At 44.0% G+C, this 144,179-nt stretch overlaps 4 protein-coding genes across 5 annotated transcripts; 2 read left to right on the top strand and 2 right to left on the bottom strand.

Moving 5' to 3' along the window:
* The first annotated feature begins 35,014 nt into the window (after positions 1 to 35,014).
* LOC120051981 (thioredoxin-related transmembrane protein 2-B-like) lies at positions 35,015 to 42,875 on the top strand. Its single transcript, XM_038998859.1, has 8 exons — positions 35,015 to 35,304; positions 35,855 to 35,915; positions 37,590 to 37,703; positions 37,898 to 37,974; positions 39,744 to 39,850; positions 40,053 to 40,118; positions 40,236 to 40,365; positions 41,575 to 42,875. Exons 1-8 carry the CDS (start codon positions 35,116 to 35,118, stop codon positions 41,746 to 41,748), a joined length of 918 nt encoding a protein of 305 aa, XP_038854787.1. The 5' UTR covers positions 35,015 to 35,115; the 3' UTR covers positions 41,749 to 42,875.
* Positions 42,876 to 43,627: 752 nt separating this feature from the next.
* LOC120052882 (palmitoyltransferase ZDHHC5-B-like) lies at positions 43,628 to 88,740 on the bottom strand. The gene is made up of 12 exons (XM_039000079.1): positions 88,378 to 88,740; positions 66,530 to 69,415; positions 64,610 to 64,731; positions 61,480 to 61,637; positions 59,756 to 59,928; positions 59,308 to 59,410; positions 56,801 to 56,892; positions 55,990 to 56,116; positions 55,611 to 55,731; positions 52,780 to 52,892; positions 47,050 to 48,035; positions 43,628 to 46,060 (listed from the first exon to the last, which is right to left on the bottom strand). Exons 2-12 carry the CDS (start codon positions 66,676 to 66,678, stop codon positions 45,832 to 45,834), a joined length of 2,373 nt encoding a protein of 790 aa, XP_038856007.1. The 5' UTR covers positions 66,679 to 69,415; positions 88,378 to 88,740; the 3' UTR covers positions 43,628 to 45,831.
* An 8,823-nt stretch (positions 88,741 to 97,563) lies between these two features.
* On the top strand, positions 97,564 to 126,654 carry LOC120052881 (choline transporter-like protein 1). 2 transcript variants are annotated; one of them, XM_039000078.1, is made up of 16 exons: positions 97,564 to 97,830; positions 98,233 to 98,322; positions 99,273 to 99,415; positions 100,796 to 100,932; positions 101,040 to 101,133; positions 101,218 to 101,387; positions 102,129 to 102,218; positions 102,595 to 102,743; positions 107,545 to 107,731; positions 109,942 to 110,110; positions 110,442 to 110,598; positions 124,041 to 124,124; positions 124,283 to 124,420; positions 124,589 to 124,825; positions 125,671 to 125,751; positions 125,882 to 126,654. In XM_039000078.1, exons 1-16 carry the CDS (start codon positions 97,807 to 97,809, stop codon positions 125,906 to 125,908), a joined length of 1,977 nt encoding a protein of 658 aa, XP_038856006.1. In that variant the 5' UTR covers positions 97,564 to 97,806; the 3' UTR covers positions 125,909 to 126,654. The 2 variants fall into 2 exon arrangements, with proteins under 2 accessions (XP_038856006.1, XP_038856005.1); XM_039000077.1 differs by having other exon boundaries at positions 101,040 to 101,387.
* A 13,056-nt stretch (positions 126,655 to 139,710) lies between these two features.
* LOC120052880 (E3 ubiquitin-protein ligase TRIM39-like) lies at positions 139,711 to 142,213 on the bottom strand. The gene is made up of 2 exons (XM_039000076.1): positions 142,055 to 142,213; positions 139,711 to 141,652 (listed from the first exon to the last, which is right to left on the bottom strand). The coding sequence occupies exon 2, from the start codon at positions 141,648 to 141,650 to the stop codon at positions 140,019 to 140,021; it is 1,632 nt and encodes a 543-aa protein (XP_038856004.1). The 5' UTR covers positions 141,651 to 141,652; positions 142,055 to 142,213; the 3' UTR covers positions 139,711 to 140,018.
* Between the last annotated feature and the right edge of the window lie 1,966 nt (positions 142,214 to 144,179).

Raw genomic sequence — 144,179 nt, 5'->3', positions numbered from 1 at the left:
GAGGGGTAAGGTCCTGGGGATGTTTGGTGGTGAACATCCCGGACCTAAACATCATCTGGGATTTCCATCTCTGCCGTCCGGACGGCTCTTCCCCCTCAGGGCCGTCCTCCTTGCTGGCGTTGTCCTGTGGCTGGAGCCACGCGTCAAAGGGGGGTACTGTCATGCCTACTTCCTCTCCCTCTCTCCAGTGCTCGACGTCGCGGGTCTACTAACCACCAGCCCTGGCAACAATCATTATGTACAGCACCTCCTCATCATTACACACACCTGGTCATCATTATCTCCTTGATTACTCCCCCTTTATTTAGCCCTCAGTAGACAGCAGTCACTAAGTAGTATTGTTTTCTCTCACGTTATGTACATTTTTCATGTTACATCCTTCTGCATAGCTGTTAGCTGTAGCCTCCTCACATATTATAGTAGTGTTAGCAGCAACCCGCCCTACGAACGGTAAATCATTGGATCTGATAAATTAGATTCAACATAATTTCATCTTGGAGGAATACAACACAGAATCACTCACCCACACACACCTCAGTCGCTCCCATCTGTAAACTGATGATGCCCATCACCTCACTTGATGGACTGTCTTGACATGCAATTGTAATCCATTGGTTATGACAACACTTTAGTATGATTGAAGAGAATATGCCATGCTGTGTGGAACGTGTTATTGATGGATAGGGCCATGAGTTATTACTGACCAGGTCAGGCCAAGTGTGTCCTATTATCTATTATTATCTAACAAGACAGGAAAACGTGTGTACTCAGTTTCAGCCTTTATTGGAAAAAAAGAAAATGGAGGGAAAATCTACAGAGTAATTTTTCAAATAATAGCTTTGCCATAAACAATACCAAAAATAGATAGAATGGTAGTTTTAATTATGAAAAAGTAATTATACCACAAGTTTATCTGAATATCTATCAAACAATATTTTTCCAATGTAAAAACTATAGAATTCTATATACCCATGACAAGAACTACAGTCGTGGTCAAAAATATTAGCACCATTGCACTTTTTTTTTACTCACTTTTTATTTCACTGTTAATATTGCAGAACCTTTGTTTTTCATTCAGAACCTAATATATCCATCTAAATCAGAAAATAAACCGAAACGGCATTGACAAAATTATTGACACCCTAGACTTAATATAGCCTTTGGTCAAAATAACTGCACTCAAGCGCTTCCTATAGCCACCAATGAGCTTCCTGCAATCTCTGTAATGGCAGTTTGGTCCACTCCTCTTGTGCAAACTGCTCTCGTACTCACAGATTTGAAGGGTGCCTTCTCCCAACTGTTGTTTTCAGATCTCTCCACAAGTTTTTAATGGGATTTATATCTAGACTCATTTCTGGCCACTTCAGAACAGTCCAGCGTTTTGTCTTGAACCATTCCTTGATGCTTTTTACAGTGTGTTTGTGGTCATTGTCCTGCTGGAAGACCCATGACCTTTGACGGAGACCCAGCTTTCTGAGACTGGGTCTGACATTGCGCACCAAAATGCCTTGGTGTTCACCTGATTTCATGATGCCATGCAGACGTTCAAGGCACGCAGTGCTAGAGTCAGCAAAGCAACCCCAAAACATCACTGATCCTCCTCCATGTTTGACTGTAGAGAAGGTGCTCTCATTGTGTTTCTGTAAACATAGAGATGATGTGCTTAACCAAAAAGCTCTCATTTGGTCTCATCTGTCCAGAGGACAGTCTCCCAGAGGGTTTTTTGGCATGTTCAGGTGTGTTTTGACAAATTGCAGTCGAGCTTGCTTATGTCTTTCTCTCAGCAGTGGGGTCCTCCTGGGGCTCCTACCATATACAGTGGGGCAAAAAAGTATTTAGTCAGCCACCAATTGTGCAAGTTCTCCCACTTAAAAAGATGAGAGGCCTGTAATTTTCATCATAGGTACACTTCAACTATGACAGACAAAATGAGAAAAAAAAATCCAGAAAATCACATTTGGTCACCTACAAACAAGCAAGATTTCTGGCTCTCACAGACCTGTAACTTCTTCTTTAAGAGGCTCCTCTGTCCTCCACTCGTTACCTGTATTAATGGCACCTGTTTGAACCTGTTATCAGTATAAAAGACACCTGTCCACAACCTCAAACAGTCACACTCCAAACTCCACTATGGCCAAGACCAAAGAGCTGTCAAAGGACACCAGAAACAAAATTGTAGACCTGCACCAGGCTGGGAAGACTGAATCTGCAATAGGTAAGCAGCTTGGTTTGAAAAAATCAACTGTGGGAGCAATTATTAGGAAATGGAAGACATACAAGACCACTGATAATCTCCCTCAATCTGGGGCTCCACGCAAGATCTCACCCCATGGGGTCAAAATGATCACAAGAACGGTGAGCAAAAATCCCAGAACCACACGGGGGGACCTAGTGAATGACCTGCAGAGAGCTGGGACCAAAGTAACAAAGCCTACCATCAGTAACACACTACGCCGCCAGGGACTCAAATCCCGCAGTGCCAGACGTGTCCCCCTGCTTAATCCAGTACATGTCCAGGCCCATCAGAAGTTTGCTAGAGAGCATTTGGATGATCCAGAAGAAGATTGGGAGAATGTCATATGGTCAGATGAAACCAAAATATAACTTTTTGGTAAAAACTCAACTCGTTGTGTTTGGAGGACAAAGAATGCTGAGTTGCATCCAAAGAACACCATACCTACTGTGAAGCATGGGGGTGGAAACATCATGCTTTGGGGCTTTTTTTCTGCAAAGGGACCAGGACGACTGATCCGTGTAAAGGAAAGAATGAATGGGGCCATGTATCGTGAGATTGAGTGAAAACCTCCTTCCATCAGCAAGGGCATTGAAGATGAAACGTGGCTGGGTCTTTCAGCATGACAATGATCCCAAACACACCGCCAGGGCAACGAAGGAGTGGCTTCGTAAAAAGCATTTCAAGGTCCTGGAGTGGCCTAGCCAGTCTCCAGATCTCAACCCCATAGAAAATCTTTGGAGGGAGTTGAAAGTCCGTGTTGCCCAGCAACAGCCCCAAAACATCACTGCTCTAGAGGAGATCTGCATGGAGGAATGGGCCAAAATACCAGCAACAGTGTGTGAAAACCTTGTGAAGACTTACAGAAAACATTTGACCTCTGTCATTGCCAACAAAGGGTATATAACAAAGTACTGAGATAAAATTTGTTATTGACCAAATACTTATTATCCACCATAATTTGCAAATAAATTCATTAAAAATCCTACAATGTGATTTTCTGTATTTTTTTTCTCATTTTGTCTGTCATAGTTGAGGTGTACCTATGATGAAAATTACAGGCCTCTCTCATATTTTTAAGTGGGAGAACTTGCACAATTGGTGGCTGACTAAATACTTTTTTGCCCCACTGGAACCCCCTTTCATTAAGATGGCGACGGACAGTGCGAGCTGAAACTGTCGTACCTTGTGTCTGAGGGTCAACTTGAATCTGTTTGGCAGTTGACCGAGGTGCTTTCTACACCATTTGGACAATTCTTCGCTGCAATCTTCCATCAAGTTCCCTCTTGCGGCCACGTGCATGGATGTTGGCAACAGTGGCATGGGCCTTAAACTTCTTGATAACATTACGTATGGTGGAAATAGGACCATCAATGTCTCTGGAGATGGACTCGTAGCCTTGAGATTGTCCATGCTTGGCTACAATCTGGTGATAATTCCTCAGATAATTATCTGGTTTTCTTTCTTTTCTCCATGTTCAGAATATTGTCTGGGCCATTTTAGGATTGCTTTGTGAAATAAGATAAGACTTAGTAAATTATTTAAAAAAAAACGTTTTGTTCAACTGCACACGCAAGACATACATATCTGGATACAATTTTTTTTTTCATTTCAACAGTTTTCTGCAAGAAATTATGCATTATTTGAAAAAAAGTGTCACACGCTAATCTGCTTCACCTGTCTTGTGCTTGTTCCCCATTATCCCCTGTGCATTTATACCTGTGTTTTCTGTTTGTCTGTTGCCAGTTCGTCTTGTCTCGTCAAGCTTGCCAGCGGTTTTTCCCCATACTCCTGTTTGTTTTCCCGATTTTTGACCATTCTGCCTGCCCTCACCCTGAGCCTGCCTGCCGTTCTGTACCTTTTGACACTGCCTTGGATTACTGACCCCGGCCTGCCCTGACCCTGAGTCTGCCTACCATTCTGTACTTTAGGGAATCTGCCCTGGATTACTGACTTCTTCCTGCCCTTGACCTGTTGTTTGCCTGCCCCCTGTTTTGTAAATAAATGTTTGTTATTTCGAACTGTCTGCATCTGATCTTATTCTGAGGTCTGATAGTAAGAACTGGCCATGACTGACCCAGCAGACTCAGACCAGCTCTGCAACACCGTCTCCTCCCAAGGAGCCACCATTGAGAGTCATGAGTTACTTCGAGGTCTCATGGAAGGATTCCAGACCTTGGCAGAACGCCTTGACCGTGCCTTGAATGCATTGCTGGAGCAATTCCGCGGATTATCTGTGATGCAGCCGGCCATGACAGTAACCTCCGAGTCCCTCAGTAACACCGGTCAGCAGGCGTCTCTCCCGGCCACCCCGGTTTCACGAGAAGTCTACTTACCTCCTCAGGAACGCTTCACTGGAGGGACAGGAACCTGACGGGCGTTTCTCTCCCAGTGTTCTCTCATCTTCGAGCTTCCCCTCGGACCGTTTGAAGATAGTGTATCTCATAACGCTATTGTCTGGGAGTGCTCTCGCCTGGGCTACGGCGGTGTGGGAACAACAATCTGCTGTGTGTTTCAGCTTGGAGGAGTTCATGGCTGAGGTATAAAAAAAATATTCTCCGTTGTCTGGGAGAGAAGACACTCCAGCTTCGCCAAGACTCCCGCAGCTATCTGTTTTATGTGCCTGCTGTAAGCGCCCTGTACGCAGCCAAAATGCAATCAGAGATCAGCACTAGATCAGCACCGCCTCAAGATTCTGAACCTGTTTGGCAGGGTTGGTCCGGCAAAGCCAAAGTCCCCTGATGGGCGAGCATTATATTCAAGGAAATTCTCAAAGCTGCTAATGAGAACCTTGACGATCTTGTACCTAGCCGGTGGGGATTCCGGTGAGGTGCCCCCACCCAGGCAGTGGCAGTGCTGGCAACACTAGCTGCAGTAACCCATGGGGAGGGATCACACTCGGACATTCAGAGAGGGGCCATATTATTATGGCCCTGGTGGCACAAAATCAAAGGTCTGAATGCATGGAGATGCTTGAGAATATGGTCACTACGGGGGACCATGTTGTGGGTGTTTCAGGGGAAGGGGGTATATCTGACCTCCATCATCTTGGACGTGACAATGGTTAATCAAATCAGCCAATTTCTGCCCATTTATTTGCTCAGTTTTGTATATGCATTTGTAAATCAAGATCTTTCTTGAGTTGGGCTCTGGGATGGTGCAACTGTTGAGAATCTGAGTCTATGGTTGTTGTGGGGGAAAGGGGTTGAGTGTGTGTGTGTGTGTGTGTGTGTGTGTGTGTGTGTGTGTGTGTGTGTGTGTGTGTGTGTGTGTGTGTGTGTCCCACAACCGTTGAAGGAGTAAAAGATGTTAGGGACAATATAGGATGATTCACAATAATTGTTTGCTAATATAATTGTCAAGTTGTCTAGGTGTTATAATTATTTCAGCTCTGCCCAAACTTGAAAACGGCTTGCTCAACACGTGAAGGATGCGAAGGGACAACTCAATTCCTTTTTAGTGTTTTAATGCCATTTGTTGAATGTTGAAACAGTTGATTTGTTGAATAGAGTAGTTGAATGACAGAGGAATAAGAATAGGTTGATAACCTTAAACAGAGAATAAACATGCATTATTTTACACAATAAACAATGCATGACAAAGCAACAAAGCATGGCTTTGAATAAAGTAAACGTTTAAACAATTTAATCTAGCACTTCAAGCAATTACTTCTGCAGTCAGAAAATATCCACAAAAAAATAAGTCACCACTCCTACCAGAGTTAAACATGTAAATTGTGCTAAGCACTGGATGCAACATAATAAATAATTCCAAACATTACATACCAGTTGCGTCTTTAGGGTTAAACAATGAGCTGTTTGTATGTTGAGGACCCAAGCAAAGCTAAGCCCAAACATTTTATACCCATGCTTATCTGCCAGGTGTGCATGTAAAAGTAGTCCCTCCAGAAATCCTGGCTCAATTTTTTAGTTCCACCCGTGTTTTGGGTTATCTGCCCTCTTGAGGCCTGGAGTTCTTTAAAGGAAGAGCTGCCATTGTGCTCATGTTTTGAGTGTTCTGTTTTTTGATGCAACAATAATAATTGCTTGCCATAATGTAATTTTGGTAATGGCGAGACTGGTGAGAGGTAAAAATTCTTTGCATAAATTGTCTACATTACTACAAATATGAATAGCTAATTATGGAAAATAAGAAACAGGATTTTTGAAATATATATATATATACAGTATATAATACAAATTCGAGGTGAGGGCGATGGAAGTGAAGAGTGAAGAGGCGACTCCGGGATGCTGGCCTTCTAGGCAGATTTGCAAAGAAAAATACATATCTCAGACTGGCCAATAAAAAAGAAAGATTAAGATAGGCAAAAGAACACAGACACTGGACAGAGGAACTCAGCCTAGAAGGCCAGCATCCCGGAGTCGCCTCTTCACTGTTGATGTTGAGACTGGTGTTTTGCGGGTACTATTTAATAAGCTGCCAGTTGAGGACTTGTGAGGCGTCTGTTTCTCAAACTAGACACTCTAATGTACTTGTCCTCTTGCTCAGTTGTGCACTGGGGCTTCCCACTGCTCTTTCTATTCTGGTTAGAGCCAGTTTGCGCTGTTCTGTGAAGGGAGTAGTACACAGCGTTGTACGAGATGTTGTAAGTTTCTTGCCAATTTCTCGCATGGAATAGCCTTGGGGGATTGGAAATGATGCAGATAATTACATTGATGGAAGCAACAATCTATCCGCAATATTAAAGCTGATCCACCCCTTAAAAACTTCCATCAATTTGGCGGAATATGTCGTTGATTTCCGCACGTTGGCTGCCTTAGAGTGCCTGGAACCCGGAATCCCTGTTCGACACATTCCTTCATGGATTATCGGAGGAGGTTAAGGATGAGCTCGCAGCCCGGGAGCTGCCTACAGATCTCGACTCGCTTATCGCCTTGACCATCCGGATCGATGGGCGGCTACGGGAACGTAGGAGGGAGAGGTGGTCTGATTCTGGTCCCAATCGCTCGCCCAAGAATCCCACCTTGTCTCCGAGGAACCCCAGAAGTCCCCGGCGTCTACGTCCCCGAGATGGAGCCCGTTCTTCCACACCCATTGCTTGAAGTCGGTGCAGCCTGCCCCGGGACGTCTTCCTGTGGGCTCGGAAGAAGCCTCGGACATCTCTGCCGTTCCCGCGGATTACCAAGACCTCCAGGAGGTTTTCGACACTTCGCATCAACCCTATGACTGCGGGATTGACCTTCTAACAGGCACTACACCACCTCGGGGACGGCTGTATTCACTGTTGGGCCGGAGACCAAGGCTATGGAGACGTACATTGAGGACTCCCTGGCTGCAGGGGGTATCCGTCCTTCTGCTATCCAGAGTGCAGCTGCAACGATTCTTAAGATTTGCCCATTTCTATTGCAGTTTTATTCGACTTACAGCACCCTGGATTCCCCCCTGTCAACACTCACCTCTCCCAAGGTCCCGTTCATGTGGTCCCCAGCTGCTGACCAGGCATTCCTGGACCTTAAGCACCATTTCACCACAGCTCCCATATTGATCCATCCGGACCGATCCCGTCAGTTCCTGGTGGAGGTAGACGCGTCGGATCGGAGTGGGGACCATCCTGTCCCAGCATTCTGCCCTGGACCTTAAGCTGCATTCCTGTGCCTTCTTCTCCCATCATCTTAACTCCACGGTGAGGAATTATGATGAGGGACATCTCCGATCCTGATGAGGGAGATTGGTTATACCCACGTGGGTGATTGAAAGATGAACTGTGTTGTCGGTCGTCGTGGTAATACTATGAAAGTTGAGATGCCAATCACAATATAAGTTCAAAGAAGAAAAAGCCTGGAAGGAGGAGAGATGACTAGTGTAAGAAATTGTATTAGATATTGGTAACTTGTTTTAACAACTTCTCAACATTAGCTATAGTTGACACAACATACACACCCCCTCTTTTTCTTGGACATATGCTGGACTCATTAGACACATACACAACACCCACAACTCCCCTCCCCCATGACAATCACACAGACACACACAACTCAGGGTTGGAGCTCAGGACAAAGAACTACCTCAGGAACCAATGGAACGTGGACACCAGGCCTGTTCAGGACTACCCAAGACCCAGATCGACCAATCGGAAGGCCAGACTCGCAGATCTACCTACTTTGCTTGTTGTCTATATAATACTGTACAACTGTTGAAACTAGCCTCTCTTCCGGACGATTTCATACAAATCAGACAGAAAGAGCCGTGCTGCACGCTTTGCCTAATATCTTTACACTTGAATAAATCTGCCTTATTATACAATTATATACCTTGTCATATGTCTCCTCTTGTTCTCCTGTCTCAAGTAAAACGAATTATCAACAGACTTGGTAGCAGAGGATGGTTAAAACATATTTGAATTCGGCCCAATAGAAAATTCATCGGACAGGAGACGAGAGGGAGAAAGATTCCAGAGGAGAGGTGACCTTTTCGAGGGAGAATCGCGATTCAACCCACCCAGGAAACTGATCAGAGAGCTCGAAACTAAAAAGGTGAGCAGATGCCCGTTTTATCAAAATCTGTATATTGTATTATAGCCAATATCTAAATTATGATCAGGAGTACTTGGGTGAGTGTGAATCGTGTTAAATTTATGTGTAGAATCTAAGGCATTGTGTAAGGATATTTGCGAAGTATATAATCAAGTTGTATTAGTAATCTGGAACTAGTTGAATTGTTCTTCAACTAGGAGTATCGGGGATAAATCTAAGCTTGACGAAGTGTTGAAATGTAATGTGATTTTGATGAAGTGTTAAAATGTAATGTGATCTGTTCAAGTCGTATTAGTAATCTGGGACTAGTGGAAATGGCACCCCACTAGGAGCATCGGTGAGAAATCTAAGCTTGGCGTATTGGGATTCAAGTCGCATTAGTAATCTGGGACTAGTTGAAACATTTTTCAACTAGGAGCATCGGTAATAAAGCTAAGCTTGAACTAGGAGCAAGGGTATTAAACCTGAAACTCTCCAAATTAATGTGCGTGATTGAGCGTTCCACGAGATCTATTGCTACTAATTAGCTATATGCTAAGTTCAGGCTCCGTTTGTAGTGACCGCCGAGTCAGAATCTGTGTGCCACGGTGAAGCAGCCATTTACGGTTGATGAGTTGACCTGGTTTTCCCCTCTTCTGCTGTTGGTAAATCCTTAAGGGTTAGAATTAATTTGAAAATTATTATAGAAGCGCGTGAATTACTAGTATATTGTCCCCAAAGGAAACTTCTGAAATATTTTGCCAAAGTATTTAATTAATTAAATAAGCGAAAAGCAATAATATTTTTTATTATAAGTACCTAAAACTGTCATTCCAATTATAACAGGAGTGCGTGAATATATTCGTATATTGTTTCAAAAAGATATAGCTGAAATATTGTTGGAAAACGAAAATAATTCATCGAATACACGGCAATAAAATTCTTTGTCCACGCGAGTCGGACACGAGACTGGGGGAGGTTAGAGGAAGAAAAATACATCGCTGGTTTCGATCAGTGACGGGCTAAAGTATACAAAGATAATAATAGACCCAGACATAGCTTAACGACAAAATGACCACGACTATCGTCCCCAAACACAAATTCAACGAATATTTAGATCAGAGAATGAAAGACAGAGCAGGCGGGAGATTACATTACAAACCCGTTAAAAGAATTTGGGAAGAAGTGAGGCTGAAATGGACGCAAGCTGGTTTCCTTAGTGGAGTCGCCCCATCAAAAGGGCAACTCCTCACTATGGAGAAAGAATTGGAGGAAGCAGTGAAGCAAGGGATAGAATGTGAAGTTGATAAGAATAAGAGTCATTTATTTAGAAAGGAAGGAACGAAGCAAAGGGAAAAGGCAGAGGCTGAGATGAAAATAGGATTGTGGGCGATTGAAGAGATCAGAAGGGCACTCCCCCAAAAAAAACCTGACATGATGGGGGTGGTCACTGGAGCACCAACCGACACCAAAGAGGGCAGGCCCAACAATAATGATGCCCCACCTACCACCACAGCAACCCCATCGGCCCCCACCCATCTATACCCAGAACTGCCACAGGGAGAGAAAAAAGCACCACCTCCCTATTTTCAAAATCCATTCACTCACCTCCCTCAAAACCCCTTTCTGACCCCTGCTGTGGTACAGGCACCAGTGTTTGTGGTGCATGAAGGACACCTAAAAGGAAGCGTGACTTTGGGGATCCAAGAAGGGCAACTCGTGTGTGAAGAGAGGCCTGATCATCGAGACAGGGAGGAAAGGGATAGAGCATACACACAGGGACGTGGGGGGGGTTCGAACCCTGCCTCACTACAGGGACACGGTGGGTCTCTACTATCCAACCCACAAGAGGGGGGTAATGGGTCTCAACCAGGCCCTTTGAAGAGAGAAGACAGAGAGCTGATTCAGTTTTCTTCCACTCCAAACCCAGACTGGTTCAGAAACAGAACACAGGGGGATAGTCAAATAGTCTCTGAAGGGTCATGGTCGTCACCAGGACAATGTTCCTCTGGGGCCTCATTAAGAAGGAACCACAACAAGGACGATGAAGGTGAGAATAAAACAGGACAAGATGAAGAGGAGGTGGAGCGAGACCTCAGGGAGTCACTGGCACTGGCCAGATCTATGATAGAAGATGCTGAACGTGGAGAGGGCTCGTACCATATAAAAGGGGTAATGATGGGGAAGGTGACGGATTTGGTCGAACCTATTAGACAGTCCGTTCGACTCAGGGAACAGAACAGCAGGGGAGTCTCGTCCAGGGCAGACTGGGATCCCCAACATGGAGGACGAGGAGGGTCGGAGATGCAGATGCCGTTGAGACCCACTCCAGACGGAGGGCATGAAGAATACCAACCCTGGAAAATAACAGACCTTACCACTTTGATGGGACAATTACCCAGCCTGCATGGGGGTGCCTCTGCATGGCTCCTTCAACTGCAAACACTGACATCAGGCCTACGGCTCTGTCTAGGTGACATGAGGGCCCTTCTGGCTAGAGCAACAGACCATACCACCATGAGTGCTCTGATAAGAGAGGCAGATCTTGCCACAGCCCCGGCTGCACTGGCCCAGGAAGACTTCCGAGCGGAATTGTGGGCAGTGTTGAGAAGGGCATATCCCACAGAACGAAACCATGCAACCCTTTCATCATTTACCATCAATCCAGGGGAACAACCGGCAGCCTACTTAGACAGAGCGAAGACCACATGGAGAACTGTTCATGAAGAACCATATGACCATACTGGCACCACGGTCAGCATGTGGAAGGAGATGGTGGTGAGCGGCGCTCCAATTGAGGTCCGAACTAAACTTAGGGCCACGGTGGGGTTAATGGCACTTCCCCAGGCTCAGTTCAATTCCCATGTGCATCACCACATCACCCAATACAATAAGGATAAGGGAGGGGCTGAAACACAAGTCCAGTCCCTACAGGTACAACTTTTGAAACTACAATTGAAAGAGGCCCAGAAAGGAGAAAAACCCAAGAAACAGATGGTGGCTGAAGATCAACCAGACATCTCACAAATCATTAAAAAAACGGTTTCACAAATGATACAGCTACAACAACCCCCCATGTCAACCCCACAGGGACCTAACCTACCATCACAACTCCTGGATCAGCCATTACCCATGGACATCCCACCATACTATCAACCAACACAACAAGGCTATCCTTCAACATGGGGACAACAACCAAGATACCCATCACCCTGGGGGACAGGTCAAGCACGACCAATGAACTGCTACAATTGTAAACAAACTGGACATATGGCACGTCAGTGCCCATACCCATTGACACCGACCCAACATTACTGGATGACCAATCGGGCACGACAAACCAACCCAAGAGGACGTGGAGGAGTCCGGCCACAGATGTACCAACCACGTGCGGGCCCTCAACCTGCATATAATCACCCAAACCCAGACCCAAATCAGCAACCACCTCCTCTTTTCCAGGGCATGTCAGATGAATATGCCCCATGGTCCTGAAGCTGCCCACCACCACAGAACGAGAATGGGGGTCAACATTTTCCACTACACACCGAACCAACTATCATGTGTGAGGTGGAGGGAGTGACCCACCAATTTCTGGTAGATACAGGATGTACGTATTCTGCCATAAGATCTCGTCAACCACTCTCTTCGGAAACAATACAGGTGGTGGGGGTATCAGGAACACCCGAAGCACAAAACAAGACCATTCCATTGCTTTTTTCATGGGGCCCTTCCAATTTGAAGCATCAGTTCCTATACTGTCCAAATTGTCCAATTAACCTCCTAGGAAGGGACCTACTGTGCAAACTAAAATGTTCAATATACCTCACTGAGAAGGGTGTGGAGGTCTCCATTGATCCTATTCCCTCAACACCTGCCCACCCTGTCAGTGTACTGATGTTACCTATCATCCCAACCCCTGTGTTGTCAGCAACACAAGAAATCTATTGGCTAAAATGCATTGAGACAGGTCCTGGGACTCCGGAGGTCCAGTTTAAGTTCAATCAACTGAAATCACAGATCTATGCATTACACCCATACAAGACCCCACAAGCTGAGATTCACTGTACATTGAATGTGACTGACAATGACGTGAACACATACATTGATGACTGGGATGAGAACATGATGCACCTAACGCCATCCATCAGGTGTTGCACCATTGTGTGTGGACAAGAGGGGGTGGCAGCACCAGTCATCCTACCACCTCATTTGAAATCCTGGTACTTACTAGGGGAGGAGTCAGCTCCCCATGTTACACTAGCGGTGGGAAACGGTTTTGAAGCAAGGAGCCTGGGCCCTATGATCAGACGAGCATCCAAACTTCAGTGGGAACCCACCCAAACACCGGGAATACACAAGGCCACCACTGAAAACATGTGGAGGTTCATGACTGTTGACACTGAAGAACACTGTCTTCCAGAACGACTGACCCTGCCAAGACACCATGGTAAGCCATACACCGACCACCCATCTACCAAAGCATTGATCTCCACCATAGATGAAAGGTTATGGACTCACACCCCTTTTGATGTGGGCCAATTACAGGTGACACCGGTCACCATCACCCTACTGAACCCAGATCAAATACCTATCTACCGAACTCAATACCGTTTGAAACCCGAACAGATCATGGGGATCGAACCGACCATTGATGGGTTACTGAGAGCACAGGTTATCTATCGAACTGTATCTCCATGGAACACGCCGATTCTACCAGTGCTGAAAGCCGGAGGAGAAACATACCGGATGGTTCAAGACTTCCGAGCAGTAAATGACGTTACTGCACCTATAGACCTACCTGTCCCTGACCCTCACATCACTCTGAGCAATCTGTCTCCAAAACACCAATACTTCACGGTGGTGGATCTGGCTAATGCTTTCTTCAGCATCCCACTTGATGAAGCCTCTCAGCCACTCTTTGCTTTCACGTATGAACATCAACAGTACACTTATTTTGTTCTTCCACAGGGTTACAGGTGTTCACCCGGAATATTCAATCATATCCTAAAAACACACCTGGCAGAGTTGGAAATCCCAGAAGGTGTGATACTGATCCAATATGTAGATGACCTTTTGTTGGGGGCTCCCACTTCTGATCTCTGTCTACAGATGACAAAAACACTACTGGACTTTCTGGCCGTCAAAGGATACAAAGTCAAAATGAGCAAAGTCCAGACCTGTCGCAGAACTGTCCTTTTCCTTGGCAGAGAAATCTCAGGAGAAGGAGCAGGACTCTCCAAAAGCCACAGAGACTCGATACTTCATCATCCACGCCCCATCACGGTGTCGGGAATGTTGTCTTTCCTTGGTTTGACAGGGTACAGCCGAACACACATCCCAGACTACACTGCCAGAACTGAGCCACTGAGAGAAATAGTGCGAGAGGCGGGACCAAGGAACCTACACTCGTCATTGACATGGACCACTGAAGCATCAAAGGCTTTTGCACTCTTGAAAACAGATCTCTCAGTGGCAGCAGCATTGACATCACCTGACTACAAAAACAAATTCCATCTGGATGTTTCTGAAAAGGAAGGATTCACATCATCCATCCTTTTTCAGAAACAAGAGGGGGAGAGAAGAGTGTTGATGTATCACTCCTCCAAATTGGACCACATCGAAGTAGGACAAACCACATGTTCCAGGTATGTAGCTGCAGTGGCAAAAGCTATTGAAAAAACAGCCCATTTGGTAATGTGCCATCCATTGGAAATACACACCCACCATGGGGTTGCAGCATATCTGATGAGCAAAGAATTCACGTTCAGCGTTGAAAGAAAAACGAAAATCCAGAATAAATGCACACAATCACACATCACATTTGTCAACACTGACAAAAACATGGCAGACGCACTCAATGCTGAAGAAGGTCTACCCCACTCCTGTGCAGAAAGAGCTGCACAAGAACTGAAACTGAGACCTGACCTGGGGAACGAACCACTCACCAACCCGGACCTATGGTTATACACAGATGGATGCTGCTATAGAGGAGAGGAAGGGAACATAGCAGCATACGCAGTGGTGCAGCAGCTCCCGGATAGATCACATGTGACTTTGGAATCGGCCATTATCACACAACCTGCATCAGCCCAGTTAGCTGAAATCATAGGGTTGACACAAGCTCTGGAAAGAGCTGAAGGAAAGACTGTAAACATCTACACCGACTCAGCGTATGCTCATGGAGCAGTCCATACTGATGGACCACAATGGGTTAGACGCAACTTCACCACCACAGGAAACATGCCAATCAAACACAAGACACAGATGGAAAAACTGATCAAATCAGTCTCACTACCTAAGAAGGTGGCCATCATGAAGTGTAAAGGACATCAACAACTGAAAAACAGAGTCAGCGAGGGAAATGATGCAGCTGACAAAGCAGCCAAGAAAGCTGGTGGATACACCCCGAGACAAATGATACTTCAGATTCAACCAGCTCGGACTGAGCTCACAGGGCAACACATAAAAGAACTCCAGTTTTCAGCAGGACCCTATGAACACTCAGTATGGGGACAGAAAGGGGCCACCAAAGGACCTGATGAACTGTGGAGATGCCATGATGGCAGACTAGTGGCCCCTGCAAACCTCTGTCCAGAACTATTACGAGAAGCTCATGGGCCCACACACGAAGGCAAACTGAAAACTTTACAGAAGGTGTCCCACATCTGGTGGCACCCCCACATGAAAGACATGACAGATTTGTTTTGTGACGAGTGTAGCATTTGTGGTAGCCACAATCCAAAGAAACCATATCAAACGCCCATGGGTTCATACCCAGTCCCAAATGCTTGTTTTCAGGACATCAGCATAGATTACACAGATATGGGGCAAGACAATGTGACAAATGGGAAAAGGTACCTGTTAGTTATGGTGGACAGGTTCTCTAAATGGGTTGAGGCAATACCAACAGCAGGGGAGGATGCAAAATCGGTCATTAAGTGGCTGCAAACCGAACTCATACCAAGGTATGGAGTCCCCAGGCAAATCAGATCCGACAATGGATCCCACTTCAGTAACAAACACCTGAGACAGGTGGAGGAAAGATTTGGCATTGTACACAAATTTGGGTCAGTGTATAAGCCCCAATCGCAGGGCCTCGTGGAACGCTCAAATCAGACCCTTAAGGCTAAGATAGCTAAGGTATGTGCAGGTTCGAAGTTGACATGGGTTGAAGCCCTGCCCCTGGCATTGATGGCCATGAGAGCCTCGCCAGGTGCAGGCACCCATCTCTCTCCTCATGAGATAATGACTGGGAGGGTCATGCCTGGTCCACCGAGGGAGGGAGGTCATATGCCCCCCCTTGATGTACAACAAATTGTAATGTCTGAATATGTGAGAAAACTGACGGAACTTTCTGCAGCTCTCTCCAAACAGATTCACAAGGTCCAGCAGGGGGAGCTGACGGGAGATCCGGCATCACTGAAGGTAAAAGTTGGTGACTGGGTAAGGGTGAAAGTCCACAAGAGAAAGTGGCTAGAACCCAGGTGGACTGGACCGTACGAAGTGAAGGAGGTTACTTCACACTCAGTCCAGGTCAAAGGTAAATCGGGCGCACCTTGGCATCACCTTACACATTGTACACCAGCCCCAACTCCTTCCAGAACTCTGACTGAAGTCAGGGCTGATTTGGCCAATCTCAATTCGACTCCAAACAAACAAACCTTAGTTGGTGAAAATGGGACGTCAGCCCCAGTTTCCACGAACTAAGGCTATTCACTTAGGACCGGGATATCTTACTCCCTGGGAAAGAATGGGAATTTCAGGTCCCTTGTTTGTTATTTTTATAATCATTACTGGAGTGTCCCTAGGAACTCTCACATGGCTCATACAACAGCTCACACATCCACCCCTCTCACATCTTACAACCACTAATGACACGTCTAACATTACCCTCGATCTCACCAGTCCTGCCATACACAAACGAAGCACTACAACCACAGACCAACCCTGCACTCCAACAGAGGTTAGAAACACCACCTTATGTGTACCCGTTAATGTGACCACCACCATTACACTGTCTTGGGGGTTATTGGGAAAAGCTAGGAATGGCCTGGGAGGGCATGCATTGGAGTACACCAGATTTAACTGGTATATGACAAGAGGGGGGTTTCAGGAGTGGTCATGGAAGAGCTTGGTCGCTGAGACTGGTCCTGACTGGTCCAGTTATTCATCAGGGCAAGCAGTTCTTATCTGGCGGAAAAGATTGTCACTGACTAGGACTAAATTGCGTAATTGGGGTTTATCACTAATTATCCGACCAGGTACTGGGACGGGTTGTCAGGATTTTATACTAGCACCACAGGTAGAGTCTAGCAAGGATCTACTCTACTGGCCATTAAAAATCTGCATTACACAGCAGACTCAGCCCTCTGCTATTTCTGACCGGTTTACTGTTTTAACATCTAAGGGGAAAGGTGATTGGGGTCCTATTAATATGGTCACCACTCCTACCACCCCTGATGATATCATTCTCACTGCCACCGGGATCTCAGGGTTCTCTAACAATTGGCTCCTATTGACTGAACAAGCAGCTAATATGACCCTGCAAAGCTGCGTCGTTTGTATGGGAGCTAGGCCATTGCTCCGTATAGTCCCAGCCGCAATTAGCGGAGACTGTCTAATGCCCCTTATGGGCAAAGACAACCCACCTGAAGAGTGTTCACAGTGGGACGCTGTTTACCCGGTAGTCACTACGGTGGTCAAGAAACCGTTATTCTCCTCCAGTGTGGTTAGAGCTAACTTCACATGCATAACCATGACAGGTGGAGGGACATTGTTGGGTAAGCTCCCTGTTAGTTGGTGCTCGTACACTCACATGCTCACGGCAATCTTTAAACCAGTGTCTAGAGCTGATGTGTGGTGGTGGTGTGGGGGAACTAGTCTGTTGGACAGACTTCCCCACAATGCCACTGGTACCTGTGCACTTGTAACTCTTCTGTTGCCCATCTCTGTTTACCCCATAGGTGTCCAAGATCTTCTCACCCGTATACAAGCCCTGGGTCCTGAAATTTGGCCTATCAGGACCAAGCGCACGGTGGGCCCCTCCGCTGGGGACCCAACTTACCTTGATGCAATTGGTGTCCCCAGGGGGGTACCAGATGAGTATAAATTGGTTGACCAAGTAGCCGCGGGTTTTGAATCATCATTTTGTTGGTGGTGTACAGTTAATAAAAATGTGGACAGAATTAACTACATTCATTTTAATGTCCAGAAACTGGGCAATTGGACTCAACAAGGCTTCGAGGCGGTCCATGGACAATTGGCAGCCACATCCCTGATGGCATTTCAAAATAGAATCGCGGTTGATATGTTATTGGCTGAACGGGGGGGGGTCTGTGCAATGTTTGGTGAACAGTGTTGTACTTTCATTCCCAATAACACAGCTACGGATGGGAGTCTGACTGTAGCATTGGAGGGACTTCGTACCCTTAATGGTAAGATGAAACAGCATTCTGGAGTAGACACTTCTAAGTGGGACTCATGGATGGATGCTTTTGGTAAATATAAGACGCTGGTTTCCTCTATCCTAGTATCTATTTCCGTATTTGCAGGCATTCTTGTACTTTGTGGATGCTGTTGCATTCCATGTGCGCGGACGCTTGCTAGCCGTGTTATCACTGCCGCCATAGACCCTATTCAGGAAAGGGCCCAAATGTTCCCATTGCTTGATGATGGGGAAGCTGGACCTGTCTATCTATTTGAGGACTAAGATACTTTTATGTCACGTCTCTTGTGAGACGTGAAAAGAGGGAATTAAAATTTGTCTTCTGACAAATTTTATCCTTTAGTTTTGTCCTTTTATACTTTTATGTCACGTCTCTTGTGAGACGTGAAGAGAGGGAATTAAAAATTTGTCTTCTGACAAATTTTATCCTTTAGTTTTGTCTTTTTATATACTTTTATGTCACGTCTCTTGTGAGACGTGAAGAGGGGGATTTGTAAGAAATTGTATTAGATATTGGTAACTTGTTTTAACAACTTCTCAACATTAGCTATAGTTGACACAACATACACACCCCCTCTTTTTCTTGGACATATGCTGGACTCATTAGACACATACACAACACCCACAACTCCCCTCCCCCATGACAATCACACAGACACACACAACTCAGGGTTGGAGCTCAGGACAAAGAACTACCTCAGGAACCAATGGAACGTGGACACCAGGCCTGTTCAGGACTACCCAAGACCCAGATCGACCAATCGGAAGGCCAGACTCGCAGATCTACCTACTTTGCTTGTTGTCTATATAATACTGTACAACTGTTGAAACTAGCCTCTCTTCCGGACGATTTCATACAAATCAGACAGAAAGAGCCGTGCTGCACGCTTTGCCTAATATCTTTACACTTGAATAAATCTGCCTTATTATACAATTATATACCTTGTCATATGTCTCCTCTTGTTCTCCTGTCTCAAGTAAAACGAATTATCAACACTAGAAACGAGTCGGTTGACCGTTTTATGTGTGGATTAATTGTCGGAGTAGAGGACCGTGTACATTTCAGGTAAAATAACAACTCAATGTTTATATCCCAAGACAAATTAGCTAGCAACAGCAAGCTTGCTAAATAGGACAAATTAGCTAGCAAGTGCAAGCTAGCTAGCTAAATTTCCATAAATGTTTCATGCTTTTCGATCTGTCCCCAAATTAATGTAATTGGTTCAGAGTTTGTTTTGATATTTTAACCTGCGTGTTGTGATCGCATTTGGTGTGGGGGGACAAAATAAATGTATGCACGATGAAGCACGCGCGCAGCCGGTTTGGGTTCCGTGTAACTACCTTCAGTTACCGTGTTGCCAAAACCTCCCCTCAGCAGTGTATCTTCTGAACAGCATGTAAAACAACATGTTGGTTGTTGGCCTATCCAGCGCAGTGTCAAAGCTAGCTAGCGAGACTATCACTGCTCCAATTGGCTAATTGCGTAATTGCGTAAAGTTGGACATTTCTCAACTTTGGATGCAAGCTCTCTAGTCATGAACTGGTGAATTAGTGAATGTCTCCTTTTTAAAATGACTGATTTCTGGTAGCTTAGTGACTGAAAGTAGTGAGCAGTGTGAGCACCCAGAAATAGGAAGTCACCTCTTCCTCAGAGACCTCTGATACAGGGCAGTTTCCCAGACCTGTGGAGGTAGAGGGGCTGCACAAACCCACAGATCACAGTGATGGAGAAACAAATGGATAGTGACAAATAGAACACAACCCGATCGAGGACATTGTACAAAGACATAATTACAATCATAGTTAGGTAGTTCACCATAATAGACAGAAGAATAATCCTAATGATTTTAATGATTTTACATGTTATTTGTCCCCTTTCGCGCTCTCTCCTCATCCCCCAGCCCGGGATGTTTCAGAGCCCTGAGAACTGAGGCAGCAGAATGACATCACAAACATCAGGATGAGGTCCTGAACCAAGAAAGTATAGTAGTATATTGATTTATGAATCAGAAGCATACAGAACAAACAGGACCCAAGCACCATCAGCCACACAACACCCCACCCTGTATCTCAGGGGGTTGGAATTTCAGGTAGACCACAGGGTGGACCACTGCCAGGTAGCGCACCACACAGACACAGACAGGCAGAAGAAGATCTCAGACACGGTGAGGTTGAGAGCGAAGAATTCTGAGGCCATCTTCCCACCCGCTCCATTCACTATCAGCCAGAGAGGACATAGACATTGGTGGTGAGACTCAGGATGATTTTTTTCTGTTCCAGTGTCATGACATTTTTGTGATTTCAGACCAGGCCAGGGCTCGGGTTTTGGTCAGACCGGGATAAAATCTTCTGTTCTGATGAGAACAATAAACTCCATTTGGTGTCTCTTGTGCTGTCCAGCAGTGACAATTATGCTTGTGCTTTGAATTTTTGGCAACTTTGTATGAAGTAAATACACTAGGCCTAAGGCTTCAATGCAACAACCTGTTTGGATAATGTGCTATTTGATTTTTTCCAATCTGCTGCTGCGGATGTGTATTTTGAGGAATTGCATTAGTGCGTCATTGGGGGAAAATGTTTTATTTCCCCAGGTCTTGTCATTACATTTGTAATGGTCCCAGGACAGTCAGAGTTACCAGTGTTAGTCCCCAGTGGGAAGGAATTCAGGTAAATATATTGAATTAAGCAATACAAACAAAAAGTGTGGTTAGTATATATATGTCTACCTGATATATGATGGTAGACATGTGTGCTGAAAGTTTTGGATTTTTTTTTTCAATCCCAAATTTGCAATGTGCCATTTCGGGTGCAGACCAAAGCACAAACAGGAGGAGTGTCTGCCCCCCCACCGGCCTGCCTGCACTCGTGTGGACTATATCATATTTCCCTTGACCCGACATGCAAATAGCCTGTTTACTCTGACTGGACCCAAACCCATCTAAGAGACCCAAATGTGTATGTAAAGACAACAACTTGTAAAAACTATTATTCTGACTGCATGATTGCTGGATTATTTCTGCTCTACAAAAAGTCAAAGACATGAGCAGTTCAACATAAGCATTTATTGAACATGAAGGATTCAAAAAAGAAAAACATGCAAAAAACGCTTTTTTAGAACCATTTAAACAATGTAGTTCTTATTTTCCCAACTCATTATTAAATACAGACACAAAGATGCAATGTGAAACACTAGCAAAACGATTGATAAGTAATCATCCCAGTTGAGAGGGAATTAATCAAACAAAATTCTGGATTTCCTTCTATTCCCACCTGATTACGGAATCTTCTGACCAGGATTTCTGGAGAACCTTTCTGGTAAATTTACACATTTTTGCCAGCACCTCTACAACTAGCAACCTCTTTACAAATGATCACCTAACAGTTGTAAACAAACAGGTTACAATTGGCCCTGTGTATCAGGTGAAACAGGGGGTATCAACTCTCCTTCAGAGACCTCTGATACAAGGCAGTTTCCCAGCCCTGTGGAGGAAGAGGAAGGGCTGCACAAACCCACTAACCACACTGATGAAGAGACACACAGATATGGCATAAAAAAAATGACCCAAATCTAAGATTCCATTAAAAGGTAAAACCAGTAGCCATGGGAGGTAGTTTGCCATCATAGACACCAAGATAATCAAAATGATCTTAAACGCCCTCATCTTCATTTTATTTGTCCCCTCCCTCTCTCTCTCCCCTTCCCCTGGCCCAGGCTGTTTCAAGGCCCTGAGAACTGAGAGGCAGCAGAATAACATCAATGAAATTAAGACCAGAATTTCACCAAAAAACTAATAAAATAAGAATTGTTGTTGCTTTACAAACGTAAAAGGTAAACAGAACCGGATCAAAACCAGCCAAACCAATCCAGAACACCCCACCTTGTATCTCAGGGGTCTGTACTTCAGGAAGACCACAGGGTGGACAACTGCCAGGTAGCGCTCAAAACATATACAGCACTGGAACAGGGGGCGGCCTGGGAGAATAAAACCATCAAAGAATGCTGCTAGAGCTATGAGAGGAGGAATAGGGAGGTGTATATAGACAAATACAAAGACAGCACACAGGCAGTAGAGGATCTCAGAAACAGCCAAGTTGAGAGCATAGAACTCTGAGGCCACCGTCCCTCCGGCTCCGGTCAGTATCAGCCACAGGACGTAGCCATTGGTGGGTAGACTCAGGATGAGGTTGACTGCATAGCAGGCAGTGGTGACAGCTGTGTCAGGCTCCAGATAGGGAGAGGGGACAGAGGAATTGTTGGAGGAGTTCATTTAGGAAGTACCGGCTTTTACGTTCAAATGATCGCTATGGAAGAGAGAGGTGACAATAACATCACCACCATGTTAACTCTTCACTATCAAAGGGACTTAGTAAAAACCTAATTCAGAATATCAGGCAATGTGTGCACTTCCCGATGAAAATAACATGAAACAAATTGAAAGGAATTTAAATACAAACATTTCACTCAGTTACACAGATAATATCAGAGATTGAAAAATGTATTCCTACCTGAACTCTGTGTTTGGTGTTTCCTCTCTTCCCGGTATTTCTGTGATTGTGTCTCTCCTTAGAACTGAGCTAGGTACAACTACAGGCCGCTACTGTAGGCCTACTTGTTAAACACAGAGCTGGTTGGTGCTACTACATGCTAGCCAAAAATATAATATTTTTATGATATGTTAGAAGAAATGTAAGTTATTTTTCAAGTAGTATACAAGGCTTACTAAAGAGACCACAATGTGTATGCAAAGGTTAATGAAGTGTCCTCTGACATTTGCTCAGTCTTTGTTAGCTGTAGCCTCCTCCCGTATTATAGTAGTACTAGTGGCACTCTGCCCTATGGGCGGTAAATCATTGGATCTGACTAATTCGATTCAATACATTTTCATCTTTGAGGGATACAACACACAACCCCTCATCCTCACCCACACACACCTCAGTGCTCCTGTCTGTAAACTGATGCTGCCCATCCCCTCACTTGATGGACCACACCTGACATGCAAATGTAATCCATTGGTTATGACAACACTTTAGTATGATTGAAGAGAATATGGCGTGTTGTGTGGAACGTGTTAGGGACCGGGCTCTGATTTACTCATGACCAGGTCAGGTCAAATGTGTCACTTATTTAAATGATGCTGGTGTTATTATCTAACAAGACAGACAAAGGTGTGTACTCAGCTTCAGCCTTTATTAGAAATAAGAAAATGGAGGGAAAGTCTATACACTAACAATTCTAGTAGTATCATTTTCATAAACAATACAACCCGAAAATAGATAGAGGTAGTTGATGTTGAAAAGGTTATTATACCACAAGTTTATTGGCAAATCTATTAAACAGTCTGTTTCCAAAGTAAAATCTGAAAATGCAATGTGTCCATAGTGGTGGAAAAAGTAAAAGCAGTCAAATATATAAATAGTAAAGTAAAGTACAGACACCCCAAAAAACAACTTAAATAGTACTTTAAAGTATTTTTACTTAAGTACTTTACACCACAGTGTGTCCATGATATACTAGAACTACATTCAAACAAATGGGTACATTTTCTTTCTTAGATGCCTCAATTATATGAAATAGATTACATTTATTTTCTGGTCTTTCCACTGTTGGATAAACCCTGTTTGTTCAGCATTTACAAACAGTGAAAAATCTCATGTCAGTTTAAATGATTTTGAGATGTACATTTAACAGTGATAGTTGTCTATAAGATCCACAGTGTTGCTCAGCCTCCTCCTGCGTACAGAAAACCAATAGTACAGCCAATTGTAAGGTCTGTGGACGTTAGCCATTACTAAGAGACTCATATAACATCACAATCAGTTTGTTAATCATTTTAAAATAATTGAATTGAAAGGTCAACGGGACTAACTTAACTGATTATAAACTCAAGGTTCAAAAGTGTTATTTTCATTATTTCCACTTCTTATCTCCTTTTTTCAACGTTATTCCTACATTACCTATAATGCATGAACAGATTTGTCATCTTTGACAAATTTTGATATAGAAAATGATGAATGACAAACATCTGATTAAGTAAAACTATCTTGTCGATGCTATCTAGCAGGACATCTAGCAGGACACTCACACTACTCACTACCTGAAGCTACCTTGTTGCCAAAACCTCCCCTCAGGGGTGTATCTTCTGAACATAATGCAAAACTTCCTGTTGGTTGTTAGCCTATCCAGCACAGTGTCAAAGCTAGCTAGCAAGACCCACCCTCTGATTGGCTATCCCGCAGTCGCATCACTGATAATCGGCATTAAGTTGTAACTTTCTCAACTTTGGTTGTAAGCTCTAGTTGCCAATGGTTAAATTACTGAATGTCTCCTAGTGTCTCTTTCCTTAGAAAATGACTGATTTCCGGTAGCTTCGTAACTGAAAGAAGTGAGCAGTGTGAGCGCCCCAAAATAAGAAGTTACCTCTTCCTCATAGTCCTCTGATACAGGGCAGTTTCCCAGCCCTGTGGAGGCAGAGAAGGGGCTACACAATCTCACAGATCACACTGATGGATAAAAAATATGGATCGTGACATGCTCTACTATGCTCACAAATTTTAACACCAGCTGTCGGCGTCTCTCTGTGTGGTTTCGGCATAACCCTAAACTTAGCAAGACTGCTTTATCAACAAATAGTTTGTTGATAGTTTGATAGTATGTAGAGTATCTACAGATGGAAAATCCTGACTATCCACGTAAAGTGTTACCCATGCATTGTCATGTGTTCCATCGCAAACTGTCAAAGACAAAGCTACCGGCTACTATCCAATCAAAGCCACATTGACATTATCGTACCCTTGGTTATTTTATTTTGTAATTTTTTTATTTCACCTTTATTTAACCAGGTAGGCTAGTTGAGAACAAGTTCTCATTTGCAACTGGAATGGTAGATCGGCAGAAGATGAATGTGCAGGTAGAGATACTGGGGTGCAAAGGACCAAAATAAATAAATAAATACCAGTATGGGGATGAGGTAGGTAGATAGATGGGCTGTTTACAGATGGGCTATGTACAGGTGCAGTGATCTGTAAGCTGCTCTGACAGCTGGTGCTTAAAGCTAGTGAGGGAGATGTGAGTCTCCAGCTTCAGAGATTTTTGCAATTCGTTCCAGTCATGGGCAGCAGAGAACTGGAAGGAAAGACGACTAAAGGAGGAATTGGCTTTGGGGGTGACCAGTGAGATATACCTGCTGGAGCGCGTGCTACGAGTGGGTGCTGCTATGGTGACCAGTGAGCTGAGATAAGGCGGGGCTTTACCTAGCAGAGACTTGTAGATAACCTGTAGCCAGTGGGTTTGGCGACGAGTATGAAGTGAGGGCCAACCAACGAGAGCGTACAGGTCGCAATGGTGGGTAGTGTATGGGACTTTGGTGACAAAACGGATGGCACTGTGATAGACTGCATCCAATTTGTTGAGTAGAGTGTTGGAGGCTATTTTATAGATGACATCACCGAAGTCGAGGATCGGTAGGATAGTCAGTTTTACGAGGGTATGTTTGGCAGCATGAGTGAAGGATGCTTTGTTGCGATATAGGAAGCCGATTCTAGATTTAATTGTGGATTGGAGATGCTTAATGTGAGTCTGGAAGGAGAGTTTACAGTCTAACCAGACACCCAGGTATTTGTAGTTGTCCACGTATTCTAAGTCAGAGCCGTCCAGAGTAGTGATGCTGGACGGGCGAGCAGGTGCGGGCAGTGATTGATTGAATAGCATGCATTTAGTTTTACTTGCGTTTAAGAGCAGTTGGAGGCCACGGAAGGAGAGTTGTATGGCATTGAAGCTCGTCTGGAGGTTAGTTAACACAGTGTCCAAGGAGGGGCCAGAAGTATACAGAATGGTGTCGTCTGCGTAGAGGTGGATCAGAGAATCACCAGCAGCAAGAGCAACATCATTGATGTATACAGAGAAGAGAGTCGGCCTGAGAATTGAACCCTGTGGCACACCCATAGAGACTGTCAGAGGTCCAGACAACAGGCCCTCCGATTTGACACACTGAACTCTATCAGAGAAGTAGTTGGTAAACCAGGCAAGGCAATCATTTGAGAAACCAAGGCTATGATGTCGTTTAGAACCTTGAGCGTGGCTGAGGTGCACCCATGACCAGCTCTGAAACCAGATTGCATAGCGGAGAAGGTATAGTGGGATTCGAAATGGTCAGTAATCTGTTTGTTACCTTGGCTTTCGAAGACCTTAGAAAGACAGGGTAGGATAGATATAGGTCTGTAGCAGTTTGGGTCTAGAGTGTCACCCCCTTTGAAGAGGGGGATGACCGCGGCAGCTTTCCAATCTTTGGGAATCTCAGACGACACGAAAGAGAGGTTGAACAGGCTAGTAATAGGGGTTGCAACAATTTCGGCAGATAATTTTAGAAAGAGAGGGTCCAGATTATCTAGCCCGGCTGATTTGTAGGGGTCCAGATTTTGCAGCTCTTTCAGAACATCAGCTATCTGGATTTGGGTAAAGGAGAAATGGTGGGGGCTTTGGCGGGTTACTGTGGAGGGTGCCGGGCAGTTGACCGGGGTAGGGGTAGCCATGTGGAAAGCATGGCCAGCCGTAGAGAAATGCTTATTGAAATTCTCAATTATAGTGGATTTATCGGTGGTGACAGAGTTTCCTAGCCTCAGAGTAGTGGGCAGCTGGGAGGAGGTGCTCTTATTCTCCATGGACTTTACAGTGTCCCAGAACTTTTTTGAGTTTGTACTACAGGATGCAAATTTCTGTTTGAAAAAGCGTGCCTTAGCTTTTCTAACTGCCTGTGTATATTTGTTCCTATGCTAATGCAGAACGCCACAGGATGTTTTTGTGCTGGTCAAGGGCAGACAGGTCTGGAGTGAACCAGGGACTATATCTATTCCTAGTTCTACATTTTTTGAGAGGGGCATGCTTATTTAAGATGGTTAGCCACTGTTGGTTTAAAAAGCCAAACATAACACAATATCTGCCAATTCATTTCCAGAAATATTGCCCCTCTGTCTGTTTGGTGTTCAGGTTTGTCTATGTATGTCGCCAGTTAGCAATGCTAATGATAACCGTCTTGTGGGTAGACAGAAAGACTTTCCCCCAAAACCTTCTCAGTTAAATGCAAAGTAGACTTACCTGACAGAATGATTTCATGATTATTTGTATCAATTGGGTGGCGATTGTTTAGCAAACTCTCCCATGAGCATGTTCTGCAGCAGTAGGCTAGACCGACACATTCCGCTGAGCAATTAATGGGAAATTACACAAGAAAATCTTAATGTGTTCGTTTTTTTGGCAGGGGGGGCCTCAAAATTGTATTCTGATGTGATTTAAGCATTGACATGGACTCAGAATATCAATTGTTGTTGTTTCTCTATGAATAAGTGTAATATTGAGAGTAAAAAACAGGAGAAAAATCCCAAAACAGACAAATCTAACAGAATTCAGGAAAAAACGAAATATGATTTTATGGGGCCCCCTTAGAGTTGTTTACTAACCATTATTTGACTAGTTATATTGACAGAAAACACATCTCTTGTACACCAATGACCTGTGGAAGAGTCACAGGGTGGAGGAGAAGAGTGTGCCTTTTTGAAATCTATAAAAAAAGTTATATTTTTTTTAAGTAGCTCTCATGCTAGAAAAGGCTGTGGACATTCATGGGAAGTCTCCGATTTATCTCATATGAACATAAATGTGTGTGGTTCTCCGAATCAACGGGCGGCTCCGTGATTCCCTGTCTGGTCTATATCAGGGCCCTAACCCTGTGAGTGAAAGAGGGCAACCTGGCTCTACATATTTCACTGGTTTGTAACTCACTGACACCGCCCCAAGTTAAAGCAGCCCAAGAGTTAACAAAGACAGGAACTTTAATCACACACAGGAAAAGGTACAGAAACTCATAAATAATGAATATATACATGGAATGCAATGGATAGAGCAGGATGAACGTATGCATTTCAAATGGCCTACAACACTGAATAAAATGGAGCAGAACTGCAAAAGCTAAGACCATCTTAGCCGCTCTGTCACTGCTCATCCATATATTTTATACTTATATATTCTCATCCCATTCCTTTACAAGATTGTGTGTATTAGATTACTTGTTGCGATTGCAAACGTAATAAAATGGTGGTCCGATAGTCCAGTATTATGAGGAAAAACATTAAGATCCACAACATGTATTCCACGGGACAAAACTAGGTCCAGAGTATGACTGTGGCAGTGAGTAGGTCCGGAGACATGTTGGACAAAACCCACTGAGTCGATGATGGCTCCGAAAGCAGTGTAGAGTGGGTCTGTGGACTTTCCATGTGAGTATTAAAGTCATCAAAAATTAGAATATTATCTGCCATGACTACAAGGTCCGATAGTAATTCAGGGAACTCAGTGAGGAACACTGTACATGGCCCAGGATGCCTGTAAACAGTAGCTATAAAAAGTGATTGAGTAGGCTGCATAGATTTCATGACTAGAAGCTCAAAAGACGAAAACTTAGTTTATTTTGTAAATTGAAATTTGCTATCATAAATGTTAGCAACACCTCCGCCTTTATACGGGATTGGCGGGGGATATGGTCACTAGTGTAACCAGGAGGTGAGGCCTCATTTAACACAGTAAATTCATCAGGCTTAAGCCATGTTTCAGTCAGGCCAATCACATCAAGATTATGATCAGTGATTAGTTAATTGACTATAACTTTTTTGGAAGTGAGGGATCTAACATTAAGTAGCCTTATTTTGAGATGTGAGGTATCACAATCTCTTTCAATACTGGCAGGAATGGAGGAGGTCTTTATTCCAGTGAGATTGCTAAGGCGAACACCGCCATGTTTAGTTTTGCCCAACCTAGGTCGAGGCACAGACCTGGTCTCAATGGGGATGGCTGAGCTGACTACACTGACTGTGCTAGTGGCAGACTCCACAAAGCTGGCAGGCTGGCTATCTCATTGTGGAGCTAGGGGAGTTAGAGCCCTGTCTATGTTCACTTTACCCCTAAGATGAGAGCACCCCTCCAGCTAGGATGGAGTCCGTCACTCCTCAACAGGCCAGGCTTGGTCCTGTTTGTGGGTGAGTCCCAGAAAGAGGGCCAACTATCTACAAATTCAATTTTTGGGGAGGGGCAGAAAACAGTTTTCAACCAGCGATTGAGTTGTGAGACTGCTGTAGAGCTCATCACTCCCCCTAACTGGGAGGGGGCCAGAGACAATTACTCGATGCCGACACATCTTTCTAGCTGATTTACACGCTGAAGCTATGTTGCACTTGGTGACCTCTGACTGTTTCATCCTAACATCGTTTGTGCCGACGCGGATAACAATCTCCCTATACTCTCTACACTCGCCAGTTTTAGCTTTAGCCAGCACCATCTTCAGATTAGCCTTAACGCCGGTAGCCCTGCCCCCTGGTAAACAGTGTATTATCGCTGGATGATTCGTCTTACGTCTAATACTGCGGGTAATAGAGTCGTCAATGACTAGGGTTTTCAATTTGTCAGAGCTAATGGTGGGAGGCTTCGGCATCTCAGACCCCCGTAAAGGGATAAGTAGAGACCAGGGAAGGCTCGGCCTCTGACTCCGACTCGCTGCTTAAATGGGGAGAACCGGTTGAAAGTTTCTGTCGGCTGAATGAGCGACACCGGTTGAGCATTCCTACAGCATTTCCTTCCAGAAGCCATGAGAAAGTTTTCCGGCTGCGGGGACTGTGCGAGGGGATTTATACTACTATCTGTACTTACTGGTGGCACAGACGCTGTTTCATCCTTTCCTACACTTAAATTACCCTTGCCTAACGATTGCATCTTAAGCTGGCCTTGCAGCACAGCTATCCTCGCCGTAAGGCGATCGTTCTCCTGTATATTATGAGTACAGCGACTGCAATAGGAAGGCATCCTGACGAACCACGTCCAGATAAAGCGTCCGGAGTGAAAAAGTTGAATGAAAAAAAGTTGAGCAAGGGAAAAACTAAAAATATAAACGGCAATTAAAAAGTAATGGTGCCCATCTTAGATTAATTTAGATAGGATTCATTAATTAATCAAACAAATCATATACATTTATTGTTCCAATTAATCAGTCAATTATTTTGAATATTAATTAACTCAAAGTCACAACAAATGGCATGGTAAAACAGGAATCAAACAGTCATGAATCAATCAATGGAACATACTAGGTTGGATTCAATTCCATTTCAGATCAGGAAATATATTAACTCACCAATATATTAACTCACCAATGTATTTTTCAACACATCTAATGCAATTATCTGATTCAACAAATCCTTAAAAAGAAAAGAAGAATGTCCTACATTAAATAAGAAACAAACCTGAACAGACAGAGTTCTCCTCTTATCTGGAAGGTGTAGAGGCGATGTTAGGTTGACGAGCTGAAGCCAGAGTGCAGACAACACACAGTCACACTTAGTCAGAGTCAGTCATTCATCCTGACCCACACACTTCAGTTGTTCCCATCTGTAAACTGATGCTGCCCATCACTTGATGGACCACACCTAACATTGGCCATGAGACACATGTATTTTATCCATTTCTCACACTCTCACGGCACACCTCTAAAATCAAATCAAATGTATTTGTCACATGCGTCGAATACAAAAGGCTTATTTACAAGCCTTTAATTTAACCAGCAATGTAGCTAAGAAAATAAGACTTAAGAAAATATAAATACGAAATAAACTAAAGTAAAAAATAAAAGACAATAAAATAACAATAACGAGGCTATATGCAGGGGGTACCGGTGCCGAGTCAATGTGTAGGGGTACAGGTCAGTCGAGGTAATATGTACATGTAGGTAGGGGTAAAGTGACTATGCATAGATAATAGATAATAAACAGCGAGTAGCAGCAGCGTAAAAAAAGGGGGTGGGGGGGGGCAATGCAAATAATCCGGGTAGCCATTTGATTAGCTGGATTGGGGGTAGAAGCTGTTCAGAATCCTTTTGGACCTGGACTTGGCACTCCGGTACCGCTTACCATGCGGTAGCAGAGAGAACAGACTATGACTAGGGTGGCTATAGTCCTTGGCAATTTTTTGGGCCTTCCTCTGACACCGCCTGTTTTATAGAGGTCCTGGATGGCAGGAAACTTGGCCAGAGTGATGTCCTGGGCCGTACGCACTACCCTCTGCAGCGCCTTACTGTCGAAGGCCGAGCAGTTGCCATACCAGGCGGTGACGCAACCAGTCAGGATGCTCTCGATGCTGCAGCTGTAGAACTTTTATAATCACCTGCTTAAAAAAAGTACTGATTTATTTTTCTAATTAGTCCATTGTAATCATTTTGAAATCGAAGCATCTGTGCCTGCAATTTAACATCACGAGCGGAACCTCTATCATTGTCTTGTTTTGCCACAGCACAGTGAACACATGATTGGTCTAGTTATGTAAGGGATCAAGGGGATTGGATGCATGTTTTAAAGAAATGCCACTCAAGATAAGAGTGGATCTGAATGGAGAGACAGAACGTTCTCCACTGAGTTTATAAAACTGTAAAAGAGCAGCACGGTAGTTTTATGTACAATGTTGTCAACAAAATTAGGTTGCTTTCTCTCCTGTCCATCTCCTGTCCCTATTGCAGAATGCAGCCTTTTGACAGCATGTACTAAAGTTGATTTAATCCACACTTCCATTAGTTCCCTCATTTGGTGATTGGCATTTAGGCTATGACAACGAAAAGGCAGCAGACAAACCTGGTTTTGTAACTATGAACATAATTTTGTCAAACATTGTGAACCCAAAATAAGTTTGATTCTAGAGGTGGGCCAATAAACAGAAAAACAATTTGGTTAGGGAAAGATTGAAATGTACTGGGGCTGGTACAACTCAAAGTGTCATATAAAATGTATAAATATTTTCACATGACCCTCCCCTTGTACATGACCCTCCCCTACCCTCTCCCCTCATAGAATTAACTCAAATAATGTTTACCACAAATAACAATAACTGTAGCGACCCTGCTTATAAACATGGATATGGACTTCAGCATGCTTTGTGGCACAGTCGATTCCACGCAGGGCTACGGGGCAGAAGGTTGAGAGTTTGCCGACCATGACAGTCGAGCTCAATCTCCCTGCCTGTTAAATTACACTACAATCAGAGCCTGTCACACCCTGATCTGTTTCACCTGTCTTGTGCTTGTCTCCACCCCCCAGCAGGTGTCTCCCATTATCTAGTGTATTTATACCTGCGTTTTCTGTTTGTCTGTTGCCAGATCGTCTTGTCCCACCAGCGTGTTCCCTCTAGTTTTTGTTTTTCTTAGTCTTCCCAGTTCTGACGTTTTTTGCCTGTTCTGACTCGGATCAGGACTGCTGTCCTGTACCTGCCTGACTCCGATTTGGATTACGACCCTTTGCCTGCCTTGACTTATCTTTTGCCTGCCCCTTGTACAATAGTAAACTCTGAGATTCGTACTATCTGCCTCCTGTTTCTGCATCTGGGTCATATCCTGAGTTGTGATAGAGCCGGCTGCAGACAATGATTAGCCAGGGTCTACAGACAATCACGGACTACAAAGGGAAACCCAGCCACGTCGTGGAAATCGATATCTTGCTTCCGGACAAGCTAAACACCTTCTTTGCCCGCTTTGAGTATAACACAGTGCCACCGACGTGGCCCGCTACCAAGGAATGTGGGCTCTCCTTCTCCATGGCCGACGTGAATTAAACATTTAAGCGTGCTAACCCTCGCAAGGCTGCCGGCACAGATGGCATCCCTAGCCGCGTCCTCAGAGCATGCGCAGACCAGCTGGCTGGAGTGTTTACGGACATATTCAATCTCTCCCAGTCTGCTGTCCCCACATGCTTCAAGATGTCCACCATTGTTCCTGTACCCAAGAAACCAAACGTAACTGAACTGTAGCACTCTAGTCTGTCATCATGAAGTGATTTGAGGGACTAGTCAAGGATCATATCACCTCTACTTTACCCTAGTCACCCTAGACCCAGACACACTAAACCCACTTCAATTTGCTTACTGCCCCAATAGATCCACAGACGATGCCATCACACTGCACCCTGCTCTATCCCATCTGGACAAGAGGAATACCTAACTAAGAAGTACCCTCCAAGCTCATCAAGCTCAGGGCCCTGGGTCTGAATCCCGCCCGGTGCAACCCTGTCCTGCACTTCCTGACGGGCCGCTCCCAGGTGGTGAAGGTAGGAAACAACCCCTCCACTTCGCTGATCCTCAACACAGGGGCCCAACAAGGGTGCATGCTCAGCCCCTTCCTGTACTCGCTGTTCACCCATGACTGCGTGGCCACGCACACCTCCAACTCAATCATTAAGTTTGCAGATGACACAACAATAGTTAGCCTGATTACCAACAATGATGAGACAGCCTACAGGGAGGAAGTGAGGGCCCTGGGAGTGTAGTACCAGGAAAAAACCTCTCACCTCTCACTCCCAGGAATCCCAGTTCCACATTAAATGTTTGATTTAGTTCGATAATGTCCATTTATGTCCAAAGAGCTACTTTTGTTAGCACGTTTGGTAAACAAATCCAAAGTCATGAAGCGCGTTCCCTAGTTGCAGACAATGTCAAAAAGTTCCGTTACTGTCCGTAGAAACATGTCAAACGATGTATGGAATCAATCTTTAGGATGTTTTTAACATAAAACGTCAATGTTCCAACCCGGAGAATTCCTATGTCTATAGAAAAGCAATGGAACGAGAGCTAACTCTCTCGTGACCGCGCCTCAGAGCCTGTGGCAATCTGCCAAACACCAGGCTCATTCCTCTCTCATTCGCCCCCACTTCACAGTAGAATCCTCAAACAAGTTTCTAAAGACGGTTGACATCTAGTGGAAGCCTTAGGAAGTGCAACAACCCATATCCCACTGTGTATTCAATAGGGGCTGGGTTGAAAATCGACCAACCTCAGATTTCCCACTTCCTGTTTGGATTTCTTCTCAGGTTATTGCCTGCCGTATGAGTTCTGTTATACTCACAGACATCATTCAAACAGTTTTAGAAACTTCAGAGTGTGTTCTATGCAATACTAATAATAATATGCATATATTAGCAACTGGGACTGAGGAGCAGGCTGTTTACTCTGAGCACCTCTGGGCACCTTTCATCCAAGCTACTCAATACTGCCCCTGCAGCCATAAGAAGTTTTAAGTAAGAAATACTTGAAAGTACTACTTAAGTAGTTTTTTTGGAGTATCTGTACTTTACTATTTATATTTTTGACTACTTTTATTTCACTACATTCCTAAAGAAAATATTGTACATTTTACTCTGACAACCAAAAGTACTCCTTACATTTTGAATCCATAGAAGAACAGGAAAATGGTCAAATTCATGCACAAAACATGTCGTCATCCCTACTGCATCTGGCCTGGCGGACTCACTAAACACAAATGCATATTTTGTAAATAATGTCTGAGTGTTGGAGTTTGACCCTGGCCATTCATACATTTTAAAAACAAGAAAATGGTGCCGTCTGCTCTGCTTATGTATTTGTTGTTTTACTTTTAATACTTAAGTATATTTTAGCAATTACATTTATTTTTGATACTTTAAGTATATTTAAAACCAAATAATTTTACTCAAGTATTTTACTGTCTGACTTTTATTTGAGTAACTTTCTATTAAGGTATCTATACTTTTATGATAATTGGGTATTTTTCCCAACACTGGTGATTTGTAGATCAGTCAGTCGGCAGTCGCCTGCACTGTCGGCTGCAATGTCAAATAAGCCCGGCATGTAAAAAGTATTCCAAAAACGCCACTTTTTTTCCCAAATGAAGGAAAGGGAAGAATCTGTTTTTTCTTTTGCCCTTCCTTTCTCGGAAAATTTAACCAATCATTGTTCCTTATATGTTTTCAACTGGCCAATCACCACCATTTCACAAAAGAGGCGGAACTATTTCCAAGGATTCGTCCGCATTGACCTCGGCCACATCCTTCCTGCCCTTTTAATTCGCAGTTTACACATTGGCAGACTGGAAATCCATCCAGCGAGTTTTATTTTATTTGTATATCTAAATTAGAAAATGGCGTTGCTAACACCGCTCCTTGCATTCCTCTACCACTTGCCGCAGGTGTACAAGTGGCTGCTAAAGCCATACTATGTCGCGTCTCTGTTCATGTCATTCGCGTTTCTCATTATCCGCAAGACGCCAGGCATCTGCGAACATCTTTCGACACAACGAGAGGATGGCAACCCCTGCGACTTTGACTGGGTCAGTATTGGATGGTGTAACAAATGGGGATTGAAAAATAGAGAGAAAAATGGTAGGAAGGATATGCGTGATTAGGCCGGGAAAAAGACTGGTTAGATTGCCAATGAGCTAACGTTAGCTGTCCTATGCTAAATGTGATGACAGAGTGGGGGTTTTAGTTTGCTACATGAATGGCCATTCTGAAATTCGGTGGGAGCTGGCCTGGGTTCGACACTGAAAGATGCTATAGACTGTAACCCGAAACTAACTCGGAAAGTAACAGGCAGGTGATGTGAGACAGAACCGTGCAAAGGGTGGGTGTCCTGGGGAGTTTGCAGGTGCGTGCCCCCTCTGATACTAGGCTACCAGGACCTTGTTTTATCTAGGGCTGAAGTGCCACTACCACCATGAGTGCACGCACCAAAACCACCCAAAAAGGTACACGGTGACACGGGCAATACTGGAGTTAGTTGCACGCCTGCCCCGACCCTGTAATGTAAAGCAGTAGATGACATGTCTATAGACTGAAATGCCCAGACCTGTATGTTTATTCTGTTCTCATGATCCACAGAGAGAAGTGGAGATCCTTATGTTCCTCAGTGCCATCGTCATGATGAAAAACAGAAGAGCTAGTGAGTATCAGCCCTGAACTAGAGCCCTGTTATCAGAGATCTAGCAAGCGTACACCTACTTTTATGACCCATTCTCATCTGTTTACTTACTTGAAAACAGACTGACAGAGGCGCGCACACAGACGTACCGTTTGTTATACAAAAATCATTGACCGGTACAGCAGCTCACTACCACATAACAAATTCACTCATGTAAATATTTCATGCAGAGCTAAAGTCAAAGGTTAATCATTAGCAGAGTTGTACCCGCCTGTGTTTAGACATTATGAAACTGACCACCACCCATCAGTTGGTCATTATTAGTTACCACAGCCACACAGTATTTAGAGTTTATTAGTCACATTCACAGGGTCACAGATGTAATTGCAGGGTACAGCTGGCTAGTGGTGGCTATTCAGCAGCCTGGTGGTCTGTGGGTAGATGCTATTGGCCAGTCAGTTTTTGTCATGATGCTCCTGTACTGCTACGTGTTGGAAGCGGGGAGAACAGGCTGAGGTCAGAAACCCCGCCTATTTCTACAATTGATCTTCGCAGCGGTCTAATGCACTGCATCTCAGTGCTAGAGGTCTCACTACAGACCCTGGTTCGATTCCAGGCTGTATCACAACCGGCCGTGATTGGGAGTCCCATAGGGCGGCGCACAATTAGCCCAGCGTCGTTAGGGTTTGGCCGGGGTAGGCCGTCATTGTAAATAAGAATTTGTTATTAACTGACTTGCCTAGTTAAATAAAATAAGTACATAAAAATCTGATTTTAACCTTAACCATTCTGCCAACCATATGCCTATCCCTAACCTTAAATGAAGACAAAAAAGCCCATTTTTGTTTTGATGAATGTTTACGATATAGCCAATTTTGAGTCTGTTGTATCTCGGCTAAAACCCATCAGTTTGAGCTTGGGATCTCCTTCAACAGGCAGACATGTTTGTTTTACATGACATTCAACACATGGTTACCATTTCAGTTAAACGATTGGTACCCACACACATTGCTAGCGAAGTTTCACTTTTGTATCCACTAAGGCTAATAACATTTCAGACACTTAAACTTTGTCTGCGCAAATCATTTGGTGTAAAGCCATTGTTTTTGTTCTTGGTTTCTGCTGTATATTCATGTTATTGTTCTAAGTATTCATCCAATCTGCTATGGCAAATGTCTTGTCCACACAGCCCTATTTAAGTTAGTACTTTAGTGTTGTAAACAGACTGTTTTAATAGATCGTTCATAGGAAGCAATGATAAGGCTGTGTTGTCTGTTGACCTTGTGGTGTCATTGTGGTGTTTACGTTATTGTAGCTCTGTTGTTGGTCGTTGTGGCACTCCCTTCGTCTTTCATCTGCCTGTCTCTCCCTCCTCCCTAAAGTGAACCCTCACTTGTTAGGCCTCAACTATAAACTGTCCCTCTTCCTCAGGCTCAAACAGTTTTGACACTTTTTTTCATAGTTCTTCATGTCACTCCTTTATCTGTCGTTTTACAAAAACAGTTTGTTCCCGTCTTCTATTCACATCTGTTCTTTCTCTGTCGCTCTAAATGTTATTGTTCTTTGTGTTCTCTCCCCAAGTTCACTATTGTCTTCAACCTGCAAATTGTCCTTATTCTATGCAATAGTTTCTTTAAGATAAAAAAAGGTTGTTTACTTGATTTAACCCCTTCTCTCCATTTCTCGTTGTCTCAGTAACGGTGGAACAGCATGTGGGGAACATCATTCTGTTCAGTAAGGTGGCCAACGTTATCCTCTTCTTCAGACTGGACATCCGCATGGGCCTGCTCTACCTCACGTTCTGTATCGGTCAGTACACACACTTGCACCACACAATATGTGCATGCATACACACTTTGTTCATACAAATACATGGATACACACAGACACGCACTCTACTGTTGTGGTAATTAATTATACCGGTAAATGCCTAGTTAGATGACATGACCTATAACCTGATGACCCCTCATTCGGCTCTCTGATTGGCTGATTGTGTGTTCCAGTGTTCCTGATGACCTGTAAGCCTCCTCTCTACATGGGCCCAGAGTACATCAAGTACTTCAGTGACAAGACCATAGACGTGAGTACCATAGATTACCTCTAAGGCTCTACTGTGACAGACAATATTGCCATGTTAGTTTGAAAACAACACCGATGTGTGTATCAACAATTATACTTTCACAGGATCGCAGAAGGTGACACCAGTTAGATAGTTTTTTACATTTCAGTTGAAAGTATTTTTATCCGGTGATTTGAAAACTGATCCACGCAGAGGATGATTTTAAATCAAAATAAAATAACATTTTATTTGTCACATACACATGTTTAGCAGATGTTAATGCGAGTGTAGCGAAATGCTTGTGCTTCTAGTTCCGACCATCTAGTAATATCTAACAAGTAATCTAACAATTTCCTAACAACTACCTTATACACAAGTGTAAAGGAATGAATAAGAATATGTACATCAAAATATATGGATGAGCGATGGCCGAACGGCATAGGCAAGATGCAGTAGATGGTATAGAGTACAGTGTATATACATATGAGTAATGAGTAAAGTGGCTAGAGATGAGTCAGTATGTTGGCAGCAGCCACTCTGTTAGTGATGGCTGTTTACCAGTCTGATGGCATTAAGGTAGAAGCTGTTTTTTAGTCTCTCGGTCCCCGCTTTGATGCACCTGTACTGACCTCGCCTTCTGGATGATAGCGGGGTGAACAGGCAGTGGCTCGGGTGGTTGTTGTCCTTGATGATCTTTTTGGCCTTCCTGTGACATCGGGTGGTGTAGGTGTCCAGGAGGGCAGGTAGTTTGCCCCCGGTGATGTGTTGTGCAGACCTCACTACCCTCTGGAGAGCCTTACGGTTGTGGGTGGAGCAGTTGCCGTACTAGGCGGTGATACAGCCCGACAGGATACTCTCAATTGTGCATCTGTAAAAGTTTTTGGTGCCAAGCCAAATTTCTTCAGCCTCCTGAGGTTGAAGAGGCGCTGCTGTGCCTTCTTCATCACGCTGTCTGTGTGGGTGGACCATTTCAGTTTGTCCGTGATGTGTATGCCGAGGAACTTAAATCTTTCCACCTTCTCCACTGCTGTCCCGTCAATGTAGATAGGGGGGTGCTCCCTCTGCTGTTTCCTGAAGTCCATGATCATCCCCTTTGTTTTGTTGACGTTGAGTGTGAGGTTGTTTTCCTGACACCACACTCCTGAGGGCCCTCACCTCCTCCCTGTAGGCCGTCTCGTCGTTGTTGGTAATCAAGCCTACCACTGTAGTGTCGTCTGCAAACTTGATGATTGAGTTGGAGGCGTGCATGGCCACGCAGGCATGGGTGAACAGGGAGTACAGGAGAGGGCTGAGAACGCACCCTTGTGGGGCCCCAGTGTTGAGGATCAGTGGGGTGGAGATGTTTCCTACCCTCACCACCTGGGGGCGGCCCGTCAGGAAGTCCAGGACCCAGTTGCACAGGGCGGGGTCAAGACCCAGGGTCTCGAGCTTAACGTCGAGTTTGGAGGGTACTATGGTTTTAAATACTGAGCTGTAGTCAATGAACAGCATTCTTACATAGGTATTCCTCTTGTCCAGATGGGTTAGGGCAGTGTGAATGCGATCGCGTCGTCTGTGGACCTATTGGGGCGGTAAGCAAATTGGAGTGGGTCTAGGGTGTCAGGTAGGGTGGAGGTGATATGGTCCTTGGCTAGTCTCTCAAAAGCACTTCATGATGACTTTGTATACGTCGCAGAAGTTAGAATAACAATGATCCAGGGTTTTGCCAGCCCGGGTCGCGCATTCAACATGCTGATAAAATTTAGGGAGCCTTTAGTGAATCTGATGGCTGACTTGTGACCCGGTTGCAGGATGAGTTGGAGAGAGACAACAGGGTGACGTGGATCGTAGAGTTCTTCGCTAACTGGTCCCCAGAGTGTCAGTCCTTTGCCGCCGTCTACGCAGACCTCTCCCTCAAGTAAGACAGCGACTAATCTTCACTATACAAGACAAATGTCTCCATTTTAATGCATTGCACCGTAAACCCATAGCTTCAATCAACATCCTCTCCTGGATTGTGTTCCCTATTAGTATCACCTGTCAGTTTGTGGTGCGACTAAAGTGGTAATGCTTTTGCTGTGAGTTTGTTGGGAAATTTATTTTTTCTCTCATGGTTACAGGTATAACTGTGCTGGGCTCAAGTTTGGGAAGGTGGACATCGGCCGGTATGGAGACGTGTCTAAGAAGTAGGTCCCTTTTCTCATTCACTCTCTTTCCTTATATCTAAGTGAAGTAGGTTTCTGATTGGGCGTCTGATTTTGAATCATTGTAATTGCTTCCCTTCCTCCATCGCTCTTCTCCAGGTACAAGGTGAGTACCTCTCCCCTCTCCAAGCAGCTGCCCTCGCTGCTGCTGTTCCAGGGGGGCAAGGAGGTGATGAGACGCCCCCAGGTGGACAAGAAGTGTAGGGCCGTATCCTGGAGCTTCACTGAGGTGAGAGGAGTGGTTTCAAAGCAGAACATAGAAATGCGCACACACCGGGGTTTCCGTTAGCTGATAATAGCTGACTTTTAGCGTGTGTGAGAGAGAATTGGCACCAGCCCATTGACTGGGGGAGAGGGAAAAATCGTACTAAGCATAATTAATGCTAATTATATAGTTAATAATTAATAGTTAATTAGCATAATTTAGTGTACAGTATATTCTCTATGTATTTTATCACACTCGTATAGGATACAGAGCCTTTGAGCGGGAAATCTGTCTGACACCGTGAGAGCTGATGCTACAGCATCTAAAACAGAAGATGCGTACATAGGCGACGGACGGCATGCTCTTCAGCACGTCACGCACCACTTTGCCATGAACTGGAGACAGTATGCATTTTGAAAATATATACTTAATTGTTTGAAACCTCAACGCTTTAGTACATATTGAGGCATGTCTTACCTTGCTTCAAAGTAGCCTAGCCAAACTCAGATCTGTGGAGGCAATTATTTTATATCAACTTTCTTTTATTGTCTGGTAGCCAAAGGCGAAATCCGAGTCATATTAGCAACCCAATGCTAGTTGTTGCATATTAGATTTCCCCTCTTTCTAAATTTCGAACTGATGTTTTCATCTCCGTCACATGAAACGGCTCGTGCGCGCTGTGCCCTTTTGACAACGGTATTTTCCCCGCTAATTGCAATATGGAATGAACATTTGTGCGTAGCCTACTGCCTTGTGTGCATTGCTGCACTTAAAATGTGACGAAATAATAGTTTAGCAACATTTTATGTTCTGATCTGTTGCATCAGATTCATTGCTTTAACAACTGTCCCAGAGTCAGTTTGGAATAGGCTATTTCTTACTCGACAAGCTGATTTAATAGAATAGGTGAACCTTTCTGCTATGCGGGACAGTAGATTGACATATGCTAAGTGATTTTGCTGTTCGTTACTTGTCTTGGCTGAGGAAAAGTAAATGTGGACAGTCATTCTAACACCCTCAAAGTGCACAGCAGAATTTGGTAAGAAAGACCTCACATTGTTGCATCCTTGACTTCTGTTAATATGAATTACCATCATCTAAATGTGATTTGTCATTCTGAGCACCGTGTGTGGACGCCCTAATCCGTTTACGCACCTAATGCATATACTTCCAGTTAATTTCACAAATGTCCGGAAACCCTGACGCTCACACACTCAATCTCACTCTCAACAGGAGAACATCATCCGGGAGTTCAACCTGAACGAGCTCTACCAGAAGTCCAAGAAACTCAATAAGTCCAAGGGAGACCAGAGCGACAAGATCAACGAATCACAGTTCCCGCCGTTGCCCGAAGAGGAGGAGCCTGAGGTCGACGCCCAGGAGGAGGAGACCAAGAAGGACAAATAGAATTGTCGGGGGTAGTGGCCTCAGAAGAACGCTGTGACATCACAATGGGACTAGGTGGTGTTATGTTCTATCGAGGGAACAAACACGATTGTTACGAATCCTTTTTTATGTTGCTATGTACAACACGACTTGAGTTGCAAAATGTGATTATGATTAACTCAATATTAACTAAAATCTGAACTGTACAGTTAGATTTGTACGTCTCCATCATACTTATGAGTTGCATCGATCCTTCCTCCAGTTCCCTGGAGAACCTCTATGCTCATTGGTTGTGTCCCAAATGGCATTTTATTACCTAATATAGTGCACTAGGGAAAAGGGTGTAACTTATGACTTAACAATTGAATGCATTTAATATTGGCACACTACAATTATACACTCCGTTCATAGTGTTTCACTTGATTTAAAACTTTTCCCATTTGGGATATAGTGTGAATTTACCCTCCGTCCAGTCCATGCTTGGTGAGACAAATTGCATGCACCCATTGAACTGAAGTTACATTGGCTTCGTCTGAAATGACTTATTGGTTCAGACACGGTCAAATATTTTACGCCATCTACCTATCTCCAACTGGGTCCGCGATGATAAAGTAGGGTGTGTATATGAGCCACGTCCCAAAAGGTTGTCTTTGAGAGAACTTTTTTTTCATCTTCCATAAGTGGTTGTCTGAATTCTGTTATTGTCACCGAATAGTTTTCAGTTCAACATGATGCTGAGGGGAAAGATGGAGAGTGAACACAGAGTGTTTTGCTATTAACACTAATTCCATGTGAGAACTAGACCTGTGTTATTTTGTAGTCTACAAAATAGTCATATCAGAGATGGAGTTGTGGAAGCTTGAGGTAGTCTCTCCCTCCTCCCTCACAGAATAGGGAGAATTACATTTTTACTTTCAAAAGCTCCCATTTCTGGACTAACTTCTTAATTTAAACAATTAACACATTCTTACACCAGCGCCTCTAGGCGATGAAACAGAACATTTTACTACCTGTTTGACATTCCCTTGGTTACTGTAGAATTGTCTCAACGTTCTGTTCAGAATATGTAGACTGATTCCGTGTATGTTTGCTCCTGCCTGCTGTGAGAGGTGTCTGACTTTTTTTTTTATGCAATAAAAATGTGTACATGAATACATTGAGTCTGGCAATGTTCCCGAACGCAGGAACATTGCATTATTATTAAATAAGGCATGAGGGGGTATATGGCCAATATACCACGTCTAAGGGCTGTTCTTAGGCACAAATCAGAGTGCCTGGACATAAACCCGAGATGCCTTATTGCCATTATAAACTGGTTACCAGTGTCATTAGAGTAGTAAAAATGAATGTTTTGATATACCACTGTCAGCAAATCAGCATTCAGGGCTCGTCCCACCCAGTTTACAATCGCAGATAAATGGGGATTTAAGCGTTTTGGTGGTATAACATTCAACATTTTAAAAATACTGCATAGTTTCCTAAGAACGCAAAGCGAGGTGGCCATCTCTGTCGGCGCAGGATGTTGAACCTACATTTTGGCGCCACCTTCTGGTAGTGACGGCATTTAAGAGTTATGGAGGGAGGCGAGACATGAAGCCAAGATTTGAGCCCCCCCCCCCATCAGTAGGAGTTTGCTCCCTACATATGAACCTGAGAACTACTTACAGGCACCACTGACTGATGTAAACCCCACAATCATTCTCTGGCCCCTCTGTGGAAGAAATTGTTAAGTTGCATGAAAATCTACTGTAACTGGATCAACTTACCTTTTAATAGCCAATGTGGAATCCTTTGGTTCTACTCTGAATGTGTAGTAAGTAGCCTGTGTTCTGCCCTTTCTCCTCATGTGTTGCATTGGCAGACCTCAAGTACAAGCAAAACAAAGCAAACTGCCTTTGGTTTTAAATACTTTATTACCAATGCTCAAACACACACGCACATACACACATGCACACGCCCACACACACAGAGCTATACAGTACTTTTTTTCTTTTTTTTACATTTCAAAACACCCAAGTCCCGGGCCCGTACTTGTCTAAACATCATCTGTAAGGGCATTGGCTGTTCCTGATGGCAGTCAAACATATTTGCCTTCTCATTGGGCGACGTGCTTTTTTTTAGTCCTATCCCATTTCGTTTCATTCTACGCTCCTGACTGGTCAAACAAACTGTCAGTCTAAAGCAATGCCCTGTAAATTGTCTTAAAATCTTGCAAAAAAAAAGAAAAGTACAAATTAAATATAAAAAGGATGTTACTGACTTTCAGCTGCTCGTCATTGGTTTAAACCATTAACGAATAAAAGAGTAGGCTGATATGAATCTCTTGCTCTCTCTGGATTGGTCGCGCCAAAGCATGTGATCCTCGCTAGTTTCTCAATAGGTCAGCTAGTGGAAGGCAACCAGAGATGTCAGTATCCGGACCAATAAAACAAAACATTAGGTGTGTGTTATGGCATCCTATTCCCTACATAGTGCACTGCTTTTGACCAGAGTCTTTTAGGCCCTGGTCAAAAGTAGTGAACTATATAGTGAATAGGGTACCATTTCAGACACACCCATTACAAAGCTCAGAAGTAAACAATCAGAAAGTACAGCAGGGTATTTCTGAAATATGCCCCAAGAGAAGTCGAGTGGTTACTGTGTATCAAAGGACTTTAAAAATGCTACATCGCCTTCTTTTATCAAATACATTGGTTCCCATTGGCTGAACCATATAATTGTCCAGCTCCTCTCTTTGGCTGAAGACTCAAAACTCTGCCTCTGATTGGCTGGTGCAGCCATCAATCCAAATGAGCCGCATTCTAGTGCTAGTCGGAACTAGGAAACGGACATTTTCGACTTGCTAACTGGTTGAACGTGGCACGTGTTTAACTAAAACCAGTTAATATGTCAGAAATGTCCAAATTCCGACTAGCACTTGAACGCGGCAACAGTTTTTTTCCTGTTTGGTTACAATTCTGAAATTAACTCAAACCAGAAAAACCCTATCAGCCCGTAAAAAAAAAAAAAAAATCTTATCAACAGCTATATATAAATTCATATAAAATAACATTTTGAAATTAAATAAGTAAAATAAAATTAAAAACACCTCGATTATCAAGGCCATTGCTCCAAAGTTTGTTTAGAAAAGGCTGCTCCATCTTTAATGTACAGACCCGATGATTGTGTCACTGGTCGAGTTTCTTATTTTTTTTATCATTCCATTGGTCCTTAAGTGAAATCTCCACCCACCCGGGGAACCAGGCCAACCAACAAACAAAAAAACTCCAATGATCCTGCTGTCTACTACAGTTTAGCATCTCCATTTCTGATTGGTCGAAAGAGAACGGCAGCGTGATCACTAGCCAATCACAGTGGTCCATAGTGGCCGGTGCATGCCGCAGTCACCTTTAAATGCCACTGATTGGAGGAAATCAGCATAAATTCCAAACCATATAATTCTGTACAGAGAATGAATCATTACACATTTATGAATGAATGAAAGTACATTTCTTTCTTTTTTTTCTCTCTTTTAAATATGGGCTGTTTTTACAGGCAGCCCAATCCAGATGTATTTTGCCCAATCAGATCAGATCCTTTTACTTTCTCAGAGCTGACCTGATTGGTCAAAAAAAGATCAGAATTGAGCTGCCTGTGTATACGCAGCCATGTTGATCTTCCTTGTTTTATCCAATAAAGGCAAACCCAGTCGAAACTGTCAGTCAATCATTCCCACAGAGTTCAATCTGCCCAGAAATTGGTGGATTGTCAAAGAGTCCCACCTCTTATGATTGGCTCCCTGGGCCCGTAAACCCACCATGTCATAATGGTGCATTGTGTTCTTGAATGTGATTGGTTAAACAACTTCCTCCCGATTAGTTCTGTAGTTCCTTGACTGGAGGTCTCTGAATGAGAGGGGAAGTCCGGAGTCCATCGCATTTGGAAGAAGAGCAAGAAAAGTCTGTCGTTTCACTCTTCCTCATCACCCAACTTTTAAAACGTCTGCCTATTAAAAGCTTTCCTCTCCTGAAGGGTCCGAGAGGCAGAAATATCATCAGTCAATCTCTGACCCCTCCTTCACCTCCAACCCCTGACGCCATTAGTCGGAGTGGCCGCCTGTCAAACTCACACTGAAATCTCATAGGTGGTCCCGCCGACGCCCGTCACTTTCTTCACCCCGCCCCCCGGCTTGTGGGCGGGGCTCTGGGTGTTTCCAGGGCTGGGATAGGCCTGTCCGGGGCGAGTGGACATGCTGATTGGGTGAGAGGGGGAGGATGGGGTGGAGCCTGAGGAGGAAAGGGAGGACCTGGGCTGCCCGTTCGTCCGGCTGAACAACTTCATCTGAATCTCGTCCCTGGATAGAGAGAACGAGAGAGGGAGGGAGAGAAGGATTAGTTAAGACATTTTAGAGGAAGAGCACACACTAAATGGCACCCTATCCCCTATATAGTGCACTACTTTTCACCAGGGCCCAAAAGAGCTCCTATTCACTTTAGGGAATAGTGTGCCTTTGTGGAAGCATTCCTAATCAAATGGATAGGATATATCATGCAGGGGTGGCACATACAGATATCTTCTACTGTAAGCCTGAAGTCAAACAGAGGGACGTCATGCTGGATAATGGTAACACACGCAGAGGGCAACAGGATAAAACACATCCACAACTACGTCGATAACACAACCATGATCTACGGTCGACAAAATGCATTTTGAGATGAAATAAAACACGTTACTTTATAGGGAGATTAAAGTCCTCATATAATTGCTTTGTCATGACCATAATACATGATTACGAGATAAAATAAATAAAAGAAAGGAATGGCTGCATCCCAAATGGCCCTCGAGTCCCTAAATACTGTACACATTTGGACCAGAAAGTGGTCAACAGTAGTACACTATATAGGGAATAGCATGCCATTACATAATGTACTGTGATGTCTCATAACAAAGGCCTACACGTACAGTAACAACACCATCACATAGTGAAGGGAACCAGGACAGGCGACAGAGAAAGACTGAATGGAACAACTACAGCAGCTGAAAACAGACAACGGGTACGTACCAAATGGCACCCTCTTCCCTATAGAGTGCGCTACTTCTCACCAGAGCCGTGGTCAACAGTAGGGCACTCTATAGGGAACCATTCGGGGCTGAACCAACAGAAGCAGTGATGAGAAGAAGCAGCGACTCTACAGACGAGTGGAAAACAGACAACGGGGGGGGAAGAGGTAAAGGAACTCACAGGAGCCTGGGAGGAGGAGGAAGAAGAAGAGGAGGACGAGAAGGAGGAAGAAGGAGGCAGCGGCCTGCAGTCAGTCGGTAAAGAGCAGAGCCGTTACTCACTTAGGTGCCTGGATCCCCCCTCCCGCCCCTTCCCCTCCGGCCGAGGCCGACGCCTTGCGCACCATCCGGTACTGCATCTCCGCCGCCGCCGCCGAAGAGTACGACAGAGACTTCCCCAGCGGCGGGGGATGGGGGGAGCGCGGGGGGTGCGTGGAGGGGGCCAGGGGGGTGTCCGTGGAGCGGGTGCGGTACGGGTAATGGTGGGGGGCGGCCGAGTCGGACAGGAGCGGGGGCCGGGAGAAGCGGGGGTGTCTGGAGCTGTGGCTGCTGTGGTGGTGGTGGTGGTGGTGGTGATGGTGGTGTGGGTGGGGGGGCTGGGGGGCCGCGGAGGAGGGAGGGGGCTGAGAGTGGTGGGAGTGGGGATGCGATTCCTGGAGATAGTGGGCGCGGTGTGGGGAGGAGAGGAGGGCTACGGAGGAGGCGGAGGGCTGGTGGAGCTCTGCGTCTCTCTGCTGGCTGAGCTGGGCCGACAGGTAGGGGGAGGAGTACCCCAGGATGGGGGGTGGGGCCGGGGTACGGTGGTGCCCGGGCGACATGTCGGGTGCAGCCGACTCAAAGTCGGGGCTCTCGGAGGGCGTGAGCAGGCTGTCGTACGATAGGCTGCCGTTGCGCGGAGGAGGCGTCTGATTGGCCAGGCTCTTGTAGCTCGTGGAGGTTGTCGCCTCGGAGACATGGGCCGCGTTGTGGGCGGAGCCAGAACGCACGCTGGAAGAATGGGAAGCACCTCCCCCTCCACCGGAAGATAGAACCGTTGGGTCTGAAAAGGAGGGGTAGGAACGTCCCCCTAGGGAGTAACCGGGGATACCGCCACCCCCTGACCCTGGTGCCCCCCCTCCTCCAGGTCTGTCTCCACCTCCTCCCAATCCTCCTCCCCCTCTCTCCCCTGGGGCCTCTCTCCCATCCAGGCTGGGTTCAGAGCGGAAGCCAGGCTGCTGGCTGGACTGAAGCAGAGAAGACGACTCCTTCAGACTGTCCCCTCGAATCATCTGGTGGGGGGAGAGAGAGAGGGTGGGGTAGAAAGAGAGAGAGAGAGAGAGGGTGGGGTAGAAAGAGAGAGAGGAGGAGAAAAAGAAGAGCCAGAGGTAGAGAAAGAAAGAGGGAGAGAAGATAGCCATGTTAACTCTATCCTGGAATGAGAATTGGATGTCCAAATGTACAGACACAGCACTAGACCACTACCAATAAAAGCACAGTGGGAAGAACAAGGCGAGACATAGGGGAAGGGAACAACTCTTTCAGACCAGATGCATGGGCTTCACTATACACAAGGGGTCTACTGCAGGGGGAAGAATATACAGGGCTACAACTTGTACAATGCCCACATGGCTTCTGTTACAGTATGTTATCTTTACAACACATAGGACAGAAGAGTCCCACACCTTTAATAAAAAAATGAAACACACACACACAGTATATATAGCCAGATGGCTGTGGGATGGGGGGGGGTGCACATGTGTGCCCAGTGAAACAATAAGCTTGTGTCTCAAATGGCACCCTAGTCCACATTTAGTGCACTACTTTTGGGCCCACGGGGCTCTATATAGGGAATAGGGTGCCATTTGGGACTCAGGATAAGAGTTAATGAAATGGATGTTGTTGGGGCTAACAGATAACACAGTAAGAGTTAATGAAATGGATGTTGTTGGGGCTAACAGATAACACAGTAAGAGTTAATGAAATGGATGTTGTTGGGGCTAACAGATAACACAGTAAGAGTTAATGAAATGGATGTTGTTGGGGCTAACAGATAACACAGTAAGAGTTAATGAAATGGATGTTGTTGGGGCTAACAGATAACACAGTAAGAGTTAATGAAATGGATGTTGTTGGGGCTAACAGATAACACAGTAAGAGTTAATGAAATGGATGTTGTTGGGGCTAACAGATAACACAGTAAGAGTTAATGAAATGGATGTTGTTGGGGCTAACAGATAACACAGTAAGAGTTAATGAAATGGATGTTGTTGGGGCTAACAGATAACACAGTAAGAGTTAATGAAATGGATGTTGTTGGGGCTAACAGATAACACAGTAAGAGTTAATGAAATGGATGTTGTTGGGGCTAACAGATAACACAGTAAGAGTTAATGAAATGGATGTTGTTGGGGCTAACAGATAACACAGTAAGAGTTAATGAAATGGATGTTGTTGGGGCTAACAGATAACACAGTAAGAGTTAATGAAATGGATGTTGTTGGGGCTAACAGATAACACAGTAAGAGTTAATGAAATGGATGTTGTTGGGGCTAACAGATAACACAGTAAGAGTTAATGAAATGGATGTTGTTGGGGCTAACAGATAACACAGTAAGAGTTAATGAAATGGATGTTGTTGGGGCTAACAGATAACACAGTAAGAGTTAATGAAATGGATGTTGTTGGGGCTAACAGATAACACAGTAAGAGTTAATGAAATGGATGTTGTTGGAGCTAACAGATAACACAGTAAGAGTTAATGAAATGGATGTTGTTGGGGCTAACAGATAACACAGTAAGAGTTAATGAAATGGATGTTGTTGGAGCTAACAGATAACACAGTAAGAGTTAATGAAATGGATGTTGTTGGAGCTAACAGATAACACAGTAAGAGTTAATGAAATGGATGTTGTTGGGGCTAACAGATAACACAGTAAGAGTTAATGAAATGGATGTTGTTGGGGCTAACAGATAACACAGTAAGAGTTAATGAAATGGATGTTGTTGGGGCTAACAGATAACACAGTAAGAGTTAATGAAATGGATGTTGTTGGAGCTAACAGATAACAGAGTTTATAGAGCAAAACAACTATCTTCTCTCCCTGCTCCTGACAGAGCGCATGGCTCTTCGAACACATGGCTCCGTGTCCCAAATGGCACCCTATTCCCTATATAGTGCACTGCTTTTGACCAGAGCCATATGGGGACCTGGTCAAAAGTAGTGCATTATATAAGGCAGGGATGGGCAACTTTGACGGGGGAGGGGGCCACAAGAAAATCTGAACTCATCACGAGGACTCGCGGGTCTGCGTATCCCCCCACATTGCGAGCAAAAGATTTTAGTAGCACCCCCCTTGAGTTTTAAAGGAGGCTGGTGGCACCTCAATTGGGGAGGACGGGCTCATGGTAATGACTGGAGCAGAATCAGTGGAACGGTATCAAATACATAGCTTCCATGTGTTTGATGCTATTCCATTTGCGTCGTTCCAGCCATTATAAGGAACCGTCCTCCCCTCAGCAGCCTCCACTGAATTCTACTTATTTTGCCACGGGGCAGAGAGAGGTTTTTGCCATTTTTAATATGATATCTGAGTAACAAAAGTCAAATGGGGCCCCTCCGGTCGGTAATTCGACTATGATAAGAAGTTTAGATACCTGGCCGCATTACTAACCTAGCAATCTAAAACATTTTTGTTGGGCTAATTGACTGACTCTCAGTGACTGACTTGACAAGATCAACTGCTGATGCACAACCACATTTAGAAACTGCACCTTGTCCATTCTAAACTCCCTTTTTCAGGACCCTGTCTTTCTAAGATCATTTGTAAAAATCCAAATAACTTCACAGATCTTCATTGCAAAGGGTGTAAACACTTTGCAATGAACAGCTTACAGACGGTAGGCAATTAAGGTCACAGTTATGAAAACTTAGGACACTAAAGAGGCCTTTCTACTGAATCTGAAAAACACCAAAAAGAAAGATAGCCAGGGTCCCTGCTCATCTGCGTGAACGTGCCTTAGGCATGCTGCAAGGAGGCATGAGGACTGCAGATGTGGCCAGGGCAATAAATTGCAATGTCCGTACTGTGAGACGCCTAAGACAGCGCTACAGGGAGACAGAACGGACAGGTGATCGTCCTCGCAGTGGCAGACCACGTGTAACAACACCTGCACAGGATTGGTACAGGATGGCAACAACAACTGCCCGAGTTACATCAGGAACGCACAATCCCTCCATCAGTGCTCAGACTGTCCGCAATAGGCTGAGAGAGGCTGGACTGAGGGCTTGTAGGCCTGTTGTAAGGCAGGTCCTCACCAGACATCCCCGGCAACAACGTCGCCTATGGGCACAAACCCACCGTCGCTGGACCCGACAGGACTGGCAAAAAGTGCTCTTCACTGACGAGTCGCAGTTTTGTCTCACCAGGGGTGATGGTTGGATTTGCGTTTATCTTCGAAGGAATGAGTGTTACACCGAGGCCTGTACTCGGGAGCGGGATCGATTTGGAGGTGGAGGGTCCGTCATGGTCTGGGGCGGTGTGTCAGCATCATCGGACTGAGCTTGTTGTCATTGCAGGCAAACTCAATGCTGTGCGTTACAGGAAGACATCCTCCTCCATCATGTGGTACCCTTCCTGCAGGCTCATCCTGACATTACCCTCCAGCATGACAATGCCACCAGCCATACTGCTCGTTCTGTGCGTGATTTCCTGCAAGACAGGAATGTCATTGTTCTGCCGTGGCCAGCGAAAGCCCGGATCTCAAACCCATTGAGCACGTCTGGGACCTGTTGGATCGGAGGGTGAGGGCTAGGGCCATTCCCCACAGAAATGTCCGGGAACTTGCAGGTGCCTTGGTGGAAGAGTGGGGTAACATCTCCCAGCAAGAACTGGCAAATCTGGTGCAGTCTATGAGGAGGAGATGCACTCTAGTACTTAATGCAGCTGGTGGCCACACATACTGACTGTTGCTTTTGATTTTGACCCCCCCCCTTTGTTCAGGGACACATTATTCCATTTCTGTTAGTCACATCTCTGTGGAACTTGTTCAGTTTATGTCTCAGTTGTTGAATCTTGTTATGTTCATACAAATATTTACAGATGTTAAGTTTGCTGAAAATAAACTCAGTTGACAGTGAGAGGACGTTTCTTTTTTTGCTGAGTTTACTATTCTAACTCTCAACAGTAAGTTGAGGCCCAGACTGAGTTCCCCCAAAAAAGAAATACAAATATTTATTTTATTGATCCCTTCAAAAGGCCTGCGACTGCCAGTTGCCCATTCCTGTTATAGGGGTTAGGGAGCCATTTTTTGACACAAGCACGGTTTTAGTTGTACTGAGCCCAAAGGAGGCTCGTGCGGCCCTGCCTGTTCGACTGTGCACCTTGATGGCCTCTTGTGGAGAAAACGTCAAACAGCAGCTGGGCCATTGACAGTCCACTGTGTGATTCCAGAATTGATTTAAGTGAATTATGATCAGATTGTGTGACATATAGGAAGCATACCGTACATGTAAAATAGGTCCAAAAGAAATGTTATAATAATAATGCTAATTAACTTCCACAAAATCTTTCTACAACTAGAAATTGCTAGGGGAGAATATTTTATACAACACTGTGGGGAAAGCGTTCGGCTGAAAGATGACACAAGGTTGGGTAACAAGATATAAGAACAGACACTCAAACTAAAGAAGATAAAAAGACAAATAGTCCAACATTCACTTACTGATACTGTTCAACTGAAAGCCACTGAATAACCAATCAAAAGGCAGGAAAAGAAGCCACAAGTAAAAACAGAGATGCATTAACAAATCATAACAAATCAAACGATTAAAAAGACAGACAGGCGAGCAGCCAATGAGATGTAAAATATAAATCTGAGTCAGAGAGAACAATGTGTGTGTTACCGAAGTAGTTTGATCAACGTCACACCTCGCACAGCATTTACACACTCTTTCACACAGAGACACACAGTCTTCCACAGTCACTTTATGCGTGAGCTAGTTGGTTGGCATTAAAGACCGTGTGTGTTTGTTACCTGGTTGGCGTAGGCATGGGTGAGGGCAGTGTGGTTCTTTCCTGGACTGCTATAGGCCGGCCTGTATTTATACATGGTGGGTGTGGGCGGGGCTTTGTTCAGAAGACTACTCTCTGTGGAGAGGGAGAAGAGAGACAAATAAATTAACTCAGGTACATAATTTATCATAGGTAAACTTTATTTTCTTTCATCAGCTAAGTTGACTGATAACACACTTATTCACAGCAACAACCTGGGTCATGTTCATTAGGCACCAAACGGAAGGAAAGAAACAAACAGGGAGGGACTACCTGACCATGTCCAACAGCAAACCGCTTGCTTATCTTTTTCCATTGCAAAACGTTTTCCTACGGTGTGTGGTAATTGTTTTATTTATTATTTATTTCACCTTTATTTAACCAGGTAGGCAAGTTGAGAACAAGTTCTCATTTACAACTGCGACCTGGCCAAGATAAAGCAAAGCAGTTCGACACATATAACAACAGAGTTACACATGGAGTAAAACAAACATACAGTCAATAATACAGTAGAAAAATAAGTCTATATACAATGTGAGAAAATGAGGCCATGGTGGCGAAGTACATACAATATAGCAAGTAAAACACTGGAATGGTAGATTTGACAGTAGATGAGTGTGCAAAGTAGAAATACTGGGGTGCAAAGGAGAAAAATAAATAAATACAGTAGGGGAAGAGGTAGTTGTTTGGGCTATTTATAGATGGGCTATGTACAGGTGCAGTGATCTGTGAGCTGCTCTGACAGCATGGTGCTTAAAGCATTTGAGGGAGATAAGTGTTTCCAGTTTCAGAGATTTTTGTAGTTCGTTCCAGTCAATGGCAGCAGAGAACTGGAAGGAGAGGCGGCCAAAGGAGGAATTGGCTTTGGGGGTGACAAGTGAGATATACCTGCTGGAGCGCGTGCTACAGGTGGGTGCTGCTATGGTGACCAGCGAGCAGAGATAAGGCGGGACTTTACCTAGCAGGGTCTTGTAGATGACCTGGAGCCAGTGGGTTTGGCGACGGGTATGTAGCGAGGGCCAGCCAACGAGAGCGTACAGGTCGCAGTGGTGGGTAGTATATGGGGCTTTGGTGACAAAACGGATGGCACTGTGATAGACTGCATCCAATTTGTTGAGTAGGGTGTTGGAGGCTATTTTGTAAATGACATCACCGAAGTCGAGGATCGGTAAGATGGTCAGTTTTACTAGGGTATGTTTGGCAGCATGGGTGAAGGATGCTTTGTTGCAAAATAGGAAGCCAATTCTAGATTTAACTTTGGATTGGAGATGTTTTATGTGAGTCTGGAAGGAGAGTTTACAGTCTAACCAGACACCTAGGTATTTGTAGTTGTCCACATATTCTAAGTCAGAACCGTCCAGAGTAGTGATGCTAGGCGGGCTGGCAGGTGCAGGCAGCGATCGGTTGAAGAGCATGCATTTAGTTTTACTTGTACTTATGAGCAGTTGGAGGCCACGGAAGGAGAGTTGTATGGCATTGAAGCTCGTCTGGAGGGTTGTTAACACAGTGTCCAAAGAAGGGCCAGAAGTATACAGAATGGTGTCGTCTGCGTAGAGGTGGATCAGAGACTCACCAGCAGCAAGAGCGACATCATTGATGTATACAGAGAAGAGAGTCGGCCCAAGAATTGAACCGTGTGGCACCCCCATAGAGACTGCCAGAGGCCCGGACAACAGGCTCTCAGATTTGACACACTGAACACTGTTGGAGAAGTAGTTGGTGAACCAGGCGAGGAAATCATTTGAGAAACAAAGGCTGTTGAGTCTGCCGATGAGGATGTGGTGATTGACAGAGTCGAAAGCCTTGGCCAGGTCAATGAATACGGCTGCACAGTATTGTTTCTAATCGATGGCGGTTAAGATATCGTTTAGGACCTTGAGCGTGGCTGAGGTGTACCCATGACCAGCTCTGAAATCAGATTGCATAGCGGAGAAGGTACGGTGGGATTCGAAATGGTCGGTGATCTGTTTGTTAACTTGGCTTTCGAAGACCTTAGAAAGGCAGGGTAGGATAGATATAGCAGGGTAGGATAGATATATACCTTTGAAGAGGGGGATGACCGCAGCTGCTTTCCAATCTTTGGGAATCTCAGACGACACGAAAGAGAGGTTGAACAGGCTAGTAATAGGGGTTGCAACAATTTCGGCAGATAATTTTAGAAAGAAAGGGTCCAGATTGTCTAGCCCGGCTGATTTGTGGGGGTCCAGATTTTGCAGCTCTTTCAGAATATCAGCTGACTGGATTTGGGAGAAGGAGAAATGGGGAAGGCTTGGGCGAGTTGCTGTGGGGGGTGCAGTGCTGTTGACCGGGGTAGGGGTAGCCAGGTGGAAAGCATGGCCAGCCGTAGAAAAATGCTTATTGAAATTCTCAATTATAGTGGATTTATCGGTGGTGACAGAGTTTCCTATCCTCAGTGCAGTGGGCAGCTGGGAGGAGGTGCTCTTATTCTCCATGGACTTTACAATGTCCCAGAACTTTTTTGAGTTTGTTTCGCAGGAAGCACATTTCTGCTTGAAAAAGATAGCCTTGGATTTTCTAACTGCCTGTTAGAAAAGATTGGTTTCTAACTTCCCTGAAAAGTTGCATTTCACGGGGGCTGTTCGATGCTAATGCAGAACGCCACAGGATGTTGTTGTGTTGGTTAAGGGCAGTCAGGTCTGGAGAGACCCAAGGGCTGTATCTGTTCCTGGTTCTACATTTCTTGAATGGGGCATGCTTATTTAAGATGGTGAGGAAGGCATTTTTAAAGAATAACCAGGCATCCTCTACTGACGGGTACAAGTACAACTCTGAGAACAACTCTGGTGAACGTACCCTCTGTGTGTTGTCCCTGGTGGCCTCTGGACAGGGCGGGGTACCTGAGCTCCGGTTTGGGAGGAGGAGGGGGCTCCGCATCGCACGACTGGCTCTCCATCATCTCCAGACTACTCTTAGACTGAGAGAGAGGGAGGGGGAGAGAGAGAGAGAGAGGGAAGCAAACAGAGAAAATGAATGACATTTAATAGAATAAATGTCAGTCTGTACAGCCCAGTGTAGTGACAGAGTGGAAACTGGAGAGTATTAACCACTCACAATGCTGAGAGCAAAAAGGAGCAATGAACATACAGATCGTGTGTGTGTGTGCGCGCGCATGTGTAAATGCGTCTGTCATGCACGTAAGCGAGCGGGTACGTGGGTCTTTGTCGCGTCATACCCGGTGGAGGTCTCCGTGGATACCGTTGTCGAGGACCTTGGCGGCCAGCTGGGTGTCAGTGAGCTGTGGCCGGAGGAACGGAGGCTGGACAACCACACTGTGAGGCTTCCTCTTCCTCCCCAGGTACCTGATGAAGACCAAATCAAAATCGTGTTATTAAAAGGACAAGGAGGAAGAGGAGGAGGGTGAGAAGAGGGTAGCTGATGGAGAGGGGGAGGGACAGGAGGGAGAAAGAGTAGTAAGAGAAGGAACGGACGAGGGAGAGCAAGAAGAAGATGAGGAGGATGAAGAGGACCCATTGAGATAGAGGACTCATCTTCGTATCTGTGCCATTATGGTGCCTGTGACGGCATCTCCATTTAAAAGTAGTCACTTTTCTTATTTGTCATTTGAAAAAAAGCATAAAGATAATATTGGTGATTTATCGCCACCTGCAGTGCTGGGGCCCTGAACCAACTCAGTTATTGTGGCCACTAGATGCCAGTGTTCTTTCTTTAACCCCATTTTCAACTAAAGGCAACCCAATTTGGAAAAAAAACTACGCTCTGGTCATTGGCTGATTGCTCCCAACCCATAGCAAATCCCACCCAGGTTGAGTACTTTAAAAAAGGCGGAAGCCCTTGTATCCATCTGGAGTCCTCTATCCAGCTCTAAGAGGACCTAGTCTCAGTCATCAGTCAAACCCCTAATAGCATGCAGGGATGACTGCAGCTCAAAACACTGTTTGAACCGATAGTGATGCAACCAGATCTACACTATTAACATACTGTAAAACCATAGACAATGATGAGAGAGAGAGAGAGAGAGAGACCTGGGCGCTTGGGAGCTGCAGAGCACGTGAGAAACGTTCTTCCAACAGCCATTAGTGAAAGGGTTCACTCCTCCCCTAAACTTCCCCGTCACCTAGGGGAGAGAGAGAGATGGAGAAAGAGAGAGAAAAAGACAGGAGAGAGAGAGAGACAGGCGATGGAGAGAAAGAGACAGGAGAGAAAGAGCACAAATGGAGAAAGAAAGAGCGAGAGAATGATAGAGAAGATAAAAAAGAATAGTAGGTTATTAATTCCCCTCAAGACATCCTCCATTCATCAATGCAACATATTTAAAGTGTAGACATCTAACATGGAGCGTCATATAAAAGAGGGAGATAAATGAAGGGAGGGATGAGGGAGAGGAAGACAGAGGATTATTCTCTCTCCGTGATGAGATTATGACCTGTATGTTTTCATTCAGGGGAAGGATGAAGGGAGACAGGGACGGAGGGAGACCGGGACGGAGGGAGGGATAGTGGTGGGGGGGGGGGGGGGGGGGGGTCACATTTTCGAGGATTATCATGGGGCCGTTGTAGAGATGAAATGTTTTGGAGGTCAACACAAACGCACACCAGCGGTTTAGTTCTCAGACAACAACAACGAGGTGCTTGGCAGAAAAAAACACATCAGATAAGAGGGTGTGATTGTTTGGGATGGGTCGGGCGGAGTGTTGGATCTGATGCTAACAAGGGGTCTACGTAGCTCTTCAAGGAGAAGAATGGGCATGAATAAGGCAACAACGCCTCTTCTGTAAGCATGTCATTGCACTGTTTACGCCCGCTGTATCCTGCGTACGTGACCAATAAACTTTGATTTGATTTAATGTTGATCTCTGTCTCTGTTCTCAAGGGGTATGCAGTTTTTTTGGGGGGTTAAGCATATCGCTCATTATTTATGTGATGACAGCTCCTCTTTGCAATGGCAGAGCAAATTCTAGTCCAGGGGGGCAGCCAGCAATGCTTCATTTGTAAATCGGGAGGTGCCGGAACAAAATGTGAGCGCGAAAGGGGGGGGGTGCTGACCTGTGGAGCTCTGAGCTACCGGATCGCATAATAAAAAAATTAATCTACTTTAAAAGAAAGCATTGCATGCATATCGTCGCATTGTTGTGAAGTTGTTCGATATATTACTGCACCGTTGGAGCTAGAAACACAAGCATTTCGCTACGCCCGCAATAACATCTGCGAAACACTTGTATGTGACCGATAAAATGTGATTTGATTTGTGCAGTGGCAACGAGCAGTAGAGTAGAGGAACTTACAGAAGGTGCACACATTGGGGAATTTTTTTTTAGTAGCCTCGGGTCCGGGGGAAAATATGGCCTTTCATAAAAACGCATTTCATGCAAGTCGACATCATTTGACATGACTGGAGACCGGCAGAATTTGTTTTAGCACCGCTCAAATGAAATGACAGGCTACTTTTGACACTCACAAACTGAGACTCTTAAGATCAATACAAACGACCTGGTCTTGAATCCATCAATAGCCTGGAGGTCTAGGTGTGTGGAGACGCATATCGTAGGAGGAAATTATAGTCCAGTTTCACTGACTCACCCGATGATGCGCAGCTCTCTCGCCCGGCGATGGCCGACGCATCGGTGCCAAAAGCCTACCCCTCACTCATTTTACTTTGTAAAACAATATTTGGAAGTTGATCAAATATTTTGTTCGCCTACAGCACAGATCAGAGTATTGTCTTTTTACAGCAGGAACCATTTGCTTTCCAACCTGTATTGTCTGGCATGCTGTTCACTGACCGATTTGCCGTGCGTTCCCGACTGTAGGCTGTGTCTTGTTATTGGGGCTACACTCAATCCACAGCTGGGTCATCGTTTTAAAGAAGCTACTGATCCTCTGTGGCTAAATTCTAGGCCTTCTCGTGGTGTAGTAGGCTATTCTGAATGATTTCCTTTATTTCTGACAAACAGCAGTAACGCTATAACTTTGGCTAATGTATTTCAATTTATGAGGGGTGCTGCAGCTCCTCCAGAACCCTTTGCTATGGTTCTATAAATAAATGATGAAGTGCAACTCTGGAGAGATGAGAGTTGCAGGCTCATGTCTAGTAGAGCAGAGAGAGATCTTTGAAAGTGACTCTCATTCTAGTTCTGCGAGAGTTACAAGCGTGCTACTCATACAGCCATGGCCACGCGTTGGTCTCAAACATAGGTTACAGGAGGACAATTCACCAAGAGGCAACTCGAATGAACTTTGACTGCCCTTATTCACATTTTTACATTGCAAAAAGTGACATTTCTTTTTTTGAGCCACAAGGAGATACCGGATCCGGCCAAATAGGTTCCGGACCGAAACAGTCCAAAACAGAGAGGTGTTGGATCCTGTTTCCGGTAGGATCCGGCTCAAATTAAACTCTGGCTGCCAGCTTTTGTTCCAGCTTCTTGGCCATTAGGACATTTCTGATAGAGGTAAAAGTACTTTGAAAACTACAGTTGTACCTGTTCGTTGGTGGTTCATTCCTGGTGTTTTTGTATGTGTGTGTGTTGTACCTGTTCGTTGGTGGTCCGTCCCCGGGCCACCAGTACCATGTGGAAGCCAGTGAGACCAGCCACCGGGATGAAGAAGAGACCAGCCACACACATCACTGCCATACTGAGAGACCAGCGGTTAAGGAGAGAACAGAGACACCAACTAACACACTCTTAGGGCTGCGTCCCAAATGCCGTCCCTATTCCTTACATAGTGCACTAGGCTAACACTTCCCACATGTGTTGAAAATTAAACACTCATAGAAGCACGCCGTCCGACAGATGGAAACACAGTAATCTACCACCCCAAAACACACACACGAACCAACCTATACATCCAACCACACCCTCTCACAAAAACACACACGCAAACACCCTACCCCTCCCAAAACACACACACACTCCATAACCCCCCCCAAAACCCAGACTCCTGGCTTTCAGGACATTCCGACACCCGTGTACAGGATACGTGACGGCAGAGTGGACCCTGTCCAGCTGCTGTGTGTGGTAGAGGACGTAGAGCAGGCCGAAGCCAAACACTCCCATGATGTGGACCGTCAGGGACAGCAGGAATAGGAAGAAGTAACGGTAGTTCCTCCGGCCGATACAGTTGTTCACCCACGGGCAGTGGTGGTCAAAGTCCTGGAGGGGGGGAGAGAGAGAGGGACGGGGACAGGAGCAAAGGGAGAGTTAGAGCCGTTTGTACAAAGTTAAAAAGGGACAGTGGGAGATTTTGTGTTGGCGTATGTTTGTGTGTGACACTGACAGAAGAAGTGAGTCTTCACCGATTGTGTCCATTATGCGTGTTGGCACTTTTACTTGGATAGGACGAGAGCTTTACGCAAGAGCGTCCGACTCTTCGTTTCTCGGGCGCCCCCCAAGAAACGCCTCTCTGGTCCCATAGGATAGTGGATGCTATTATATTGGCCTATAATAACAGGGGTTGAATCCCGGGGGGGGGGGGGCTCATTCCAACAGAGGTTTGTTCAAAGGCATCTCTCCAACCATGCTCCTGGAGAACTACCTTCCTGTAGGTTAACTCCAACCCTGTTCCTGGAGAACTACCTTCCTGTAGGTTAACTCCAACCATGCTCCTGGAGAACTACCTTCCTTTGGTTAACTCCAACCATGCTCCTGGAGAACTACCTTCCTGTAGGTTAACTCCAACCATGCTCCTGGAGAACTACCTTCCTGTAGGTTAACTCCAACCATGCTCCTGGAGAACTACCTTCCTGTAGGTTAACTCCAACCATGCTCCTGGAGAACTACCTTCCTGTAGGTTAACTCCAACCATGCTCCTGGAGAACTACCTTCCTGTAGGTTAACTCCAACCATGCTCCTGGAGAACTACCTTCCTGTAGGTTAACTCCAACCCTGCTCCTGGAGAACTACCTTCCTGTAGGTTAACTCCAACCATGCTCCTGGAGAACTACCTTCCTGTAGGTTAACTCCAACCCTGCTCCTGGAGAACTACCTTCCTGTAGGTTAACTCCAACCCTGCTCCTGGAGAACTACCTCCCTGTAGGTTAACTCCAACCCTGCTCCTGGAGAACTACCTCCCTGTAGGTTAACTCCAACCCTGCTCCTGGAGAACTACCTTCCTGTAGGTTAACTCCAACCCTGCTCCTGGAGAACTACCTTCCTGTAGGTTAACTCCAACCCTGCTCCTGGAGAACTACCTCCCTGTAGGTTAACTCCAACCCTGCTCCTGGAGAACTACCTTCCTGTAGGTTAACTCCAACCCTGCTCCTGGAGAACTACCTTCCTGTAGGTTAACTCCAACCCTGCTCCTGGAGAACTACCTCCCTGTAGGTTAACTCCAACCCTGCTCCTGGAGAACTACCTTCCTGTAGGTTAACTCCAACCATGCTCCTGGAGAACTACCTTCCTGTAGGTTAACTCCAACCCTGCTCCTGGAGAACTACCTCCCTGTAGGTTAACTCCAACCATGCTCCTGGAGACCCTTGTAGTTTCTCAATCCAACCCCAGTTGTAAATAACCATGAATCGGCTTTTAACCAGCTAATTCTTAGAATCAGGTGTGCTACATTAGGGTTGGAGTGAAAACCTACAGGACGCTCTCTCTCCAGGAACAGGAACAGGGTTGGAGAGCCCTGCTTTAGAGGGTGCGTGATGACAGAGATGACGCTGTCCAGCTGTATGTTGATGTGAGACGGTGTGTGTGTGCGCGTACCTCCACACAGTTGTCACACACGGAGCAGTGTGAGCAGCGGGGCGGTCTGTAGAAGCGGCAGGTGGAACACCATTTCATCCTGACCTGGATGCCTCGGATCTCCACCGTCTTATAGAGCGGAGCGCGGAAATCATCCTCCTTGTCCTCATCCTCATCCGCTGGAGCAACCCACACACACACTGTTAATACACTAGCATGAACACCCCCCCTTATTAGATCAGCATAAACACACACTCACACACCCCCCCTTACTAGATCAGCATGAATATACACACACACACCCTTACTAGATCAGCATGAATATACACACACACCCCCTTACTAGATCAGCATGAACACACACACACCCTTACTAGATCAGCATGAATACACACACACACCCTTACTAGATTAGCATGAATAGACACACACACCCTTACTAGATCAGCATGAATAGACACACACCCCCTTACTAGATCAGCATGAACACACACACACACACACACACACACACCCTTACTAGATCAGCATGAACACACACCCTTACTAGATCAGCATAAAACACACACACCCTTACTAGATCAGCATAAAACACACACACACCCCCTTACTAGATCAGCATGAATATACACACACACACACACACACACACACACACACACACCCTTACTAGATCAGCATGAATACACACACCCTTACTAGATCAGCATGAATACACACACACACACACACACACCCTTACTAGATCAGCATGAATACACACACACACACACACACACACACACACACACACACACACACACACACACACACACACACACACACACACACACACCCTTACTAGATCAGCATGAATACACACACACCCCCTTACTAGATCAGCATGAATACACACACACACATCCTTACTAGATTAGCATGAATAGACACACACACCCTTACTAGATCAGCATGAACACACACACACCCTTACTAGATCAGCATGAATACACACACACACCCTTACTAGATTAGCATGAATAGACACACACACCCTTACTAGATCAGCATGAATAGACACACACACCCTTACTAGATCAGCATGAATAGACACACACCCCCTTACTAGATCAGCATGAACACACACACACACACACACACACACACACACACACACACACACACACACACACACACACACACACCCTTACTAGATCAGCATGAACACACACCCTTACTAGATCAGCATAAAACACACACACCCTTACTAGATCAGCATAAAACACACACACACCCCCTTACTAGATCAGCATGAATATACACACACACACACACACACACACACACACACACCCTTACCAGATCAGCATGAATACACACACACCCTTACTAGATCAGCATAAATACACACACCCTTACTAGATCAGCATGAATACACACACACACACACACACACCCTTACTAGATCAGCATGAATACACACACACACACACACACACACACACACACACACACACACACACACACACACACACACACACACACACACACACACACACACACACACACACACACCCTTACTAGATCAGCATGAATACACACACACCCCCTTACTAGATCAGCATGAATACACACACACACCCTTACTAGATTAGCATGAATAGACACACACACCCTTACTAGATCAGCATGAATAGACACAAACCCCCTTACTAGATCAGCATGAACACACACACACACACACACACACACACACCCTTACTAGATCAGCATGAACACACACACACACCCTTACTAGATCAGCATAAAACACACACACACCCTTACTAGATCAGCATAAAACACACACACACCCTTACTAGATCAGCATAAAACACACACACACCCTTACAAGATCAGCATGAATACACACACACACCCTTACTAGATCAGCATGAATACACACACACACCCTTACTAGATCAGCATGAATACACACACACACCCTTACTAGATCAGCATGAATACACACACACACACACACACCCTTACTAGATCAGCATGAATACACACACACACACACACACACACACACACACACACACACACACACACACACACACACACACACACACACACACACCCTTACTAGATCAGCATGAACACACACACACACACAAACACCTTTACTAGATCAGCATGAATACACACACACACCCCCTTACTAGACCAGCATAAATACACACACACACTCCCTTACTAGACCAGCATGAATACACACACACACACACACACACACACACCCTTACTAGACCAGCATGAACACACACACATCCCCTTACTAGACCAGCATGAACACCCACACATCCCCTTACTAGACCAGCATGAACACACACATCCCCTTACTAGACCAGCATGAACACCCACACATCCCCTTACTAGACCAGCATGAACACCCACACATCCCCTTACTAGACCAGCATGAACACACACATCCCCTTACTAGACCAGCATGAACACACACATCCCCTTACTAGACCAGCATGAACACACACACACACATCCCCTTACTAGACCAGCATGAACACACACATCCCCTTACTAGACCAGCATGAACACACACACACATCCCCCCTTACTAGATCAGCATGAACACACACACACATCCCCCCTTACTAGATCAGCATGAACACACACACACATCCCCCCTTACTAGATCAGCATGAACACACACACACATCCCCCCTTACTAGATCAGAATGAACACACACACATCCCCTTACTAGACCAGCATGAACACACACACATCCCCTTACTAGACCAGCATGAACACACACACATCCCCTTACTAGACCAGCATGAACACACACATCCCCTTACTAGACCAGCATGAACACACACACACACATCCCCCCTTACTAGATCAGCATGAACACACACACACATCCCCCCTTACTAGATCAGAATGAACACACACACATCCCCTTACTAGACCAGCATGAACACACACACACATCCCCTTACTAGATCAGCATGAACACACACACACCCCCTTACTAGACCAGCATGAACACACACCTCAATACTATACTACACTGCATTGGCAGTAGACAGTCATACAGAGAGTTTGCAGAGAGCATGAGATGGAAGAGGCTGGTGTTGTTATACATCTGTGCAACACACACACACACACCTCTGGGGAAGATGCCCGGGTCCATGAAGGTGGCCATGCAGAAGTTGGCAAGGACGAACAGGAAGATGACACAGTTGTAGATCGGCACGGCAACCGAGAACTGCTCCGACAGCCATGGACACCTGAAAGAGTGAGGGAGGGAGAAGACGAGAGTGGGGGGGGGGGGGGGGGGGGGGGGGGGGGGGGGGGGGGGGGGGGGGGGGAGTTAGATCAATTGTCTTTACTCATAACAAGAACCACAGCAATGCCCCCGTTGCCTCTGAACACCTCAGTAAAAGGAAGGAATATCACGGTAGCATTGTTGACAGTAAGCTCCATCTATGAATTTGAGAGGGGATACATTCGTCCTGCCCCATCTTTCAGCTTCATAGCAAACCAAGTGGCAGGGCTGCCATTTCGTTGTGTTTTTTTTGGTGTAAAGAAATGTTTTAATGAAGGAGTGGCCCTTTAAAACTGTGTCTTTGACAGGGAGGGCAGTGGCACGACAGGAGCAAAATTGTCAACAGTATCTGTTTAGGAACAGCTTGTCGCATTGCCATGGGAATGGGGTGACCCGCATGTCGCATGGACAACGGGCCAACACCCTGAAAGAGAGAGAGTTCACGCTAGGTTTAGCAAAGACTGCATTTGTCTAGTGAATAAAGCACTTTCTGATTAAACCGAGTTGAGCATATTCAGAGGGAGACGGATAGCAAAAAAAGAGCGAGGGGAAAGAGAGAGAGGATGAGATAGATATAGAAGGACAGGGACAGAGAGAGAAAAAAGAGAGAGGGACAGAGAGAGAGCGAGAGAAGGACAGCTCTTTATTAAGGGTGACAGATGCTGGCCTATTTTCCCTCTATTCCAGCATGGTGGTGGTGGTTGTTGTTATCTGGAGTAGAGCTATGAACTGACAGGCCGCTCCAGACACACTGACAGGAGACGACCTCCACACACACACACCCTGACGTTGATCTGTCCTGTCTATCCTACTCTGCACTACTACCGTCACACACTCAATGTGTGTGTATGTGTGTGTGTGTGTGTGAGAGTGAGAGAAAGCTGAGGAGCATGTTGAGTAGAGAGAAAGAGAGCAGAGAGAGAGAGCTGAGGAGCATATTGAGTAGAGAGAGAGAGCTGAGGAGCATGTTGAGTAGAGAGAGAGAGCTGAGGAGCATGTTGAGTAGAGAGAGAGCTGAGGAGCATGTTGAGTAGAGAGAGAGAGCTGAGGAGCATGTTGAGTAGAGAGAGAGAGAGCAGAGAGAGCGAGAGAGCTGAGGAGCATATTGAGTAGAGAGAGAGAGCTGAGGAGCATATTGAGTAGAGAGAGAGAGCTGAGGAGCATATTGAGTAGAGAGAGAGAGCTGAGGAGCATATTGAGTAGAGAGAGAGAGAGAGCTGAGGAGCATATTGAGTAGAGAGAGAGAGCTGAGGAGCATATTGAGTAGAGAGAGAGAGAGAGCTGAGGAGCATATTGAGTAGAGAGAGAGAGAGAGCTGAGGAACATATTGAGTAGAGAGAGAGAGAGAGCTGAGGAACATGTTGAGTAGAGAGAGAGAGCTGAGGAGCATGTTGAGTAGAGAGAGGAGTGCGTGTCTTTACGTCTGACGTTGCTCTGCCCCGTCCCATTGCCAGGGGTTGACTGATGGTGCACTACTCAATAACTGTCGCACCACAGGCCGTAGGGGACTGGTGTGTGAGGACTGATGTGCATGTGAGTGTCTTTCTAGACAGGCAGAGAACAAACCAAGTGAGGGTGTGTGTGGTGATAGCAGTGTTTATGTAAAGGTGTGGGTGTGTTTGAGGAGACGGTCTTGTGTGTGTGTGTGTGTGTGTGTGTGTGTGTGTGTGTGTGAGAGACTTGTGTAGGACGTGTACACGCTGTGCGTTAGAGCGTCTGTGTATGACGTGTGTATGAGTGTGTGGTTTGGTCATACTCACGTGAAGCAGAAGAAGAGCGTGGTGGATCCCACCAGGAAGGCCGTCGCCGCCGACACGGGCACGTAGCGGGACGGGCGAAGTGGCCGGGACGGGGTGTGGGGGGGCGAGGGGAGGCCACCCACACCCCCACTCTTACTGCTGCCCGGCATCACACAGGGGGAGAGGGGAGGGGATTACTCAGGGAGGGAAGGGAGGGGGATTTGTCTGGGGTGTGTGGATGGATTATAGATAAAGAGGGAGAGATTAAGAGAAAGGGCAGAGAGAGAGGGAGAGGGATTGACGGGGTTAGAGAGGGAGGTAGAGGAGTCCCCTTCTCAATCGGACCAGGGCGAGAGAAGACCCACGCCTCTGCATGTTCACCGGAAAGAGGGGGATGAAGAGAAAGAAAGGGTAGAGCGGCCCTCCCTAAACCGCGTGTTCATAAAACAACTCTGTCCTTTTGCTTCAAGTTGTGGGACGTCTATTCGACTTGACCTTCGGCCTTGTCTGAGAGGAGGGGGTAAGATAAGACAGAGGGTATTTGAAAGGGGGGAGATAAGACAGAGATAGAGGGTATTTGAAAGGGGGAGATAAGACAGAGATAGAGGGTATTTGAAAGGGGGAGATAAAACAGATGGGGGGGGGGGGGGATTTGATTGAGATGGACTCTGACAGCTAAAGGCTTAAAGAGACTCCACTAGAAGGCCTTTTGTTTTGTTGTCCTCCGGACAACACACAGGTCAACATAAAAGTAGACTGGAACATGAAGCTAAACAGAGCCACTATTTAAAAGACGTGTTCTCATAAGATCGAGCTTATATTGGAGGACGACGACAAGTTGTGCTCAATTATGGGCCGATACTTTTAAATTGCTTGGTTTCTCTTTTCGTCTTTAACAATGGTTCCTTACAGCGGATTTGGGTAAATATCTTGACATTTTTAAAAGGAATTTCAAGAAATGTGCGCGTTGCGAGAGGTAAATAACTTAATTGAAGGCGTAGTGATTGTACGATACAAAAATAAAATTGTGCAATAAAAAATAAAAGCTGTGATATGGCTTGATTGTGTCGGTGTGGTTTAGAAAAATCCTGGACCCTCCCTTTTCTAAAGAAAAGAAGTAGGATGTCTCAGTAAAGCAGAATGTATATGATTTGGTGAAGCCGTTTTAAAAACGTACATTTCTTCTTTATTCATTACAATCTCACTCTCATCTAGTCCTTAGACTCATAAACGGTAAAATAAAAAAAATAAAAAACTTTGAGGGATCAAAATGTCAGTTAGGTACAGAGGATGAGGCAGATCGCTTCGGTTGACCTGCTATACGTTCCCTGTTCAATGAAAGCCCGCATCAATAACTTAAGATTTCAACGACCTCTGGTTCAGTTCAATGACATTCAGACCCAATAACCTTCTCCCCTTCCAGACGAAGATGACAGATTGCTTCCGTCTGTAGATTGTACGGTTCAGTCTGTAGCCTGTTCGGGTCTGTACCCTATTCTGTCTGTGGTATAGACCGACTGAGTATGAATTTGGCTCGGACACAGATGTTGTCAAAAGGGGATGGAGCGATCGAGAGGTAGAGATCGATTGCAAGGTTTTTTTGGGGATTTGACGCGGGTCAAGACGTAAAAAGATCGCAACTTAACAGTTTATTTTCTGCCTCGATGGAAAGGTATCACTGTAGCTGGTCTAATGTGTAAACGGGTAAACAAAGGGGGGGAGAGTGAGAGAGAGAGAGAAAAAGAGAGAGAGAGAGAAAAAGAGAGAGAGAGAGAGAAAAGGAGAGCAAAATGGCCTTTGATTGTATCCAAGTGGGATTCGTGTCTCTGTGTATTCTGCTCCCTGGCTGGCTCAATCCTCAGAGGAGACGGGAAAAACAAAACATCATCAGAACAAGAGCGACAAATCAGCGGAGACTAATATCGAGCAGTCCTGTCGCTGCTCTGGAAGTCAAGGAGTTTCCTCACTAAATAAAAATGGCCGTCCCTTCGGGTCCAAAACAGCGTCTTCAAAACGCCAATGTGCTCGTAGGCGGACGCTCAGACTTTGTTCTTCCTGGTCGGGGCATCCCTGAGCCAACGGGAGACGAGCGGGAAGCCTCAGAGGTCGATCCCACCTGCTACAGGTGTGGGTGGAAGAAGACGTGTACGCAGGTCAAATTGTGTGTGTCCCTGTAACCTGCAGTAGTCCGTGAGGGGGCGCATATCCAAAACACCCTGAAAGATCCTCCTGAAAAATGGTTAAAGAAAAACAAAAACAAAAATATTTAAAAATAAAAGCAATGTGAAATTGAGCCCAGAGAGGAAGGGCCTGAAGATTAGAAGCTGGAAGCTGAATCTCCCTAATGGAGGTTGATGAAGAGCTCCTCCCCAGTGTCTGTAGACACCCAAGGCCCAGCTGTGTTAGCTAGCCAAGGAGAGGAGGATGAGGAGGGCCGTTAGTTACATAAGCCGCCGTCTCACTGAGCGAGGCAGCCAGCCAGCCATTCCCATTCCCCCAGGGCCATTCCTCTACTTCCGTCCCCCAGCGGAGTGCACCGAGAGGGGGGGGGGGGGGCACACCCTCCCACTACGACCCCTGGAAAGCAACTCTGGGTCTCGGAGGGCGTGTCTGAGTGACTGTGAGATGTTTATGTGACTCTCTAGGGCTACTTCTAGAGGAGTGTGTGTGATTCTGCGTGTGTGTGTGTGTGTGTGTATGTGTGTGTGTGTGTAAAGGGGGAGTGTGGCAGTTAGGAGAGCAATGTGATAATCTGTAATAAAAAAAAGAGTTTAAATCCAACAGGTTTTCCAATAGGCACGGTCTTTCTTTTCTCTCCACTCCCGCTGGCGTGTCACTGGTGATCCTCCTCTCTTTAGTCAGATACGTCTGGCGCACGGCCTCTAGACGTCTGCTGGGACACAGCTCCTATAGGGACGGAGAGGAGGAGAGTGGGGAGAGAGACAGATGAGAGAGAGGGATGGGGAGAGAGAGAGGGGAGGGTGGGAATAAGAGAGAGGGGAAAGAGAGGGAGAGGAAAAGCGTGGGGGAGAGAGATACACGTCTTTAGCGCCATCGTGAACCACAGCCAACTCTATGTATGGGACTTCATCGTAAACAAACAGCATTCAATGTCGAGCACCAACTAGTCTAGCAGGAATGCGTCGGTTGTTCACCTGGCTTCTGCTGTGGAAGTTATCTGCTGTTGTCACTGTGTGTGTGAGCGCGCGAGTGAGTCCGTCAACCGTGAGTGCGTCTGTGGGCAATATATATATATATAATGTTCTCGGCCAGCAATCATTCTGGTTCCTAAAAAAACGAATCCATAAAAACAAGGTGTGTGATTGGGTCTGGCAGACATTCCGTTAGCCCTCCAGGGATTCATCTGAAAGAGTGTGAGAACAAAAAAAGACACATAAAAAAAAGTGTCCCGTCCCTCGTCTCCAAACAGTGTATGACAAGGTGTTGAGAGATGACGCTTTTCATAATTAGCCAACTCAAAATGGGAGTTGAGCCCAATAACCAGAGCCCCATGTGCCATTCAGACACAACCCCCATGTTAGAGGGCGCGAACCGTGAACGCACGAGTGAGACAGAGTGAACGTGCGTGACTGTGACTGTGTGTCTGGGCCTGCGAAGGACACCACGGTTGACACGAAAATGAGAGCGCTCATTTTGCCGTTTTTCCCCAGAAGGCCTACCTCCTCTGTCGAAAAGAGGTTTGGCCCAGAACACAGCCCATTGTGCGCCACATTAGGTGAGAAGACAGCGATAAGATGCAGCACCAGAGATCAAGCTCCATTCAGACTCATGAATTTCACTCCCAAGTCCTAAGTCCTTATTAGAGTGCAAACATCAGCAAGTTATTATGATTCGTGAACAGAATTTGCATTTATAGTGGCTTAGTGCTTTTTCCTCAATCTCAAAGTGCTTAGAAATTGTATTGGGTTGAACTGTACGTTCCTCAACCAATTAGGCGCTCCCTATCTCCCCTTCGACAGTTGAAGTAGTCAACTCAACACCGGTCCTTCCCAGGGTCGTATTCATCAGGCACCAAACAGAAGAAAAACAGACAGACAGGGGGAAGGACGAACTGAACTAGTCCAATAAAAAACGTTTCCAATGCACAACGCTTTTTGAAACGTTTTTTTCTCCAATGTGCCGCCTCTTACGCCGGCCAGGTCTGTAATTAGGGCGATGTGGTTCTAAACGGGCTGACGAATAGGGGACATGCCTGTAGGTATCAGGCTCAGCTATGCAGACTGGAAGTGACGGTGACAGTCAGACCGGTGACCCTGAATCATTCAAACACTAATGCACATGGAGCACATCAGAGGCGGCTGCCTATAGACATAGATTAGGAATCACTGGCCACTTCAGTAACATTTCCCTATCTTGCATTACTCATCTCACATGTATAAACCGCACGCCGCACTATTCTACGGTATCTTAAGTCACTTCAATTGTTTGTAAATATTGCATCACCCACCTCATATGTATATACTGTACTCCATACCACGCCACTGTATCTTAGTCCAATGCCGCTTTGACAGATATATATATATATTCTTAATCCATTCCTTACTTAGATGTACGAGTATTTTGGGTATATGTTGTGAAACTGTTAGATATTCACTGTTAGATATTACTGCACTGTAATTTGGGACACAGACCAAGTAAGCCTCTTCCAAGCCAGAACAGCGATAGGGCCTAGGCCTGTCTCTGTAGTGGGTGGCAGCTTGGAGGTATAAGTACACCCCCTAGACAGGACACTAGGCTGTCACAAGGCCTCACCCCCGATCCGCCTCCTTGGCCTAACCCTAAAATGTTAATTTTGGACTTTGACTATCACCTATGACTGATCCCTCTCTCCCTCTCCTTCTGGAATCTACATCTCCAGCATAAGGAAGAGGGAAAGAGGAGGGAAAGACAGGATAGTAACAATAGAACAATCCCTGGTATGTCTGTAACATATGAACTAGAGGTCGACCGATTAATCGTAATGGCCGATTAATCGTAATGGCCGATTAATTAGGGCCGATTTCAAGTTTTCATAACAATCGGTAATCGGTATTTTTGGACACCGATTTGCCTATTTATTTATCTTTTAATTACACCTTTATTTAACTAGGCAAGTCAGTTAAGAACACATTCTTATTTTCAATGACGGCCTAGGAACAGTGGGTTAACTGCCTTGTTCAGGGGCAGAACGACAGATCTTTACCTTGTCAGCTCGGGGATTCGTTTTTGCAACCTTCCGGTTACTAGTCCAACGCTCTAACCACCTGCCTTACATTGCACTCCTCGAGGAGCCTGCGTGGCAGGCTGACTACCTGTTACGCAAGAAGCCAAGGTAAGTTGCTAGCTAGCATTAAACTTATCTTATAAAAAACAATCAATCTTAACATAATCACTAGTTAAATACACATGGATGATGAAACTAGTTTATCTTGCGTGTCCTGCGTTGCATATAATCGATGCGGTGCCTGTTAATTTCTCATTGAATCACAGCCTACTTCTCCAAACGAGTGATGATTTAACAAGCGCATTTGTGAAAAAAGCACTGTCGTTGCACCAATGTACCTAACCATAAACATCAATGCCTTTCTTTAAAATCAATACACAAGTATATATTTTTAAACCTGCAAATGTAGTTAATATTGCCTGCTAACATGCATTTCTTATAACTAGGGAAATTGTCACTTCTCTTGCGTTCCGTGCAAGCAGTCAGGGTATATGCAGCAGTTTGGGCCGCCTGGCTCATTGGGAACTGTGTGAAGTCCATTTATTCCTAACAAAGACCGTCATTAATTTGCCAGAATTGTACATAATTATGACATAACATTGAAGGTTGTACAATGTAACAGCAATAGACTTAGGGATGCCACCCGTTAGATAAAATACGGAACAGTTCCATATTTCACTGAAAGAATAAACGTTTTGTTTTCGAAATGATAGTTTCCGGATTCAACCATTTTAATGACCAAAGGCTCGTATTTCTGTGTGTTATTAGGTTATAATTAAGTCTATGATTTGATAGAGCAGTCTGACTGAGCGATGGTAGGCACCAGCAGGCTCGTAAGCATTCATTCAAACAGCACTTTCGTGTGTTTTGCCAGCAGCTCTTCGTTGTGCTTCAAGCATTGCGCTGTTTATGACTACAAGCCTATCAACTCCCGAGATTAGGCTGGTGTAACCGATGTGAAATGGCTAGCTAGTTAGCGGGGTGCGCGCTAATAGTGTTTCAAACGTCACTCGCTCTGAGACTTGGAGTAGTTGTTCCCCTTGCTCTGCATGGGTAACGCTGCTTCGAGGGTGGCTGTTGTCGATGTGTTCCTGGTTCGAGCCCAGGTAGGAGTGAGGAGAGGGACGGAAGCTATACTGTTACACTGGAAATACTAAAGTGCCTATAAGAACATCCAATAGTCAAAGGTATATGAAATACAAATCGTATAGAGAGAAATAGTCCTATAATTCCTATAATAACTACAACCTAAAACTTCTTACCTGGGAATATTGAAGACTCATGTTAAAAGGAACCACCAGCTTTCATGTTCTCATGTTCTGAGCAAGGAACTTAAACGTTAGCTTTCTTACATGGCACATATTGCACTTTTACTTTCTTTCCAACACTTTGTTTGTGCATTATTTAAACCAAATTGAACGTTTCATTATTTATTTGAGGCTAAATAGATTTTATTGATGCATTATATTAAGTTAAAATAAGTGTTCATTCAGTATTGTTGTAATTGTCATTGTTACAAATAAATTAAAAAAATCGTCCGATTAATCGGTTTCGGCATTTTTGGTCCTCCAATAATCGGTATCGGCATTGAAAAATCATAATCGGTCCACCTCTAATATGAACTTCTCCTCTGCTTTGGGCTAAGTTCCCATCGAATGTGAGAAATATATAGACCTCTGCTCTGGGCTACGTCCCAATCGGATTCATTAACCTCCTAGTATCCTCATCTCCTTTCCTTCATCATAATGGAGGTAGCTAGGCCGACCAGGAGTTTTTCCCCGACCAGACCAAGGAAAACCCACGGTGCTAGCTAGTTATAGCCATATAAAATGAGGCCCAGCGTTTTTCCTAGTCAGTTCACATGATCGGGAACACCTCTGGCTTTACTTGTAAGAGAGAAGACTGGTCTGAGTGATACAAGCCAATGGTTATCTGAGTGAAATAGATGCTATCTAAGAGTATTGGGGACACAGCATGATACTAATATAGGCTGTGTCCCAAATGGCAACATATTCCCTAGAAAGTGCACTACCCTATGGGCCCTGGTCAAAAGCAGTGCACTACATAGGGAGCCATTTGGGACGCAAAGATGGTTAGCCTGCAGCAGTAGAATCTTGCCAGGAAAAGGGTGTCTCTGCCTAGGCTGTCATAGTACTGAGATCTAGATAGAGATTACACATATTGAGCAAAATGGGCGGGCACATACACACACAGAGAGTGAGTGAATGTAACATGAGTGCGGATGATTGCCTAATCAGTGGAGTATGTCTTACTGCCGTGGGGAGGAAACAGAAGCACAGACACACAATATGACTCACCGCAGTGCTACGCCCTCCCTGCGTCCACCTCATTTTTGGGGTTGCGAGGAGATACGCAATCAGAACCACTCACGTATGACCAACAATACGTATCCGTCCCCTCCCCCTCTACAGCCTAAGGTATGTGATCATCTGATAAGGACTAGTGGGTACCAGGTGATGGACTGAGATTACTATATATATATATATATATATATATATATATATATATATATATATATATAGTAATCTCAGTGGATCCCTATGTAGTGCACCGCTTTTGACCAGGGCCTATAGGGTAGTGCACTTTCTAGGGAATATGTTGCCATTTGGGACACAGCCTATATTAGTATCATGCTGTGTATATATATATATATATATATATATATATATATATATATATATATACACACACACACACAGAACCAGTCAAACGTTTGGACAGGGTTTTTCTTTATTTTTACTATTTTCTACATTGTAGAATAATAGTGGGAAAAAAATCTAAACTATGAAATAACACATGGAATCATGTAGTAACGAAAAATAAGTGTTAAACAAGTCTAAATATACTTGATATTGTGAAATTCTTCGAAGTAGCCACCCTTTGCACACTCTTGGCATTCTCTCAACCAGCTTCGTGAGGTAGTCACCTGGAATGCGTTACAATTAACATGTGTGGGTTGTTAAAAAAGTTATTTTGTGGAATTTCTTCCTACTTAATGCATTTGAGCCAATCATGTGTTGACAAGGTAGGGGTGGTATTGCTTAAGACATGAAGGTCAGTCAATGTGGAAAATTTCCGCAAATACCTATGATGAAACTGGTTGAGGACTGCAACAGGAAAGGAAGACCCAGAGTTACTTCTGCTGCAGAGGATACGTTCATTAGAGTTAACTGCACCTCAGATTGCAGCCCAAATAAAAGAGTTCAAGTAACAGACACATCTCAACATCAACTGTTCAGAGGAGACTGAGTAAATAAGGCCTTTGTGGTTGAATTGACACAAATAAACCACTACTAAAGCACACCAATAAGAAGAAGAGACTTGTTTGGGCCAAGAAACACAAGCAATGGACATTAGACTGGTGGAAATCTGTCCTTTGGTATGATGAGTCTCAAATTTGAGATCATGGCAGTGGTGTGGTGATGCTTTGCTGGTGACACTGTCTGTGATATTTAGAATTCAAGGCACACTTAACCGGCATGGCTGCCACAGAATTCTGCAGTGATACGCCATCCCATCTGGTTTGGGCTTAGTGGGACTATCATTTGTTTTTCAACAGGACAATGACCCAAAACACACCTCAAGGGTTATTTGACCAAGAAGGAGAGTGATGGAGTGCTGCATCAGATGACCTGGCTTCCACAATCACCTGACCTCAACCCAATTGAGATGGTTTGGGATGAGTTGGACCGCAGAGTGAAAGAAAAGCAGCCAACAAGTACTCAGCATACAGTATGTGGAAAGTCCTTCAAGACTGTTGGAAAAGCATTCATCATGAAGCTGGTTGAGAAAATGCCAAGACTGTGCAAAGCTGTCATCAAGGCAAAGGGTGGCTACTTTTGAAGAATGTCAAATATATTTTGATTTGTTGAACACTTTTTTTGGTTAGTACATGATTCCATGTGTAATTTAATAGTTTTGATGTCTAGAAAATAGTAAAAATAAAAAACCTTTGAATGAGAAGGTGTCCAAATTTTTGACTGGTACTAAATATACACTGCTCAAAAAAATAAAGGGAACACTAAAATAACACATCATAGATCTGAATGAATGAAATATTCTTATTAAATACTTTTTTCTTTCCATAGTTGAATGTGCTGACAACAAAATCACACAGAAATTATCAATGGAAATCAAATTTATCAACCCATGGAGGTCTGGATTTGGAGTCACACTCAAAATAAAGTGGAAAACCACACTACAGGCTGATCCAACTTTGATGTAATGTCCTTAAAACAAGTCAAAATGAGGCTCAGTAGTGTGTGTGGCCTCCACGTGCCTGTATGACCTCCCTACAACGCCTGGGCATGCTCCTGATGAGGTGGCGGATGGTCTCCTGAGGGATATCCTCCCAGACCTGGACTAAAGCATCCGCCAACTCCTGGACAGTCTGTGGTGCAACGTGGCGTTGGTGGATGGAGCGAGACATGATGTCCCAGATGTGCTCAATTGGATTCAGGTCTGGGGAACGGGCGGGCCAGTCCATAGCATCAATGCCTTCCTCTTGCAGGAACTGCTGACACACTCCAGCCACATGAGGTCTAGCATTGTCTTGCATTAGGAGGAACCCAGGGCCAACCGCACCAGCATATGGTCTCACAAGGGGTCTGAGGATCTCATCTCGGTACCTAATGGCAGTCAGGCTACCTCTGGAGAGCACATGGAGGGCTGTGCGTTCCCCCAAAGAAATGCCACCCCACACCATGACTGACCCACCGCCAAACCGGTCATGCTGGAGGATGTTGCAGGCAGCAGAACGTTCTCCACGGCGTCTCCAGACTCTGTCACGTCTGTCACATGTGCTCAGTATGAACCTGCTTTCATCTGTGAAGAGCACAGGGCACCAGTGGCGAATTTGCCAATCTTGGTGTTCTCTGGCAAATGCCAAACGTCCTACACGGTGTTGGGCTGTAAGCACAACCCCCACCTGTGGACGTCGGGCCCTCATACCACCCTCATGGGGTCTGTTTCTGACCGTTTGAGCAGACACATGCACATTTGTGGCCTGCTGGAGGTCATTTTGCAGGGCTCTGGCAGTGCACCTCCTTGCACAAAGGCGGATGTAGTGGTCCTGCTGCTGGGTTGTTGCCCTCCTACGGCCTCCTCCACGTCTCCTGATGTACTGGCCTGTCTCCTGGTAGCGCCTCCATGCTCTGGACACTACGCTGACAGACACAGCAAACCTTCTTGTCACAGCTCGCATTGATGTGCCATCCTGGATGAGCTGCACTACCTGAGCCACTTGTGTGGGTTGTAGACTCCGTCTCATGCTACCACTAGAGTGAAAGCACCGCCAGCATTCAAGTGACCAAAACATCAGCCAGGAAGCATAGGAACTGAGAAGTGGTCTGTGGTCACCACCTGCAGAACCACTCCTTTATTGGGGGTGTCTTGCTAATTGCCTATAATTTCCACCTGTTGTCTATTCCATTTGCACAACAGCATGTGAAATTTATTGTCAATCAGTGTTGCTTCTTAAGTGGACAGTTTGATTTCACAGAAGTGTGATTGACTTGGAGTTACATTGTGTTGTTTAAGTGTTCCCTTTATTTTTTTGAGCAGTGATATATATATATATATATATATGACCACACACACACCTTGGCATACACTATCTATATATACACACACACACCTTGGCGTACACCTATCTATCTTTCTACCGTAATCGTGTTAAACCTGTCATCATTAAACTTCAAGGAAGGAAGGAAGGAAGGAAGGATGCATTTTACAAGTAGCATCCTCACTGGGCCTGTGTTCAAGTCTCTAGTCTCTCTCTCTGGTTTCCACTGTCCAGGAGAAGTCTTGACTTCTGGACCATTGACCTAGCTGTGGAGGACCTCCCACCAACTCAACCAACAAACTAGCTGCTTGATCTGGGAATTCTTCCTCAAATTCGTCTTTCTTCACCTTTCTCAAATCACATTAGATGTTCCAAGATGGCGTAGCAGTCGGACGTGTGTTTGTCTTGTCCCGTCTCGTCTTGTCCCGCGTAAATAGTCCTCGTATTTTTTGTATACATTTCGTATATATTTTAATTTCACTTTCCATCTAGGAACTGAATATACATTCCCGCAACCCGCCTCACCCAATGTGGTACGGATCTGCTATTTTTTATACTTTAGAACCGTAACCCCAATCAGAAGCTAGCCAGATAACTAGCTAGTAGTCAGTTAGCCACTGCTGCGGTCTTCACCCTTAACTCGGACACCAGCCAGCTTCAGCTCGGGCCAATACCTGCCAGTCTGCAGGCGCGATATCAACCCAGAGCATATAGGACTGCTTTTTCTCTACCACATCACCGGATTCCTGACGCAAGCTCTGGACAATTACACCGGATCATCGTAGCTAGCTAGCTACAACCGAGTGGCTACTACTGGCTAACACCTCTGTCCCGAAACAAGCACCAGTTAGCCTTGAGCTAGCCTCGAGCTAGGCCCATCTGCCGGCTAGCCGAAGAGGTCTACCAGCGAATTCTTGGGCTACAATACCTCTTTTGCCAATTGGACTGGACCCTTTATTGCCGACACGGAGCCCCGCCGATCCATCACGACTGGTCTGCCGACGTAATTGTCCGAGGTGGTTTCAACAGGCTTTTCCATTGCGACGTTTCTGAATACCCATCTGCTAATTATTAGCTGTCTTATCGGCTGCTATCTAAATAAGTACACCGGACAATTTTTTTTTCTTTTTTTTCTTGGGTCACTATATCTATTTTTCCAATTGGATCGATCCCCTCTACCACACGGAACCCCACTAATCTACCGACGGAAACGAACGAGGTGACAAAAAATAAAATAAATAAATAAAATAAAACAGACCTCCATCCTATGTTATCTTGCTACCGATAGCCAGCTACCCGGCCAGCTGTCTGGATCGCCGTGACCCCAACCAACCTCTACTCACTGGACCCTTATGATCACTCGATTAAGCATGCCTCTCCTTAATGTAAATATGCCTTGTCCATTGCTGTTCTGGTTAGTGTTTATTGGCTTATTTCACTGTAGAGCCTCTAGCCCTGCTCACTATATATCCAACCTCTCAGTTCCACCACCCACATATGCGATGACATCACCTGGTTTCAATGATGTTTCTAGAGACAATATCTCTCTCATCATCACTCATTACCTAGGTTTACCTCCACTGTATTCACATCCTACCATACCTTTGTCTGTACATTATTCCTTGAAGCTATTTTATCGCCCCCAGAAACTTCCTTTTACTCTCTGTTCTAGACGTTCTAAACGACCAATTCTCATAGCTTTTAGCCGTACCCTTATCCTACTCCTCCTCTGTTCCTCTGGTGATGTAGAGGTGAATCCAGGCCCTGCAGTACCTAGCTCCACTCCTATTCCCCAGGCGCTCTCTTTTGATGACTTCTGTAACCGTAATAGCCTTGGTTTCATGCATGTTAACATTAGAAGCCTCCTCCCTAAGTTTGTTTTGTTCACTGCTTTAGCACACTCTGCCAACCCAGATGTTTTAGCCGTGTCTGAATCCTGGCTTAGGAAGACCACCAAAAATTCTGACATTTTCATCCCTAACTACAAGATTTTCAGACAAGATAGAACGGCCAAAGGGGGCGGTGTTGCAATCTACTGCAAGGATTGCCTGCAGAGTTCTGTTTTACTATCCAGGTCTGTTCCCAAACAATTTGAACTTCTACTTTTAAAAATCCACCTCTCTAAAAACAAGTCTCTCACTGTTGCCGCCTGCTATAGACCACCCTCTGCCCCCAGCTGTGCTCTGGACACCATATGTGAACTGATTGCCCCCCATCTATCTTCAGAGCTTGTGCTGCTAGGCGACCTAAATTGGAACATGCTTAACACCCCAGCCATCCTACAATCTAAGCTTGATGCCCTCAATCTCACACAAATTATCAATGAACCTACCAGGTATCACCCCAATTCCGTAAACACGGGTACCCTCATAGACATCATCCTAACCAACTTGCCCTCCAAATACACCTCTGCTGTTTTCAACCAAGATCTCAGCGATCACTGCCTCATTGCCTGTATCCGTAATGGGTCAGCGATCAAACGACCTCCACTCATCACTGTCAAACGCTCCCTGAAACACTTCAGCGAGCAGGCCTTTCTAATCGACCTGGCCGAGGTATCCTGGAAGGATATTGATCTCATCCCGTCAGTAGAGGATGCCTGGATATTTTTTAAAAATGCCTTCCTCACCATCTTGAATAAGCATGCCCCATTCAAGAAATTTAGAACCAGGAACAGATATAGCCCTTGGTTCTCTCCTGACCTGACTGCCCTTAACCAACAGAAAAACATCCTATGGCGTTCTGCATTAGCATCGAACAGCCCCCGTGATATGCAACTTTTCAGGGAAGCTAGAAACCAGTATACACAGGCAGTTAGAAAAGCCAAGGCTAGCTTTTTCAAGCAGAAATTTGCTTCCTGCAACACAAACTCAAAAAAGTTCTGGGACACTGTAAAGTCCATGGAGAATAAGAACACCTCCACCCAGCTTCCAACTGCACTGAAGATAGGAAACACTGTCACCACCGACAAATCCACTATAATTGAGAATTTCAACAAGCATTTTTCTACGGCTGGCCATGCTTTCCACCTGGCTACCCCTACCCCGGTCAACAGCACTGGCCTCCCCTCTGCTACTCGCCCACGCCTTCCCCATTTCTCTTTCTCCCAAATACAGTCAGCTGATGTTCTGAAAGAGCTGCAAAATCTGGACCCTTACAAATCAGCCGGGCTAGATAATCTGGACCCTTTCTTTCTAAAACTATCTGCTGAAATTGTTGCCACCCCTATTACCAGCCTTTTCAACCTCTCTTTCGTGTCGTCTGAGATTCCCAAAGATTGGAAAGCAGCTGCGGTTATCCCCCTCTTCAAAGGGGGGGACACTCTTGACCCAAACAGCTACAGACCTATATCTATCCTACCCTGCCTTTCTAAGGTCTTCGAAAGCCAAGTCAACAAACAGATTACCGACCATCTCGAATCCCACCATACCTTCTCCGCTATGCAATCTGGTTTCAGAGCTGGTCATGGGTGCACCTCAGCCACGCTCAAGGTCATAAAGGATATCTTAACCGCTATCGATAGGAAACAGTACTGTGCAGCCATATTCATTGACCTGGCCAAGGCTTTTGACTCTGTCAATCACCACATCCTCATCGGCAGACTCGACAGCCTTGGTTTCTCTAATGATTGCCTCGCCTGGTTCACCAACTACTTCTCTGATCGAGTTCAGTGTGTCAAATCGGAGGGTCTGTTGTCCGGACCTCTGGCAGTCTCTATGGGGGTGCCACAGGGTTCAATTCTTGGACCGACTCTCTTCTCTGTATACATCAATGATGTCGCTCTTGCTGCTGGTGAGTCTCTGATCCACCTCTACGCAGACGACACTATTCTGTATACTTCTGGCCCTTCTTTTGACACTGTGTTAACAACCCTCCAGGTGAGCTTCAATGCCATACAACTCTCCTTCCGTGGCCTCCAATTGCTCTTAAATACAAGTAAAACTAAATGCATGCTCTTCAACCGATCGCTGCCTGCACCTGCCCGCCTGTCCAACATCACTACTCTGGACGGCTCTGACTTAGAATATGTGGACAACTACAAATACCTAGGTGTCTGGTTAGACTGTAAACTCTCCTTCCAGACTCACATCAAGCATCTCCAATCCAAAGTTAAATCTAGAATCGGCTTCCTATTCCGCAACAAAGCATCCTTCACTCATGCTGCCAAACATACCCTTGTAAAACTGACCATCCTACCAATTCTCGACTTCGGTGATGTAATTTACAAAATAGACTCCAAAACCCTACTCAATAAATTGGATGCAGTCTATCACAGTGCCATCCGTTTTGTCACCAAAGCCCCATATACTACCCACCACTGCGACCTGTACGCTCTCGTTGGCTGGCCCTCGCTTCACACTCGTCGCCAAACCCACTGGCTCCAGGTCATCTACAAGACCCTGCTAGGTAAAGTCCCCCCTTATCTCAGCTCGCTGGTCACCATAGCAACGCCCACCCGTAGCACGCGCTCCAGCAGGTATATCTCTCTGGTCACCCCCAAAACCAATTCTTCCTTTGGCCGCCTCTCCTTCCAGTTCTCTGCTGCCAATGACTGGAACGAACTACAAAAATCTCTGAAACTGGAAACACTTATCTCCCTCACTAGCTTTAAGCACCAGCTGTCAGAGCAGCTCATAGATTACTGCACCTGTACATAGCCCATCTATAATTTAGCCCAACAACTACCTCTTTACCTACTGTATTTATTTATTTTGCTCCTTTGCACCCCATTATTTCTATCTCTACTTTGCACCTTCTTCCACTGCAAACCAACCATTCCAGTGTTTTTTTTACTTGCTATATTGTATTTACTTCGCCACCATGGCCTTTTTTTACATTTTTATTTATTAATATATTTTATTTGCCTTCACCTCCCCTATCTCACCTCACTTGCTCACATTGTATATAGACTTATTTTTCACTGTATTATTGACTGTATGTTTGTTCTACTCCATGTGTAACTATGTGTTGTTGTATGTGTCGAACTGCTTTGCTTTATCTTGGCCAGGTCGCAATTGTAAATGAGAACGTGTTCTCAATTTGCCTACCTGGTTAAATAAAGGTGAAATAAAAAATAAAAAAATAAAAAAAACATTGGAGGGGAGAAGATCCAAGGTACCGCCCCTCAGGCCTTCTCCGCCAATGCGTTTTGAGGAGTGAGGACGCAAGACGAATTGGGGAAAGAGCCTGGGAGGGACTATCCCATGCGCTGAAGACAGACACAGATGACAGCCGAGAGGGAGAAAGAGAGAGAGAGCCTATTCTGACACGGTCAGATTCCACGAGGATTAGCTAATGATCAGCATCACTTCCTCTTCAGTTCAGTGCTGGGTAAAACAAGCTGATGCCTACCTCGTTGGGCATGCTCACCAACATCACACTCAGCGGGGAACAATGTAACTGGATGCAACGGCGGCGTGTGGTCACCCAGTAAGGGGAAATGCGTATGTGCGCACAACGGCTGTGCGTCTGTCTCTGGACTACATGCCCCAATTGCTCAAAGGCATTGAACTCCCTCTCAGTCTACATTTTCAGCCGTCATTCATTACCATTTACATGACCCCCCCTCCCCTCCCCTCCATGGGGATCAATAAAGTACATTCATTCAGAAAACACCCCGACACTCACACTACATCTGACGCTTAAAACCATCTACACAACTGACAAACCAAAGTCCTTACAGTTCCTTCCTGCAATAGAATAGGCTTATGATCGGAGTAGGGCTGTGATGGAATTTTGCATGATGGCAATTGGCCTGCCAAATGACCACAGTCTCTGTAAAACCGTTCCAATAGCAAATAATATAATACAATTAAAATGTCTATTCTTTTTTACGCACATTTTCCCCTCTCCTCCTGACTGCATGCGCTGTCGTAGGTTACATTGTGTGCTGCTGCGCCTTCTACATGTACTCATTTGCTACAACACCTCTTGCTTGTTTCAGCAAGGAGCAACAAAGATTCATCACGTGGTTAAGAGTCCATGTGACCGCAGGAAAAGGACAGTCGCACGAATACCCGGCCGTCTCGTCTCCAGTCAGCTGTTGGTAAAAAAATAAAAAAATATTGTTTTACGGTGAGACCAGCCTGCATCTACGACAACACATTCAGAAAGGTATTACTTCCCCTATCACTTCTTAGGTGTGAGTGAGATCACCACCCTGCCCAAAAGAACTTGGCTTCAATTGGTTTCCATGGAGATGTCTGCCCTCAACTGCCCCGGATGCTGTAGAAAGGGGGCCTTGACACAAAAGTGAGCCGATGACAAACAAAACACTGAGGTTAGGTGGAAAGAATGAGTGTATAATGTGTGTTGTATCCCACACAGACCTAATAAAGAAGGCAGTTGAGTACACTCATGAACACAATGAGTGTTTCTTCCTTCCCTCATCGGCCGCAGTAGCGCCCAGCCGGCCACAACCATTGGCACAGGCTACTCTCTTTACTAGCTAGGTTTCCATCCAATTGGCAACCGATGTGAATATTTAAGAAATCTGCATAAAAACAACATGCGCATTTTCCCCCACCAGCAGAAGTGCACATAAAAATAACTTTTCGGTCAAATTCTCATGTACTGAATAAAAAGTACAAGTGAAATGGGCTTCCAATCACATTTTCAACTCTACTCATGGTTTTGTCACGTACGCTCTAGCCCATGTATTCACAAACTGGGGTACGCGCAATGTCGTCGGGGGTACGCCAAATAAAAAAGTGATGCACATTTTTTCCCCCCCCTTCACATTTTCACAGTCCATTTATATTTTCCAACGGGGCAATACATTTGGATGTGGTTTTTTCCCCCCCTCGCCTGAATAGCCTCATTTCGCTGACAAAAATGTAATTAAACCAAGTATTCCCGCGAAATAACAACAAAGTCAAATACAGGTAGCCTAGTCAAATAATTGACATCCAATCACATTAACCGTTACTCTCTCGTGGGAAACCTTCACTCTTGCGCAGACATTTAGAAACAAAACAATTTGAAAAATAAGCCACGGGAGTTTTTTTGTGCGAGAATAAAGACGACTTTCGAGTAGTAAGACATGTATAAAGGCAACAGATACCATTAATAAGAAGGGGCTAGAAGCGTCTTATATGGTGAGCTACCGAGTGGCTAGGACAGGCAAGCCCTATACTATTGTGGAGGACTTAATTCTTCCTGCTGCCACAGATATGGCTAGGACAATGCTGGGGGAAAAGGCCAACAAAAAAAAACAATACAGGCAATGCCTTCATCAAATAACACTGTTTCACAATGCATCAGTGACATGGCAGGAGATGATTTGAAACAATTACTGCTTTGCATACAAGGCAGTGAATTATATGCGTTACAGCTGGATGAGTCAACAGACGTGGTGGGCCTGGCACAGCTCCTGGTATATGTTCGTTACGTTTATGGGGGGTCAATTAAGGAAGACATCCTCTTCTGCAAACCAGGACAACATGAGAGGATATTTTTAAAGTACTGGACAGCTTTGTGACATCAAATGGACTTTGGTGGTCAAGATGTGTTGGTATCTGTACTGATGGCGCAAAAGCCATGACAGGGAGACATAGTGGAGTGGTAACAAGCAGTTGCTACCGACGCCACTTTTTGGGTACACTGCAGCATCCACCAAGAGGCTCTTGCTGCCAAGGGAATGCCTGACAGCTTGAAATATGTTTTGGACACTACAGTGATAATGGTTTGTTAAAGCAAGGCCCCTGAACTCTCGTGTATTTTCTGCATTACGCAATGATATGGGCAGCGACCATGTAACGCTTTTACAACATACAGAAGTGCGCTGTTATCAAGGGGCAAAGTATTGACACGTTTTTTTAAATTGAGAGACAAGCTTAAAGTTTTCTTTACTGACCATAATTTTCACGTCTGACCGCTTGCCTGATGACGAGTTTCTCACACGACTGGCCTATCTGGGTGATGATTTTTCTCGCCTGAATGATCTGAATCTAGGATTACAGGGACTCTCCACAACTATATTCAATGTGCGGGACAAAATTGAGGCTATGATTAAGAAGTTGGAGCTCTTCTCTGTCTGCATTAACAAGGACAACACACAGGTCTTTCCATCATTGTATGATTTTGTGTGTGCAAATGAACTCAAGCTTACGGACAATGTCAAATGTGATATAACGAAGCACCTGAGTGAGCTGGGTGCGCAATTACGCAGGTACTTTCCCGAAACGGACGACACAAACAACTGGATCCATTATCCCTTTCATGCCCTGCCTCCAGTCCACTTACCAATATCTGAACAAGAGAGCCTCATCGAAATTGCAACAAGGCAAGCAGTTCTGTGAAAATTGAATTTAATCAGAAGCCACTGCCAAATTTCTGGATTGGGCTGGGCTCAGAGTTTATTGCCTTGGCAAATTGTGCTGTTAAGACACGGATGCCCTTTGCAACCACGTACCTATGTGAGAGTGGATTCTCGGCCCTCACTAGCATGAAAACAAAATACAGCCACAGACTGTGTGGAAAATGATTTAAGATGGAGACTCTCTCCAATACAACCCAACATTGCAGAGTTATGTGCATCCTTTCAAGCGCACCCTTCTCATTAACCTGTGGTGAGTCATTCACTATTTTTGATTAACAAATGAGGTTCTATATGTAAGATGGTTAAATAAAGACCAAAATGATTGATTATTATTATTATTGTATTATTTGTGCCCTATAAGAGCTTTATAAGAGTTCCTATAAGAGCTTTTGTCACTTCCCACGAGCCGGGTTGTGACAAAACCTCACACTCATTCTTATGTTTAATAAATGTATCGTATAGTGTGTGTGTGGCAGGCTTACAATGATGGCAACAACAAAAAACATTTGAGAGTACGCTGACCCTGGTGCTAGAGGGGGTACGCAGCTGGAGGTTGAATGTTTGAAGGGGTACGGGACTATAAAAAGTTTGGGAATCACTGGTCTACACGATGAGATTATTATGGACAAAATAGCGAGATTATTTATAATTTTCCAACGGCAGTGAAGCATCAATCATGTCAGCAGAATAAGACAGCCCCAAAAAAAATTGGGAAAAGAGCATCAAGCTCATCACGTGCAACACCCTGTGAAGATCAGAACTTATTTCATCTGTAACCTAATAAACTGCATTCTTCCCCGAGTCCTAGCAGGAGGATCAAACGAAATATATCACCACGTGACTCCAAATGTATTTCCATATGATAGATATATGAATATTTCTGCATAAAGGCATTTCCACCGCCATTTCGTACATATTTAATTTTACCGACACAAAAATATATTTTGTTTTGTCGGCATTTGGAAAGTTTACAGACAAATGTGCTGTTCCCATCAGTCCTGTAGTGACATGTTTTATCCAACGTGTGCTTCACTCGCATAAAAAGGTTGGATGAAAACCTGGTTACCGTTTACATTAAAATCACCACCACTAACAACTTCTCCTGGACCAGGGGGCAGCTGAGGAGTAGTGCATACATTTGCATTCAAATGGACTCTGCGTGCGTATCATGATCGATGAGGTGGCAGAGAGCTCTCTCCCTGAGAGTGTATCATTCAGTCCCCATTCATCAGAATGGAGGTGACGATCAGATGTGTCCCAATTTCATTTTGTTCGATACATGAGCAGAGCTGTAAGGAAGTCACTAGCTTCTATATCCATAGTCATAAACCCCACCCGTTCCTACAATTTATCGTCTTCAAATTATATTTTAAACCTAACCCCACTGCTAACATTATGCCTAACCCCAGCCTTAAATTAAGACACATTTGTGTAGCCAATTTTGATGTTGTGGCTGTGGAATCTGACTGCTAGTGGAAACCAAATACTCTTGAATAGCTTCCTCTCATCATCTCCTTTTGTTTGATTCATGTACCTTCTATATTCCCTCTCTGAATTATCTTTCCTTCCCTTACAGGGAGGATCTTACTGTGACCTCACAGCTCATTTGCATCTTATTCACCATCCTTTATCCTGCAATCTTCACAAGTTAAAGGTGGACCCTGCCTACAGAAACACACCATCTAAATAGCTGAAGCAGAGATGACAATCATGTGTTCAGTCCTCAACAGGATCACCTGTCAAGTATTACCACACAAGCTATGCAGACATGTGCTGCTAGAGCTAGTCAACACCCCCACCCAAAACTACAGGTTGGTGTCTGGTCTGCCAAGGGATAGGCCTTAGTGCAGCATGTGATTTGACTTGACATTAAGGGGTGGACATCATTCATGTAGTCTGACAAATGGTTGGATAATCTAAAATGGGCAGGTAGGCTATATACAATTCTACCTTTATACTACATCTGTAATACCGAAGCATCGTCAACCGATCGAAAAGGTTCGTTTGCGGTCACGTTCAGTGGGAAAAAAAGCGATATGATTTGAACCCTTTCTCATTCTCTTTGACAAACCCATTCCGCCTGTAATATTTTTGGGTGTGTATCGCTGCGGTTCCACTCTGTCACTCTTCTGTATAGGCCTCAAAACGGAGCCCCGAACTCACACTCTTGTCTAGGTTGAGAAAAGATACCTTTAAAGCTGGGGTCGACGCAGCGGCACAGTCCGATGTGTTCTGACGGCCCAGCCTTGCTCGAATCGAGATGACACACTAAACCACACTCGTTTGAGGTTAGCGTAATAAATATTAGTTAAACTCATATCGAGCGAGGTATGTTTGGCTGTATGGACGTTGACTCCGATTCAACAACTTTGCCCCGAAAATAATAGACATTAACGTTACTGTCAGTACTGGCTAGGTGAGAGTCGGTTATGGGAACATTGGCGAACTATGAATTGACTAACGTTACTAGTCTATGACTAGCTAAAGCCCACCCTGTAAAATGTAGCTAGCTTCAGTGGTAGGGAATGGAGTAGATATTTTACAAGCCAGTTAGCCATTTCTGGTGGCTAACTTCTAGCTAGCGAACTTGGAAACTGTGCTAGCTTGGTGGCAACACCTGAGCGTTTGAGCTACCTAGCCAGCTAACGTTGGATACCACCTTTAGCCAGCTAGTAACAGTAAGTTAGCTGCTAGGTTCCATTTTCACAACAGCATTTTGACAAACATGGCTAACCATTTACCTGTAGCTATGTGGATTCACACCGGCTTCTTGAGTGAATAAATCCCAAAACGGTTGAATGTCCTCCGTTGATAGATTAGATTGATGATAACCGTTTTAATCTCCATACGAAGGTTTGGTGTTGGGTCCTCTGCGTTAGCAATTTAGCTAGACAGCTACATTTCCATTCTCCATGACGGTACAGTATACGCCTAAAAGATAAGTATCTAAAGCTGTTCGTTATCACTGGCCGATGGCTTCGGTGCATGTGTTTAGATAACGGCTAGGCGTTTTTTTAGTCGAAGACACGAACGATTGCAGCATGTAGATTGTACGGAGGTGCCCGAAGCCGATACATATTTTCAGGACCAACCAAGCGCAGATGTCCACGAACCTCTCTCCGAGAAGATATTGAAGTCCCGCCTCCTTCCTTGCTATTGGAAAGTGTATCTGTCAACCAAGAAGTGGAGTAGTATACATTATGTGGTATGTGGCCAATACACTAAAGCTAGTGCTGTTCTTAAGCACGACGCATCGCAGAGTGCCTGGAAGCAGCCCTTAGCCGTGGTTTATTGGCCATACCACAAACCCCCCGAGGTGCCTTATTGCTATTATAAACTGGTTACCAATGTAATTAGAGCAGTAAAAATAAATGTTTGGTCATACCCGTGGTATACGGTCTGATATACCACGGCTGTGTGCCAATCAGCATTCAGGGCTCAAACCACCCAGTTTATAACAGACCCTATACCATGGGTATGACAAAACATGTATTTTTACTGCTCTAATTACGTTGGTAACCAGTTTATAACAGCAATAAGGCACCTCAGGTGTGTGTGGTATATTGCCAATGTACCATGGCTAAGAGCTGTATCCAGGCACTAGTGGCATATTGGCCAAATACCACATCTCCTAAAATTATTGCTTAATTAGACCATTTCATTGATCCTTAAATGAAATCTCCAAACCCAGGACACCGGGCCATGCAAAACGAACTTGCACACTAATCAGTAGAGATCAAGACCAATACATCATGTCATGTGCTTTTACTTTGTTGATCATGATGGTCAATCAATATCCATACAAGATACTCTCCCAAAATAAATAACCGTATTTTGACTCCCTTCCAACACACGAATACAATCCACTATTTATTGGGTAAGTGGTTTCAGCCTGGTTATTCCTACTCCATGATTGACAGGTAGGCCTTGACTGAAAGGGGGGTGTTTAAAAACCCTCTGACACACTGACATACTAAATACTGTGTGTGTGTACTGTCTCAGCGTGTGTGTGGGCACGTAAACACACACACGCCAGGGGGATTAAAGCGACAGCAGGAGTTTTGGATAAGCCCACCCTAACCCTCCTCTCCATACACACACATATCCCCACAAAGCTCACACAGATACACACATACATACATACATACATACATACATACATACATACATATATACACAAAGCTGACCAACATCTGCTGCTGCACCACCAAACATAATGATACAAATCTGAATCGCACTAATGAAATCACACACAATACAGTGTTTCCCCTAGGATTTTGTATGCAGCGGTGGCAAGGTTAGTGTGGGGGGTCCCTCCTCTTTGCCTTAGAGACAAAATATAGCTTCTTTTTTTACCCCTTTTTTCTCCCCAATTTCGTGGTATCCAATTGGTAGTAGTTACAGTCTTGTCTTGTCTCATCGCTGCAACTCTCGTACAGACTTGGGAGAGGCGAAGGTCGAGAGCCATGCGTCCTCCGAAACACAACCCAACCAAGCCTCACTGCTTCTTAACACAATGCCCATCCAACCCGGAAGCCAGCCGCACCAATGTGTCGGAGGAAACACTGTACACCTGGCGACCATGTCAGCGTGCACTGCGCCTGGCCCGCCACAGGAGTCGCTAGTGCGCGATGAGACAAGGATATCCCTGCCGGGCAAACTCTCCCCTAACCCCGCTGGGCCAATTGTGCGCCGCCCCATGAGCCTCCCGGTCACGGCCGGCTGCGACAGAGCCTGGACTCAAACCCAGAATCTCTAGGCGCACAGCTACTAGTGGCACAGCTACTTAGACCACTGCGCCACTCGGGAGGCCAAAATATTGCTGTTTTAAAGTAACTGCCCAGTGTTTCCAGATTTCTATGAAATATGACCTATAATTACTTACAATAAGAGTGAAATAGTTTTCATTCCAAAAAATGGGAATTAAGTATGTTAAAAGGCAGCTTTTCTGTGTTGGAATGGTGTGGGCATACCTCAAAAACAGAATGGTGTGGACTATACCGTCATAAAAAATATTAATGCAAGTAGACTGCTGATTGGCTAGCTCATCCTCCTCTATACCGCTGACTGGCCAGCTCATCCTCCTGAGGAGGATTACCAGGCCCCCAGTGTCCGGTCTGGAGCGTGAAGTCACGAGCTCCGCTGGTCAGCAACTGCGTACAACCTAGCGGTGCCAAAAGCCCTGGTTTGCCCTAGAAAGCCTATGTAATTATAATAGTCAGAACGGACCAACATTTTTTTTAGACAAGTGTTTTGGGCTATAATGTGTTTATTCGATCACCATGATGAATTATTTAAAAGTTAGCTACAAATCGAGATAATTAATTAAATAGTTATCCATTCTGACTACTACATTTGTCGTCACAGGACCACGTGCTGACACCGACCAATCACGGATGGGCAGGCTACGAGGAGGCTCGCACCGTCATGCACGCTCTTTGCACTTGGTATTCACGTGGTATCCGGTATTGACGCCGATGTCATCCCGCAGCATTGGCTTGACTGTCTCAGGCAGGATGAAAACGACTAGTTACGGACACTTTCACCATGATCCTTTGTGATTTTTTGGTGGCATTCAGCCCCCATTCAGCAATATGGCACGCGTCAAATTAAAATACTTCCAGCTTCATGCGCCATCGGGAGTTTTCCATAGGAATATGTGGATGATGTCAGCGCTGTCACTATCTACGGGTTTTAATGTCAAGTGTTATTACATCATACTCTATGAAGAAATAGCTAACCTTTTTTTAGAGTTTGATGTGATGTTTTTGAAATATTTTTTCTCATGTATGCTTTGGCCACAAAAACAAGTATAGGACTAATCAACAACATTATTTCGGTATGAGTTAACAGAATATTAACTTTTAAAAGTGCGATTTTCACTTTACAGTTACTTTCAAACCTAATTTCCTGCAATTCTACACATTTTGCAATGGCTTATGTGATGTTCTTATGCTATCTGAGTGACTCAAACTTTAGCAAAATCAATGTGGACCCCATGCCATGACCTTTTTGGAATTTTAGATTCTCCCTGACTGTCTAGTTTTTATTTTGGTGGATGTTAGTTCTCAAATTTTATCTTATTAAAACATACAGTTGAAGTCGGAAGTTCACATACACTTAGGTTGGAGTCATTAAAATGTGTTTTTCAACCACTCCACATATTTCTTGTTAACAAACTATAGTTTTGGCAAGTCTGTTAGGACATCTACTTTGTGCATGACACATATATTCTTTCCAACAATTGTTTACAGACAGATTATTTCACGTATAATTCACTGTACCACAACTCCAGGTGGTCGGAAGTTTACATACACTAAGTTGACTGTGCCTTTAAACAGCTTGGAAAATTCCAGAAACTTATGTCATAGCATTAGAAGCTTCTGATAGGCTAATTGACATAATTTGAGTCAATTGGAGGTGTACCTGTGTATGTATTTCAAGGCCTACCTTCAAACTCAAGGCCTCTTTGCTTGACATCATGGGAAAATCAAAAGAAATCAGCCAAGACCTCAGAAAAAAAAATTGCAGACCTCCACAAGTCTGGTTCATCTTTGGGAGCAATTTCCAAACACCTGAAGGAACCATGTTCATCCGTACAAACAATAGTACGCAAGTATAAACACCATGGAACCACGCAGCCATCATACCGCTCAGGAAGGAGACGTGTTCTGTCTCCTAGAGATTAACGTACTTTGGTGCGAAAAGTTCAAATCAATCCCAGAACAACAGCAAAGGACCTTGTGAAGATGATGGAGGAAACAGGTACAAAATTATCTATATCCACAGTAAAACAAGTCCTATGTCGACATAACCTAAAAGGCCGCTCAGCAAGGAAGAAGCCACTGCTCCAAAACCGCCATAAAACCGCCAGACACTCAGTACACTCATGAATACACTCACACACAGACACACACGAGTAGGGCATACAAAGTAAAAATATTAGGTGTGCTCACCAATTTCTCCAATACATAACTTTATAATAGAAGATAAACAATATGCATAAAGAAGACATGCATGTCAAAACTTTACAATTGATGGTTATCTATTCCACTTTTGAAGAAATACAGACCCGTGGTTTGGATCAAGGTGTCAGTGCAGGTGCCTGCTGGAGCGTTGGATTCCCTTTTCAGAGATGTTTGCTGCAATCTTGTGGTAAAAAACAGAATCGTTGCATGACAGCTACAGAAGACTTTCTGCTACAATGTAATAACGTTATGTGATTGTATCACTGTGCAGTTCCAGGGCACTAATCAAGTTAATGTAGTTTCAGCTTTATTGAAAGATATCTGACTGTATGGGGACGCCAAAGGGAATACTGGATAGCCTTCATAAAGTAGCCTTTGTTCATGATTCGATTAATGTTGCCATTATCCTTAGAGATGATTATAAACAGTTCATAGACAGCTTTTCTGATCGTTCACTACAAACCGTGGCTGACATAACAACCATCAGGGGCAGAGGTACATTTTATTACAGCTCATGGGAGAATGTTATTGTTAGCCCAATAATGGACTAAGGGAGCCCTTAGTTAGTCCTTATAGTCCAAGGACCTTGCATGTTCTGTTTAGAGGTGAATTGGCTCTGGAAGCCCAAAAAAGCCAAATACAGTACGGTTGTAGAAACATAAAGCCCTCTACTTTCACGTCAAAATCATTTCACAAATGCAAAATATACACTTACTGTACTTGTTGAAACCGGGTTAACACAGTTGCAGCCGGCAGTATTTTTCAGTGACATGTTTGTGGCCTCTGTCTTCTGGTATGGTGAGCTTCGATTTGTCACTCGTGTCACAAAATCGCAGAGGATTCGAATACAGTTCAGCTTTCCCCAACTTTAGCCCCGCCCTGTTCAGCTCCCTTGCCCATGCTCGCATGGGTCAGCGGCCCATTCCACTTCTCTCACTTTCCCTCCATTGAAAGTGAATTGCTTCCGATGTTTCACAGAGCTATGCCGCTTCCTAGTGTAAATGTCCCAGCCTGGGCCTCAACCCGCTTGAATACATTAGGCTATTGAATTAGTATATCATATAAAAGACAGTGTGTTTTGAAGTACAGCCTGTCACACTGACTGGATATACACTCCTCCCCTTCATCTACACTGATTGAAGTGGATTTAACAAGTGACAGGATCATAGCTTTCACCTGGATTCACCTGGTCAGTGTATGTCATGGAAAGAGCAGGTGTTCATAATGTTTTGTACACTAAGTCTACTGTGCATCCCAAATGGCACCCTATTCCCTATATGGTGCACTACTTTTGACCAGAACCCTATGGGAATAGGGCCATTTGGGATGCACAATAGTGTTTAGGCCTACCTGTATAAAAGTCACCGTAGTCAGAGTAGGCTCTCAAAAGGCACCCTATTCCCTATATAGTGCACTACTTTTGCCATTTTACTATGTAAAGTGATTTGAGCATGGATGGAGATATAGGAGGACTGGCTCATTGTACACTGGAATGGTGAGGTTTTGTGAAGGTCAGAACTGTGTATGTGTTCTTGCATACCTGTGTGTTATACTGACCCTGTCCTCTCTCTATAGGTGTAGTTTCCAATAAGGGACAGTTCCCCCAGCCTTGAGACACCAGCTTGGCCCCATGTGTGGCTATGCCCAGGACCTGGTGCTCATGCTCAGAGTCATGGGAGGGCCCAACACTGGGGGGGATGTGGGATGATAACAGGAGCTAAACAGCTGCCACAACAATAACAGAGAAAGCTATAGAACCAACAGGTACAGCTACACAGCACTACTGTGTATAACCATACAACAGGAACAAATCTCCAAGCAGGAACAACTACACAACAGAAATGAACAACTACACAACACTATCATATAGAATAGAAAGTACTTTTTTTATTACATTTTTTAGTATTCAGATGACAGTTGCGAAATGCGTATTAAAGTTTGCTAAAACTTAAAACGTCAGCTAAACTGCGACTTTACATCAAGAGTAAGTCTTACTTGCTGGTTTCCCGGACACAAACTACTGAGCCGGCTTAATCTGGGTGGGAAACAGACCCACAATCTCATAAATGTTGCCGACTCTTATCTGGTGTCGGGGTATTCTCCAAATTCACCACTAGGGGGAGGTATTACTCCAATTACATATATCAAAAGACTTATGGCCAGGAAAGTACTTACATTTATCGTAAATATTCATAGTATTTATTCACGCCTATAGTATCCCTGTCTTTACAAGTCTCCAAGATGCATTAAGATATCCTAATGCTATTTGTTTGTGTATGTAGGGCAGACAACTGACTACTTGTATTCCACATTTTTGTTGCAATATTGGATTACATGAGTTTGTGGCCCATTCCCCCCAGGAAGGCATTTTCTGCACTTTGAGTTTAGGGGCTGTCTCACAGTGTCTGTCAATTTAACAACTTGCAGTAGAATATTTTTATACAACCATCCATTTCATAAATGAGAGACGTTATAGATGTGAAAAACGTGGTTGTGTTTTGTTTTTCCTTGGGAATCTAAACATTTTGCAGTCCTTGCCACTAGCCTACAGGTCATTGCAAAATATGATATGCTGTTCTAGATCTGTGAAGAGATTGATATATTGAGCTAGTAGATTGAGTGTCCGTTTGTATTCTATTTGGTGACAAAGCATCCTTCACTCATGCTGCTTAACACACCCTCGTAAAACAGACTATCCTACCAATCCTTGACTTCGGCGATGTCATTTACAAAATAGACTCCAACACTCTACTCAGCAAATTGGATGCAGTCTATCACAGTGCCATCCGTTTTGTCACCAAAGCCCCGTATACTACCCACCACTGCGACCTGTATGTTCTCGTTGGCTGGCCCTCGCTTCATATTCGTTGCCAAACCCACTGGCTCCAGGTCATCTATAAGTCTTTGCTAGGTAAAGCCCCGCCTTATCTCAGTTCACGATAACAACACCCACCCGTAGCACACGTTCCAGCAGGTATATCTCACTGATCATCCCCAAAGCCAATTCCTCCTTTGGCTGCCTTTTCTTCCAGTTCTCTGCTGCCAATAACTGTAACGAATTGCAAAAATCCCTGAAGTTGGAGACTCATCTCTCCCTCACTAACTTAAAGCATCAGCTGTCAGAGCAGCTCACAGATCATTGCACCTGTACATAGCCCATCGGTAAATAGCCCATCCAACTACCTCAACCCCATATTGTTATTTATTTTTTTGCTCCTTTGCACCCCAGTATCTCTACTTGCACATTCACCTTCTGCACATCTGTCACTCCAGTGTTTAATTGCTAAATTGGAATTACTTCACCACTAAGACCTATTTATTGCTTTACCTCCCTAATCTTACCTCATTTCCACACTGTATATCATTTTTTTCTATTGTGTTATTGACTGTACGTTTGTTTATTCCATGTTGTTACGAATCCCTTTGGCCCGACAGTCTAGGGGGGGATGGTAAATGGGACCCGTAACATAACTCATGCAAATTATAGTAGTGACAAAAGTAAGAGTGAAAAACAAAATAACCACGACAACTAAGATTTACCATCAAACACTCAAGGTTTATTTATAAACACACGGTAAAGGGGGGAGCAGGAAAAGGGGCTGAGCTGGACGCAAGGAATGAAACAATAATAATCCAAAAACACCCCTAAACTAGACTAGCCTATTTCAACAACCACTAACTAACTAACCAATAAATACAGGGGGTGGTCCGCCCAGTTCTAACTAGTGTTTTTAACAACATTTACCTACGGGTAAGGTATGCCCATGGGCGACTTATCTGGTTACCCCCTTTCCACACCATTAAACAAACACCATAACCAAAACAATACTCACAGGTGGAGACAAAGTGACATGTAGATGCAAAACAAACAAGAGATCTACAGACAGAAGGCATTGACAGAGAGATTGAGCTGGTGAGAAAACAACTGACAGGGGTTTTAAACCAAGGGAAAGGGACTGTGATTGGGTAAGGGAAAAGGAGCAGGTGTCTTCCGATTAGCGACTGATTGATGACTGATTGGGGAATGATGATTGTCACCTGTGAGTAGGGGAGAAGGAGTGAAAAGAAATACACACAGGATACACACAGAACACTTGTATCCGTAACACATGTGTTGTTGTTTGTGTTGCACTGCTTTGCTTTATCTTGGCCAGGTCGCAGTTGTAAATGAGAACTTGTTCTCAACTGGCCTACCTGGTTAAATAAAGGTGAAAAAAGAAATGTCACCATGTTTGTGTTAGTCTGGATACCATTCTTTGTAGCTAACATTCCACTCCTTGACATTCCTGTCATTTGCCAAAGAGACTGGCCTTTCGGAAATCTTCAAATATGAACATTCTGTCTAATAGCAGAACGGAGACAGCAACCAGACGGGGTTTCTGTGTGAATCATCACCGATTAGAGTGTTATGCTTCAGAATGAAATCATGAGATGCTGTCATCACTCAGGGCAGTGGGATTAGAATTCCCTTTCACACTGAATTGTCGGTTGACTTTGATATGCTCATTACAAATGGCTCTGGATGGTCAGTGCCATTGTCACTGAGGTTCTTGCTGGAAGTTTATGGCGCTTTTGTTATGCCCTGTAGTAGCTGAACGTTTTTATTTGCCAAAATAAACAAAAGCACATTTGTTTCTTGGATAACTAAAGTCTGTGTCCACCAACACCCTAACATTTCAAAATACAAAAAAAAAACATGTTTTATTTAAAGCCGTTAGCAAATTCTGCAACTTGTATTCATGTCAAAAGAACATGCATTTGAATAGAAACATTTATTTCCATAAGGTGAATGTCTGCAATAAACTCTTTGGGGTTTTCACGGTTTTAATGTCAATGGGTTTTCAGTGGGGGTACAATTGCGTCCAACGTATAGCCTACAGTGAAAGTGTACCCAGTGCCACAAAATAATATTATAAAAAAACGTGTGATTGCAGCGACACTTCCGCCTCGGTCATAAGGAAAGTTGAACTCTTCCTGCTTTTTACCTGTAGTAAAAAGTAGGATATGCATACACATCCTTGCGAAGTATTCCGTATTATCAATAGAGGCCATGGATGCAGCTGAGGGGAAGAGTTTGCTAAAAAACTAATCTGTTTAGAAGCGCAGTGTAAAATACAGGCAAGGAAGTGAGGCGGGCACTTGAAACTTAAACGATTGTGGTGTTTTGGAAGTTCCAGTCACTCCCTAAATCGCCTGTTAACAATGGGATGCTGTGGCAGTTCAGAGGTAATCGGGGTTCGGGATATTTAAGACAAAACTAACTAGCTAGACATTTTTGGATTTGTCAAATAAGTTGCTAACATTATCTGTTTTGGGATATCCATTTAGCTACGAACACGTACACGTTGTTGTCGACTGTAGATCTTTCGAGGCGTTGTCTTGTACTATATGTAGTAAGCCATAGTTGCTTACGTTTCAAACAACGGGCTACTTCCGTGTGTAAAAAGTCGCTTGCATGTTAATTTGGGTGAAACTAAGTTATTTAGTCAATTACAGTACAGTAGTTGCTGTGTGTGGAAAAACTGACTTGAGCAACAACAAAAAAGCACGCCAGGTTAAACCAGTTTCGCGCATGCACCAGGTGTTCACAGATGACGATTTTGATTGTTTCTCAATTTTATTTGTTAGCAAAAGCAGCGCGAGTGGAAACCATTGGAGGATCGAAGCTGCACGGATATTCCATGGCTCATCATATTCACATTGTTCTGTATCGGAATGGTAAGTTAGTTGTGATTTCTTTGTAGACCACCATGGGCGCGTTCGAGCGGATCGCTTTTGTCAAGACGTTGACTAACCCTGGTCACGTTATTATAAAAAGTGTCCGACTTGGGACTGCATGACTTTTACAACAACCGTGTCATCAAAGGTCATGAACTTTAGACTGCAGTCGACTGGACATTTGTTCAGTTGCTCCTCACAACAGATGATCCATTATATTGACCAGATACTCGAGTGGCGGCTCTAATGAAAATACATGTCTTCAAAAATGGAAAGCAGTCAGGAGGAGGCAAGATCAGGTGGGACCATTCTAGCCAATGAGGGGGCAGATACGCGTGTGAATGAGCACAAGTTACCACAGCCACAAAGTGTATCGTAAACATTCATGAAAACAAACATTTGTATTTTAGTCTTAATTTAAGGTTTAGGGTTGGGCATAAGGTTAGCAGTGTGGTTAAGGATGAGGTTTAAAATCACATTTGAAGAAGACACATTGTAGAAATAGGCAGGGTTTATGTGGCTGTGTTAATTAGTGACTACCAGGCAGAACTCTTAATAGTTGCCGGGATGTAACGTGGCCTAATTATATAAGTACACTCATAACAACGTAATTATTACAAAACGTTTATTCGGGCAAATAAGCCATAACAATTTTTTGTTAATGACATTTGACACTCATTAACCTCCATACAAAAACGTCACATGCTGGAGAAGACAGACTTTGGGCCCAGTTATCCCTCTCGCTTCGCCTCTTCCTCTGTCCTTACCAACTGGACCTTGAATTCGGAACCAAAGCATTGTGGAAGACAACCTTCTGTTTTTTTTAAGCAAAAGGCACTACATACTGATTATTGTATTTACCAGCATAGTTCAGTGCTACCCTGATATTTTTTGTGTGTGCATTGTCATGATGGTGATATCGTTATTAATGGAAGCTGCTTCCCCTGTAGGCCTGTATCGCTGGTTTCTCCATTTCCACGGGAGCTGCATCCAGGCTCATCTCTGGCTACGACAGCTACGGTAACACCTGCGGTCAGAAGAATGGCAAGATCGAGGGGGTCGAGCTCAGTGGCCGGGATCAGACTAACAACAAGTAAGTCGCGTTGGAAATGTGGAACATCTCGAGATGGATGCCTATCATGTAATAGCAAAGTAATAACTATGTTTTGGTCGAGCTGTCCAGTCCAATGACAATGTAGGCTCAGCAGGTTATGACTCCTCTCTCCTAGGCTGGTTAAACCAGACAGAACGTGGCCTTCACCATTGTTCAGTGTGATTTAACCAGGCTAACTCTCTCCCTCTTCCTCCCCACAATCGACAAGCCTTTGTTGTAGTAGTTTAACACGCGCCATTTAACATTATCGGTGCACAAACACGGATTTCATCATTTGGTAATCCAGTTTGCCACTTATACTCTCTTGCTCATCTGATGCAAGGCCTGTTAAAGCTTGGATGCGCATTTGTTTTGTTGATGGGTTAACCACTGAGATCAGTGGGTTACAGAGGATTATAAACTGGGGGGTTCGAGCCCTGAATGCTGATTACCACGGGTATGACAAAACATTTATTTTTACTGCTCTACTTATGTGGGTAATCAGTTTATAATAGCAATAAGGCACCTCGGGGGTTTGTGGTATATGGCTACGGGTTGTATCCAGGCACTCCGCGTTGTCGTGTGATAGAACAGCCCTTAGCCGTGGTATATTGGCCATATACCACACCCCCTCGTGCCTTCTTGCTTAATTATCTTGCCAGCACAGAGTGTTACTGTAGGACACTTTACTCTAAATCTTACTATACTCCTTGTTACCTGTGGTCAGAAAAGACTGACGTGGGTCTGAAATGGCACCCTATTCTCTATATAGTGCACTCTTTTTGACCAGAGCTGGGGTCAATAATAGTGCACTAGGGAATAGGGTGCCATTTCACATGCAGCCTGAGTGCAGCAATGTTTTGCATTAATTCATGCCCGTGTTCTTTTTTTTTTTGGAAGATATTCGAATAAATTATTCAAACATGATTCAACTTTTTTTTTTTGAGCTGCTCGTCCAGTAAGTTTCCATTCTAGCAGTCTCTAGGAACAGTTTCAGTGAGACAATGGGCTTTGTTTCAAAAGCTGGGCTGGTTGCCCATTGACGTTTTGAGTGAGGGGCAGCAGGGGCGTTTTGGCTACAGAGATTTGGCTGTTTGATAAGCTGTATCCCACATCACATTTTACACAACCTACATCACAAAGTGTACTATGAAAATATACTTAGGAAAATGTGCAATATATTGTATTGCAAGATGGAAGAGAACATTCAAGGATGTTACTCAAATGTGCAGATGTTTAGTTCTGTCTTACTTGACTTGGGCCCTTGGCTTCCTTCAAGGAGCATGTGCCATTGACAAATACACTCCATCTCACTCTTTTCAGGACGTTTTTCTACTTCCCTCCATCCTTATTGAAGTCCTGTTCTTTGACCTTTTCCAGGTATGTCTTCTTCCTGGACCCCTGCAACATTGACATCCTGAACAGGAAGATCAAGTCCATGGCCCTCTGTGTGTCCAGGTGTCCAGACATAGAGCTCAAGACGTACACTGACGTCAAAAAGTTTGCGCTGCAAAATGGTGAGCGTTCCTCCTGCTCCGTACTGTATGCATGTATTCATTGGTCATTTCCACAGTGTGGAAATGAATTACGCAATGTTTATTTCCTATTTCTTCTCTTTACGTAGGGTCGGAGCTCTGCTCGTACGACATCCCAGTCTCCAAGTATCCAAGCCACGGAGAGAGATCCAAAAAGTGCCCCAAACTCCCCGTGCCACCAAGGTACAGTCTTTTTTTACCAGTGTCAAGTCACACTAGCGAGACTATGCTGCTGATACCATTTCCCTATCCTCTCCCCTTGTGCAGTAATTCTCTCCCGGTGTTCCACCGCTGCACTCCTGTGGACATCTCCTGCTATGCCCAGTTCGCTGAGGCCTTCGTCACCTTCGTCAGTGACAACAGCATGCTGCACAGGGTCATCGCCGGGGTGATGGCGAGCAAGGAGATCATCATGGGCCTATGCGTGCTGGCTCTAGGTACTGTACATCCTAAAGTGGGAATTTTATGTTCTAGCTATCTGTATAGCCTTGTAAAGCATTATTGTGTATATCCTAAATGACTTCTCTCTCTGTATACTGCTTGATTTAATTGTGCCAAAGAGGCCTCTGCTCTCCACCTAGAAAGTTGTGTTTCCTGAGACGGGGTCAGGAAATCATAACAGGAAATGTCTCCAGGAGAGCTGATGGCATCCAGGGCTCTACGCTGACCTCTTTATTAAAGTAGAAACATTTAGGAGCACACATAGAAATTTAGGAGCACACTGAAATTTAGGAGAAAGATTTAGGAGCACACGTAGAAATGTAGGAGCACAATGGAGAATATTTGGGGTCAACAAGCCGTTTTCTTTGTAGTAATAGTGTAAGCATGACAGTCATGAATCTGCGCTCAGTGTATTCTCCATGGTACTCAGGCTGCAGTGCAGTGAAGTAGCCTAATTATTGCAACAATTATCATCTGGGTGATTTTCATTCTAGGCGCACTAAATGAAAATTCCAGGTCGCACAGCAAAATATTTAAGCGCATATACGAGTAAGAAGGTTGCACTGTAGAGCGCTGGCATCCAAAATAAGTAGTCGTGTGTGTCCCCCCTTAAATGTACATGAAACATCACACAATTATGCCGTATGTTTCAATACATATAGCCGTTATACAATAATAAGGCATTTTTTGTCATGACAATGGCATCGTTTCATCTCTTTTATTTCTATCCTCTGTAGTCCTCTCCATAATCCTGATGGTGGTGATTCGCTACATCTCTGTCGTGCTGGTCTGGATACTCACCGCCCTCGTGGTTCTGGGCTCTATAGGTAAGCTTCCCGTTCATTTGGCTCTCAAACGTCTCTTCCTTCATTCTGTAGTGCTTAAAAATGTATGAAGAAACGTGTATTATAGCACACTTCTATTGTAAAGCCTAAAAGGTCGCCTACCTTTATGTCAGATTGTGAAATGTGAGTTCAAATAAATTTGACCTCACAAAATTAGATTGCTTGCAAAAACACACTGCAAAAATTGAGCATGGACCAGAATGCACCTCTCTCCTCGCAATCCATTGTCCCTGCAGGGAGGATTTACCATCTCCAGATAATGTTTTTACAACTGCTCTCCGGATAATCATTGTCGGGAGCTCAATAAGAAGTAGTAGCAGTATATAAGTCAGGAAGCCAAATGAACTGTGTGTTTCAGGTGGGACCGGGGTTCTGTGGTGGCTCTACGTGGACCACAGGACAAATCTGACCGACCAGACTGGTACCTCCCCAACACCCCAACAGCAGGTGGCCACAGACAACGTCCAAGCTCTGCTGGTCTACGCCATCTTTGCCACTGTCTTCACGGTACGTTTGTGTGCTTGTTGCCATGTGTTGTGATTGCTGTTTTATATGGGCAAGTTGTGTTGTGAGAGTGCATGGAGGGTTTATATTGTACTGTGTTATCAAGTATTTGCTCTTTCAGTAACAAGAAAAAGCCTGATGTTGACAGAGACAGGCAAGCTTTAAGTCTGGAAAACTGGAAAACCTGACCAACGCTTTTGTAAAAACGTGTCTTGATTCTGCAACTATAAAAGCCATAGTTCCTTCTGTAACACAGACAGAAATGACCTGACCCACATTTACATTTTAAACATTTAGCAGACACTCTTACAGATTTTTCACAGTGGGCTCGGGGATATTGAACCAGCGACCTTTCGGTTACTGGCCCAATGCTCTTAACCGCGCAGCTACCTGCCGCCCCACCATTCCGAATCAGTGTTTTCCATATGTACCTGGCGTGGCCAGACAAATAGAAAATGTACCCATACAGGCCCCCCGGGGGGGTCTAGGGTGACTTGCTCCCTTAGGTTTGCTATTTTTTGTTGTTGTTGCAGAACAACCTATATTTTGCTGGCCTGTGGTACATTCTAATGCCTTGAAATACACAGCAAAATGATTGAATAATTTATCAAATTTAACTTCCAAATTTGGAAAATTTGTTGTGGTATTGTGTGTAGACGTGCGTGATTTTATAATTTAAACGACAGAAATGTATGAATTCAGTGTATTGTTAGTAGTTTGGAATATTGTCCAGGCCTAGGCCTATATGATCAGGACTATTTTCTAAATAAAATACTTAAAAAAATATATATATATACATTTAACCTGTTTCCTCTTGAGATTGCAGTCTTATTTACAGTTTTACTGCAAGCTATGAAATGCCACAACGTTTGTTCGTCAAATTATGTATTTTATTCACACAGAAAAATGTAAATAGCCCAATGCCCATGTTATCTTGAAAAATAAATGAATGGTGTCTGTTAGCCTTATTGTTCATATACAGTGTAAGTTGATTTTGACCCCTCGTTAACACTTAGGCTACATTACCTGGGACGTGCAAATTCACGGCTCTACGCTGACATGTTTTACAAGGAGCACACAATTAAATTATTTGAAGAAGAGTGTTTTATGATAAATTACTCTAAAGTTTATGAATAAAAGGTTTTTGGGGTGTTCCATGCTCAATAAAGTACAATCCAATGTACCCTCTAATATATGACTCACATCTCAGACAAACATTTTCAGCTGCCACTTTAAGGGGTGGGCCTTTACCGTGGTAATGTTAGGATTCACATTTCTGTTTGTCTGAGAGATAAGATTCTCCGACATCCTTTTGCTGGTAGCAGATGAACAACCTAGTGTGTGTGAACAAAACGATGTAAATAGCCCAAAAACACGAGGTCTAAGTCACACTAGTACACTTTTGGGTAAATTCAACCAACTTCTATGCCTGTGCACTTCTAAAAATTCATATTTCAAAACTTCACTCAGTGTGCACAACACTCCAGGCACTGTTGATGTGGTCCAGGCACTGTTACTGTGCGTGAGGTGGGATATATAGGATTCTATAGTGGCTTGTGAAAGTATTCGCCCCCTTGGCATTTTTCTTATTTTGTTGCCTTACAACAGGGGTGTCAAACTCATTCCACGGAGGGCCTAGTGTCTGCAGGTTTTTGGTTTTTCCTTTCAATAAAGCCCTAGACAACCAGGTGTGGGGAGTTCCTAACTAATTAGTGATGTTAATTCATCAATCAAGTACAAGGGAGGAGCGAAAACCCGCAGACACTCGGCCCCCCGTGGAATGAGTTTGACACCTGTGCCTTACAACCTGGAATTAAAATTGATTTTTTTGGGCGGTTTGTATTATTTGATTTACACAACATGCCTACCACTTTGAAGATGCAAAATATTTTTTCTTGTGAAACAAAGAAATAAGACCAAACAGAACTTGACGGTGCATAACTGTTCACCCCCCCCAAAGTCAATACTTTGTAGAGCCACCTTTTGCAGCAATTACAGCTGTTAGTCTCTTGGGGTATGTCTCTATAAGCTTGGCACATCTAGCCACTGGGATTTTTTGCCATTCTTCAAGTTGGATGGGTTCTGCTGGTGTACAGCGGTCTTTAAGTCATAGCACAGATTCTCAATTGGATTGAGGTCTGGTCTTTGACTAGGCCATTCCAAGACATTTAAATGTTTCCCTTAAACCACTCGAGTGTTGCTTTAGCAGTATGCTTAGCGTCATTGTCCTGCTGGAAGGCAAACCTCCGTCCCAGTGTCAAATCTCTGGAAGACTGAAACAGGTTTCCCTCAAGAACTTCCCTGTATTTAGCGCCACCCATCAGTCCTTCAATTCTGACCAGTTTCCCAGTCCCTGTCGATGGTGTTCTCGGGGTGATAAGAGGTGTTGCGTTTGCGCCAGACAGCGTTTTCCTTGATGGCCAAAAAGCTACATTTTAGTCTCATCTGACCAGAGTACTTTCTTCCATATGTTTGGGTAGTCTCCCACATGCCTTTTGGTGAACACCAAATGTGTTTGCTTATTTTTTTCTTTAAGCAATGGCCTTTTTCTGGCCACTCTTCTGTAAAGCCCAGCTCTGTGGAGTGTATGGCTTAAAGTGGTCCTGTGGACAGATACTCCAATTTCCGCTGTGGAGCTTTGCAGCTCCTTCAGGGTTGTCTTTGGTCTCTTTGTTGCCTCTGATTAATGCCCTCCTTGTCTGGTCTGTGAGTTTTGGTGGGCGGACCTCTCTTGGCAGGTTTGTTGTGGTGCCATATTCTTTCAATTTTTTTTTATAATGGATTTAATGGTTCTCCGTGGGATGTTCAAAAGTTTCGGATACTTTTTTATAACCCTGATCTGTACTTCTCTACAACTTTATCCCTGACCTATTTGAAGAGCTCCTTGGTCTTCATGGTGCCCCTTGCTTAGTGGTGTTGCAGACTCTTTCAGAACAGATGTATATGTGTGTGTATATATATGCTGGAGGTCATTTTGCAGGGCTCTTCCACATCTCCTGATGTACTGGCCTGTCTCGTGGTAGCGCCTCCATGCTCTGGACACTACGCTGACAGACACAGCAAACCTTCTTGCCACAGCTCGCATTGATGTGCCATCCTGGATGAGCTGCACTACCTGAGCCACTTGTGTGGGTTGTAGACTCCGTATCATGCTACCACTATAGAGTGAAAGCACCGCCAGCATTCAAAAGTTACCAAAACATCAGCCAGGAAGCATAGGAACTGAGAAGTGGTCTGTGGTCACCACCTGCAGAACCACTCCTTTATTGGGGTGTCTTGCTAATTGCCTATAATTTCCACCTTTTGTCTATTCCATTTGCACAACAGCATGTGAAATTTATTGTCAATCAGTGTTGCTTCCTAAGTGGACAGTTTGATTTCACAGAAGTGTGATTGACTTGGAGTTACATTGTGTTGTTTAAGTGTTCCCTTTATTTTTTTGAGCAGTGTATTTAACTTGAATTAACTTAGATTGCTTTTTGTTATGATCTTTACATTGCAAAAAGTGGAGAGAAAAAAATCATGCCTCGAGATGTACCGGATCCATCCAAATAGGTTCCGGGAACAAAATAGTCCAAAACGGATATGTGCCAGATCCGGATCAAATTAAGCACTGCATTTACATAAGTATTCAGACCCTTTACTCAGTACTTTGTTGAAGCACCTTTGGCAGGGATTACTGCCTTGAGTCTTTTTGGGTATGAGGCTACAAGCTTGGCACACCTGTATTTGGGGAGTTACTCTCATTCTTCTCTGCAGATCCTCTCAAGCTCTGTCAGGTTGGATGGGGCGCATCGCTGCACAGCTATTTTCAGGTCTCTCCAGAGATGTTTGATCGGGTTCAAGTCCGGGCTCTGGCTGGGCCACTCAGGGAAATTGTCCCGACGCCACTCCTGTGTTTTCTTGACTGTGTGCTTAGGGTCGTTGTCTGCTCTGGAGCAGGTTTTCATCAAGGAGCTCTCTGTACTTTGCTTCGTTCATCTTTCCTTTGATCCTGACTAGTCTCCCAGTCCCTGCCGCTGAAAATCATCCCCACAGCATGATGCTGCCACCACCACGCTTCACCGTAGGGATGGTGCCAGGTTTCTGCCAGATGTGACGCTTGGCATTCAGTCCAAAGAGTTTGAGTCTGATTGTCTTTAGGTGCCTTTTGGCAAACTCCAAGCGGGCTGTCATGTGCCTTTTACTGAGGAGTGGCTTCTGTCTGGCCACTACCATAAAGGCCTGATTGGTGGGTGGAGTGCTGCAGAGATGGTTGGGCGGCCAGCTCTAGGAAGATTCTTGGTTTTTCCAAACTTCTTCCATTTAAGAATGATGGAAGCAACTGTGTTCTTGGGGACTTTCAATGTTGCAGAAATGTTTTGGTACCTTTCCCCAGTTCTGTGCCCCAACATAATCTTGTCTCGGAGCTCTACAGACAATGTCTTTGACCTCATAGCTTGGTTTTTGCAAGTGTGGGACCTTATGTAGACAGGTGTGTGTGTTCCTTTCCAAATCATCTCCAATCAAGTTGAAGAAACATCTCAAGGCTGACCAATGGAAACAGGATGCACCTGAGTTAAATTTTGAATCTCATAGAAAAGGGTCTGAATACTTCTGTAAATAAGGTATTTCTGTTTTATTTATTATAAACATTTCTAAAAACCTGTTTTTGCTTTGTCACCATGGGGGATTGTGTGTAGAGTGATGGATTGTTTTTATTGAATAAAGTTTAGAATAGGGCTGTAACGTAACAAAATGTGGAAAAGGGGAAGGGGCCTGAGAACTTTCCGACTACATCACATCATGTGTGTACCATTTTCAGGTGATCCTGCTGCTGCTGCTGTTCTTCATGAGGAAGCGCGTGGCACTAACCATCACCCTGTTCCACGTGGCGGGAAAGGTGTTCACTCACCTGCCTCTGCTGGCCCTGCAGCCCTTCTGGACCTTCCTCAGCCTCATGCTCTTCTGGGTGTCCTGGCTCGGAGTGCTCCTTTTCCTCGGAACCGCAGGTCAGAATAGAATACAACTCTCACATTGTGAAAGACATTTTTGTTCATGTTTTTATTTTCGCCTTTCAACAAGATATTTACATCCAAATAGACCGTTTTGGCGAGGATAAAAAATGTTTTTGCAGATTTGTTCCAATTATTTTATGCCCCGTAAAAGAGTAAGGTGGTGGACTTGCGTTACTATTGAAAGTTTGGATACTGTACGTATGGAGTGTTTGGTTCACTTCATCCTGCTAGTGATGTGGTGATTAACCATGTAGACCCTATTAAAGTACTTCATGGGGTGAAAATGGCAGCCATCTTGGTCAGGGAGAAATCCAAAACCAGTTTAATTAGAATAAATGGCAGTAGAGGCACTTGATGCATTTCCTGCCTTTTACTTATGCAGGAAAATAAAAGTAAGGTATGTGATGCATCAGAAGTTGTGTAATGGAATTATAGTCAACCTCAAATATTGTCATATAAATACAATTTCTAAGTGTTTTATACACATTGTCTGTATAAATAGCCTCTCAAATATATGTAAAAGGACCATAAATGTCTCAGATTTAGTTTTCTTAGAAAGCTGTGAGTGCTATTATGAGTACATTTACATGCACACTAATAATTCAATATTAAACGGATTATGGCAGTAGGCAGAGTATGGACATAGTACTGTAAACACCTTACTCTGCTTATCTTAATTCTCCATACGCACAAAAAGCTTATTTCTCTAACATTTTGTGCACAAATTTGTTTACATCCCTGTTAGTGATCATTTCTACTTTGCCAAGATAATCCAGCCACATGACAGGTGTGGCATATCAAGAAGCTGACTAAACAGCATGATCATTACACAGGTGCACCTTGTGCTGGGGACAAAAGGCCACTCTAAAATGTGCAGTTTTGTCACACAACACATTGACACAGATGTCTCAAGTTTTGATGGAGCGTGCAGTTGACATGCTGACTGCAGAAATGTCCACCAGAGCTGTTGTCAGAGATTTTAATGTTAATTTCTCTACCATAACCCGCCTCCAACGTCGTTTTAGAGAATTTGGCAGTATGTCCAACCGGCTTCACAACCGCAGACCACGTGTAACCACGCCAGCCTGCCCAGTCATGTGAAATCCATAGATTAGGGCCTAATGAATTTATTTAAATTGCCTGATTTCCTTAAATGAACTGTAACTCAGTAAAATCATTGACATTGTTACGTTTATACTTTTGTTCACTGTATTAATCTGACTATCCACCATAATCATCTTATTGTGTGCATGTAACCATGCTCAATATCAGTACTTGTTTCATTTACAACTTGTCTAATGCCCATCATCAACTGATTTGAGCCAGTGTAGGACTGTGGATTGACTGCATTGTTTGAATGGAATGTTGGCATATTGTCAGTTAATTAGAAACATTTATGGAAACATTCCTCTACCTACTGTCTGGCCAGCTAACACACATACAGTGCAGATAAATTCTTCACATGCATTGTTTTACACACTATCTTATTACAGCGCTGGCAAACCATAGTTGACCAACATAAGGAGGTTCATGTCCATTCTAATTCCTAATTCTGTGATTAACACACTCGTGGGACATTTTGGAACTGAAAGCGCATGGCTAGAGTGGCATGACTCGACGCCAACTCTTATTTAGATTCTTGGGTCAGTCTGGTGCTGTGGGTGGCAGCTCGGGCACACAGTCAAAGACAAAGTCTCTGAAATCTACCCACTACATTCACGATCTCCCTCATCAACAAGACCACCACCCGAGAAACCTCAATTACAACAAAGCGTTAAGTTTTTGTCGAATTTGTCTGCCTACTATTTCCCTCCGCCTGCCTTTTTTAGCTGTTCCTGGATGTTATTCAGATTAGAGTTTGATAAACTAGATCACATTTATAAAAATAAATAAAAAATAAAAAAAACGAATCTGTGCTGCAGTATTTGTTGTTGCAAAATGGTGCCATCTTGCTGTCTTATATTTGTCTCCAATCAATTTACGAGTTAAAATATTTTCCCCAAAAAATCTACCTGGAGCTTTCCAGGCACAAAATCATGATCCTTGAATGCCTTAAAGATCAGAGGAGATCAGCCTACCCCTAAACCTGCCTGTAGGAAACCCTGTAAAGAACGAGAAGATTGACCCCTAACCTTAGCTGTGTGCCCCTACAGGCAGCCCTGTGCAGAGTGACCTCTACCCCTGCCTGTGTGTAACCCTTACAGGTAGCCCAGTGCAGAGTGAAGAGGCAGGGCTGGTGGAGTATCGTATTTCAGGCCCACTCCAGTACATGGTGTGGTACCACGCTGTGGGCCTCATCTGGATCAGTCAGTTCATCCTGGCCTGCCAGCAGATGACCGTGGCCGGAGCTGTGGTCACCTACTACTTCACAAGGTCAGGAGAGAGTGTTGTGATGAATTGTAGTACATGTAACGGCATGCTTGTGATGTGTTCACTTGGAAATATCCCGTATCAGACCTGAGTCCAAAATATTGTTTTTTTCTGTCAAATACATTGGCTGCACTTAATTGAGCTTACCTGGTGCATTTGAACCAATGGAATTGTCCCAAAAGTGCAAAGTACACCCGTCTTAGCTACAGTACAGTGCCTGCTCTATTGGTCCATTTGTACGGATAATACTATTTAAACCCAAGTCTGTCCTGTGTCAGTTCATTTGACTATTTCCAACTCTTCTTCTTTTCCTCTGTCCCGCGGTGGACATCAGGAATAAATCTGAACTGCCCATGACCCCCATCGTGTCATCTATGCTGTGTCTGACCCGCTACCACCTGGGCACCGTGGCCAAAGGCTCCTTCATCATCACCTTGGTGGAGATCCCTCGCCTCATCCTCACCTACATCCACAACCAGCTCAAAGGAAAAGTACGTCCTTTATCTCATTCAGCTATGTCACCTACGTCCACAACCAGTTCAAAGGCAGAGTATGTAGGGTGTTCACGTACTGCTCTAGAATGTTGAGGAAAACGGGGCAGTTCAAAAGGGTTCAACGAAATGAATGTCAAAACGTAGGTTTCTTTGCACTATGTCATTATAAATCACATAGAATGAATCATTACATTGTTCTCTACATTATAACCTTAATATACTTTTTATTTGATTTCATACTGAGACTAGGGTCTCCTTTACATATGATTCCGGCATAAATACATCAAACGCATACAATATACAACATTACAAAACATGAAGAAAAACATTTATCAACTACAGTCGGAGACCTCTATTACTCTGAACTAACCAAGGGGGGCCGGAACATCTCATTTCAGAGAGCTCTGGAAGTTGTTCCACATAAAGGGCACAAAAAAACTCAAATCAGCTTTACCCATCTCTGTGGAGACCGAAGGTCCTCCAGGGTTATCCAAGCCTGGGACCGGGTTCGGTCATTTGGGAATTCCCTTTTGACCCACATTCAAAAGTGTCATACAAGCATGATGATCGATGCATAGGAAGTTTCTGCATGAGTGCTTTGTAGATTAACATAAGAAAATGCTGCTCTCTCCTTACATACAAAGAGACCCAACCCACTTTTTTGATACAAAACACAATGGTGAGTTCTAGAACCATGACCAGTAATAAACCTGTCAGAGGAAAGCCCATAAAATTGTCAGAGACTCCAGTCACCCAAAGTTATAGACTATTTTTCTCTGCTCCCGCACAGCAAGCGGCACCGGAGCGCCAAGTCTAGGACCAAAAGGCTCCTTAACAACTTCTACCCCCAAGCAATAAGACAGCTGAACAATTAATCAAATGGCCACCAGACTATTTACTTTGACAACCCCCCTCATTTGTTTTGTACACTGCTGCTACTCGTTGTTTTATGATCTATGTAGAGTCACTTCACCCCTACCTACACGTACAAATTACCTCAACTAACCTGTACCCCTGCACATTGACTCGGTAACGTTACCCCCTGTATACAGCCTCGTTATTGTTATTTTATTGATACTTTTTATTATTTTCAACTTTTAGTCTTATTTGGTAAATATTTTCTTAACACGTCTTGAACTGCACTGTTGGTTAAGGACTTGTAAGTAAGCATTTCAAGGTAAGGACTACACGCTGCTGGTAAGGTCTTGTACATAGTCTGTAACTTTTTTAACAATATGGACAATTCTCTATTGAATGGACATATTTGTATAAACCTTGAATGAATTAATCATTTTTTGGGTTAACACCTTCCTCTTATGTCAGTCACTGACAGTCACTTAAAGAGGATGTGACAGTGTTTTAGCAACATGAAATCTTATAAAAATCTGTTCATAAACACCCCCAGGAAGAAGATGATATCTTTTGTTTACATTTTCTGACAAGCGACCACTTAGATATGGTTATTTTCGTACTTGCATAGAATATTTGGGAATGGCGTAGGAAGGCATTTGTGAAAATGTTATTGTGGTAAAGCGACCGTGCGTTTGGACAATGTAATAGACACTGCATAAAACCTAATGACCAGGAAAACCTGGTTCAGTCTGCTTTGCAACAGGCACTGGGAGACAAATACTCCTTTCAGCAGGACAATGACCTAAAACGCAAGGCCAAATATACACTGGAGTTACTTACCAAGACGACATTGGATGTTCCTGAGTGGCCTAGTTACAGTTATGACTTAAATTGGCTTGAAAATCTATGACAATCCAGGTTTTAAAAGCTCTTAGAGACTTACCCATAAAGACTAACGGCTGTAATCGCCGCCAAAGATGATTCTAACACATTGACTCAGGTGGTTGAACACTTATCTAATAAAAATATATTAGTGATTTATTTTCAATTAGTGTGTGTGTGTGTGTGTGTGTGTATATATATATATATATATATACACCAGTCAAAAGTTTGGACACTTTCTCATTCAAGGGTTTTTCTTTATTTTTTCTATTTTCTATAATAATTGTGAAGACATCAAAACTATGTAATAACACATGGAATAATGTAGTAACCAAAAAGTGTTAAACAAATCTAAATATATTTGAGATTCTTCAAAGTAGCCACCCTTTGCCTTGATGACAGAATTCTTGTCATTCTCTCAAGAGCGTCTGCTAAATGACTTAAATGTAAATGATGTAAATGTAAACCAGCTTCATGAGGTAGTCACCTGGAATGCATTTCAATTAACAGGTGTGACTTGTTAAAAGTGAATTTGTGACATTTCTTCCCATAATGTGTTTGAGCCAAGCAGTTGTGTTGTGACAAGGTAGGGGTGGTATACAGAAGATAGCCCTATTTGGTAAAAGACCAAGCAAAGAGAAACAACAGTCCATTACTTTCGCTGACCTTCATGTCTTAATCTCATTTAGTCACTTGTTGTATTACATTTATTCATTTTTCTTCCACTTTGACATTAGAGTATTTTGTGTCGATTGTTTATCAAACAGAATAACAAATCCATTGTAATCTCACTTTGTAACACAATGTGGAAGAAGTAGAGGGGTGTGAATACTTTCTGAAGGCACTGTATGTCCTTTATCATTCATCCGCATCTACATCCAAGTCTGTGGATGGCTGAGTACATCCTTTATTGTATTGACTTATACAGTATCAACATGTTGACTTATTTTATTTAACCTTTATTTAACTATGCTAATCTGTTAAGAACAAATTCTTATTTACAATGATGGCCTACCTAAAGGCGAAATGCCTACTGCGGGAACGGGGGCCTGGGATTAAAAATGAAATTAAATATAGGACAAAACACACATCACAACAAGAGAGACAACACTACATAAAGAGAGACCTAAGATGACAACATGGCAAGGCAGCAACACATGACAACACATCATGTTAGCAACACTACATGGTAGCAGCACAAAACATGGTACAAACATTATTGGGCACAGACAACAGCACAAAGGGCAAGAAGGTAGAGACAACAATGCATCACACAAAGCAGCCAGAACTGTCAGTAAGAGGGTCCATGATTTGAGTTTTGAATGAAGAGAGAAACTGTCCAGTTTAAGTGTTTTGTTGCAGCTCGTTCCAGTCGCTAGCTGCAGCGAACTGAAAAGAGGAGCGACCCAGTGATGCGTGTGTGCTTTGGGGACCTTTAACAGAATGCGACTGGTAGAACGGGTGTTTTATGTGGAGGATGAGGGCTGCAGTAGGTATCTCAGATAGGGGGGAGTGAGGCCTAAGAGGGTTTTATAAATAAGCATCAACCAGTGGGTCTTGCGACGGGTATACAGAGATGACCAGTTTACAGAGGAGTATAGAGTGCAGTGATATGTGCTATTATGAGCATTGGTGGCAAATCTTATGGCCGAATGGTAAAGAACATCTAGCCACTCGAGAGCACCCTTACCCGCTGATCTATAAATGATGTCTCCGTAATCAAGCAAGGGTAGGATGGTCATCTGAATCAGGGTTAGTTTGGCAGCTGGGGTGAAAGAGGAGCGATAACGATAGAGGAAACCAAGTCTAGTTTTAACTTTAGCCTGCAGCTTTGATATGTGCTGAGAGGAGGACAGTGCACCGTCTAGCCATACTCCCAAGTACTACCTCAAGCTCTAAACCCTCAGCGGTAGTAATAACACCTGTGAGAAGAGGGGCATTCTTCTTACCGAACCCCATGACCTTTGTTTTGGAGGTGTTCAGAACAAGGTTAAGGGCAGAGAAAGCTTGCTGGACACTAAGAACGCTTTGTTGTAGAGCATTTAACACAAAATCCAGGGAGGGGCCAACTGAGTATAAGACTATCATCTGCATATAAATGGATGAGAGAGTTTCCTGCCTGAGCTATGTTGTTGATGTAAGTTGTGAAGAGTGTGGGGCCTAGGATTGTGCATTGGGGTATTCCCTTGGTGACAGGCAGTGTCTGAGACAGCAGATTTTCTGACTTTATACACTGCACTCTTTGAGAGAGGTAGTTAGCAAACCAGGCCAAAGACACCCCAGACACCAATAAATCAAATTTTATTTGTCACATACACATGGTTAGCAGATGTTAATGCGAGTGTAGCGAAATGCTTGTGCTTCTAGTTCCGACAATGCAGTAATAACCAACGAGTAATCTAACCTAACAATTCCACAACTACTACCTTATACACACAAGTGTAAAGGGATAAAGAATATGTACATAAAGATATATGAATGAGTGATGGTACAGAACGGCATAGGCAAGATGGTATAGAGTACAGAATATACATATGAGATGAGTAATGTGGGGTATATAAACATAAAGTGGCATAGTTCAAAGTGGCTAGTGATACATGTATTACATAAAGATGGCAAGATGCAGTAGATGATATAGAGTACAGTATATACATATGGGATGAGTAATGTAGGGTATGTAAACATTATATTAAGTGGCATTGTTTAAAGTGGCTAGTGATACATTTTTACATAAATTTCCATCAATTCCCATTATTAAAGTGGCTGGAGTTGAGTCCGTATGTTGGCAGCAGCCACTAAATGTTAGTGGTGGCTGTTTAACAGTCTGATGGCCTTGAGATAGAAGCTGTTTTTCAGTCTCTCAGTCCCTGCTTTGATGCACCTGTACTGACCTCGCCTTCTGGATGATAGCGGGGTGAACAGGCAGTGGCTCGGGTGGTTGTTGTCCTTGATGATCTTTATGGCCTTCCTGTGACATCGGGTGGTGTAGGTGTCCTGGAGGGCAGGTAGTTTGCCCCGGTGATGCGTTGTGCAAACCTCACTACCCTCTGGAGAGCCTTACGGTTGTGGGCAGAGCAGTTGCCGTACCAGGCGGTGATACAGCCCGACAGGATGCTCTCGATTGTGCATCTGTAAAAGTTTGTGAGTGCTTTTGGTGACAAGCCGAATTTCTTCAGCCTCCTGAGGTTGAAGAGGCGCTGCCGCGCCTTCTTCACAACGCTGTCTGTGTGGGTGGACCAATTCAGTTTGTCTGTGATGTGTACACCGAGGAACTTAACTTACTACCCTCTCCACTACTGTCCCGTCGATGTGGATAGGGGGGTGCTCCCTCTGCTGTTTCCTGAAGTCCACAATCATCTCCTTTGTTTTGTTGACGTTGAATGTGAGGTTATTTTCCTGACACCACACTCCGAGGGCCCTCACCTCCTCCCTGTAGGCCGTCTCGTCGTTGTTGGTAATCAAGCCTACCACTGTTGTGTCGTCCGCAAACTTGATGATTGAGTTGGAGGCGTGCATGGCCACGCAGTCGTGGGTGAACAGGGAGTACAGGAGAGGGCTCAGAACGCACCCTTGTGGGGCCCCAGTGTTGAGGATCAGCGGGGTGGAGATGTTGTTACCTACCCTCACCACCTGGGGGCGGCCCGTCAGGAAGTCCAGTACCCAGTTGCACAGGGCGGGGTCGAGACCCAGGGTCTCGAGCTTGATGACGAGTTTGGAGGGTACTATGGTGTTAAATGCTGAGCTGTAGTCGATGAACAGCATTCTCACATAGGTATTCCTTCTTTAAGGTTGCTGCCCCTATCATTGCCAAGCCTCTCTCCTTTCTGGGGAGGTTTGCATTACTTGGAAGGCAGCCTCAGTTCGTCCTTTATTTAAAGAGGGAGATCAAGCTGATCCTAACTGTTATAGGCCCATTTCTATTTTGGCCTGTTTATCAAAAGCGTTGGAAAAACTTGTCAATAATCAACTGACAGGCTATCTTGATGTCTATAGTATTCGCTCTGGTATGCAATCTAGGTTCCGCTCAGGTTATGGATGGGTCACTGCAACCTTAAAGGTCCTCAATGATGTCACCATTGCCCTTGATTCTAAGCAATGTTGTGCTGCTATTTTTATTGACTTGCCCAAAGATTTTGATACGGTAGACCATTCCATTCTTGTGGGCCGGCTAAAGAGTATTGCGCAGACCAGCTGGCTGGTGTGTTTACGGACATATTCAATCAATCCTTATCCCAGTCTGCTGTTCCCACATGCTTCAAGAGGGCCACCATTGTTCCTGTTCCCAAGAAAGCTAAGGTAACTGAGCTAAATGAAAACCGCCCCGTAGCACTCACTTCCGTCATCATGAAGTGCTTTGAGAGACTAGTCAAAGACCATATCACCTCCACCCTACCTGACACCTAGACCCACTCCAATTTGCTTACCGACCCAATACGTCCACAGACGACGCAATCGCAACCACACTGCCCTAACCCATCTGGACAAGAGAAAGGGTCTAAACCATCTGACCCAGATGTTTTTTGGGGGTCAAGTTTAAGGAGTCCTTTTAGCACCTCGGACTCAGTGACTGCCTGCAGGGAGAAACTTTGTAGCGGGGCAGGGGAAAAAGAGGGAGAAGCATCGAGGATAGTCGCATTGGAAGGGGTGGTAGATGAGGAAATGTTGGAAGGGCTGACTTAATGAAGTGGTGATTATAGAGTTCAGCCATGTGCTTCTTGTCAGTAACAACTACATCAACATTAAGGGACATGGGCAGCTGTGAGGAGGAGGGTTTATTCTCCAGGTCTTTAACCGTTTTCAAGAACTTCTTGGGGTTAGACCCACAGAGAGAGAACTGCTCCTTAAAGTAACTAACTTTGGCCTTCCGGATAGCCTGAGTACACTTATTTCTCATTTGCCTGAACTATAGCCAGTCAGCCTGAGTATGCGTGTGCATACTCAGGCTGACTGGCTATAGTTCAAGCTGATTCTATACCATTTTAGAGAGGCCAGTTCATGAAGGAAGGCTTGCTCATTAAAGTTTTTTAGCAAGTGTCTATAACAAATCAGGACCTGTGGTTTCACTGAGAAGCCATTACGAACACAGGCTGTAAAACAGTGATCACTATCAGGATTATTTGTGAGGATAACATTGAGGAGAGTAGCCTTTTCTGGGTGTTTGGAGTCATAATTTGCGGGATTGGTGATTAATCTGAGAAAGGTTTAGGGAGTCCCATTGCTTTACGACCTGGTCAGGTGGTTTAAGCATATCCCAGTTTAGGTCACCTAGTAGGACAAATTCAGACTTAGTGTATGGGGCCAGGAAAGAGCTTAGGTCAGGTAGGGTACAGGCCGGTGCTGATGGAGGACGATAGCACTCAGCAACAGTCAACAAAGAACTATTTGAAAGTTGAATGCTTAAAACCAGCAAATCAAATTGTTTGGGGACAGACTTGGTGAAGATAACCGAGCACTGAAGGTGATCCTTGGTAAAGATTGCCACTCCCCCACCTTTGGAAGATCTGTCTTGTCGAACAAGGTTATAACCAGAAAGGTTAACATCAGTATTCAAAACACTCTTCCTTAACCACGTCTCAGTAATGACCAACACATGTGGATTGGAGCAGTGAACCCACACTTTCAATTGATCCATTTTAGGTAATAAGCTTCTAGTGTTAACGTGCAGAAAACCCAGGCTTTTACGAGAGCAGATATCAGAGCACAAGTCAGAATTGGGGCTAGCAACGGTAGGTGGGCCAGGGTGTACATGCACATTTCCAGATATCATCAACAGTAATACAATCAAGGCATCGCATAGGACAGGGAGAGATCTGCAGTGCTGATTTTATGACATCTGAATGTGCATCAGATGGCAACAAGATCATATTGTACAGCAATTTCATCAGGTAACATGAATACAAAGCCGGCGAGAGGTGGTTAGAATAGGATGGGAGGCCAAAAGTCTGTGTAACCAAAAGAGAGTCAGAGTCCCGAGTGTGGGAACAAAGTCTGTCACACATTTTCCACAATTTGCTGTGTTACAGCCTGAATTCAAAGTTAATAAAATGGGTTTTTCTCACCCATCAACACACATACACAATAATGACAAAGTGAAAACATGTTCTTTAGAAATTATTGAAAATGTATTGAATTACAGAAATAACAAATTTACATAAGTATTCATACCCCTGAGTCAATACTGTGTAGAAACACTTTTGGTGGCGATTACAGCTTTGAGTCATCTTGGATATGCCTGTATCAGCTTTCCACATCTGGATTTGGGGATTTTCTCCCATTCTTCCTTGCAGATTTTCTCAAGCTCTGTTAAGTTAAATGGGGAGTGGTGGTGAACAGCAATCTTCAACTCTTTCCACAGATGTTCAATGTGTTTTAAGAGGCCCAGCCAAAGCTCAGGCTTAAGGACTTTCACATTCTTATTCTGAAGCCATTCCAGTATTGCTTTGGCTGTAGGCTTGGGGTCATTGTCTTGTTGGAGCTTAAATCTTCACCCCAGTAGAAGGTCGTTTGCACTGTGAAGCAGGTTCTCATCAAGGATTTGCCTGCATTTGGCTCCATTCATTGTTCCCTTTAGCCTTACCAGTCTCTGCCACTGAAAAGCATCCCCATAGCATGATGCTGCCACCACCATGCTTCACCGTTAGACGGGTGATGAGCTGGGCTGGTTTTCTCCAGAGATAGTGCTTTGCAGTCACGCCAAAGAGTTACATTTTTGTCTCATCAAACCACAGAAACTTTTGCCTGTTTGCAAACTCCAGCCATGCTACCATGTGCCTTTTTATTAGGGGTGGCTTTTGTCTGGCCGCTCTCCCATCAAGCCCATATTGGTGAAGTGCTGTAGAGACTGTTGTCCTTCTGGCAGGTTCTCCCATCTCAGCCAAGGAACTCTGTAGTTCTGTCAGTGGTCATTGGATTTTTGGTCACCTCCCTGACTGAGGTCCTGCTTACCAGGTTGCTCAGTTTGGTTTGGCGGCCAGTTCTAGGATGAGTCTGGGTAGTAACCATATTTTTTTTAATTTCCCAATGATGGAGAAACTCAACACTCTAGAAATTGTTTTATATCCTTCCAGATATATGCCTCATCACAATTCTATCTCGGGAGATCTACGGACAGTTCCTTAGACTTCACGGTATACTGTAGTTTCTGCTCTGACATGCACTGTCAACTACTTTTTTATATAGACAGGTCTGTTTCTTTATAAATCATGTACAAACAATTGAATTGGCATACTCCAATCAAGTTGTTGTGACATCTCAAGGATGATCAAAGGAAATTGGATGCACCTGAGCTCAATTTGTAGTGTCATTGCAAAGGGGTGTGAACTTATGTAAATGAGATATTCCTGTATTTCAATTTGAACAAATTTGGGAAAAAATCTAAAACCATGTTTTCACTTTGTCATTATGGGGAATTGTGTGTAGATGGGTGAAATAAATTATATATTTAATCCATTTGAATTCAGGCTGTAACACAACAAAATGTGGAGTAAGTCAAAGGTATGAATATTTTCTGAAGGCACACTGTATATAGATGTGAATAATCAAAGCAACAACTTTTCATATTTCTTATTGAATTTAATTCCAGTTGAGTCTTGATTTTCAGTAAATATAGTTGAAGTTTTTCACAATTCCTGACATTTAATCCTAATAAAAATTCCCTGTCTTAGGTCAGTTAGGATCACCACTTTATTTTAAGAATGTGAAATGTTAGAATAATAGTAGAGAATTATTTATTTAAGCTTTTATTTCTTTCGTCACGTTCTCAGTGGGTCAGAAGTTTACGTACACTCAATTAGTATTTGGTAGCATTGCCTTTAAATTGTTTAACTTGGGTCAAATGTTTCGGGTAGCCTTCCACAAGCTTCCCAATAAGTTGGGTGAATTTTGGCCCATTCCTCCTGACAGAGCTGGTGTAACTGAGTCAGTTTTGTAGGCCTCCTTGCTCGCACACACTTTTTCAGTTCTGCCCACACATTTTCTATAGGATTGAGGTCAGGGCTTTGTGATGGCCACTCCACTACCTTGACTTTGTTGTCCTTAAGAGATTTTGCCACAACTTTGGAAGTATGCTTGGGACCATTGTCCATTTGGAAGACCTATTTGCGACCAAGCTTTAACTTCCTGACTGATGTCTTGATGTTGCTTCAATATATCCACATAATTTCCTACCTCATGATGCCATCTATTTTGTGAAGTGCACCAGTCCCTCCTGCAGCAAAGCACCCCCACAACATGATGCTGGCTTCCCCGTGCTTCACAGTTGGGATAGTGTTCTTCGGCTTGCAAGCTTCCCCCTTTTTCCTCCAAACATAAGGATGGTCATTATGGCTAAACAGTTCTATTTTTGTTTCATCAGACCAGAGGAGATTTCTCCAAAAAGTACTGCCTTTGTCCCCATGTGCAGTTGCAAACCGTAGTCTGGCTTTTTTATGTCGGTTTTGGAGCAGTGGCTTCTTCCTTGCTGAGCGACCTTTCAGGTTATGTTGATATAGGACTCGTTTTACTGTGGATATAGATAATTTTGTACCTGTTTCCTCCAGCATATCCACAAGGTCTTTTGCTGTTGTTCTGGGATTGATTTGCACTTTTCGCACCAAAGTACGTTAATCTCTAGGAGACAGAATGTGTCTCCTTCCTGAGCGGTATGACGGCTGCGTGGTCCCATGGTGTTTATATTTACATACTATTGTTTGTACAGATGAACGTGGTACCTTCTGGCATTTGGAAATTGCTCCCAAGGATGAACCAGACTTGTGGAGGTCTACAATTTTAATTATGAGGTCTTGGTTGATTTCTTTTGATTTTCCCATGATGTCAAGCAAAGAGGCACTGAGTTTGAAGGTAGGCCTTGAAATACATCCACAGGTACACCTCCAATTATGTCAATTAGCCTATCAGAAGCTTCTAAAGCCATGACATAATTTTCTGGAATTTTCCAAGCTGTTTAAAGGCACAGTCAACTTAGTGTATGTAAACTTCTGACCCTCTGGAATTGTGATACATTGAGTTATAAGTGAAATAATCTGTCTGTAAACAATTGTTGGGAAAAATGACTTGTGTCATGCACAAAGTAGATGTCCTAACCGAGTTGCCAACACTATAGTTTAACGAGAAATTTGTGGAGTGGTTGAAAAACGAGTTTTAATGACTCCAACCTAAGTGTATGTAAAATTCTGACTTCAACTGTACAAGCATGTATTATCCATGTTAAGATGTACAGAACATTTCAGCAGACAATGTGGATATTCTAATCATGTGACATATCAATCTGGCAAAATACACTCATTTGATGATTTGTAAATGGTCTGTTGCAAAAAAAGCAGTTACCTCATCTTTTAATCAGTCTGGGTGATTGACATGAGAGATGAGGGGCTGAGTTTTTACCATCAGTATTATTACAGGATTCAAAGAATGGAAAGAGTTTCTCTTTAAAGGTGCGGAGAGTGGAATAGTAGATGTGAGACCTGTCTCCACATCATAAAAGGAGACCTGACCCTCCTCATAGTCCACAAACACCCTCACCTTCTGGGGCTTCTCAGGGAGAGGAGGACTGTGGAACACGGTCCAGAGTCCATTCTCAGGGCTCAGTGTGATTTTTTTTTTTTTTTTTTTTTTTTTTCATTCCTGTCAAAGGACTCTCTGGCCACTCCTACATCCCAGTCAGTCTTCCCCTTAACCATCCCTTTCAAGGGTCATGGCATAACAATCGAACCTTTTTTGGATTGTCTGGAAGATTCTGTGGTGTGTTTCCATGTCTTACTTGTTTTCCATCTTCAGATAGGATGAGTTTGGGATGTGCTGTATCAGGGTCCAGAGTCACATCCACTGCATACTGCTGAATCCTCTTCAGTTTGACTTCAGGCAGCTTCTCCATCTCTTTATTCAGTATCTCCTCCAGCTCAGTCCCCACACACAGATCGCTGTGAACAATGAGCTCAGTGATTTCCTGCTCCAGATCTTTAATGAACCCTTCAGCCTGCCCCTCTACTGCTTTCTGCTTCTCCTCAATCACTTCAACAAGCTCAGGCTGGTTTTTCTCAATGGAGCGCACCAGAGTACTGAAGAACTGCACACACTCTGCTATCTCTCTCTCTGTGTCACTCTTCCTCTATAGGGACAGTGTCATGAGTATTGTGTTCTGCCTCAGTGCAGAACTGACACACATGTCTGGTCAGTCCTACAGAACATCTCCAAGAGTCTGTCATGCTTCTTACACATCCTGTCTTCTAGGTTTTCCACAGGGTTGACCAGTTTGTGTCTCTTTAAGGGTGGGGCTATCTGATGAGGATCCAGGTGAGTCTCACAGTAAGAGGTCTGACACACCAGGCAGGACTTCAGGGCTTTGCGCATTTGTCACAAGGCACTTTTCTGGGTTCGAAGGGGACTCGTCTTTACCTTTGTCTCATCCTTTTACAATTCCCTACAACCTCTCTGAAGGTTGTGTTGACACAAAGCTTAGGTCATCTGGAGAACTTCCCCTGACTCAGTGACACAGGTTCTTGCTATCCCAGTACTTTGTGATACAGACCATGCAGAAGTTGTGTCTACATGAAGTGGTGACTGGCTCAGAGCACAGGAACTGCTCTTCAGACTGCTTGAGGAAGCCATATCTAGAGAAGAGCGCAAAGTCGAAACTGTAAAGAATAGTTTTGTTTTTTACTGCCAACACTCTCTGAAATACTTCAGATCAAAATACTAATAGGCTCCAGATTATAATCAATCAATAATGCATTAAATATGAAGGCTCCCGAGTGGTGCAGCGGTCTAAGGCACTGCATCTCAGTGCTAGAGACACCCTGATTCGATTCCAAGCTGTATCACAACCGGCCGTGATTGGGAGACCCATAGGGCGGCGCACAATTAGCCCAGCGTCGTCCGGGTTTGGACGCGTATGCCGTCATTGTAAATAAGAATTTGTTCTTAACAGACTTGCCTAGTTAAATAAAGGTTACATTTTAAAAAACAAAACGTTTTATTTTTTATTAAAATATATAGATTAACAGAGAATTTTCCTCTGCTGACTCTGCTCTCAATAGTTTTAGTGCCATTGTCAACAGGGCATTTAAGGAATACTAACCAATCTTGATTCAAGTTGTTTAACCCTAAAACATACAGTAGAAATTAGGACATTTACTCAATATAGTTAAACATAAGTGGTCCCGTGTGGCTCAGTTGGTAGAGCATGGCGCTTGCAACGCCAGGGTTGTGGGTTCGATTCCCACGGGGGACCAGTACAAAAAAAGTATGAATATATGTACTTGTAAGTCGCTCTGGATAAGAGCGTCTGCTAAATGACTTAAATGTAATGTAAAAATGTAAATAAGTACCACAGATAAAGAAAACAGGAGATTACCATAAACTGTACACAGGTAACATTTCTTCACCAATCTCCACTCACCTATGTCTGTGTAAAAGAGTATGGGCGTGTTCTCAGATTATTTTTTTCCCCTGTGCTGTAGTATCAAAAAACCACCGGAGAATCAGCGTCTTTTAAGAGACTTTTCTGAAGAGTTTGAGGGTGTTTTGCTCGTGTGCGCTACATACAGTAGTAGGTATATCCCACCCAGTGCTGCTCTGGAACAGAATGAACTCTTCACGTGGCTGATGTGCCGTTTTTAAACATTCTCGCTTTCACTTATACCAACCACCAGTTTGTCAAGCCAGACAATGGGTGGAGAACTAAAGCTCGATGTATTTTCTGTTTGTAGGAAAATGCCTGTGCTCGCTGCATGTTGAAATCCTGCATCTGCTGCTTGTGGTGCCTGAAGAAGTGTCTAATGTACCTGAATCAAGTAAGTGTTCGATCAGAATCAGATTGATTGTCATCTGAGATGTTGATTAGGTCATGTCATTGACGGCAATCTATTTGACAAGGGAGACTCGTTCCAAGAGGACAGCAGTCACACATTGTTATTGATGATACTCCGGTCTCTGCCTGTTTTCACCACAGAACGCGTACACGGCGACAGCGATCAACAGCACCAGTTTCTGTACGTCGGCGCGTGACGCCTTCGTCATCCTGGTAGAGAATGTCCTCAGAGTGGCCACCATCAATACCGTGGGGGACTTTGTCCTCTTCCTGGGAAAGGTAACGGCCGCACAGCGACGCCATTTTAGGATTGTTTGTCAGTTCATTTTTTTGTGTATTTTACAAGCATACTAATACTATTCAATCTATCACTGTCTCTCTCTTTATCTTTGTCTCTTTCTTTCTCTTTTCTCCCTCCTTTCTCTTCATCCGTATGTGTGTGTCCAGGTACTGATCGTCTCCTGCACGGCGTTCGTCGGCGTATTGTCGCTTAACTACCAGCGGGACTACACGGTGTGGGTGCTGCCCCTGCTCATCGTCTGCCTGTTCTCCTGGCTGGTGGCCCACTGCTTCCTGTCTGTCTTTGAGATCGTGGTGGACGTGCTCTTCCTCTGCTTCGCCGTGGACACCAAGCACAACGACGGCAGCCCCGGCCGGGAGTTCTACATGGACAAGGCCCTCATGGTGAGGGGAAGGGAGGCTGGGTGGGAGGCTATGGCTACGTCCTGATTCTCCACCTGTCATGGATTTAAAAGGAATGGACTGGTGTAATCACAGATAATCCATTATATTGATCAGATACTCAAGTGGCCGCTCTAACAATGAAAATAAATGTCTTAAAAGCAGTCGGGACATAGCAAGATCAGGTGGGACCATTCTAGCCAATGAGATAGCAGATACGCGTGTGAACAACAGGCACAACTCCAATATAAAGTGTTTTTTCTTAAAGTTGCCAGGATGTCACGTGTCCTACTTATATCAGTACAATCTGAACAACCTATCGGTACGAAACTGCTATTTGATCAAATAAGCCTCGCTTAGTAAATAAGTCGTTAATTTTTTTAAATTCTACACTCATTGAACTCCAAACCAAAAACTCTTAGCTTGATGAGCGACAAAAACAACTAAAAACACCATCTGCCCGGAGAAGACAAATGTTGGGCGCAGTTATCCATCTCACGTCGCCTTTTCCTCTCTGCTGTAATCGTTGGCTAGAGGGAGTTTCCACCGTTGTTAAATTCATACTGTGCCTTCTTTGGTAGAAGGTGGATAATCGGGACGTAGTATATGTCTTGTATATGTCTCTGTTCCATTATCCACACTAACATTCCAATGTATCAGGCCGTACATTCTAACTGGTATGCTAAAGTGGCTAATAGAACATAGCCTTTGTTTTTACCCAGTGCTACTTTTACTAAATTTCTATATGGTGAATAGTGATTATGCACGTATTACACCAAACTCGCCTTGTTATCTCGACACCCAACACAGTCACTCTCTCTTCTGTTTCCCTCTACCTCCCTCTTTAGGAGTTTGTTGAGAACAGTAAGAATATGGCGGGAAGGGATCAGCCCGAGGCAGATGGAGACGGTCGTGAGATGAAGCCTATGGTGAGTTAACCAAACTTTTCCAACAGAGAATACATTCATTTACCTCCATAATCGAGAGTCATACACACAAAATGATGATGCTGATGAAGACAATAGTAAAGTTTAACACTCCATCTGTTTATTGTTGTAGACTCATGCAGGAGGGACTTTTGCTTGACCAAACCAGAAGACGGAAACCAAAAGGCATTCCTAACGTTTCCATGATATCACTCCAGTCCCACGACTACAATATTTCTGATAACCTGTTTGTTAATTTATGGCACATTTTACATGAAAGCTTTGGTTGTTGTTTTTTTAAGCGCAATATCTTTTTGTAACACATCCATCAAGAATATTGTTAATGTAGTTTTTGTGCTATTGTACAGGCTGTAGAGTTGGTGTTTTGTAGTTTAGCTTCTTGTGTGTGGAAGTGTTGTGTGAGATTCAAATGCATCATGTCATCACTGTTATTTTTTTTAACTGCTAATATTGTACACCACAAGTGTTTTTGTATATCAATGTCTTTTTAGGTTGTGGTAATGAGGATCATGGTCTCTTCTAATGCTGCATTGGTACATCTAATACAATTGTGATGACTAACTTGCATAACAGATGATCAACAGGCACTTTTCTCAGTGGGAAAACTCCACCCCTCAATGTATTTTGACCCTGTTGAAAGATTTCCTTTATGGAATAGAATAAATTTAAATTTAGCCAGCTTCCAATGTTTACCATAAGTGAAAATCCCTATGTTGTGGTAATATTGAGTCATTGCTCCTGATTGCGTTTGTAATACTGTATCCGTTGAAAAAGGGATTCCCTATAACTGTATCTCTATTCATGAATGCGAACAGAGTTTTAACCCAGAATGTTCTGGATAACGTTTTTATGCAGAGAAATAAAACAACAAAGATAAAAAATGTCCACCTGTGATTGTTAGAGCTGTGGCCAAGAGAGGATCAGTTCTAATAGGGACATGGGTTTGTGTCTGGATGTCATTAAGATATCCACTCAGGGAGAAACATTCAAACAAAATATATATATATGGGTATATATATATATATATATAGTGCCAGTCAAAAGTTAACACACCTACTCATTCAAGAGTTTCTTTATTTGTACTATTTTCCACATTGTAGAATAATAGTGAATACATCAAAACTATGAAATAACACATATGGAATTATGTAGTAACCAAAAAAGTGTTAAACAAATCAAAATAGATTTTATATTCTTCAAAATGGCCTCCCTTTGCCTTGATGACAGCTTTGCACACTCTTGGGATTCTCTCAACCAGCTTCACCTGGAATGCTTTTCCAACCGTCTTGAACGAGTTCCCACGTATGATGAGCACTTGTTGGCTGCTTTTCCTTCACTCTGCGGTCCAACTCATCCCTAACCATCTCAATTGGGTTGAGGTCGGGTGATTGTGGAGGCTAGGTCATCTGATGCAGCACTCCATAACTCTACTTCTTGATCAAATAGCCATTACACAGCCTGGAGGTGGGTTGGGTCATTGTCCTGTTTAAAAACAAATGATGGTCCCACTAAGTGCAAACCAGATGGGATGGCGTATCACTGCAGAATGCTGTGTTAGCCATGCTGGTTCAGTATGCCTTGAATTCTAAATAAATCACTGAGTGTCACCAGCAAAGTACCATCACACCACCACCTCCATGCTTCATGGTGGGAACCACACATGCAGAGATCATCTGTTCACCTACTCTGCGTCTCACAAACACATTAAGAAGGAAAGAAATTCCACGAATGTAACGTTAACAAGGCACACCTGTTAATTGAAACACATTCCAGGTGACTACCCCATGAAGCTGGTTGAGAGAATGCCAATGTAACCGATGTTAAATGGCTAGCTTGTTAGCGGGGTGCGCGCTAATAGCGTTTCAATCGGTGATGTCACTCACTCTGAGACCTTGAAGTAGTTGTTCCCCTTGCTCTGCAAGGGCCGTGGCTTTTGTGGAGCAATAGGTAACGATGCTTCGTGGGAGGCAGTTGGCTATGTGTGCAAAGAGTCCCTGGTTCGAGCCCAAGTAGGGGCGAGGAGAGGGCCGGAAGCAATACTGTTACATTGGTGCCGTAACGTGGATCATAGTGAACCGCCGTTGATCAACACCGGCTTCGTCGCCGGGAGTTGCTATGCCATAAATAGGTTGGGAGTGAAATCTCTTACACAAGAAAAAAAAACTTGTTTTGTCAGGTATATCTTTTAGATTAACTGATTCAAAGTTGTTGATACATATATTTCATTTTATTTGTGTATATTGATAGTAAATATGACTTATATTGTTGGAAAAGGAGACCGTGTTTTCAGTGATGAGCTTGAACTGGGTCTTCGGAGGGGGAGGTTTTTCAGGGAGTTGCCTCAGACCCCAGCTAGAACTATAGATGTTGTAGATTCACCAAAGTTTTGCTTTACTCAGGTGCCTAGCGACACACCCTCAGCTCCTGTAATTATGCCTAGTGACACCCCCTCAGATAGTTCAGAGGTGGCCAGTCCTGACTTGGGAAATCTTATCACACAACTCGCCCATCAGATAGGACAGTCTATATCAGCTCAAATTAGGAAGGAAGGTGAGAGGAAGGAGGATAGAGGCGCAAATTCTCAGAGCTCCAGTGCAGGACAGACATTCACTGACACACCCCTTAATTTATCTTGTATGAAGTTGGTCGTGCAGTCTGACGTGAGAGAGACTCCATGTTTCAGAGGGGAGGGGTCTGACAAGTACTCAGTACATGAATGGGAGGAGCTCATGGACGATTACCTGAGAAAGAGGGGCGTGCCGGTCATAGAACAGTCACAGGAGATCGTGTCCAAGCTTCTGGGGAGAGGTAGAGACATCAAGATAACACTCTGCAGCAATACATCTCTGAAACCTCACGAGAACCCCAAAGTGATAATAGATATACTGAAACAACATTTCAGTGAGTTGACACATTCGTCCATGCCTCTTGCCGATCTTTATAACACTTTGCCAGTACTATGAGATAATGCCATGGAGTACTGGATCCGTTTGAACAAGGCGGTAGATGTGGCCGACGAGTGTTTGAGGAGGCAGGGTCGGAGCATCGAGGACTCCAGCCGAGAGGTAACGGTGATGTTTGTGAAACACTGCCCAGATCCTTCTCTTTCTGCGGTTTTAAAGTTCTAAACAGCTGATAGGTGGACAGCAGCTGAGATTAAAAAAAGAACGTCTGGACGAGTATCAGTCTGAAATGAAAGCCCAAATGCTGACCAGGTCAAAGCACCCTGCTGCTGTCAGACAGGTGGTCACACATGTCCAGACGCCTGTACTTGAAGATGAAGTGACATCTTGTCCATTGTCTCCTAACCAGAGTGAGGTAATTGTCACACCCTCTAATCAAACTGTGGGAAACTGCATGCAATCCTTGATAAGCCTACTTGATCGTGTGCTAACTCAGACAACAGTAAGACCGCAGCACCCACCTAACCAAGGGTACTCTTACAGGAAATATTGCATGGTGTGTAATGGTTCAAACCACTCTACACTTGCACAATGTAGAAGGGAGGGTCTGTGTTTGTCATGCTTTGAGTCAGGTCACAGGAAGAAAAATTGTCCGAAGTCTGGGCCTAGATACAGTGAGGGCCGCGGCTTTTGTGGAGCGATGGGTAACGATGCTTTGCGGGAGGCAGTTGTCGATGTGTGCAGAGGGTCCCTGGTTCGAGCCCAGGTAGGGGCGAGGAGAGGGCCAGAAGCTACACTGTTTACATCTATGCTGTCGACCCGGATCACTGGTTGCGGCGGAAAAGGAGGAGGTCAAAAGGGGGGTGAGTGTAACCGATGTGAAATGGCTAGCTAGCGGGGTGCGCGCTAATAGCGTTTCAATCGGTGACGTCACTCACTCTGAGACCTTGAAGTAGTTGTTCCCCTTGCTCTGCAAGGGCCGTGGCTTTTGTGGAGCGATGGGTAACGATGCTTTGCGGGAGGCAGTTGTCGATGTGTGCAGAGGGTCCCTGGTTCGAGCCCAGGTAGGGGTGAGGAGAGCGACGGAAGCAATACTGTACACCAAGAGTGTGCAAAGCTGTCATCAAGGAAAAGAAGAATCTAGAATATATAATCTATTTTGATATAACACTTTTTTGGTTACTACATGATTCCATATGTGTGATTTCATAGGTTTGATGTCTTCACTATTATTCTACAATGTAGAAAATAGTAAAAATAAAGAAAAACCCTGGAATGAGTAGGTGTGTCCAAACTTTTGACTGGTACTGTATACCCAACGATATAGTTAATGAAATTCTAATTGTGATGTTATTGTGCTGTGTTATTTTGGAAATAGCTCCATATCAGACCAGGGTTCAAAGTATTTGTTTTTCTGTCAAATGTATTAGCTGCACTTGATTGAGCTCGCCTGACGTCAAGGAAGAAATGGAATAGTTCCAAAAGTGCCAACCCCACCAATCTGGCAGGCCAAACAGGCTCAATCACTCAAAATAATTGAAAGAAAATAAACTATTTGAACCCAGCTCTGTCCTGCATGAAATTGACTATTTCTATCTCTTCTTTTCATCTACCCTCTGGTGGACATCAGCAATAAATCCCAGATGCCCATGACCCCCATCCTGTCGTCTATGTTGCATCTGGCCCGCTACCACCTGGGCACCGTGGTAGGGATCACCCTGGTGGAGATCCCTCGCCTCATCCTCACCTACATTTACACTGCCTTCGGAAACTATTCACACCCCTTGACTTTTTCCACATTTTGTTGTTATAGCCTGATTTTAAAATGGATTACATTTACTGTAATTGAGGACATTTTGTCGCTGGCCTACACACAATACCCCATAATGTCAAAGTTGAATTATATTTTTTGAAATTTGTACAAGTTAATAAAAAATGAAAAGCTGAGATGTCTTGAGTCAATAAGTATTCAAACCCTTTATTCAGGAGTAAAAATGTGCTTAACAAGTCACATAATAAGTTGCATGGACTCACTCTGCGTGCAATAATAGTGTTTAACAGAATTTTTAAATTACTACCTCATCTTTGTACCCCACATAAACAATTATCTGTAAAGTCCCTCAGTCGAGCAGTGAATTTCAAACAGATTCAACCACAAAGACCAGGGAGGTTTTCCAATACCACTCTTCATATTTTCAAGCATGGAGGTGGCGGCATCATGTTATGGGTATGCTTGTCATAGGCAAGGACTAGGGAGTTGTTTAGGATAAAAAGAAAATGAATAGAGCTAAGCACAGGCAAAATCCTAGAGGAAAACCTCCTGGTTCAGTCTGCTTTCCAACAGACAATGAGAGACAAATTCATCTTTCAGCAGGACAATAAGCTAAAACACAAGGCCATATACACAATGGAGTTGCTTACCAAGATGACATTGAATGTTCCTAAATCAGTTTGAAAATCTATGGCAAGACTTGAAAATGGCTGTCTAGCTATGATCAACAACCAACTTAACAGAGCTTGAAGAATTGTATAAAGAATAACGGAGACTTACCCAGAAAGACTCCGTTGTAATCGCTGCCAAAAGCGATTCTAGCATCTATTGACTACGGGATGTGAATACTTATGTAAATGTAATATTTCTGTATTTTCATTTGCAATACATTTGCATATATATATATATATATATATATATATATATATATATATATATATATATATATATATTACTTTGTGTAGATGGGTGAAAAATATATATATTTTGAATTCGGGCTGTAACAATAAAATGTGGAATAAGTCAAGGGGCGTGAGTACTTTCTGAAGGCACTGTACAAGCAGCTCAAAATAAAAGTATGTATTTTATCATATTCAGTCACTATCCTAAACTAACCTAAAACCAGCTTAGAGGCACATTATTTCCCTTTTCATACACGGTCTTGGATCCACAGCCAGCTCAAAGGAAAAGTATGTCCTTTATCGAAGTACAGAACTGTGGAACCAGGTCAAAGGTTGAGTATGTCCTTTACCAAATTCACTTATGCAGTAGCAACAACCAGTTTAAAGTCCTTTTTCACAATTACCTAAATCCACAACCAGATCAAAGGAAAAGTAAGTCCTTTATGACATTCACTTACAGTTGAAGTCGGAAGTTTACATACACCTTAGCCAAATACATTTAAACTCAGTTTTTCACAATTCCTGACATTTAATCCAAGTAAAAATTCCCTGTCTTAGGTCAGTTAGGATAACTACCTTGTTTTAAGAATGTGAAATGTCAGAATAATAGTAGAGATAATTATTTATTTCAGCTTTTATTTCTTTCATCACATTCCCAGTGGGTCAGAAGTTTACATACACTCAATGAGTATTTGGTAGCATTGCCTTTAAATTGTTTAACTTGGATCAAATGTTTCTGGTAGCCTTCCACAAGCTTCCCACAATAAGTTGGGTGAATTTTCCTCCTGACAGAGCTGGTGTAACTGAATCAGGTTTGTAGGCCTCCTTGATCGCACACGCTTTTTCAGTTCTGCGCACAAATGTTCTATAGGATTGAGGTCAGGGCTTTGTGATGGCCACTCCAATACCTTGACATTGTTGTTCTTAGGCCATTTTGCCACAACTTTGGAAGTACGCTTGGGGTCATTGTCCATTTGGAAGACCCATTTGCGACCAAGCTTTAGCTTCCTGACTGATGTCTTGAGATGTTGCTTCAATATATCCACATAATTTTCCTACCTCATGATGCTATCTATTTTGTGAAGTGCACAAGTCCCTCCTGCAGCAAAGCACCCCCACAACATGATGCTGCTTCCCCCGTGCTTCACAGTTGGGATGGTGTTCTTCGGCTTGCAAGCTTCCCCCTTTTTCCTCCAAACATAACAATATTAATTTTGGCCAAACAATTCTATTTTTGTTTCATCAGACCAGAGGACATTTCTCCAAAAAGTACGATCTTTGTCCCCATGTGCAGTTGCAAACCGTAGTCTGGCTTTTTTATGGCGATTTTGGAGCAGTGGCTTCTTCCTTGCTGAGCAGCCTTTCAGGTCATGTCGACATAGGACTTGTTTTACTGTGGATAAAGACACATTTGTACCTGTTTCCTCCAGCATCTTCACAAGGTCCGTTGCTGTTTTTCTGGGATTGATTTGCACTTTCACACCAAAGTACGTTAATCTCCCTTCCTGAGCGGTATGACGGCTGCGTCGTCCCATGGTGTTTATACTTGCATACTATTGTTTGTACAGATGAACGTGGTACCTTCTGGCATTTGGAAATTGCTCCCAAGGATGAACCAGACTTGTGGAGGTCTACAATTTTAATTATGAGGTCTTGGTTGATTTCTTTTGATTTTCCCATGATGTCAAGCAAAGAGGCACTGAGTTTGAAGGTAGGCCTTGAAATACATACACAGCTACACCTCCAATTGACTCAAATGATGTCAATTAGCCTATCAGAAGCTTCTAAAGCCATGACATCATTTTCTGGAATTTTCCAAGCTGTTTAAAGGCACAGTCAACTTAATCTATGTAAACTTCTGACCACTGGAATGGTGATACAGTGAAGCATAAGGGAAATAATCTGTCTGTAAACAATTGTTGGGAAAATGACTTGTTTCATGCACAAAGTAGATATCCTAACCGACTTGCCAAAACTATAGTTTGTTAACAAGAAATGTGTGCAGTGGTTTATAAACAAGTTTAATGACTCCAACCTAAGTGTATGTAAACTTCTGACTTCAACTGTATGTCCACATGAAGTGGAGACTGGCTCATTAAACACATCCAGACAGATAGAGCACAGAAACTGCTCTTTAGATGGGAGACTGCTGGAGGAAGCCATATCTAGAAAGAGAAGGAGGAACAAAACTCAGCAATAAAAGATACGTCCTCTCACTGTCAACTGCGTTTATTTTCAGCAAACTTAACATGTGTAAATATTTGTATGAACATAACAAGATTCAACAACTGAGACATAAACTGAACAAGTTCCACAGACATGTGACTAACAGAAATGGAATAATGTGTCCCTGAACAAAGGGGGGGGGGGGGGTCAAAATCAAAAGTCAGTATCTGGTGTGGCCACCAGCTGCATTAAGTACTGCAGTGCATCTCCTCATGGACAGCACCAGATTTGCCAGCTCTTTCTGTAAGATGTTACCCCACTCTTCCATCAAGGCACCTGCAAGTTCCTGGACATTTCTGGGGGGAATGGCCCTAGCCCTCACCCTCCGATCCAGCAGGTCCCAGACGTGCTCAATGGGATTGAGATCTGGGCTCTTTGCTGGCCATGGCAGAACACTGACATTCCTGTCTTGCAGGAAATCACGCACAGAACGAGCAGTGTGGCTGGGGGAATTGTCATGCTGGAGGGTAATGTCAGGATGAGCCTGCAGGAAGGGTACCACATGATGGAGGAGGATGTCTTCCTGTAACGCACAGCGTTGAGATTGCCTGCAATGACAACAAGCTCAGTCCGATGTGACACCGCCCCAGACCATGACAGACCCTCCACCTCCAAATCGATCTCGCTCCAGAGTACAGGCCTCGGTGTAACGCTCATTCCTTCGACGCTAAAAGCAAATCCGACCATCACCCCTGGTGAGACAAAACCGTGACTCGTCAGTGAAGAGCACTTTTTGCCAGTCCTGTCTGGTCCAGCGACGGTGGGTTTGTGCCAATAGGCAACATTGTTGCCGGGGATTTCTGGTGAGATCCTGCGTTACAACAGGCCTACAAGCCCTCAGTCCAACCTCTCTCAGCCTATTGCTGACAGTCTGAGCACTGATGGAGGGATTGTGCCTTCCTGGTGTAACTCGGGCATTTGATGTTGCCATCCTGTACCTGTCCCGCAGGTGTGATGTTTGGATGTACCGATCCTGTGCAGGTGTTGTTACACGTGGTCTGCCACTGCAAGGACAATCAGCTGTCCTGTCTCCCTGTAGCGCTGTCTTAGGTGTCTCACAGTATGGACATTGCAATTTATTGCCCTGGCCACATCTGCAGTCCTCATGCCTCCTTGCAGCATGCCTAAGGCACGTTCACACAGATGAGCAGGGACCCTGGGCATCTTTCTTTTGGTGTTTTCAGAGTCAGTAGAAAGGCCTCTTTAGTGTCCTACGTTTTCATAACTGTGACCTTAATTGTCTACCGTCTGTAAGCTGTTAGTGTCTTAACGACCGTTCCACAGGTGCATGTTCATTAATTGTTTATGGTTCATTGAACAAGCATGGGAAACAGTGTTTAAACCCTTTACAATGAAAATCTGTGAAGTTATTTGGATTTTTACGAATTTTCTTTGAAAGACAGGGTCCTGGAAAAGGGACGTTTCTTTTTTTGCCTCAAAAATGGGGTCCCAGAAGCCACTCAAAGATTGGCATGACCATAACATGTGTCCAACAGTCGCTGGACTCTGGTGGCATCTCAAACACTTGGGGTCCACATTTGAGTATATTTTTGCAATGGAGTAATGGAGATGGTGCAAAACTTTAAACTGAATGAGCCCATGCCTTATGCAAAATGATGAGGTGTGGATACGTTCAATACTTTGTTGCCATATCGCGTAGCTCACCACCCATGTCTTGCTCCCATGCAGATTTTGTATTTGCCGAGGAATGCGGATTAATGTTCTGTATTATGTTGTATAATTTGGAGATTGTGCCCTTTTGATATGGGTTAAGAACTAAGCACCTCTCAACTGGACACTGAGTGTGCTCTAGTGGAAATGAAGGAAAATGTTTTTAAGCAAAGCTGCGAGTTTGCAGATATCTAAAAAGGTGAGTATTGGGAATATTATGGTTAACCCCTCAGGGTATCGTATGAGACAAATGTGGTATCAACAAATAGGTCACAGAAAAACACCAGACCGTTCCTATGCCAGAACTGGAAAGCCTGTGTCAATCTGTGACGCTGGGAAGAGATGATTAGATGTTAATGGAAAGAAGCCGCTTGCTTGTCTAAAGTGATTTCGGAATTGGGACCAGATTTTAAGAGAGTTCTTGACAATGGGTTTCAAAACATGGCTGCCAAGGTTCATAGGCAGTGGGGAGGACAGGAGCGAGACAGGAGAAGTTGGAAGGCTTGGCTGTAACTCCATGATGCCCCAAGTTGGACCATCCTTGCTTTCAAATGTAGAAACCCAATAAACACATTTAGATATATTTACTGACCAGTAGTAGTGTAAAAAAATGGGGAATGTCCAGCCCGCCTGCGGGCTTAGGTCTCTCTACGTATACCTTTATCATTCGTGGATTTTACTTATTCCAAGTGAAGTTGGAAATGTAGCTGTCCAGTTGTTTGAACATTGACTTTGGCAGAAAAATGGGAATCAATTGGAATAAGTACAAAAACCTAGGTAGTACAGTCATCTTAACAGAATTAATGGGACCTGCTAATGAAATGGGAACAGACGACCACCATATGAAATCCTGCTTAGTGCGCTCCAGGAGTGTACTGAAGTTATGTTTAAACAGAGCCTTAAAAGAGCGCGTGACCTTTATCCACAAATTAGTAAAGACCTGATGCTCCACCTTAAATGGGAAGTTGGTATACCCAATTCCTTCTGCTAACTGATTAATCGGGAGGAGCACACTCTTTGTTAGGTTTAACTTAGAATCAGAGAATGTCCCAAAACCTTGTAGCATGTCCAAGAGATAGGGTATAGACTCCACAGGGTTAGAGATATATAAAAGATGATTGTCTGCTTATAAGGACACCTTCTGAGTTATGTCACCCCTTAGTATTCCTTTACTCTTCTCCTCTGACCGCAGGGCGATTGTCACAAGTGTAGAGAGGAGTAGGCAGGAGGCAGTCGCAGGTTTAGAACTACTGAAATGGGTTCATGCACCATATATAAAAGCGGGACGAAACCCAAAGTGCAAAATAATAAAGTACTCAGGAAATAGTAGGAGAGATTCCTCTCAGGAAAACAAGCAACATTTACAATGACCAACAAAGACAAATGACAGAGGGAGTATATACAGTCGTGGCCAAACGTTTTGAGAATGACACAAATATACATTTTCACAAAGTCTGCTGCCTCAGTTTGTATGATGGCAATTTACATATACTCCAGAATGTTATGAAGACTGATCAGATGAATTGCAATTAATTGCAAAGTCCCTCTTTGCTATGCAAATTAACTGAATCCCCAAAAACATTTCCACTGCATTTCAGCCCTGCCACAAAAGGACCAGCTGACATCATGTCAGTGATTCTCTCGTTAACACAGGTGTGAGTGTTGACGAGGACAAGGCTGGAGATCACTCCACTGTCATGCTGATTGAGTTCGAATAACAGACTGGAAGCTTCAAAAGGAGGGTGGTGCTTGGAATAATTGTTCTTCCTCTGTCAACAATGGTTACCTGCAAGGAAACACGTTCCGTCATCATCGCTTTGCACAAAAAGGGCTTCACAGGCAAGGATATTGCTGCCAGTAAGATTGCACCTAAATCAACCATTTATCGGATCATCAAGAACTTCAAGGAGAGAGGTTCAAATGTTGTGAAGAAGGCTTCAGGGCACCCAAGAAAGTCCAGCAAGCACCAGGACAGTCTCCTAAAGTTGATTCAGCTGCGGGATCGGGGCACCACCAGTACAGAGCTTGCTCAGGAATGGCAGCAGGCAGGTGTGAGTGCATCTGCACGCACGGTGAGGGGGAGACTTTTGGAGGATGGCCTGGTGTCAAGAAGGGCAGCAATTAAGCCACTTCTCTCCAGGAAAAACATCAGGGACAGACTGATATTCTGCAAAAGATACAGGGATTGGACTGCTGAGGACTGGGGTAAAGTCATTTTCTATGATGAATCCCCTTTCCGATTGTTTGGGGCATCCGGAAAAAAGCTTGTCCGGAGAAGACAAGGTGAGCGCTACCATCAGTCCTGTGTCATGCCAACAGTAAAGCATCCTGAGACCATTCATGTGTGGGGTTTCTTCTCAGCCAAGGGAGTGGGCTCACTCACAATTTTGCCTGAGAACACAGCCATGAATAAAAAATGGTACCAACACATCCTCCGAGAGCAACTTTTCCCAACCATCCAGGAACAGTTTGGTGATGAACAATGCCTTTGCCAGCATGATGGAGCACCTTGCCATAAGGCAAAAGTGATAACTAAGTGGCTCGGGGAACAAAACATCGATATTTTGGGTCCATGGCCAGGTAACTCCCCAGACCTTAATCCAATTGAGAACTTGTGGTCAATCCTCAATAGGCGGGTGGACAAACAAAACCCCCCAAATTCTGATAAACTCCAAGCATTGATTATGCAAGAATGGGCTGCCATCAGTCAGGATGTGGCCCAGAAGTTGGAGTCCTCAACTGGCAGAAGCGACTCCGAGATGCTGGCCTTCTAGGCAGTTCCTCTGTCCAGTGTCTGTGTTATTTTAACCATCTTCATTTTATTTTATTGGTCAGTCTGAGATATGGCTTTTTCTTTGCAACTCTGCCTAGAAGGCCAGCATCCCGGAGTCGCCTCTTCACTGTTGACGTTGAGACTGGTGTTTTGCAGAGTACCAATCCATTTATATATGGTGATTAGCGTTTTTTGCACATTTTAAACAGAGCTCACCTTGTTATCTCATCACCCAACACGCTTTTCACGTTATCTTTTCTTTCTCTCTCTCTCTCTTTAGGAGTTTGTAGAGAACAGTAAGAATATGGCGGGACGGGATCGGTCCAATGCAGATGGAGTCTGTGCTGAGATAAAGTCCATGGTGAGTTAACAAAACTTTTCCAACAGAGAATACATTCATTTACCTCCATAATCTAGAGTCATATACCCAAAATGATGATGCTGATGAAGACAATAGTAAAGATTAACACTCCATTTGTTTATTGTTGTAGACTCATGCAGGAGGGACTTTTACTTGAAAAACCAAACCTGAAGACAGAAACCAAAGGCATTCCCAGAAGTTTTCTTGAATCCATGTGCAAAAGGTTTAACATGATATCACTCCAGTCCCAGAGACAACAATATTTTTTGATAACCTGTTTATTAATTTATGGCACACTTAGTTTTTTTTAAAAGCACAATGCCTTTTTGTAACAAATGTTTTATGTGACATAAGTACATCCGTCAAGAATATTGTTAGTGTAGCTTGGTGCAATTTTATAGGCTGTAGAGTTTATGTTTTTTAGTTAAGCGTCTTCTGGGTCAAATTATTGTGAGAGAATATTCAAATGCATTCCATGTCACCACTGTTATTTTGTAACCACCACTATGATACACTACAAGTGTTTTGTATCTCAAATGACTTTTGGGATTGTGGTAATGATGATCATGGTCACTTCTTGTCTTGCATTTGTATATCTAATACAATTTTGAGAAATACAACTGACTAGCATAACAGAAAAGTTCTTACATGGACATTTTTGAAAGTTAGTGATTTGTGAAAAGGTGTTCGTTCTCCCTCGCCTGTTAACAGGATCATTTTACTCCTTACTACAGTGGATCAAATATGAAAGAGGCATTTACTCTGATGAGGAAGTTTTTATAGTAGTTGAACATATTAAATGCAGGTCCTACAAATGCTTAGTTTGTCTTCTGTCAAAGGCAATGGATGATCATAACTGACAATCCCAAAATGATGGCTTGAGTTTGTAATACTCTGTAGAAAAAGGAATTGCCTAGAAGTGTATATTTATTCATAAATGAAAGCAGAGTTCAACACAGAATATGATGTATAACATTTTTATGCAGTGGACTTCATTGATCTCGCCTGATGCGGTTGAACCAATGGAATAGTCCCTAAAGTACAGACCCTGCCCATCTGGCACGCCATACCGGCTCAATCAAACGGCAAAAGTATTTGAAAGAAAACAAATACTATTTGAACCCAGGTCTGTAGTGTACCACATACTATTTCAAACTCCTCTTTTCCTGTACTCTGTGTTGGACATCAGGAATACATCTCAGCTGGCCCTGACCCCGTCCTATCCTCTATGACGCAACTGTCCCCCTAAAACCTGGGCAACGTGGCCAAAGATTCATTCATCATCACCCTGGTGGAGATCCCTGGTCTCATCCTCACCTACATCCACAACCCGCTCAAAGGAAAAGTACGTCCTTTATTACATTCACTGTCGCAAACCGAAAACCAGCTCAAAAGCAAGTTCTTTCTCACATTCAACTACATCAACAGTCAGGAGGAAAAGCTTCATTTCCAATTGTTCCAAGCGGTGAAAACCCTTTGTTTTTGAGACAGGGTGACACCAAAGCTGTGTTGTATTCATTAAGTATATCTTAGCAAATTTTGAAAGATGCATTATGGTACATTACAAGCTCAAAACATTTTTCAACACAAATGACAATTTAGGGCAATAACCCGAAAAAAAGATTCTCTGTCCATTGTTTAATCAGCCTGTGTGATTGACAGGAGAGATGATGAGAGGAGCTGAGTTTTTTCCATCATCATTATTACTGGGGATGAAGAAGGGAAAGAGTTTATCTTTAAAGGTGCAGCCAGTGAAAGAGTAGATATGAGACCTGGCCTCCACATTGTAAAAGGAGACCTGACCCTCCTCATAGTCCACAAACACCCCCACCTTCTTAGGCTTCTCTCTCAGGGACAGGATGACTTGGGGGGAGGCACAGGCTGTGTATTGATTCCCATCCATTAAGACCACAGTCCAGAGTCCATATTCAGGGCTAGGTGATACAGACCCCTTCCTGTCTATGGACTCTCTGGCCACTCCTAAAGTCCACCTAGTCTTACCGTTAACCGTCACCTCATAGTAAAATCTCCCTGAGGAGAAGCCATCCTGTCCAAGGACAAATAAATACTTATTAAACCTTTTTGGATTGTCAGGAAGATTCTGTGGTGTGTCTCCACATCTTACTTGTTTCCCATCTTCAGACAGGATGAGTTTGGGATGTGCTGTATCAGGGTCCAGAGTCACATCCACTGCATACTGCTGAATCCTCTTCAGTTTGACTTCAGGCAGCTTCTCCATCTCTTTATTCAGTGTCTCCTCAAGCTGAGACACAGCTTTCCTAACAGTCCCCACACACAGATCACTGTGAACATTGATCTCAGACCAGTCCTTGGTGTGTGGAGGGGTGCACACTAGTAATGGGTAGTTCTGGAGAAGTTGGAGGTGGTCCTCAGTGTGTGAGAGCTGCTTCAGATCAGTGCTTCTCCTCTTTAGCTCAGTGATTTCCTGCTCCAGATCTTTAATGATCCCTTCAGCCTGCCTCTCTACTGCTTTCTGCTTCTCCTCAATCACCTCAATCAGCTCAGCCTGGCTTTTCTCAATGGAGCGCACCAGAGTAGTGAAGACTTGCACGCTGTCTGCTATCTCCCTCTCTGCATCTCTCTTGCTGAGATCTACTGAGAGTTTGATGTCTTTAACCTTCTGCATTCGTTCCTGGATAATCTGCTGCACTTCTGCCTCAGTTTTCCCCAGCTGAGCCTTCCTCTCTCTACACTCTTCCTCTATAGGGACAGTGTCATGAGTCTTGTGTTCTGCCTCAGTGCAGAACTGACACACACATGTCTGGTCAGTCCTACAGAACATCTCCAGGAGTCTGTCATGTTTCTTACAGATCCTGTCTTCCAGGTTCTCCACAGGGTCGATCAGTTTGTGTCTCTTGAAGGCTGGAGCTATCTGATGAGGTTCCAGGTGAGTCTCACAGTAAGAGGCCAGACACACCAGGCAGGACTTCATGGCACTGAGCTTCGTCCCAGTGCAAACGTCACAGGGCACTTTTCCAGGTTTGGGAGGGGATTCATCTTTACCTCTGTCTCTCATCTTTTTAAAATTCTCTACAACCTCTCTTAATGTTGTGTTAACACGAAGCTCAGGTTGTCTGTAGAACTTCTCCTTACACAGTGGACATTGGCACAGGTCCTTGCTATCCCAGTACTTTGTGATACAGGCAATGCAGAAGTTGTGTCCACATGAAGTGGTGACTGGCTCAGTGAACACATCCAGACAGATAGAGCACAGGAACTGCTCTTCAGACTGGAGAATGCTGGAGGAAGACATATCTAGAGAGAGAGAGAGCAAAGTCGAAAATGTAAACCAGTTAAAGTTCAACATTTTTATTTAGCAAATTGCAGCAAACCTTAAAATCAAAATAATAATAGACTCCAGCTCCAGATTATAATCAATAGTCATTAACACAATATATATGTTTTTTAACGGAGCATTTTCCATTTCCTGGAATGAGTCAGCTCTCGATAGATTCAGTGACATTGTAAACACGGCACAGGTCCCTGGACATTATCCAATCTTGATTAAAGTTGATTAACCGTACTACATGCAGTATAAATTCGTCAATTTACTAAATATAGTTAAACATTGGTACTGTAGATGAAGAAAACAGGAGATTACGATAAAATAAATATACACAGTAATATTTATTCACCCATCCTTGTAAATCTACTCACCTGTTTCTGTTTAAAATAGTGTAAGCGTTTTTCTCCGATTTTTCTCTAGTATTTACTGTAGTTTTAAAAACATAGGAGACTGTGTAGCGGTTTAAGAGAGATGTCAAGTGTTTTGGTGAGTTTATTCATGTGTGCAACATACAGCATGTCGAGCAACTTTAGTTTCACTTTAGCAAAGTTACATCAACATGCTCCTCCCCACCCAGTGCTGCTCTGGAACAGAATTAACCCTTCACATGGCTGATACATTGTTTTACCTTCTCAATACAAACAAGGTTGACAGTTTAAACAGGAGTGTTATAATTGTTTTACAGATCTAGGTAGAATAAGTGTGAATCAGAAATGTGAAACAAGGACCTATTGCAGGTGTATGGAAGGTTTTCAGGCATCAACAACAACAGAATTCTAATTCCACATTGGAATGAATTCTTGTCAGATTTGACCATTAATTAAGAAGCAATAAATGTCCCAGATTGTGCCTTTAAACATACTCACTTTGACTTATACCAACTACCAGTTTATCAAGTCAAGCCAGACAATGGGTGAAAGGAGAAAATGCAGAATGTCTTCACTGTCTGTAGGAAAATGCCTGTGTTCGCTGTATGCTGAAAGCCTGCATCTGCTGCTTGTGGTGCCTGAAGAAGTCTAATGAAATGCAGGTCCTACAAATATTGAGGTCGTCTTATGTTAAAGGCAACGCATGATCATAACTGACAATCCCTAAATTGTGGCAACATTGGATCATTACTGTTTATTGAGTTTGTCTATTTCATATATTCTATTGGAGTTTAAAAAACAAATCTGCAGGACATAACAAAACATGCCACTTGGTGGCAGACAACCCACACAGCATCCATTAACAACAACAGATAAAACAACACCGACAGACAATTGACAACAAAAACAAAGAGCAATAATGGTAATACAGTTATGGTCCTTTACGATGCCAAGACTGTGATTTGATTAAAATACAATCAAATAGGTGCATCGTTCCGGACCTGTACAGGCCGTAAATCCCTAAATTGTGGCAACATTGGGTCATTACTGCTTTGTGAGATTGTAATTCTGTACTCATATATTCATGGACCAAGAGAAAAATGAAAACATATTAAATAATTGATCTATCGTCTCTCTTAGTTTCATAATTTTCCTTCAATTCGCAAGAGGCATGAGCGAAACAGCGTCGCTCTGTCTCAGTATGTGTAGGCCATCTATCTGATGCTGTCTGGTTTAAAAGAGTATGACATTGTTGCCGCCCATAGCATTGAATGCAAGGGAAGCCAGTGAGCATTTGGCCTCCCTTGATAAAAAAGTATGAAATAAAAGCCAATCAGTGCTAAACTGAGTGAGCTCAACTGTGCATGGTCCTGGCGCACCAAAAAAAAGTTTCAATAGAAGCTGGTTTGGATTTGGCTTCTCTCCAATCACATCGAGAGCATACGTCATTGACAGAAACAACTTGAATTCTTGCATCTCTTTGTGTTGTTGTCCTTTGGTGGCTAGCTAGCTAAGATAAAATTGTCTCTTTCCTAAATTAACCACAGATGGAGATAGGGATTTGGACTTGTGGTTCTACTTAATTCTCCATACTGGACACTGATTATAATGGCGATTCTGATCCAACCATAAATACATACATAGTGCCCCTGGTCTGAGAGGATGGAAGTTCAATATGTAGCTTGATGTAGAAGGCTAATGTTACTGTAACTAGCTAATGTTGCCAATGAAATGAAGTTAAACTAGCGAGCAAGCAATGTAGCCAAGTAGCCTAGGACGACAAAAATCAAAGTGCGTAGTGTATGACAGAGTGATAGACCGTTTCATCTCCATGAAAGAGAGGATGGCATTGGAGTGTCTGTACGTACACATACAAACACACACAGAAATCAGAACCATTGACAGCCACATCATATTTAGCTTACGTTGATTGGACTAAATTGTTTTTGGTGACTTTCACTGAATTAGACTAAGCATAAGAGGATGTTGAAGTTGAAATGGTGCTGGAATAGTGGAAGCAGCTCCTTTTTTCTTTGCGACTTGCGGTAACTCTCCGTGGTTCTAAATCATTAGTGGTCCGAAAATGTCAGAAACGTTAACTTGGTGTAGGTCATGTAACTGTTTGTTC

This window comes from Salvelinus namaycush, chromosome 8 (genome assembly GCF_016432855.1).
Source record: "Salvelinus namaycush isolate Seneca chromosome 8, SaNama_1.0, whole genome shotgun sequence".
Classification (NCBI taxonomy): domain Eukaryota; kingdom Metazoa; phylum Chordata; class Actinopteri; order Salmoniformes; family Salmonidae; genus Salvelinus; species Salvelinus namaycush.
This window is presented reverse-complemented; position numbering and strand designations above follow the sequence as displayed.

Coding starts and splice junctions, on each gene's coding strand:
- LOC120052881 (XM_039000077.1), top strand. CDS start 97,807: ATGGGATGCTGTGGCAGTTCAGAG. Junction 98,323..99,272: donor CATTGTTCTGTATCGGAATG/GTAAGTTAGTTG, acceptor CTTCCCCTGTAG/GCCTGTATCGCTGGTTTCTC. Junction 100,933..101,039: donor AAAGTTTGCGCTGCAAAATG/GTGAGCGTTCCT, acceptor CTCTTTACGTAG/GGTCGGAGCTCTGCTCGTAC.
- LOC120051981 (XM_038998859.1), top strand. CDS start 35,116: ATGGCGTTGCTAACACCGCTCCTTGCATTCCTCTACCACTTGCCGCAG. Junction 35,305..35,854: donor ACCCCTGCGACTTTGACTGG/GTCAGTATTGGA, acceptor CATGATCCACAG/AGAGAAGTGGAGATCCTTAT. Junction 35,916..37,589: donor GATGAAAAACAGAAGAGCTA/GTGAGTATCAGC, acceptor TCGTTGTCTCAG/TAACGGTGGAACAGCATGTG.
- LOC120052880 (XM_039000076.1), bottom strand. CDS start 141,650: ATGTCTTCCTCCAGCATTCTCCAGTCTGAAGAGCAGTTCCTGTGCTCT.
- LOC120052882 (XM_039000079.1), bottom strand. CDS start 66,678: ATGCCGGGCAGCAGTAAGAGTGGGGGTGTGGGTGGCCTCCCCTCGCCC. Junction 55,732..55,989: donor TCCACGGAGACCTCCACCGG/GTATGACGCGAC, acceptor CCTCTCTCTCAG/TCTAAGAGTAGTCTGGAGAT. Junction 46,061..47,049: donor GGGGGGATCCAGGCACCTAA/GTGAGTAACGGC, acceptor CTCTCTATCCAG/GGACGAGATTCAGATGAAGT.